Below are 142,110 nucleotides of genomic sequence, written 5' to 3' on the forward strand. Positions count from 1 at the left end.
ATATAACGCAAGAGTCCATCAGCAGATAACTCCATACACAGAATGTGGTGTACGTATGCAGTGGAATGATACTCGGCCTTAAAAAGGAAGAAAACTGTGACACAGGCTACAGCAGGCATGAACGTTGAGGATATTATGCTGAGTGAAGCAAACCAGGTGCAAAAGGACAAACCTTGTAGGATTCCTGTTACACGAGGGCCCCAGAGCACTCGTGTTCATAAGTGGAACGGCAGGAACCCAGGGCAGAGGAGGTGAGGAACTAGGATTTACTGGGTAGGGAGCTTCCGTGTGAGATGGCGCAAAAGTTCTGGAGATGGTGGTGGTGATGGTCGCACAACAATGTGACTGTCTTAATTCCCCTGAGCTGTACACTTAAAGAAAGATAAAGATGGAAAGCTTTATGTGTATATATTTTATCACAATTAAAAATGAGGAAAATAAGCAGAACACCATTGCAGCCTTCAGGAAAGCCCTGGAATGGCCAAGGATGAGGCTTGTTGGCAAGAGACACCGCTCCCCTGCAGACCCGTGCAGTGTGGAGGCATCAGGCCCCTGTCTGAGCCCCACGGGACAGACTCTCCACGTTCTCTGAAGTTCTGACGTCATGGCCTTGCTTGATGTTGCCCCAAACAAATCGTTAATCTACCAGGATTATTATCACACGGCCCACGCTTTTGCACACACAGCTCTCCACACAGCTATGGACAGCTCTGTACACACAGGTGCAAACCAAGGTGGACAGAAATGGGGTTTTGGAGAACTGTGCAGGGTTCAGGCCAGAGGTGCCTGCTGTGCCCAGTGACCAGAGCTGGCTTCCTCGCCTTGACGTTGGTAGGTACCCAGCCTGCCGGGCCTCATGCCCCACCGGCCCCACCTTGAACATCTTCACGAAGCACAGGGTCCCCAGTCATGCGGCTGGCTCTGGATAGGCTTTCACCCCAAGCAGTGAAGGTCAAGTCAGAGTTGCTTCATTTTCAAAGGAATCCAGCCCTTGGCTTCACTATGAGGACAGCTGACCAGGGCTTTGAAATACCAAGAAGGACAGTGCAGCAGGAGGCATAAATATGTCAGAGAGACGCCGCGGAAGCCTGCTTTCTTACGCCAGGCCCTCGGCGAGGGCTGGGATGAAGGATGAGGCTGGGAGCTGGCTCACAATGACCAAACTCGGACTGGTTGACGTCACTTTTTGGCCTGTGCACTTGGCTCTTCCTTTAGGCTTTATTTCTGTTCCACTCACCCCTCCCCAAGGGCTCCTTTCCCTGATCACAGACAGAATTTTACTAGCATTTTTGAGAAGAAACAGGAGAGGAGAGAGGTTAGGTGGCCCCATGGGTCTGGTTCTGCTTCAGTTGGCCGTTCCTCACTGAAATTTAGAGTAAATAGTTAACCATCTGGAAAGCAAGCAAAGTAGAGAATACATTCCTGGCTCAGCATCTCTTGGCTGCTGTGTCATTGAGTGTGCCATGGGTGCTCTGGGGAGCCCTTTCCATAAACCCTGGGGCTTCAGATTACAGGTGTGAAATGTCAAGGTGGTAGAGACCCCAGCCCGGGTCTGTGAACCAGGAAATGGGTCTTCACCAGACACCCTGTTTGCTGGTATTTTATCTTGGACCCCCAAGACTCCAGAACTGGGGGAAATGCACACCTGTTGTGTATAAGCTGCCCAAGGGGCTGGGACACAAGGTCACATGGGGATAAAGAGGCCCCAAGTGAAAAAAAATACTGGAGCCAAGGCAGTTTTGAGGGCTGCTTACACAGTTCTGCAAACAAGGGCAGCTAAGAGTCAAGATTCATTGATGGCTCCCTACCACAGATCTTAGAACTTCAGTGTTTGTTAATTTTTACACCTGATCCAAAAAAGCAGTGTTCTCCATTGTCTTCTCATACACCAGACTCCCGTCTCCTTAAATCAGTGTATCCGCCTGCCTGGAGCCTGGATGGTGCGAAGTGCATTTTAGTCGTGATGTACATGCTGCCCAGGTCTGCAGGGTTGTGGGGTGTGTCACTTTTCACAAGCAAAGAGGAGGATGCTTTCCTCCTCAGTGCTCAAGGCAAATGGGAACCACAGGTTAATATCTCCATGTTATTAAAGGTCATCTTCTTTAATTAACATAATCAGAGGAAAATAATATACTTTGGAGGCCAAAAAAGTGGCATATCTTAGATCAAAGATTTTTCCTGGTGATTGTGTTTGATTATCTTTTAAAAACATGCATCATAAGAGTTTCTAGATGGCGGTAATTTGGTTCTTGGCTCTATTTACTTTGTATAGTACTTAGTCTGATTTTTAAATCATAAGGCGACAGGGGATTTCCTTTTATAATGTTTGTACTGTTGGTAATCCAGAGGGGAAACTATGTAAACTACATTTTCTTAATGCTAACTAGAATTATACCTGGACCTGCAATTATTTTCTTAGGAACAACTTCAATGAGAACAGAGCTTAGCTTGTCCCCCACTGCCCTGTACTCCTTCCTGGTGCTGCCCTTCCATGTGGGAGAATCAAAAAGGCCATGGCTCCCACACCTACACGCTCGTGTGTGTGTGTATGTGTGCGTGGGCACGCTCATGTGCATCTTTGTGTATGTGTGTGTGGTATGTATGTCTGTGTCTCTGTGTGTTGTGTTTCTTTGTGTATCTGTGTGTTGTGTGTGTACACGTGTATGTCTTTGTGTATGTGTCTCTCTGCTGTGTGTGTATGTATGTGTCTGTGTGTGCACGTGTGTGTTGTGTGCGTGTCTTTGTGTGTTGGTATACGTGTCTCTCTGTGTGTGTTGTGTGCATGTGTATTCTTTTATGTGTATGAGTACGTGTCTCTGTGTGACGTGTGGACGCATATGTCTGCCTGTGCTCTGAAGACCTGCAGGCCCCCGTGGGGTAAGGACTCCGCGTGTCCTGTGGAAGGTCCTGTGGGGCCCTGCACAGACTCTGCACCTTTCGGTGCCCCTGAGCTGCTGGCCTCGCTGAATCTCATGTTTTCAGGTACAGCAGATGCAGAGAAGACCGTGGCTAAAATAAACATGATAACACACACAAGATTCGGGCAGGCCAGCCATGTGCGATCAGGGTGCCCTTGGGTTGGTTATGGTGGGTGGGCACCCTCTTCCTGGCCTGCAGACAGCACCTTCTCGCTGAGCTGTCACAGTGAGGGGTGGGTTGTGGGTCCTTTCCTGTTATTTTAAGGGTCCTTTCAGATCAGGGGCCCACCCTTACCACCTTGTTTAACCATAATAATGCCAAGGGACCCCGACTCCAAACGTGCGGTCAGGGCTCAATGTGTGAATTTGGGGGACATGGTTCTGCCCCTTCTGGGGCCCTGGAGACCCAGCCATCTGCCCTCCTACATCCTTCCGTAACCTGAGACCTCTACTCCCAGAGAGAGCCTGGGAGCTTTTTCAAACGATGCTCCTCTGAAGGACCAAGGTGCCTGCAGAAACCCAGGCCAGAGCCGCCTTGCCTCCGTATCTGAGCCCCCGGGGCAGGAAAGCCGGCCTGAGAAGGTGAAAGGACTCCATCCCATGACCTGAGGAGGCCTGGAGCTCAGAGTCCTGTGTGGAGTCCTGGGGGCCCCACCTTGGAGAGGCGGCTACTTGCCTTTCATTTTACAGAGACTCTGAGAGTAACAGAGAAGGCGATGGAACCCCACTCCAGTACTCTTGCCTGGAAAACCCCACGGATGGAGGAGCCTGGTAGGCTGCAGTCCATGGGTTCACTAAGAGTTGGACACAACTGAATGACTTCACTTGCACTTTTCACTTTCCTGCTTTGAAGAAGGAAATGGCAACCCACTCCAGTGTTCTTGCCTGGAAAATCCCAGGGATGGGGGAGCCTCATGGGCTGCTGTCTATGGAGTCGCACAGAGTCGGACACGACTGTAGCAATGCAGCAGCAGCAGCAGCTGAGGTTGAGGGATGGCTCAAAAAGCCACGGGGTCCAGAGCACCAGGCTGGGAGGTACTCACAGTGACCCCAGTGTAGGGGCAGAGGCCCCGAGCTCGCCCCGGCCGCTCACTGGCCCGACAGCAGTCAAAACAGTTCTCTAGGCCTCTGCCCCTCCAGCCAGGCCTCCTCTTCTGTCTCAGAAGACAGATGGCATGGACAGAAACGCAGACTGAGCAACACAGCACGCTCATTTTCAAAAGGCAAAGTTTAAAACCCTCAGAAGCTTTTAGATCTGGCCTCATATTCAACAACCAGTCAGAGCCCTGGCAGCAGCCGCGGCCACGTTGTGCTGACACTCCTGCCCTGATGGGCAACGCGAGAGGTTTTGTCCACACAGAGACTGACCTCTGCTTGAGACCCGGGTCCTGCTCCGTGGGGCAGTGAGCACTGAGGAGGTGATGGCTGGCCCCACGGTGTCGCCTCTGCACTGAAAATACTGGAACACGTAAAGGCCCCACAGGGTACTGCTTGAGTCGGCGCCTGGTGACATCCTGAAGGACCTCGCCATGATGCTGCTTCTCAGTCCTATGGAGACAGCTCATGGGAAGAGTGAGGTTCGGGCAGAATCGTAACAGAGCGGGACCCTTGGCTTTGGAAGCTGTACCCACCCTTGACCCTGAAGCTGCTGTGGGAAATGGAGGGCTTCATCTTCCAGAAAACCCCCAGGTCAGCACTGCGAGTGGCCATGATGGAGCAAAGCACGTGCCTCCTTCCTTGTGAGACCAGGCGGCGTTGCTGGGAGGTCCTGGGTATTCCCGAGCAACAACCACCGCCCCCAACCCCATCCCAGGACAGGCAGTGCCGACCCACAGAGCCAGGCCATCCTGGGGAGCAAGACTGCCTACCCCCAGAGACTACTGTCTCCACACCCGACTGGAAAGACAGCCAACGGGAAAGCCCCCAGTGAAAGCTTGGAACTGAGCAGAGTGTATGTGTGGGGAAGGAGGGAGCTCAGATTTCACAGGTGGTGGGAGGAAAAGGATGAAATTCGTCATCCCAGATGCTTCTGAATTGTGGTGTTGGAGAAGACTCTTGAGAGTCCCTTGGACTGCAAGGAGATCAAACTTGTCAATCCTAAAGGAAATCAGTCCTGAATATTCATTGGAGGGACTAATGCTAAAGCTGAAACTCCAATACTTTGGTGACATGATGCAAAGAACTGACTCATTAGAAAAGACCCTGATGCTGGGAAAGACGGAAGGCAAGAGGAGACGGGGACAACAGAGGATGAGATGGTTGGATGGCATCACTGATTTGATGGACATGAGTTTGAGTAAACTCCAGGAGTTGGTGATGGACAGGGAGGCCTGGCCTGCTGCAGTCCATGGGGTCGCAGAGTCAGACATGACTTGAGTGACTGGACTGAACTGAACTGAACTGAACTGAACAACACAGGTGAAAGTGGTGGTCACTTGGTGTGTCTGACTCTTTGCGACCCCGTGGACTGAAGTCTGCCAGGGATGAAGTCTGCCAGTCCATGGGATTCTCCAGGCAAGAATAGTGAAGAGGGTTCCGTTTCCCTCTCTAGGCTAAACATACAAATAACCCTGAATGTGTAAGACAAGGGAAGACTGCTCGGAGGTGGATTGCTGTGCAGAGGCAGAGGGCTTGGGAACAGAGGAGAAAAGATGCTGGGTTGGACCGTCTGCTGAGCCATCGCCACGAAGATCCTCTGTTCCTTTAGAGCCATGGCAGGAAGCAGACGGGTTCAAAGCTGCTGTGTCTCTCGTCACAGGCACAGTGCGGGAACTGCCTGATCCACGTGATATACAAGCTTCTAACCCATCTGGTCCTCTCTCACGGCAGTCATGCAAACGTGGGTTCATGATTGATTTGGCATATATTCAATATTTCTTTTCCATATGTATTTTTTTCCTCTTCAACAAGTTATGTCAGTGTCCTCATTTATCTTTGGCCTGTTTTCTTTGAAAGGAGTTCTGTATCCCCTCTTCTGGTTTCATATTTTCAGTAGCGTGAGCCCAGATTTGAGAGTAAAGAGCTCGTCAACGGCTGTCTTATAGGTGATGACTGAGGCCCTCCCTGTGCTGGGCTTTCCAGTGAAGGGGTCCACTTGGAGAAAGATGATCACTTTCTTCAGCTGTGGAAATGCCATGGGCTTCCCTGGTGGCTTAGACAGTAAACAATCCACCTGCAATTGCAGGAGACCCAGGTTCAATACCTAGGTCTGGAAGATCCCCTGGAGAAGGGGATGGCTACCACTCCAGTTTTCTTGCCTGGAGACTCCCATGGACAAGCAGCCTGGTGGGCTACAGTCCATGGGTCGCAAAAGAGGACACAACAGAGCAACTGACCCTTAGACATTCTCACTTTCAGGAGAAAATGCTCTCCCTCAACTGCGGAAGTCCCCTGGGTCCTAGCACTGCCCTCTCTAGTCAGGCAGCGGGGTTCCCAGGACAGTGGGATCGTGCCAACAGGACCCCTTCATGCCCTCCAGGGTGGCAGAGGCCAGCACTAACACGCCTCTCAGCTGCTGCCATCCTGCCCTTGCTGGCATCTGGCTGGGATGCCCTGTAGCCTACTTTGTTGGGAACTTAGTTTTCCTTTTATTGTGTGGAATTCACACTTAAATTTCCTGTATATTGTCTACACCCTAGTGAGTCCTTATAGCACTGATTTTTTTTTTTCCATGACAGAGAATATGATCAAAGCTGTTTGACCCTCTTCTTACAAAAAGTCTGGATGTAGTCATGTGCAAAAAAATACACAGTTGATTTTAGGAGGTCAAAGTCCATGAATAATTCTTGAGATTTCCAGCTTGAAACGAGGTGAACAAATACACTCCAAACCCCAAGAAAACATTAGGAAAACTTTGGTTAAGAAGATGTTGGTGGACTAACAGCAGACTCTCTTAAACCGATAGCTGGCTCTGCCCGCTCGCGTACCCTTACTAGCAATTTACCTGGGAGGGATTAGAACCACCTCACCACCATGAATCACAGCCACAAGCAGTGTACAGTTTGTGTAGAGAAATAATGAAATGCTGACCGTGGGTGCTGGAGCAGGTGTTATTTGTTATATTACCACGGAGCATTCACCGTGTGTCAGATCAGGCTGGCATCCCCGGGCAGTGCCCAGCAGGTGACCGGCCGCTGCCCGTCTGATCACACAGGGACACTGAAAGTGGCCTGTGGGTTCGGTATTGGCTGTGCCACACCTTTACCACCACTGAATTTCAGGTCTTCTGTTTGTGTCCTTAAGCCCTGTGTATGGGCTTCCCTTGTGGCTCAGCTGGTAAAGAATTTGCCTGCAACGTGAGAGACCTGGGTTCGACCCCTGGGTTGGGAAGATCCCCTGGAGAAGGGAAAGGCTACCCACTCCAGCGTTCTAGCCTGGAGAAGTCTGTGGACCGTATAGTCCGCGGGGACACAGAGTCAGACACAACCGAGTGACTTTCTCTTCACTTCACTGATGTCCTTAAGACATTTCAGTTTGGGAGACAGAAAGATCCCAAGGGGAAAATCGGATCACTGACTGCAAGAATTCTTCTGCCCTAAGAAGGAAGCCGTCAGTTACATCCTAGCACAATTCTTACTTGCCTGGACCCTGACAGAGATCAGGACTTTCTATGTTTCTAAGAAAGGTGTTTCAAGACTGTAGCTTCAGTTAGTGATGTATTTGTTTTTAAGAAAACTCAATAAAATGCATGTATCTCAGCTTCTCTCTGGGACAGTATTTGATACTTTGCTAGTTTGGTTCTTCTGTGGACTGGGAGGATGGGAGAAAGCATTCGTCAGCAGAGAGAAAATTGGACAGATAATCTGCCTCACTCCTAGAGGTCAAGTCCTCTGACCCAGCCTGACCTTGGAGGAGGGCACGCTTTGTGTTGAGCTTGTCTTCTTCAATGACTGCCATCTTAATAATGCCTGATTCTTGCATTACCCCTGTGGGCGCCTCGTCTTTTCATCCGTACTGTGGTCAAAGGTTTCCGGATATTCCATTGTTATTGCCCCAAAGAAACATTCTCACTATTGTGCCTAACTCGGAACACAGAACAATGAACATTTTTCAAAGAGGAAGAAATCTGGGAGATTTCTTTTCATTTCACAGACTTCTTAGTGGCCATTTCAGGAAATGGAGTGTACCCAGGCGACAGGAATTAAAACAGGGGAGGGGGTACTTTTCAAGAAATAGGTAAAGAGAGTCTTTGGGAAACAGAGCTGAGCTTGGCTAAAGTGAAACTGAATGTGTGTCATTGGGGCCCTTGTGTCCTCTGTGTCCCATTGGGTGACACAGTTACCTGCAGGGTTAGGAGACACTCGGGCTGTTTGCCTTTAGTCCTTTGGAGATCAGAGAATGATGGGTGCGTTTTAGACGTCACGGCAAACATCTCCAAATAATTGTGCAAGCCCCCCTGGGCTTACATAAAAGATGCTTTATTCTCACCTGAGAGCGAGTGTGATGGCTGGTGAGAAGGGCAGTGATACCTGAGACAGGTGAGCCCCAGACACGAGTGCTCTGAATAGAAGGACACCTGGGGTCCTTTCTACAGGACAGTAAGGAACAGGGGCCAGGCTGTCTGTGACGAAGCAGTCTGTTGATGCCTCACTAAGTTACAGTGACCAGCACAAGGAGGAAGGTCACTCTCATGGGTGCTTTTTTTTTTTTTTTTTTGGTGGTGGCGAGCGCCATGTGGGATCTTAGTTCCCTGACCAGGGGTGGAACCTGCACACCCTGCAGTGGAAGTGCGAAGTCTTAACCCCTGGACCCCAGGGAAGTCCTCACTGGTGCTGTTTGCAGGAGTCTGGAGCGGGGCGCTCTTTCCAGGTTAACCCCAAGCCTCCCAGCTCCCAGTGCACTGAGCCCACGCCCCCACAGAGCAGTGGTCAGGCTCACGGCTCCTCACCCCTGATGCTGGAGCACCAGCTGCCCCACCTGGGACTAACCTGTTTATGTCTATTTTTAGAGCTTCGGGCATGGCCTGACACACGAATTTCCATACCCCATATATGTTCATTGAGTGAACGAGTAATGGAACCTCTGAAGGAAAAGTAAGTGATTTATTATGTTCAGAAGTGTGTCTACCCCATGTCCATTGTTTAGAGGTGGGAGCAGCCCACAGGCAGTTGTTACTCTTCCACCCTTTGCTGTGCCCTGTGCCCTGGCCAGGCTGAAGTCTGAAAGAACCCTTGCCGCTACCCCCATCCCAAGGGTTTGGGGCCCTTACTTATCCACATATTTGAGCAATTCATGGTGCTGCAGGTCCCTGACCCGTGTCCTCCCGCCCCCCTTCTCTACCCTACCGCCAAGTTCCACTGCCCCCGGCACCAGCTCTGCCCTAAGGTCACCACCCACGCAGCCCACTCTGAGCTGTCACCTGCTGGCCTGATGATCACAGCAGATGGTCCAGATGCTCTTCACGTGGTCGCGAGGCTCCACATGGTCACCTGCCCGGAAGACCACTGCGAAGTGGGACCAGATTTGCCTGTAGATCCCACCCCGACCTCTGAGTCAATCTTTCCTGGCTTGCTCCCCCCACCCTTGCTCTTTGGAAGGTTCCCCTTGCGGCTGGGAAGGAGCTGCCTGCCGCTGGGAAAGTGAGGGCTCCTTGTGGCGTGTTCGCAGGTCTGGATCCTCCGTCCTCGGGGACATCGAGGACTGTCCCCTCGTGGTTTGCCCAGGGCTGGGTCCACACTAGACTCCAGGCCCCAGCCCTGGGCCAGGTGCTCCCCACTCTGGATCTCAGGACCTAAATTCTTGGTCGTGTCTGTTTCATTCTCTATCAAATTTGTGTTGAGGGGTCCTGAGGTGCCGGACACTGCGGGTGGTAAGGATGAGAGAACCTCCGTGGGGGCGGGGGACACAGCGGGGAGAAGACGGGAAGCAGCAGGAGCCACAGGCAAGGTCCCTGCTGACGCGGGCCCCTTCCTGGGTGGACAGCCTCACCAGGAACAGAGCAGAGCACCTGGGACCCTGGGCCTCCAAACTGCCCTCGCTGGGTCAGTCCTGCTCACATGGAAGGAGGGCTTGGGGCCTCAGGAAACTGTAGGCCCTGGCATCTGGGCCCCCACCTGGGTGCTCCCCAAGAGCGGCTGTGGGGTTCGGGCACATTCTAGAACTTAGGGCTGCTGTCGAGTTGTCTGTTGTTAAGTAGAGTTGTGTTGAGGTTGTCATGCAAGGGAGGAAAGCTCTGCGGTTGTGGGTTAGTGTGTCCCCTGTGTTCCCCTCCTAACCCCAGCACGCCCGACCCAGGGCGGTGCAGGTCTGTAGGGTCTGCAGGCGTCTGTCTGTCCACGGTCACATGGCCCAGGGCCCCAGGCAGCTGCTTGATCCTGAGAGGCCTCAGTGAGGCACAGGGACAGGTGCTGACCAGGGGCCCTTTGGGAGCTCTCATTCTACTTTCTTTTAAAAATAATCTTATTTACTCATTTGTGGCCATGCTGGGTCTTCATTGCTGCACCAGCTTGCTCTAGTTGTGGGTGTGGGGCTACCTTCTAGTGTCTCTTGTTGCGGGGAGTGGGGGTACACTCTATTTGGGGTGCTCGGGCTTAGCTGCTCTACAGCTGGTGAGATCCTCCCAGACCTGGGATTGAACCCATGTCTCCTGCGTTGGTGGGATTCTTTACCACTGAGCCACCTGGGAAGCCCTGATCTCACTTTCTTAAAGAGCCTCTGTGCTGTTCTTCAGAGTGGCTGTTAGCAATGTATGTTCCCACCATATGCAGAATTTATTGCTTGTAGCCTTTTTATGTGGGTCATTCTGACCAATGCAAGGTGATACCTCATTGTACTTTTGATTTGCATTTCTCTGCTAATAAGCAACGTCAAGCATCTTTTCATGTGAGCTTTTGTTTAAAACACTGTGAGTAAAACTTATCTCTTGAAACTGGCTTCTTGAAAGTCTGCCCTTTCTCTTTCAGTTATCTACCCCAGGACAGTGCTTGCAGGCAGGGGTCATTTACAGCCCCTCGGGCCTTGTGACTATTAAGAGCCAGTTTTAAAGTTGTTATAGGAGATAGCCACAAGGTGACAGCATTTCTTCATGCTCGACTCTGGGTTCCTGGGGAATCAGAGCCTGACCCAGTGGGGGACCCACGTGTTCCAGGAGGTGTCCTGGGCTGGAGCGGCGGGAGGCCCCAGGCTGGACAGAGCGTCCCTGCACTTGGAGGGCTGCTTCTGGAGCTCAGCTCAGAGCAGAGATGGGCTGCGGGGGCCTCATGTCCACGGGGAGGGGCCAAGGTGAGGAAGGGGTCTCTGTTCTTGCCTGCAGTGCAGGGGTGGACCCCAGGCCGACCTTCCTGTCTCTGCCTCACTTTGCCTTCATGACACACAGGTGACTACCTGTTCTGTCCTGTGTCACCTGCCTGCCTCTGGGAGGGTCACTCTGGTTTCTGACAAAACTAAACCCAGCGGGCAGGAGTGTATCTGGGCTCCCCAGAGGGGCTGGGGCTCTGGCTCTGTCCCCTGCCCTCCACCCCCTGCACAGCCTTTCTGCTGCTTCTTCACGGGCTGAGCCATCTTACGCCGTGCTGACAGCTGGGTGTTGGGGGAACTGGTCTTGGAGCAGCTGAGGCCCCCTCAAGCGCCTCCCACGCATCCTGCTGGTCACCTTGGCCTCTGTGGCCATGCAGGGTCCCTCACTGCCAGGTGGAGAGGGTGGCCCGGGACCCGGTCAGAGATGCTGGGCTCGGGGATGGGGGGCCCTGCAACCCTCGGATGACTGAGCCCTCCATCTCTGGTCCTCCCTCTGCCAGGCGCTCTTCTTTTGTGATGAAATCAGATGAAATGAACCCAAAAGTCAGCCTTCAAGTTTCAGTTCAGTTCAGTTCAGTCGCTCAGTCGTGTCCGACTCTTTGCGACCCCATGAATCACAGCACACCAGGCCTCCCTGTCCATCACCATCTCCCGGAGTTCACCCGGACTCACGTTCATTGAGTCCGTAATGCCATCCAGCCATCTCATCCTCGAATGTCCCCTTCTCCTCCTGCCCCCAATCCCTCCCAACATCAGAGTCTTTTCCAATGAGTCAACTCTTCACAGGAGGTGGCCAAAGAACTGGAGTTTCAGCTTTAGCATCATTCCTTCCAAAGAAATCCCGGGGCTAATCTTCAGAATGGACTGGTTGGATCTCCTTACAGGCCAAGGGACTCTCAAGAGTCTTCTCCAGCACCACAGCTCAAAAGCATCAATTCTTCGGCGCTCAGCTTTCTTCACAGTCCAACTCTCACATCCATACATGACCACAGGAAAAACCATAGCCTTGACTAGACGGACATTAGTCGGCAAAGTAATGTCTCTGCTTTGGAATATACTATCTAGGTTGGTCATAACTTTTCTTCCAAGGAGTAAGCGTCTTTTAATTTCATGGCTGCCATCACCATCTGCAGTGATTTTGGAGCCCCAAAGAATAAAGTCTGACACTGTTTCCACTGTTTCCCCATCTATTTCCCATGAAGTGATGGGACCAGATGCCATGATCTTCATTTTCTGAATGTTGAGCTTTAAGCCAACTTTTTCACTCTCCTCTTTCACTTTCATCAAGAGGCTTTTTAGTTCCTCTTCACTTTCTGCCATAAGAGTGGTGTCATCTGCATATCTGAGGTTCTTGATATTTCTCCCGGCAATCTTGATTCCAGCTTGTGTTTCTTCCAGTCCAGCGTTTCTCATGATGTACTCTGCATAGAAGTTAAATAAGCAGGGTGACAATATACAGCCTTGACGTACTCCTTTTCCTATTTGGAACCAGTCTGTTGTTCCATGTCCAGTTCTAACTGTTGCTTCTTGACCAGCATACAGATTTCTCAAGAGGCAGGTTAGGTGGTCTGGTATTCCCACCTCTTTCAGAATTTTCCACAGTTTATTGTGATGCCCACAGTCAAAGGCTTTGGCATAGTCAATAAAGCAGAAATAGATGTTTTTCTGGAACTCTCTTGCTTTTTCCATGATCCAGCGGATGTTGGCAATTTGATCTCTGGTTCTTCTGCCTTTTCTAAAACCAGCTTGAACATCAGGGAGTTCACAGTTCACGTATTGCTGAAGCCTGGCTTGAAGAATTTTGAGCATTACTTTACTAGCATGTGAGATGAGTGCAATTGTGCGGTAGTTTGAGCATTCTTTGGCATTGCCTTTCTTTGGGATTGGAATGAAAACTGACCTTTTCCAGTCCTGTGGCCCCTGCTGAGTTTTCCAAATTTGCTTGCATATTGAGTGCAACACTTTCACGGCATCATCTTTCAGGATTTGAAACAGCTCAACTGGAATTCCATCACCTCCACTAGCTTTGTTCGTAGTGATGCTTTCTAAGGCCCACTTGACTTCACATTCTAAGATGTCTGGCTCTAGGGAGGCTCCAAATGGAAGCCCTGGAAGCCCTTTGTTCTCAGCTCTTCTGCTCCCCTCCAACCTGGAGAGGGGGTGGGGCCTTCCAGGAGAAACACCAGGGGACGCCTGCACCCCGGGCCTCTGGGATCAGGGGATGCCTGCACCCCCGGCCTCTGGGATCAGGAGACGCCTGCACCCTAGGCCTCTAGGATCCGGACCTGCTCTCAATGGATAACAGGCCCACAGGCCCTGCGGGCAGGGACTCCATCACCACAGACACGGTGTAGCTGTGGTCACTGCACAGAAGTTTCCCTGCACTTGCTGGCCTGGGTCTTGGGAAACCCCAGAAAGTCAGAGAAGTTGACACAAGCCACGCTGAGGTTGGAGTCACTCACACACAGTTCACTGAATGGTGGAAATGTGACAGAGGCTGGAATGGGAACCAAACTCAGCAAATGGATGTCTGGCAAAGCAGACATTCTGGGAATGGGTCAGCCATGAACGGATTTTTGGTGGGTTGGCCCATTTCTGGATTCATGGCCAGGGGCCAGGTGAGCAGAGCCTGGTCTTGGTTCCACTGGAATTATTATTTCACAGGGATGACTGCCAGGAGCAGCAGAGGAGCACCCTTGCGATGGGGGTGTCCAGGCGGGGTGCTTGGGGGAGAGTCTCAGGAAGTACTGATGATAGACAGGAACACACAGACCACTCTCGGATCCTCAGGGACGTGTTGGTCTCTGAGCAGCTGCGGAGATGAGGACAGCAGTAGGAGGAGCAGACGTGTCCAGTCACACCTGCTCTGTGCTGGGACTCCGCCTGAATCCACTCACTGACCTTCACAACCCTTGACTTAAGGATCATGATTCTCGCCCTGTTTCTCAGAAGAGAAAACTGTGTCATGTTCACAGGTTTTAATTTTCCAAAGCAAGAATCAACTAGGCTTCTAAGAGTTTTATAAATTTTTATGTCCACAACAACCACATATTTCCTATATGAAACATAGGAACGTGTTTGGCACTTGGTTGTGCAAACTTGACTGTCCTCTTGTGAACTTCCTCTACATAAAGATCCTGTCATACTTTTGTGTGCTGCTGCTGCTAAGTCACTTCAGTCGTGTCTGACTCTGTGTGACCCCATAGACAGCAGCCCACCAGGCTCCCCTGTCCCTGGGATTCTCCAGGCAAGAACACTGGAGTGGGTTGCCATTTCCTTTTCCAATGCATGAAAGTGAAAAGTGAAAGTGAAGTCGCTCAGTCGTGTCCGACTCGGCAACCCCATGGACTGCAGCCTTCCAGGCTCCTCCATCCATGGGATTTCCCAGGCAAGAGTACTGGAGGGGGGTGCCATTGCCTTCTCTGTACCTTTGCGTAGGCCCAAGCAAATGGCCCATGTTTCATAAATATTGATTGCTTTATGTTCGCCTCTCAAAGCAATCACATCGAAGGGACTCAGTGTCACCTCCTTCCTGTATATTTCATGCCTTCTTGAAGGAAATGTAGATTGATTCAGGAAAAGTCAGTGACTGGAGGGAAAACAGCTTGAGACAACAGGTGGAAGAAGTGGGAAGCTTTCATAGAATCACTTCAAGAGACACTTTATTGTGGTTTGGGGAGATGTTTGTTAAAACTGTCTGAGACTGAGCTAGGATGTTTTGCCTGCTTGTGGGGTAAAATTCAGCTTCGAAATGAGGGTACAGGCAAGTGTGGGAATACGTGGATTCAAGTAGAAGGCTCCATCGTGGGTTAATGGGACCAGTGTGTGTTTTTTAAAAAAAGACATGACTGAGGGAAAAACGAGATAGCAGTCATCCTGGGCTAACAAAAACAGAAGTGTTGTCAGACTCCGCTTTCTACTGTAATAAGAGTCTTACTACATTTATAAGTGTAATAAGAGTTCTGGGAGACAGAACTATGGTATTTTCATTAATTGGGACTCTTAAGTACCAAAAGGTTAATTCGTGAATTTTAATCACCTAGTATTCAATCCTTGTTATAATCTTTCTCCAAACCAGTCTCCCAGGAATGGTTTCCCAAGTATGGTACTGTGAAACTGTTCACAATTCATCAAAATAGTCAAGACAAAATCCAATCTCAGATTAATGCAAGCGCTTCACATGAATTACCCATGACAAATGGAGAGGTGAACCGAGAAACGAATTAACGCCCTCTGAACCCACGGAGCTGCCTTGCCAGCCTCCTGCTCGGGACGGAGGAGCTGCCTACAGGGGAGGGAGCGTGGGAGCCGCTTCTGTCTGCAGGTGTGGTCAACTCGTTGCCAAAGTCCTCAGTCCCTTGGCGATTCCCTGTTGAAATAGTTTCTCCTCAAAATGATTGCAATTTGAAGTCTGAGTCTCTGGATGAGGATATGCTAAGAGGCCACCTGATGTAGGTGAGCGGTGGCTGCGGTGGGGGCAGGAAGGCAGGCAGGCAGGCAGGCAGGCTGCGGAGGGCTGAGTCTGGTCATAGGAGTCATGCTGCAGAGCCATTCAAGTTTCTGAAGTCGCAGGAGCTGAAAGCCCACGGAAGTAGTGAGTCTGACCGTATCTCTACAAACATGTACGTGGAGAAACGCTGGACATACGGGTAGCGGGAGAAGGGTCAGGCTGGGGGGTTGTTTCACACCCGCGGCCGTGGGAGCCCCGTAAAGATGGATGAGGAGTGTGGGCGTTGGGAGAAGACCGTTCCGGGTGAGGGCACCGCAGATACAGGCCCTGACGCAGGGAGGACCAGGCGGGAACACGGATCGCCTTGTCAGCTCATTCTGGAGACCTGGGCTGGCACCAAGAAGTCGGGCACAGAGGGTGGCTTTCAGGAGGCACTCAGCTGACAGCCAAGGGCTCGTGAGGTAAAGACACGAGGAGACGCATGTCCACGCGTCGAGGACGAATTTCAGCCTCTGTAATCCCTGCTTCTCGCAGAATGTTGAGCTGTCAGGGTGGTGGGAAGGGGCGCTGCCAGAAGGAACCTGAGTCCTCACACCCTTGGGTCTGAGAGATGGGCTGCTCATTCCTGAGATGCATGTGGAGCTGTGTCCACGACATCTGACGAGAAGCTGTCAGCCAAACAGGAAGGCACCGGGTCCTCTCGCCCAGGACTGGCCAAGGAACCTCAGAAACACACAGTGTGTGAAGGATGGGAGGGGGTGTTTCCACCCCCACAGCCAGAAAATCAGCAGTGGCTTCGGACTTTGTAGCCCCAGGACTTTGGGCTGCCTGGAAAAGGAAATGGCTTAAAATGGGAAATGGTCAAAACCCAAGAGCGAAGAGAGTTTGGGCACGAAGGCCGAGCGTCTGCTCCGCCTCTTGGCTTCCTGGAGGAACTGTCTGCCAGCTTTCCCAGCTGAAGAGTGGAGATGCCCTGCTGTGGGGCCCAAGAACATCCTCGGAAAGGAGTTGGTTGCTTGAGTCTTTGCTCCGCTCCTGAACCAATTCCTGGAGGCACAAGGTGGAACCAATTCCAGTGGAGGCACAGGCGCTCTGGCCCGCAGGGTGAGGAGATGGACCGATCACATGGAGAGGGCTGGAGGGTGTGTGCAGGACTGGGACCAGGAGGGACGTTCTCGGACGCCGTGGGGACAGACAGCCCTCGTGCACCCCCCGCTCCCTTTTCCACCTCAGAATCCCTTCTCCTCCACAAAGCACCGCTATCAATGTGTTTATTGTAACAGTGCGATAGTACTTTGTTGAGGATTTTGCGTCTATTTTCGTCAGTGATACTGGCCCGTGATTTTCTTATTGGTGATGTCTTTGTCTCCTTTTGGTATCAGGGGGATGGCGGCCTTGTAGAATGAAGTTAGGAGTGTTCCTTCCTCTGCGGTTTCTCAGAAGAGTGTGGGAAAGATGGGCATTAGCTCTTCTCTAAATGTTTGATAAAACTCACCTGTGACGCCATCTGGTCTGAGACTTCTGTTGGAAGATTTTTAATCACTTGCAGTTTCATTTCTTGTGATTGGTTTCTTCATATTTTCTATTTCTTCCAGGTTCAGTCTTGAAAGGTTGTACCTTTCTAAGAATTTTTCCTTTTCTTCCAAGTTATTCATTTTATTGGCATCTTGTAGTAGTTTCTTATGATCTTTGTATTTCTGCGATGTCAGTTGTAATTTCTCCTTCATTTTTTATCTTATTGCTTTGAATCCTTTCCCCATTTTTTCTTGAGGAGTCTTAATTTTTTGTAATTTTTTATTTTTTCTTAGGATAGATTCCCCAAAAGAATAATGATGGAGACCCACGTTATACTTTCATAGTGATGGACCAAGAAAGGAGGACGGATCTAGGGAATAAGCAGCTTCTGACTCACTGTTGGACACAAGAGGAGGAAATTAATGTTATGAAACAAGAATTGTCATAGAACCGAGATGCAATAAAAACATAAATAATGTTGGGAAATAGGTCTTAAGTTATATGTTACAATACAGTCATTCAAATGATAGATTTTATATTCATTGCCTTCTCCAAAAAAGTCCTTTTTTTACATTTACAGGAGTTTTTTTTAATAATTGGGACTTGCTTTTTATTTGTTAAAGTTGCTCTATTTAGGCTGTGCTGGGTCTTAGTTCTGACATTTGAATTCTAGTTGCAGCACGTGGGATCCAGTTCCCCTGCACTGGGTACATGGACTCTTAGCCACTGGACAACCAGGGAAGTCCCTGTGTTGACAGAATTGCTTGGAGAAATGATCAAAGAACAAACCAATAAAAAACTTAAAAAAAGAGAAGAAATCTCAGCAGTTCTAAACTCCCTGTTACTTTTGATTTATTTATGCCAACCATGGCTTTGTCTCGCTTGTCCTTTTTACAGTGCCAGCCAAGCAGGCTGAAGTGGTCGTAGGTGTGAATAACTGTCATGAAAGCAATTTCAATGAAAATAAATAAACCGTGTAAAGGACGTATTTATGCAAAAGCAGAATCCTTGCCATGGAAATGGTGAAATTTAAGGAAAAGGCACCATCTAGTGGCTGTTACTGAAAATCAAACTGAAGGCTTTGGGAAGACAGCTCTGTTGGAGAGGAAATCATTTTATCTTTCCTGTAGGTGACAGTCATTGCTAGGGGCCGAGGGACCCCAGAAAAAGTGTCTCTCCTGGATCAGAATCACTCCTCCATATCACTGCCTCGCGAGGCAGGACGTGGACCTCAGTATTTGCAGCTCATGGGCTCCAGACTGGACTCACTAGCTGTGGCAGCTGTGCTTGGCGGCCCTGTGACGTGTGGGATCTTCCCAGACTGGGGATCAAACCCCTGTCCCCTGCATTGCCAGGCAAGTTCTTAACCACTGGACCATCAGGGAAGCCCCAGACATTTCTAACTACAAAGTTTTATTCAGTACAGCAGTTTTTTTCCACATAAAGGATAATCCTCTGCAACGCGATGGAAATTCTACTTTATTCATTCGTGAATATATGCACATGGTAAGCCATGCGAGGTAAAATGCCCACTCTCAGGCATGTGAATTATTTTATCATTTGATCAGTTGCTGAGTGCTGCTCTAAAGTGTCCTCAGCGGTTAATACTCCCACAATGTATGTGGGAGGAGTTCCCAGAGACACCCAACCATTCTCAGACATGACGTCTTTGCCAACTGCATTGGCTAAAAATGGTTTCACACTTCAATTTTAATTTTCTTAGTTGCCAGTTTAAGGGTCTTTCTTTTTTGTTGGTCATTTGTAATTCTATTTTTGAGCCAACTTCCCCAATCTTGAAGAATTGTTAGTTATTTAATTTTGGCTGCACTGGGTCTTCATTGCTGTGCGTTGGCTTTCTCTAGCTGCGGCAAGTGGGGCCTGCTCTCTAGATGTGGCGCCCGGGCCTCCAATTGCGGTGGCTTCTCCTGCTGCAGAGCACAGGCTCCAGTTGCCCCCGTGCCATGTGGCATCTTCTCGGACCGGAGACTGAACCTGTGTCCCCTGCATTACCAGGCAGATTCGTAACCACGGGATCACCAGGAAGTCCCCCGAAGGTTTTGATTATTGGTATTTTCCTATAAGATTTTCCTATAAGACTTTCCTATAAGATTTTCCCAAAAGACTGATCTATATACGAAGGGCTCTTTCTGTCATATTTGCAAAAGAATTTTTATGGTTTGTTGGTCTTTTGACTTTATATTGATACTTTTGTTCACACATATACTTTAAAATTTTATACTGACAAATGTGCCAGGTTTTCCCGTTATGGATTCTGGGGTTTTGTACTATGTGGTGTGCTCAGCCGCTTGAGTTGTGTCTGACTCTTTGCAACCTATGGACTGTAGCCTGCCAGGCTCTTCTGTCCATGGGATTCTCCAGGCAAGAATACTGGAGTGGGTTGCTGTGCCCTCCTCAAGGGGATCCTCCCAACCCAGGAATCGAACCCATATCTCCAGTATTGCCTACATTGCAGGCGAGTTCTTTACACACTGAGTGATCTGGGAAGCCCATTAGCACACTGAAGTGAAGTGAAGTGAAGTGAAGTCGCTCAGTCGTGTCCGACTCTTTGCGACTTGTGGACTGTAGCCCACCAAGCTCCTCCGTCCATGGGATTCTCCAGGCAAGAATACTAGAGTGCGTTGCCATTTCCTTCTCCAAGACCCCCTAAATCTTGTTTCCATTAGCTTGTTCCTGTTTTATACCATACTTATAGATATTTCCTAAGTTATGTTTTGCATTTGCTTATCTTTTATGCTTTTATGAGGGCATTTTACATTATACTCATTGATCCATCTGGACTCTCTTCTGGTATAAAGAATGCATCAGTATTAAGCTAATTTAATCTCAACATTATTTCTTAAATAATCTTTTCCTCAATGATTCAAAATGCTTTTTATTGCACATGAAATTCCATATGTTCTGGGTCTGTTTCTGGACACGATACACTGGGTTTCTGAGGTCAGTCTCTTTCTTCCCTCTTGAGCAGTGGCCTTCTGTGCTGGCTTGTTAGGGCCAAAAGGGGACACACATCTCACCTGAGGCCTTAAACAACAGACATTTGTTGTCTCCCAGTCCTGGAGGCTGGGAGTTCAAGATCAGGCTGTTGGCAGGGCTGGTTTCTCCAAGTCATTCACTTTCACAGAAAAATTTTGAGAAGATGAGTATTTGCATTTTAAGCCTTTTCCTGACTTGGAAGTGTAATTCTGTCCCCCACTGGAGTAGTTCAGGCATCAGTGAGTGAACGCAGGGGGTGATGTGTAGAGGAGGTCCTTTCTCTGCCTTGACTTCTGAAAATTGCACCCTGTGAGTGACTTATTCTGAGGGCATTTTAATCTTCAGGATTTTTCTATTACAGAAAGCAGAGACAAGCATAAGTGAGAAAAGTAAAACTTTTAAACCCTTAGAAAAAGTATAATATCACTATGGCATTGGGGTAGGTGCAGACTTGAAATAGCAATTCAGTTTTTTCGTGCCATATAAATTACGAGATTTTTTGAATTTGTTCTCCAGTGACCTACCTCTAGGTGTCTATTCCTGGCTTTTTATAGATTCCTTCAGCCTGTTTGCTTTCTCTCCCTATGTGCTTAATGCACACAGTCTTATTTGCTATAGCTTTGTTGACTTAAGTCTAAAAGTCCTTAATAAAAAACTTTTTTAAAAATTCCTGCTAAAGTAAGTTTCCCAAACTGTCCTTCAGAATTGCTTTGCCTCCTCTTGTCTTTTCTCCTCACCTGTGTCTTCAGATCGCTGTGTGCTCCTCACACGTTGGGATCTTTACCATATTCCCACTGCACTTTTGCAGAGAAATGACATTCTTATCCCACTGAGTTCCTATCTATGGAAATAGAACATCTTGCCCTTTACTTAGGTCTTTATCAAATGCCTTTCATTAAAGTGTTATATTTGATTCACAACTAAAATCTCCTTTTTGACTCATTCCACTCAAATGCAAATATATTTTTCCTACTCAAGTGAGAGCTTCAATATTCCTTTTTTAGGGGGAGAGGGGGGCCATGCTGTACCAGTTCCTCGACCAGAGATCAAACCTGTGCTCCTTCCTATGGAGCCCAGGGTCCTATCTGGACCACCAGAGGGTCCCATGAATTTTTTTCTTATTAATCTGTGATAGGTAGGTAGGTAGGTAGATAGACAGACAGACAGATGTAGATATTAATATAGAGATGTGAAAGATGATGTATATCACTATTTTTAACTATCAAAAGGAGAAGGGGGCAGTAGAGAATGAGATAGATAGACAGCATCACTGACTCAGTGGACATGAATTTGAGCAAACTGAGGGAGACAGTGAAGGACAGAGGAGCCTAGCGAGCTGCAGCCTACGGGGTCACAAAGAGTCAGACCCAACTTAGCAACTGAACAACAACAAGTAATGTCTAATTATATAAACGTGTTATAGTTTAATTAAGAAAACTCCTCTTGGTAGACTTGTATGTTGTTTAGTATTTGTTGTAGTCTAAAAGCGCTGCAGGGAATATCTGTCTTTATATGTCATTGTGCCCTTGAGAGAATATAGCTATAGGTTAATTTTCACGAAGTGAAATTTCTGGTAAGAGAGTTGTCTTCCACCCTCTGTTGCCCCTTTCTCCTGCCCTCAATCTTTCCTAGCATCAGGGTCTTTTTCCAATGAGTCAGCTCTTTGCATCAGGTGGCCAGAGTATTGGAGATTCAGCTTTAGTCCTTCCAATGAATATCCAGGGTTGATTTCCTTTAGGATTGACTGGTTTGATCTCTCTGCTGTCAAAGGGACTCTCAAAAGTCTTCTCCATCATGACAGTTCAAAGCAATTCTTTGGCACTCAGCCTTCTTTATGGTCCAATTCTCACATCCATAGATGACTATTGGAAAAACCATAGCTTTGATTATATAGGTCTTTGTGGGCAAAGTAATGTGCATTTAACATTTTTATAAATGATGCCAAAGTGCTTTCCAAAAGGTTAAAAATATATATAGTACCACATAGCCCCCAGAGCATAAAAATACTTAAATCCTTTAAATTCACAGACCTCACTAGCCTTGAGTTTTATCAAACTGTTACATTTGATAATGTCCCATTGTTATTTTAACATACCTTTTCTAAATCATTAATCCTGGTCCTTTTTCATAGTTATATCTATATTTGTAAAGTTTTTATAAGTATTATTATTCTTAAAGACATTAGCCAAGAGGAATCTCAACAACATCTTAGGTTTTCTAAAACAACTACTTAAGACATGCAGAGTTAAACCAAGCTCAATGACGAGGTGATATGCATCAGGATGAATGTCAGGGATTGTACCTGGAAGCAGAAATGAAATAAAATCTGCCAAATTAACCAGAATTTCTGAATGGGTCATTTTAAACAGACAAAAGAAAACACAGCTGAAGTCAGTGTGTGACCAATGTCAAAATTAAGACCCACAATGATAAAACTATGGAACCTTAGGGTTGAAAGTCAAGTGGGAGGAAATCAGGGCCTCTTTCTCTTTACAGATGGACCCACTTTTACAAAAAAGAGTGCTAGGATTGCAGTCCAGGTTTAACTCTGAGGCTCTTTCCCTGGATGCGTGTTATCAGCACTGGGTTCTGTTGACATTTTATCCCTTTCAGTCATGCCAACTTCAGAGGCACTTTGCATTTCCTGCAGTCTCACTTGACTGCTGTTTATGATGGATTCAGAAATAAAAGATTTGCAAAAGCATGCATTTTGTCACGGAGAAGGCAATGGCATCCCACTCCAGTACTCCTGCCTGGAAAATCCCATGGATGGAGGCGCCTGGAAGGCTGCAGTCCATGAGGTTGCTGAGGGTCGGACACGACTGAGCGACTTCACTTTCACTTTTCACTTTCCTGCATTGGAGAAGGAGATGGCAACCCACTCCAGTGTTCTTGCCTGGAGAATCCCAGGGATGAGGGAGCCTGGTGGGCTGCCGTCTATGGGGTCGCACAGAGTCGGACACAACTGATGCAACTTAGCAGCAGCAGCAGCAGCATTTTGTCAATGACATGCAATCCTTGAAAACAACATAGTCAGTTAAACCACTGCCTGTTTTTCTTCTGGAGGTAAAACAACCTTGACATCTTGGTATTCATTTGCTAGGACTTCGTCACAAAGTACCACAAACTGGGTGAGTTAGCACAATAAAAACTTATTGTTTCATAGTCCTAGAGGCCAGAACTCAGGGCTCACAGTATCAGCAGATTGGTTCATCCTGAGGTTGTGAGGGCCAATCTGTTCTATTAGCTCTTCCCCCGCCTTCTGGTGTTGTCAAAATCCTTGGGCACCTTGGCTTGTAGAAGCATCACTGCCTTCATCTCTTCATCTTCTTCATCACCCCAATCTCAGTCTTCATCTTCATCATCATCACCTGCATCTTTGCCTTCATCTTCATCCATCACCCCTATCTTTGCCTTCAGTTTCACGTGATGTTCTGTGTCTGTCTCAGTGTGGCCAACTGTCCCCCCATGATAAGGACACCAGTCATACTGGATTATCATTTTAACTTGGTTACCTCTACACAGACAGTTTTTCTGAATAAGGTCACATTCTGAGGTTTCTTTAGGACATCAGCATATCTTTACGGGGAGATGCAATTCTACACCTGACACTCCAGTGTTAACTTGATTGTCTTTCTAAGTCCCAGTCACACTTTCCAGAGAATGCTCACTTGCTAATCTAACACAATGTTTCATTGTAACAAAGGATATTGCACAGACAATTTTTGATCTTTCTTTTCTACATGGCAGTGATTTGTGTTAATGTAAATTGAGATGACATACTTTGCATCTCAAAGTAATAATTTACAAATTCTTAGTGGAAAGTTCTGAAAGAGATGGGAATACCAGACCACCTAACCTGCCTCTTAAGAAACCCATATGCAGGTCAGGAAGCAACAGTTAGAACTGGACATGGAACAACAGACTGGCTCCAAATAGGAAAAGGAGTATGTCAAGGCTGTATATTATCACCCTGCTTATTTAACTTATATGCAGAGTACATCATGAGAACGCTGGGCTGGATGAAGCACACGCTGGAATCAAGATTGCTGGGAGAAATATTAATAACCTTAGATACGCAGATGACACCACCCTTATGGCAGAAAGTGAAGAGGAACTAAAGAGCCTCTTAATGAAAGTGAAAAGGAGAGTGAAAAAGTTGCTTAATGCTCAACATTCAAAAATCTAAGATCATGGCATCTGGTCCCATCATTTCATGGCAAATAGATGGGGAAACAGTGTCAGATTTTATTTGGGGGGCTTCCAGAATCATTGCAGATGGTGATTGCAGCCATGAAATTAAAAGACACTTACTCCTTGGAAGGAAAGTTATGACCAACCTAGATAGCATATTCAAAAGCAGAGATATTACTTTGCCAACAAAGGTCCATCTAGTCAAGGCTATGGTTTTTCCATCCATGTATGGATGTGAGAGTTGGACTGTGAAGAAAGCTGAGCGCCAAAGAATTGATGCTTTTGAACTGTGGTGCTGGAGAAGACTCTTGAGAGTCCCTTGGACTGCAAGGAGATCCAACCAGTCCATCCTAAAGGAGACCAGTCCTGGGTGTTCATTGGAAGGACTGATGCTGAGGCTGAAACTCCAATACTTTGGCCACCTCATGCAAAGAGCTGACTCATTGGAAAAGAACCCTGATGCTGGGAGGGATTGGGGGCAGGAGGAGAAGGGGATGACAGAGGATGAGATGGCTGGATGGCATCACCTACTCAATGCACATGAGTTTGGGTGAACTCCGGGAGTTGGTGATAGACAGGGAGGCCTGATGTGTTGTGATTCATGGGGTCGCAAAGAGTTGGACCCGACTGAGCGACTAACTGAACTGACTGAGTGTGTATGTGTAGGTCAGCTATCAGTGAGGTTTATCCTGTGGGAACGTTCTACTAAGTGGCAATTACTGGGTTAATGTAGCATTTATTCTTCAGAGATCAAAATACTAGAACTTTCAGTGCCTCAGTTTCCTGCACAATCACTACAAGGTTAACAATGCCCAGCTGTGTCCCCCAAGATCACAGAGAAGTTGTGGTGACTCAGTGACATTCATCAGCCAGATTCTCATCAGAGGAAAGGTATTTGCACAGAAAGTGTTCATGTTGCAGTGTCTCACCATCACCCTTGCTTGTCCTGGACCCACAGGTATCCCCTCTGAACAAAGAGGTGCTGTGGTTAACTGCAGAATCCTCTGTGCTACAGAGAGGTTTCTGTAGACTTTGCTGACTATCTTTTAGGATGCTGGAAAAGTGTCATGTGTTCAGACCAGCTGCACCTGTCTACTTTGCATTCTTTCTTTAGAGCCTGGAAAAAGGGGCCATGGGATTTGAGTCCCTTTTAAGTAGTGGGTGGGCAGGGGATGGGGTTGGGAGGAAAGAGGAAGTTGAGACAAGGGAGGAAGCCAAAGCTTTGAGAAACTGAGGCCAGACTTGGGTCCTGCCTTCTTCCAAGTGCCCCCAACCCCAGCCCCCAGTGTTCCCACCAGCCTGCAGCCACCTACCTGGCCCACCCACTCATGCTCCGCCCTCTTGGGGCCAGTCCCTGAGGTTCCAGAAGGCCACCTGTCTAGTCTCTCCAGGCACAAATGCAGGTAGGGAGCTGTCCTGAAGTTTGCTGGGACTTTTTTTTTTTTTGTAGTTTTTTTTAAAAGCCTTTATATTTTATACTGGATAGCATGACACACCTGGATAGCATGTTAAAAAGCAGAGACAATACTTTGCTGAAAAGGTCTATATAGTTAAAGCTATGGTCTTTCCAGTAGTTATGTATGGATACGAGAGCTGCATCATAAAGAAAGTTGAGTGCTGAATAACTGATTCTTTTAAACTGTGGTGTTGGAGAAGACTCTTGAGAGTCCCATGGACTGCAAGGAGATCCAACCAGTCAATCCTAAAGGAAATCAGTCCTGAATATTCATTGGAAGGACTGGTGCTGAAGCTTCAATAGTTCATCCTCCTGATGCAAAGAGCCAACTCACTGGAAAAAACCCTGATGCTGAGAAAGATTGAGGGCGAGAAGAGAAGGGAATGACAGAGGATAAGATGGTTTGATGACATCTCCAACTCAATGGACGTGAATTTGAGCAAGCTCTGGAAGGTGGTGAAAGACAGGGAAGCCTGGCATGCTGCAGTCCATGGCGTTGCAAACAGTTGAACACGACTGAGCGACTGAAAAACAACAATTATATATTGGTACCGAGTCCTTTGGACTGCAAGAAGATCCAACCAGTCCGTTCTGAAAGAGATCAGCCCTGGGATTTCTTTGGAAGGAATGATGCTAAAGCTGAAACTCCAGTACTTTGGCCACCTCATGCAAAGAGTTGACTCATTGGAAAAGACTTTGATGCTGGGAGGGATTGGGGGCAGGAGGAGAAGGGGACGACAGAGGATGAGATGGCTGGATGGCATCACTGACTCGATGGACAGGAGTTTGAGTGAACTCCGGGAGTTGGTGATGGACAGGGAGGCCTGGCGTGCTGCGATTCATGGGGTCGCAAAGAGTCGGACACGACTGAGCGACTGAACTGAACTGAACTGAACAATGTTGTGATAGGTTTCAGGTGGACAGCAGAAGGACTCAGCCATAGATATACATGCATCCATTCTGGCTGGGGACATTCTTGTTGGGACCGTTCCTAAAATAGCGTGACATCATGGAATCCTGGCCCTGGAAAGCAGGCAATGCCAGCCTCAGACCACATCCACGAGGCCCCACGCCCCGGGGCTAAGGCACCCGACAGGTGAAGCCCTACTCGGTCCACTGCCCTAGAGCTGCTGATGGACGCCTGAGCTGGCAGAGTGCCGGCGCCCAAACGTCTGTCCCAGAGACCGGGGTTACCTCTGGCCTGAGAACCAGGCAAATCACCAGGCTTGGGGTAAGCCCGCCCCTCTCGCGCGCAGCCCTTCCTCTCCCCGCCCAGGCCCCACCCCCCCGGGCACAGGCCCCACCCCCTTCACGCCAGCCTATCGGAGAGACCGTAGTTCCGCGCTGGCCAATTGGGAGGCGGCTGGCTGGTCCCGCCCCGCGGCGTGCGTCGGGTTGCACGGGGTCACGCCGGCAGCAAGCTAGTCTGGCGGCATGTGGCGCGGCGGCTGGAGGGCACGGGACGCGCTCCGGAGGCTGAGCGGCGGGTGAGGGGGCGGGGCTGGGGGCAGGGAGCGACGGGACGGTGATGCGGGGAGGGGACGAGGCGGCGTGGCTCCCCCACCTGGGACCCCTCGTGCGGGGCTCTGTCTGCGAGAGCCCGGCCCCTAGACGGGGCGCCCTCGCAGGCCGCGGTGCGAGGACGGCAGAGCGGGCCCCGCGGTGGCCTTCATCCCGGAGGGAGGGAGAGAGCCCCTGTCCGGTTACCGAGGCTGGGGAGCTGCCTCCAGCGAAGGCGGGGTGAAGCCGGCCAGGACCCAGCGCGGACCGGGGGTCGGGCCTCCGAGGCGGAGGCCCCCTGAAGTGAGCTGACAAGAGCGACACTAGGGGGCGGCGGGCAGGGCTCTCGCTGGGCGTTTGCTCTTTTCCCCGAGGTTGTGGGTGGGGGGCTTAAGCGCCTCTGCGGCCTGGAGAATGGGGCCTCCGAGGTGAAGGGCTGATCATTCGGGCGTGTCCGACTCTTAGCGGCCCCTGAACCGCAGCCCGCCGGGTTCCTCTGTCCGCGGGATTCTCCAGGCGAGAACACTGGGGTGGGTTGCCATGCCCTCCTCCAGGGGATCTTCCCGACCCAGGGATCGAACCCGGGTCTTCGGCATTGGCAGGTGAATTCTTCCCTGTCTGAGCCTCCAACTTCGTGTTTAATGAGTGGATTTATGGGAAAAGAATGCATTTAGTTTCAAACTGAATCAGCTTCATTCCTTTTGACTTTGTAAAATGTAACTTTTTACTCTCTAAAGAAACATAAATTGTTTAGTTTCATGCTGATTCAGAGAATTATTTTATGGTGGAGTTTAGCTGCTGTTGACCCAGGGGAGGAAACGGGGGTGTCTGTCGTTGGGCTGTCTTTATTGGGTATTTGGGTTAAAATCTTCTATCCCATAATTCTAGAATTGGCTAAATCCAGAATGGAATTGTTGGTTGTTTATAAAATAGACCCATACTATTGCATAATGTTGAATGAGTCAGTGTTTTCAGCCCATACTTTCTATAAAGAATATTTTTGTGAGATTTAATGTTAATGTAGAAAATACTATAAATTGTGTCCCTGTTACCCAGGTTAAGCTTACCCTTTACCCATGATAACTCTCCCTCTCTCCTAAATGAAATTGCTCTTCTGGTTTACAGAAGTAACTTACTTTTCCCCTGTGTTTTTACCATCCCTGTGTAGTCGTACATTACGGTGTTACCTGGTTAGATGGCACCTTTTTTTCTTTGCTTCAGCATCATGTGCCCACATCGCTGATACATGTAGTTGTTGTCCATTCATTCTTAGGGCTAAGTTTGTCAATTGAATAGTTCCTTTATCTGTTCTCTGTTACTGGACATTTGGGCTGCTGAGTTTGGGGCCCTTGGGAATGGTGTGCATGTTGTTGTGTGTTTGTGCACCAGGGAGTGAGTGCCGCTCACGGGCACATACGTTGAGGGGAATGAACTGCTCATCTAATAAGGACAGGGCTGTTCTGAAGTCTCCCTTCAGAGTGCACACTCAGTGGCCATGTGAGCCCCTGACAACGCTAGATTGTTAATTCTCACTAATTGGGCAGGTGTGGGATGAAACTTTATTGTAGTCTGAGTTCATTGGGATACCATGATCTTGACATGAGAATTGTATCTTTCCCCAGAATCAAGGGAAATTGGTGACATGATTGTATTACAGTTATTTATGGACATGTAGAAATAAAAGGTTTTCAACATTAAATGTTTGGTATTACGAGGCTTAGGTGAGTTGAGATACAATTGAAAGGACTTTAATGGAAACTGATTTTCTGAAATGTGTTTAGCAGATGCAGGTTTTCATTTTTCTTAGAATTCTTTGTCACATGGCAGTGTTTTTTGTTACCTTGCTGAATTATGTTAGCCAGTCTTCCAGCAGATCATCTGACTCCTTTCCTTGAATGTAGCAATGCCCACCTCGGAGCCTGGAGGTGGGGGAGCACCAAGGCCTGTGAGCGAGCACTGCAATACCGCATTGGAGAGAGGATCCACGGCTTCACCGTCAGCCAGGTGGGCCTGGGGGCGCCTCCTGTGTCAGCTCAGAGCAGAGATGTGGGGGGTGGGCTTGTTCATCTGTGTCCCCAGCCCCGCTTCCTTCAGTTTCACAGCAGATGCTCAAAGGAGCAGAGTTTGCAAGTGAAAGGGTTTCCTGACTCAGATGAAAGCAGACCCCCTAATCCCTTCCCTGAGTGCCTGAGGCCTTGCTTCTTTTGTTTCTGCATTGCTGATAACCTGTGTTGAAGACTGAAGGCCCCGCATCTACTCAGGTGAAGTTCCTACCATCCAGCAAGTTTGCTCCAAAGTTGGGCAAAATCTTTCTGGTTTTGAGCCATTTAGGTTTCAGGATTATAGAAGAGAGATTGTGTGGGCTTATAGGTACTTAGCTTATGTTAAAATATCTTGTTTTGTTTGGCTTAAACTTTTTTTTTATTTTAATGCTATAATTGACAATGATGTACATGACATAGTCGACTGGATGTTGGTTTCACACTGTTCTTTACACTAATAAAAACAGAGGCAGGCAGCTCACAGTCAGAAGGACTCAGGTGTGCAACAGGAAGACGCAAGAGGGTCTGCTGGGCACAAGCAGGGTGGGGATGGATTTGTGGAGAAGTAAAGGAGAGCCACCATCTGTCTCTAGGAACAGGGGCAGGGGGTATTCAGGGCAGGGTCTCCGAACCACTTAAAGGGGTTCATGGTTGTGGGGCCCCTAAAGAAGTCTCAAGAGACTTGGGATTTCTGTATAGTTCTGGCTAATAATACCTTTTTCAGAGTCTTGATTCTTTTCCTGTACATTTCAAGTTTTGTGGGAACTTAGTTTATAATAAACCATGGTCCTTTTTGAGAAACAATTACTGTGAGAGCTGTTTATGAGGTAAACTGGTTTTATTTTATTTTATTTTTACTTTTAATTAACTTATTTTGGCTGCACTGGATTTTTGTTGCTGTGTGGCTTTCTCAGGTTGTGCTAGTGATAAAGAACCTGTCTGCCAACGCAGGTTAGACTAAAGAGGCGCCAGTTCAATCCCTGGGTCAGTAAGATCCCCTGGAGGAGGGCATGGCAACCACTCCAGTATTCTTGCCTGGAGAATCCCATGGACAGGGAGCCTGGCAGGCTGCAGTTCATGGAGTTGCAGAGAGTTGGACAAGACTGAAGCGACTTAGCACACATGCACGGGCTTTCTCTAGTTGTGACGAGCATGGGCTACTCTAGTTGAAATGCGCAGGCGGCTTATTTCAGTGGCTTCTCTTGTTGCAGAGGACGGGCTCAGGGCACGAAGGCTTCAGTAGCTGCAGCACTCGGACTCAGTGGTTGTGGCTTCCAGGCTTTAGAGCGCAGGCTTCGGTAGTTGTGTCACATGCCCTTAGTTGCCCCGTGGAATCTTCCCGACCCAGGAATCAAACCCATGTCCCCTTTCTTGGCAGGCGGGTTCTAAACCACAGGACCACTAGGGAAGTCCAGAGACAGACTGGTTTTAAATATTAGGTTGGTGCAAACATAATTGCGGTTTTGGACCATGAAATTTAAATCATTATAAGTAGGCTCAAATACATCTTTATATATTAAAATAGGAATCATTACAATAAACACATTTTTGCCAACAAGACATAAGTTTGTTTATTCCTGTCACATAAAAATCCGTGCTTCAGGATTCAGTGAACTCTTGGGAAGCATTTTCTGCATCCTGTTGGTTGTGGAAGCATTTTCCTTGCGAAAGATTTGTCGAGATGCTTGAGGAAGTGGTTATCCGTTGGCGAGAGGTCAGGTGAGTGTGACAGATGAGGCAGAACTCTGTAGCCCCGTGCGTTCAACTTTTGAAGCACTGATTGTGCAGCTTGTGGTCTGGCCTAGTCATGGAGAAGAATTGGGCTTTCTGTTGACCACTGCCTGCTGCAGGCTTGCAGTTTTCAGTGCATCTCATTGATTTGCTGAGCTTGCTTCTCAGATGTGATGGTTTTGCTGGGATTCAGAAAGCTGTAGTGGGTCAGGCATGCAGCAGACCACCCAGCAATGACCATGACCTTTTTTTGGTGCAAGTTTGGCTTTGGGAAGTGCTTTGGAGTTTCTTCTCCGTCTGACCGCTGATCTGGTTGTCATATAAAATCCACTTTTCGTCACACGTCGCAGTCTGATTGAGAAATGATTCGTCGTTGTTGTGTGGACTAAGAGAAGATGACACTTCAAAACCAGGATTTTTCTTTTATTTGCAGTCAGCTCATGAGGCACCCACTTAGCAAGGCTTTGCACCTTTCCGATTTGCTTCAAATGCTTAATGATTATAGAATGGTCAGTGTTGAGTTCTTTGGCAACTTCTTGTGTAGTTGTAAAAGGATCAGCTTTGATGATTGCTCTCAGTTGGTCATTGCCAACTTTCAGTGACCGGCCACTATGCTCCTCGTCTTCAAGGCTCTCATCTCCTTTGCAAAACTTCAGCCTCCACTGCACTGTGTGCATTCACTAGCGGTTCCTGGGCCAAATGCGTTGTTGATGTTGTGAGTTGTCTCGGCTGCTTTACGCCCGTTTTGAACTCAAAAGAAAATTGCTCAGATTTGCTTTTTGTCTAACATCATTTCCATAGTATAAATATAAAATACACAGTAAGTAATAAGTCATTAGCAAAAAACATAAAGCAAGAAATACCCATTACAGTGATGTATGACATAACCACATTTAAGAATGTGTTCTAATAACAAGTGGCGAAGTTCGGCATTGCAAAACCGCGATTATTTTTGCATCAACCTAATACACTGATCACATCTGACAGAAGTACAGTTGTGAACTCTGAGGTGTAAACAGTTTCATTGCTGTAACTTATGTGGGCATCAGTAGGCCACTTAAAGCACATAGTTTTTGTAGTAGGGTCCCCAGAGCAGGCTCAGGACAGCAGAACTTTGACCTCTGCCCGGCCAGGAAGTTGCATCAGTAAAGACAGGTCCCTGTCACACCAGGTGGTGGTCATGGTGGCAAGGTGCTGAGGTTAAGGGTGGGGCCTTGATGCTGTTACTTCAGTACCAAGGACAGTGGAAGTTATTCAGCACTCACAGACAAGACCTCCCCCGGGGGTGAAGAAGAGTTTGCTGTTCTTAAATAATAGAATAGTTCTTTTCATTTATTTGACTGTCCTGAGTCTGCTTTGCGTGGGCTTTCTCTGTTTGTGTTGAGCGGGGCTCCTCTTCATTGGTATGCGTTCCAGGTAAGTCCCCTCTCTTCCAGGGCAGCCCAGTGAGACACAAGGGGTCTGACACAAGGGGTCTCTGTGATCTTGGCATATTGTCCCGTCAGCCACAGGCTCAGTTTTCATCTGTAAGTGGGGTGGGATGCCTCCCTCCCAGGGTCACCTGTGGCACACTCGGGAGATGGTAGCAGACAGTGGGAGCTCAGGAGGGACAGTGGTGCTGTCCTTAGCTCCAGGTCTGGCCTTCCTGGTCCGTGGACTCTGGACTCGGAGGTTTCCGCCAGGTCCCACAGACGCAGCATCCCCATGGTGCACGCCTTTCCAGCCAATCTAACTCCCCCATTTCCTCGTTGGTTCAGGTGACGCCTGTCCCCGAGCTGTCGCTGACAGCCGTGAAGCTCAGCCATGACGGCACGGGAGCACAGTATTTGCACCTGGCCCGCGAGGACAGAAACAACTTGTTCAGGTGTGTGTGCGTCCTGGGCTCATGGTCTGGATGCCCTGCAGGGGCGCTTGCAGCGGTTCAGCAGGAATGGAGGGGAAGGGAGTCTCCGCCCCGCCCCAGCTCCCTTAGGTCAGGCGGGGTCGCGGCTGGCCCGCACCCTGAGGGGCTCTGACGTGTGGCTATGTCCCCAGTGTGCAGTTCCGCACCACCCCCACCGACAGCAGCGGCACCCCCCACATCCTGGAGCATACGGTCCTGTGCGGCTCTCAGAGGTACCCCTGCCGAGACCCCTTCTTCAAGATGCTGAACCGGTCGCTGTCCACATTCATGAATGCCTTCACGGGTGAGACGCTGGCCCGGCCAGGGCTGCCTGGTCTCAGATGTGGGGGTGGCAGCCTGGAGGCTGGGGTCAAGTTCCCAGTCTCTGTCTGGAGGCCGTTTGATGCATAATCCCTTAGGAAAACTGGGTTAATTATAAAACCTGGAATTTTAGGGAAAATGCATCTGAATTTTTTCTGGAAAAGGTGACGGCTGTTTTCTTTGGGGAATAATGCTCTAAGAGGTTGGGTAGGGCTGGTGTCTGGGTTGTGGCTGCAGGAAGCAGGGGGTATGGGCTGGCGGCAGGCACCCTGTGGGCAATCCCAGCCCCCGCCCCCAACAGCTGCTGCTGCCTCTGTGCCCCAACACCGTGGACCTGCTATGAGGCTGAAACAGTGCTGGCATGAACCTGGGGGAACCGCTGTGTTTAAAACCCTGCTCTTCTTTGTGTCTAGCTAGTGATTACACCCTGTACCCATTTTCCACACAAAACCCCAAGGACTTCCAGAACCTCCTGTCCGTGTATTTGGACGCAGCCTTTTTTCCGTGCTTGCGGGAACTGGACTTCTGGTATGTAGCGATTGGTTCATTGAGCTTTAGTTCGGCGATAGAATCACTGTCACCATGTAATCATCTGTCGCTCTTCAGGCAGGAAGGATGGCGACTGGAACATGAGGACCCGAATGACCCCCAGACGCCTTTGGTCTTTAAAGGTGTCGTCTTCAATGAAATGAAGGGAGCATTTGTGAGTGTTTCCCTCTCTCATGCTGTGCTAAATTATCCTACTGTATAAAATGTTGGAGTACAAATAGTCTTTGCAGATGGCTGGCATCTTGTTATGTCACTTAACATCCTCGCTGTGAGAACTTGGCGTTAGCGCAGACAGTGCACTGAGCTGACACCGCTGGGCGATGAGCTGGACGGCAGTTCTCAGCGAGGGTGTGGGGACCACAGTGATGTCTGGTCTTTGGGGCTTGGCCAGATAAAAACTGTGTTCCTGACTATCCTGAGACCTTGGTTTTCCGCTCTTTCCTGCCCGGTGTAGGGTGGGGTTCACAGACACAGTGTCTCTCAAGTTATGGTAAAGATGACCGCATGCAGTGAATGTTGCAAGAAGGCAGGTCATAGGAGTTTTTGTTTCCTGACACTGTACTCTGGAGTTAGGTGTTCAGGAGCACCATGTCTAAAAAAAAATGTACACGTCTTAATTAGCATTTCATGGCTGAAAGCATCTGCATGGGTACTTGGGGATGTCAGCAGGGGGACTCCCAGGACGCGGCTACTTTGTTGAACATGTGAACAGTGTGTGTGCTGGTTTTCACTTACATGTGTATTTTTACTTGAAGACAGATAACGAGAGGATATTCTCACAGCACCTTCAGAACCGCCTGCTTCCTGACCACACGTACTCTGTGGTCTCCGGAGGGGACCCCCTGTGCATCCCCGACCTCACATGGGAGGAGCTCAGACAGTTCCACGCCGTGCACTACCACCCCAGCAATGCCAGGTGACACTGCCTGGGAAGCCTGGTGCTGGGCTGCTTTCCCCCATTGTCCTGCTTCTCTTGAGTTGGGCTTGGGAGGCCTCCTTCACGACCACCGGCAGTGGACGGGAGCTGCTGTGCGTGGACACGCCCTGAGACCCACAAGGCGTGGCCCGTGCCTGCTGCCTCTGCAGCTCAGCCTGAGGCATGGTATAACAGGAAGTTGTGATCCTCCTCTCAGGGTGGACGCAGTCCTGGAGAGGTGCCCCCAGACAGGTAGCTGTGTCATTCAACCTCTGATCAATTGCCTGTTTCAGGTATGATTAATAATAAAACACTGACAGTTTGCAAGGACTTCCCTGGTGGCTCAGTGGTAAAGAATCTGCCTGCAGTGCGGGAGACGTGGGTTTGTTCCCTGGGTCAGGAAGATCCCCTGAACAAGGAAATGGCAACCCACTCCAGTATACTTTCTTGGGAAATCCCATGGATAGAGGAGCCTGGCAGGCTACAGTCCATGAGGTTGCAAAGAGTCAGATAGGACTTAGTGACTAAACAACAGTAGTTTACAAATACTTTAAGCAGTCATGTAAAGTCATTTGAAAAACTATTTTAAGTGTAAAATTTAAAAAAATTAATTACGAAAACTCCTAATCATCCAGGAGAGTGTAGGGAGTAGATCAGTGAACCCCATGTGTTCAGCCTATAGCTCCGTCCTCTGGGTGTGTACACAGACACATGTAGACACACGTAGACACATGTAGTAACAGGCAACTAGACATGTATAGATATACACAGACATACACGGATACACATAGATGTTTACAAGGATGCTCTCTTATGTGAGATAACAGTGTTTTCACATTTAACAGAATAAATGATTGAATAAAACCACCTATGCCTTGACCGAGATTGATTTCCAGTTGTCCCTGAGATGTTTGATCAGTCGAGGCCCACAGGCAGCCTTTCCTTGCTGTGTCCCTTAAGCACCCTTTCTGGTGGGACATTGCCCCCTCATGGCCCATAATGATCTCATGGAAATATTTTCATATGTGTATATATTTAAGACCGTGTGATCACCAAATGAAATTCAAAAACTTTTTAGTGCTCAAATTGTCCCCACGGTGGCCTGAGGAAGTTCCTTGACACTCATCCTTGACATCTTCAGTGACTTCTGAGATCTGCCCTGGCCCCAAAGGCAGGCCTCCTCCTGCTCTAGACCCGTGGCCGTTCCTCCAGGGGTCCTGGGGCTGAGCCAGTTGGGCGTGTGGGGACCAGTGTGCACAGCCAGGTGCTCCTCACTGCTGGCTTTGCACTGTCTAAAGCTCTGAGGGGGAGGCTGACGGGATCTATAGGATACTAGCTCCCAGGCCCTTAATTATAGCTCAGACTGCGTTCTGCTAAAAAGATGAGGTCTGCACTATGCTCTTTATCCCAGTAAGTAATGTGTTGTCCTAAAAATATGGGCGATCTGAGATTTGTGACCCAGATTTGATGTTTGTGACATTTTAAATTTGGTTGTTAGTCTTAGATTATTGTGGTGCTGTAGCTTAGGTTTTAAATATTTTAATGTGTAGTTTATTTGGTTTTTCTAACACATTTATAGTAAGTTCAAAATGAAGAGCAGTTTTTGCCAGATTTTAATTAATCCTTTTTGTACAATCTGTGCTTTGTTTGAACCACATCTTGAGAAAAGAGCAGAAGCCTCTCTATTCGGTATTGTGGTTAAATTAAGTGAAACAAGTGTTCCTGTGTGAAGTTGACATCAGCATGGGGACTGGCGTGTTCTGGCCGTTAGATCCTGGACACCCTCTGGTTCTTACAGAGCCTGATGTAGACTAAGGTGCTCTCTCAAACTTCAGGTTCTTCACTTATGGTAACTTTCCGCTGGAGCAGCATCTGAAGCAAATTCACGAAGAGGCCCTGAGTAAATTTCAGAGAATTGAGCCACGGACGTCAGTGCCAGCCCAGAAGCCCTGGGATGAGCCGGTGAGAGCTGGGTCCGAGTCATGCGTCAGCAGGCCTGTGAGCGTGTGACATGCAGGTGGGGTGTGTGTTCCTAGGGTTTCCAGCGCTGTGGGCCTGCCCTGGGTGTGAGGGTTCTCCAGCCGGAAGAGCGGTGGTCCGTGCCAAAGCACAGTTGCCCTGACGCGAAGCACAGGGAATGTCCTGCACGTCAGGTGCCCTTGCCCATCTGCGCCCGCTGACGCACGCCTGTGCCCTTGCAGAGGGAGTTCCAGATCACGTGTGCCCCAGACTCACTGGCTGAGGGCCCCTCGGGGCAGACGACCATCAGTGTCAGCTTTCTCCTGCCAGAGTGAGTGTGTGAGGCTCACGCGGACCACCCTGTGGGGACGCACCCCTGGGAGCACATGGGTGGGGGGATTTGGGCCTTCAGTGGTATTATTAGATGTGGGGTGTCTTTAACAGCGGTGGAACGGTTTGGGTTTAATATTGGGGTCACAGTGCCTCTCCACGTGAAAAGAGCCCTGTGAAATCTGACCTTGAGAAGCTTTGTTCACTCAAGACTGACCCCAGCGGCCTGACATGAGGGGTATGGGCAGGGAGGGCTCCTGCTCTGCTGTCACTGTCTGCTCATGGTGTGGGACCCCCAAGGTCCCACAGTGTAAGAGTTTTACAAGTCAAGAAATGCTCTTTTGCCCATGTAACTATTAAAATAGAGGTTGAAGTGGAAGAATTTCTAGTAGAATTTCAGCTGCTTTGGAAAATAAAAGTGTTTATTGTGGTTTTAATAGTTTTGAAAACATTTCCATGAGCCAACCATTTCCCTCTCTTCCCCCCTTTTCATAAATGAAGCATCACCAACACGTTTGAAGCCTTCACGCTGAGCCTTCTGTCTTCACTCCTGATCAGTGGCCCCAACGCCCCCTTCTACAAAGCCCTCATTGAATCCGGACTTGGCACAGACTTCTCTCCTGATGTTGGGTGCGTGTCACTGTCAGATCAGATCATTACTCCGTGGTGAGGGGCACTTCTAACACCTGATAGTGTCTGGACACATTTTGGGCTGGTCATTGCAGGGCAGGGGTTACTGGCCGCTCGTAGGGTGTGGGGCTGGGGGGGATCAGTGGTATAGGTGGCTCCATACCTTGTGGTTAGGGAGGGGCCCTCTTCCTGCCCCAGCTGTGCTTCCAGCACAAGCTGTAGATGTCCCCTGCAGTGGACAATTGACAAAAAAACCCAACAAGGTAACTCTTCCAAGAGTGGCATGCTGCTGCCTGCTTGAAAAGTCAGGCCATTAGAAGTCCTTTGAAATCATAGCATTTGGTAAAGCTCTCTAGATTTGTTTTGCTCTGGAATTTTAATTGTGGTGGTTTTTGGAAAAACTAAAAGGGTTTGAGTGTGAGGCATCGTATCTGAGCAGCGGGTACCTGAGGAGCTTCCCTCTTGGCTGAGTCCTGTAGAGGCTCTGATCTCAGTGAAGAGTCTTCTCAACCAGCGATGGAGGGGCGTGCAAATTCTGACGTATCACCTGCTTTCATACCAGGTACAATGGCTGCACTCGGGAGGCCTACTTCAGCGTGGGCCTACAGGGCATCGCAGAGAAGGACGTCCAGACGGTCCGGGACATAGTGGACCGGACGCTAGATGACGTCATCGAGTACGTGTGGCGCCTGCAGGGCTGGGCTGGGTCCTCGTTCCCGAACACAGGCTCACATCACATGCAGTCCTTCATGGCAGCTGTTTGAATGTCACCTTTGTAGCCTTATTGTTGAGACATATGGATTTTTTAGTGTCTGAGTTCTTGATGTTTTTGTAGGAAAGGATTTGAAGAGGATCGCATTGAAGCATTACTTCATAAAATTGAAATACAGATGAAGCACCAGTCCGTCAGCTTTGGACTCACCCTGACGTCTGTGCGTAGTTTTAAACTCCTCAGTCTCTTTTTTTTGTGTGTTAGTTCGTGGTTTTTTTAATTTATTTTTGGCTGTGCTGGGTCTTCATTGCTGTGCGGACTTTTCTCTAGTTGTGTTGTGCAGGCTTCTCATTGTGGTAGCTTCGCTGTGTTGCAGAGCACAGGCTCTAGGCGTTTGCGCTTCAGTAGCTGCAGGCTCAGTAATTGTGAGACTCAGGCTTAGTTGCTTCATGGCATGTGGGATCCTCCCGGATCGGGGATCAAACCTGTGTCTCCTGCATTGGCAGGCAGATTCTTATCCACTGAGTCACCAGAGAAGCCCAGTTAGTGGTTCTTGAAAATACAGATTGTTATTCATAGCACCTTTCATTTGAACTGGAGAAGTTATGGTGTTTGGATCTGATATAAAATTACTGTTAATTTAGTTTTATAATACATCATTCCTGTTTTTATTTGCTTACTTCATTAGCTTTCCGATGTCTTATTTTTTAATAGATTTAGGGAGTACTTTAAATGGTTAGGGATTTAGCATGATTTCATAATTATATTTTCCAAAAAGTAATCTTTAAATCTGTGCTTTCTAATTTGTTAGGGGAAAAAAATCATGAGTTTAGTTATTCTTCTAGCCAAAAAAAATGATTTAATTTTCTTCATGCGCAGTCATCTGTGGTATTTTTAAGTCTAGAAGCTGAGTCCTGATGAAAAGGCAGGCTTGGATGTTTGCTGGGCAGACACAGGGTTTGCAGGTTACTGTGGCTTGTTGTGACTCTCCTACCTGCCCCCTCAATAGTACATTGCTTCCTGCTGGAACCATGACGGGGACCCCATAGAGCTCCTGAAGCTCGGAAGTCAGGTGGCTCAGTTCCGAAAGTGCCTGAAGGAAAATCCAAGGTTTTTGCAAGAAAAAGTGAAACAGTATTTTAAGGTAAGAAAGTTGAGAGTTTATGTCTGTAATTTTGAACTTGAATTTTATAATAATGAAGGGAACATTAGGAATATACTCTGCATTGTATAAGTCGAGTTTTGACAATATGAGATTTAATTTTTTAATTGTTGATTAAAAATGTAAATGGTCATATATTAGCTTTAAAAATTCTGTTTTCCAGATATTCATGCAGGTGGGTTTTTGTGTATGAGTGAGTGTGTGTGTGTGTGTGGGTGGGTGGGTGGGTGGGTGGAGGTGGGGCGGGTGTTTAATGGAGCATCTGCCTGTATTGCTTTGGTGAGGAGGGCGCTTCTTGGCTTGTGGGTTCTTGGCTCCCAGACCAGGGATTAAACCTGGACCCCAGGGGGTCGCCCTGTATTTTTGTTCAGTTTTGCTAATAGATTGTATTGAACATGAGACGAGTTGCCCAAGTGTGTGAATGTTCTGGTTGTTTTTACCAAGGTCTCTTTGGTACTCATTTGTCTCCACAGACTTGTGGGCTTTTGTGCTTTGTGTGTGTTCCCTGGTGGACCATCACTGATGGAGGGGAATGTCATCTCCCCTGTTGCCCTGGGTGGGTGGGGGTGGGGAGGACTGTCCTGTGGTGAGTGGGGTCGTGGTCCTGGGCACCCGTGCTGGGGTGGGGCACCTGCTCTGGCCGTTCGTTCTTCATCTCTAATCACAAGCCATTTTGCACATGGTGCTTGACGTGCTGTGGTCCTCCCGCTCTGTGGTGTCGCACTTGAGCTTTCTGTGGGCGTGTGTGTCTAGTGCAGTAAGTCAAGGGGCCCAGTGTCACTTGAGTCGTGTTAGATCAGCATCTATTTTGTCCTCACGGTTTATAAAATACTGATTTTAGTTTTGGTTTGAGAGGTTAGTGGTATTATGAAGACTCAGTAAAAAATTATTTTATTCCGTTATCTTCAACTTAGACTAAAGCCAAAGGTTTATTATGGTATTAAAAGGTGCCGGTGGTTTCTTTGTACAACCAAGGTGTAAAGGCACTGTTGAATATCGATGCGTTTGTGGTTAAGACATAGGAACTACGGTGACTATGCCTCAGGTGGTAGCAGCTTGGCGTGTGGACCACATGGTCCCTGCAGAGCAGGTGGCCTCAAGGATTGCTTGTGGCTCCCGGGCTCTGCATGCACAACCTCGTGGGGCAAGTTCTGTTGTCATCACCGTGAGAAATGGGAAAATGGAACTGTGGGGCTAAGCGCACCCTGCTGGAGGCCGGCTCAATGCTGGATTCCATAAGACCGTGTTTTTAATTGACTTTTCTCTTGCTCTGGTTGTTGCAGAATAATCGGCACAAGCTGACTTTATCCATGAAACCAGATGAAAAGTATTCCGAGAAGCAAGCACAGATGGAAACAGAAAAACTGCAGCAAAAGGTCACTTCTCTTTCCCCGGAAGACAAGCAGCAGATCTATGAGAAAGGTCAGGTCTGGCAGCTGCCCCACCCTCACCCAGCCCCACCGAGCTTCCAGCGTAAGGAGGCGGCTGGTTTCAGCCAATAGGTCTCTGCCGGCTGCCTGCAGAGTTCTGTATTAACCGCAACAAGACTGACCTTCCCCTCAGAAACTATACCCTGTGATTCAGCAGGAGAGGCAGGTGTTCTGGAAGAGAGGTGGCTTCACAGGGTTTATGCATTTACACACTTCACAGATGCCTTCTCCTTACCGAGGCTGTATAGGCCACTGGGTGCGTGCTGCGTGGCAGTCTGCGGCTGACTGCAGACGGGTCCTGGGGACAGAGTGCGCTGTGGGCTCAGGGGTGGCAGGTCTCCGTTCTTCACGGAGCCCCCACGGGTGCCTCTGGTGCAGGCACTGTGAACATAGAAACGGGTCTGTGGTTTCTTACGTGGTAAACCTGCACTGCCTGTAAAGCCCAGCAGTCCTACTCCTGAGTGTTCACCCAAGAGAAGTGAAAGTGTCTGTCCGCACGGGACTTGACAGGCCCGCATGTGTCCACACAGAGAGGGAACTGAGGTGTCCACATGGGGGGATTCTGCTCAGCCATAACGAGGGCCAGAACACTGGGACACGCGGGGTCTGTGAGTCTCACAGGCCGTGAGGCCACAGCGGATGGGGCTGCCTTCTGGGGCGGAGGCACCTGCCTTCGATGGTGGTGTGCTGCTCACGCTGTGCGTTTATCAGAGCCACTGGGTTCTATACAGCAGTTGCAGGTTGCAGCATATGACGTTTACATATGTACACAGTACACAGGAATACATATACATCCACCCACCTCCCGACCCCTGAAAAGTTGGCTGGGATTACACGAAGACTTTATCAGGCATGTCAGCAGGTGGGGTTGACTTGATCATGCTGAGTTTGAGGTGATTTGACTTTGTAAAGACAGAGTTAATGTCGATGTGTAACCTGTTTAATCTCTGAATTCTTTACATATGTAGAGAGTTACTTTAAGGTCTTCCATAAATTTGTTAATTAAAGTATAAATGAAGTATAATTGATTTACAGTGTTGTATTAGTTTCTGGTGTACAGCAGAGTGGTTCTGTTCCTTTTTCAGATTCTTTTCCGCTGTAGTTTATCACAGACTATTGAATATAGTTCTCTGTGCTATTACAGTAGGTCCTTGTTGGTTATGTACTTTAGTAGCGTGTATATGTTCATTCCAATCTCCTAATTTATCCCTCCCCACCTCCTTTTGCCCTTTGGTAACCATAAGTTTATAATTTTCTAAAATAATCTTATTTATTTTTGACTGTGCTGGGTCTTTGTTGCCGCAAGGGCTTTTATCCAGTTGCAGCGAGCAGGGGCTGCTCTCGCATTGTGCTCAGACTTCTCGTTGCGGTGGCGTCTTCTGTTGTAGAGCACGGGCTCTAGGGCACATGGACTTAGTTGTTGCGGCCCTCGGGCACTGGAGCACAGGCTCGATGTGGGATCTTCCCTCATCAGGGATCAAACCTGTGTCTTCTGCATTGGCAGGTGGATTCTTTACCACTGAGCCACCAGGAAAGCCTCCTGATTTTTGTTTCTTAATTGAGGAGTAGCTGACATAACATCATATTAGTTCCAGATATATAACATAATGATTTGATGTATTTATATGCTGTGAGATGCTTACCACAGTTTGTCCAGGTAATCTCTGTTGTCATTGTTCAGTCGCTCAGTGTCTCCAGCTCTTTGCGAGCCCATAAACTGCAGCACACCAGGCTTCCCTGTCCCTCACCATCTCCCGGAGTTTGGCCAAGTGCATGTTTGTTGAATTGGTGATGCCATCCAACCATCTCATCTTCTGCCGCCCTTTTCTGCCTTCAGTGTTTCCCAGCATCAGGCTCTTTTCCAGTGAGTTGGCTCTTTACATCAGGAGGCCAAACTATTGGAGCTTCAGCTTCAGCATCAGTCTTTCCAATGAATATTCAGGACTGATTTCCTTTAGGATTGACTGGTTGGATCTCCTTGCAGTCCAAGGGACTCTCAAGAGTCTTCTGCAACACCACAGTTCAAAAGCATCAATTCTTTGGCGCTCAGCCTTCTTTATGGTTCAACTCTCACATCCATATGTGACTACTAGAAAGACCATAGCTTTGACTATATGGACCTTTGTTGGCATAGTGATGTTTTTGCTTTTTAATACACTGTCTAGGTTTATCATAGCTTTCTTTCCAAGAAGCAGTCTTATTCTAATTCCTTGGCTGCAGTCACCATCCACAGTGATTTTGGAGCCCAAGAAGAGGAAATCTGTCACAGTTTCCACCTTTTCCCCTTCTATTTGCCATGAAGTGATGGGACCAGATGCCATGATCTTAGCTTTTTTTTGATACTGAGTTTTAAGGCAGCTTTTTCACTCTCCTCTTGTACCCTCAATCAAGAGGCTCTTTAGCTCATCTTCCCTTTCCGCCATTAGAGTGGTATCATCTGCATATCTGAGATTGTTGATATTTCTCCAAGCAATCTTGATTCCAGCTTGTGCCTCATCCAGTCTGGCTTTTTGCATGATGTATTCTATAAAGAAGTTAAATAAACAGGGTGACAATATACACCCTTGTCATGCTTATTTCCCAATTTTGAATCAGTAATTTGTTTCATATAAGGTTCTAACTGTTGCTTCTTGACCTGCATACAGGTTTCTTAGGAGACAGGTGAGGTGGTCTAGTATTCACATCTCTTTAAGAGTTTTCCAGTTTGTTACGATACACATAGTCAAAGGCTGTAGTTGGGTGGATGGTGGGAGAAATGGATAAAAGGAGTCACAGCTACCCCTCAGTGAAACAGAAGTAGATATTTTTCTGGAATTCCCTTGGTTTCTCTGTGATCCAGCAGATGTTGGCAATTTGATCTCTTGTTCCTCTGCCTTTTCTAAACCAGCTTGAACATCTGAAAGTTCTCAGTTCATGTAGTGCTAAAGCCTAGCTTGAAGGATTTTGAACATAACTTTACTAGCATGGGAAGTGAGTGCAGTTGTCCAGTGGTTGGAACATTCTTCAGTACTACCCTTCTTGGTAACTGGGTTGAAGATTGACCTTTTCCAGTCCTGTGGCCACTGCTGGGTATTCCAAATTTGCTGGCATATTGAGTGCAGCACTTTCATAAGCATCATCTTTTAGGATTTGAAATAGCTCAGCTGGAATTCCATCACCTCCACTAGCTTTGTTCGTAGTAATGCCTCCTAAGGCCCACTTGACTTCAGACTCCAGGAGGTCTGGCTCTGGGTGAGTGATCACACCATTATGGTTATCTGGGTCATGAAGATCTTTTTTTGTATAGTTCTGTGTTTTGTTGCCATCTCTTCTTGATCTCTTCTGCTTCTACTAGTTCTTTACCATTTCTGTCTTTTATTGTGGGCACAGTAATAGACACACACTATTATCATGCCTGGTGAGTGGTTTGGGGCACCTTTTCCTATACCTGTTGGCCATCTTTGTCTTTGGAAAAATGACTGTTCAGTCCTCAGCCTATTTTTTAATTGGATGGTTTTTGCTACTGGGTTCTTTGGATATTTTGGATATCTTGCCAGTAACATTAGATTTGCAAATACTTGCCTGCTGTGTAGGCAGCCTCTTCATGCTGACAGTGTCCTTTGCTGTCAGGTTTTTAGTTTAATGTGGTCCATCCATTTTCCAAGCTGTTTGTGGCACAGAAGGTAATTCCACAACCAAGCACAGAGATGTGTGTTCCCTGAGTTATCAGGTGCCTGGCCTGGCCGTGGAGGTGTCTTGCGTTAAGACAACTCGTATGTTCCAGCACACGCCTGCCTGTGGAGGGATGGCGGCCCTGGTTACAAGATCATGGCAGAGTGGTCTGGAGACATAGGACACAGCCTAGTGCATTTACCATTGTGTCAGGTCAGTAAGTCTTGAGTGTGGACTCAGTGCAAAGAGTCTGTGAATCGGGGTCCAGTCTGCAGATAAGCACCAATGAGAAGTAGGAATGGGTGTTAGTTTGTTGGGAAAGTCAGTCTTCCAGTTTGGGGCCTGTATCGTGTGTGCCGTGTGCAGGGGCGTGGCTGGGCCACCAGGGCCTGTGGTGGAGCATGCGGCCTCTGCCCCATGCTCACCAGGACAGAGGGCGCGAGGGGGCTTTCTCAGGATGCGAGGACATGTCTGAGGCGCAGCGATTGGGGTGCTCCACTTGACTGGGGAAAAGTGGCCAGGTGGGGCCCTTGAAGGTGTTGGGGCTTCAAGAAGTATGTGGAGCTGGCTCCCTGGGCCTGCGTGAGGCCAGGTGGGGAACCTGGTGCTAGAGACTCAGGGTAGGGGTGAGGTGACTCAGGCTGACAGGACTGCACCCTGTGACACCCCCTCCCCACGGGTTGCCTGGTCTGAGCAGGAACTCAAGGAGAGGGTGTCCGTCCATCCTCCGTCACCCCTCCCTCACATCAGTGTAAGATCAGGCCCTGGAAGTGTTCACCCATTTCTTTCTTTGTGAACGTTATGTGATCACACAGCATATTGCCAAGATGAGTGAAGATGAAATACAAGTAAACAAGTACAGAGTTAGTGCACTTCAACCCACAAGCTCAGTCTGTGATATAAAATGGGGGTGGGAACTGCTTGCACAAACTCCCCTCCCCCAGCAAACCTGTCCTCTGAAGTCACTGAGGATGAGCTGGGGAGACGACTGCTGCTGGCTGCTTACTGTGCTGCTTTCTCTGGTTCTGGCAACCTCCGACCCCAGCGTTGTGGGGCTCCCTGCGCCCAGGGGAGACTACAGAAACTAAAGGACAGGAGAGGGGCTGAGCAGGGGCTTCTAAGGGCTGGCTTGGATGCTCACTGCTGCTACGCCCCCACCCCGCCCCCCGCTATAGGTTTGGAACTGCAGGCTCAGCAGAGTCAACCTCCAGATGCCTCGTGTCTGCCAGCACTCAGGGTGTCGGACGTCGAGCCCCACATCCCGCTCACGGAGCTGGAGGTGGTACAGGCAGGTCAGTGGTGGGTACCAGTGTCCCTGGGAGGAGAGTCACCGGTGGATGTCTACAGAGGATGTTTGCACCCCCGTTTCTAGTCCTGGGTCCAGCAATGCTGAGCCCCTGCTTCTGGGTTCCCCTGTGTGTGTACACATGGCTCTCAAGGGCATGGGGTCCAGAGGCCCACAGCGCTGGGTGTTGCCTTGTGGGATGCAGAGGGGTCGTTGCTCGCTTCCCCTGGACACTGGACCCTCGCCCGTGGTGCTGACACTGCTCCCCGTGGCCGTGATGTGACAGCCCCTCCTGCCCGAGCAGGTCTGACCCCAGCGCTGGCCTTCGTGGTGTCCATGTCTAGCCAGGGTTCTGGCTGTGCGCGAGCACCCCTGACTCATGATGTGTCTGTTGTTACTCGTGTGTGAGTGTCGGCAAAGCCCCTTCTCTGGCCCAGGCTTCTGGGAAGCCAGGTCAGCGTCCCCTTCAGGTCTGGTTTATCAGTGAAGTTCATTGAGTCAGTGTTGTAATTCATCATGAGTAGTGCTCAGCTCCGCTGCAGGTCAGACACTGTGCTTGGGATGTGAAAATGAGAACACAGGGTAGTGCCCGAGGGGCCTGGCGGTGAGTGGCGTGTGGGGTGTGTTGTGGTGGGGCTGCCAGTGTCCCCCCATGCCCAGGATTTGAGTGCAGGCGGCGGTGCTGGACCACAGGTGGTCAGGCGCCCCACGAGGGTCCCTGCTCTGCTCTGGTTCCTCACAGAGCAGCTCAAGACTTCCGGGTTCTACCGTAACAAAAGTACAGCAGGGAAAGTTGTCTGATGATGTGTGGCGAATGAATCGCGTTTTTTGGCTAATATAATAATATAAAATTTAAAACTCCATCCTTGAAAAACTTTTGTGTTTTACAAATATTACATGATGGTTACATTGTTAAAACTTTGCTGGTAAGGATATGAAGAAGTACCCTTGTTCCTGCAGCTGGGGACACGCCAGTCCAGTACTGCGCACAGCCCACCAATGGTGTGGTCTACTTCAGAGCCTTCTCCAGCCTCAATGCCCTGCCTGAGGAGCTGCGGCCCTACGTGCCGCTCTTCTGCAGCGTCCTCACCAAGTAAGGGGCTGCATGGGGCAGACGCGCGCCTCTAGAGCCCGGCACGTCTTCCCTGGTCGCTCGGGGCTGTTCACTGTGTGTCCTGTTTCAATGCATCAGTGTCACTTGTCAGTGAATGGTTTTATTTTTCAAATCTCGTAGTGTTGTTACAGAAAGGTGGATGGTGTATTTGTTGAGAATTTTCCTCCTGGACATCATACTTTCTTACTATAATGTAGTACATTAAAATCCATGTATAAACTGTGAACGTAATACACAGCTATCTGAACTAGATTCTTTTTAAAATGATGAAGAGGATAATTCTTCTCATCAGAAGCTTTAAGCTTTAAATGTGACGTGTAGGCCTGGGGTCACCCGCAGAACCTGTCCGCTGCTCCCCGTCCTCGTTAATACAGCTCCTGCTGCCTGCCTTCCATGGCAGAGGGTTCCGGGATAGCCCGGTCGTCACCTTGTCTTCAGTTATTCATTTATTTGGGACAGTTAGTTAATATTGCACTCGGGGCAGCAGTGAGGGTATTCCTTCCCAAGGCGTCATCCGTGTTGAAGTGACTTCTTGAGAGTGCAGAGAAGCTTGTTTTGCAGGTCCCCCACCCCTGAGGCTGCCTGTACCTGGGGGCTACAAAGCTTGGGGTGGGGGAGCCCAGCTGCTGGGCGGGCATTGCTGTGGGCGGGGGCCCAGTCGGGGGACTCCCTGCCCAGAGGACCCTCTGCCCGGTGACTCTGTGCTCTCTCTGCACAGGCTGGGCTGCGGCAGCCTCGACTACCGAGAGCTGGCCCAGCAGGTGGAGCTGAAGACGGGTGGCCTGGCTGCCGCCCCCCAGGTGCTCCCCGACGACTCACACCTCAACACCTACGAGCAGGTGACCATTTCCTCGGGTGCAGGCTGGTGGGGGTTGGTTTTCCCCATGTCTTTTTTTCTTTTTCAGAAGGTCAGAATTCTTTCTTCCCTCCTGGTTTAGGGTGTGCTGTTCTCCTCCTTCTGCCTCGATAGAAACCTAGCAGACATGATGCATCTGTGGAGTGAGATACTGAATGAGTAAGTATTTGCCAAGACGTGACCCCAGACACAGGGACCCAGTCCTGTGAGCACCGTGCCCTGTTGTGATTGGTCGCAGGCCTGGTCCTTGGTCCCTGCTGGAGTCTCGACATTGCCCTCCCCTGAGAACTTGCCCTCGGCAGGTTTCCCACTGGGGACGGGGGCGTGGCTGTGTCCCCGGGGCTCATCACGGCTTTCTCCGCTGCAGCCCCCGCCTTGAGGAGGAGGAGCACTTCCGTGTGCTGGTGAGGATGGCCGCCCAGGAGCTGTCTAATGGTGTCCCCGACTCGGGCCACCTCTATGCGTCCATCAGGGCGGGCAGAACGCTGGCACCTGCGGGGGACCTGCAGGAGACCTTCGCAGGGATGGACCAGGTGAGGTGCTCAGGCTGGCCGCCTCTCCGGGGCTCTTAACAGATTGGCCAACATGAACTGGCCAGGTTTCGGGGCGGGGGGGCGGAAAGTGTTCTCTCTCACCTTATTTTCTCAAGCCACAGCTCCCTTCCCTCGAGCTGGGCAAGTGCGAATGCCACGCGTACACACACACACCTGTGTCCCTGTGTCAGGATGTCTGGTCCAGGCTCTCCCTATGGGCTCTCTGACTCAGGTGCTGCTGATGAAGAGAATTGCGGAGATGACTAACCTGCAGCCCATCCTGGGGAATCTTTTGCGCATCTGGAAACACCTGCTGAGCTGTGACAGCCTGAGGTAGGGCCGCGCTGGCCTCCAGGCTGCACTTAACCTCCTTGTTGCTGAGTGTGGTGTGGAGAGGCTTTTCAGAGGGAGTGCTCGGGGGCGGCCACAGCATGCAGAGAAGAGCCCAGGTCTTCTCAGTGTTTGTCAGACGCTTTTTTATGATAGTGTCTGATTCAGTGGAGGTTGGAGGAACCACAGAGAAACGTCTTCTGAGAGGGTGGAGAACTACCACCACCCTCTGACTACTTAACAGTGCTTCTTGAATGAAGGTTTATTTTCCTCTCAACAGTGTGTGTGCTGAGACCACGGCCCTGAAAGCACTGGGGGTGGGTTGTTCTCTGCACCTCCTCCTCCTCAGGGAAACAGAGCTCTGAGCCGGCCAAGAGCAGGGTCAGGCTTTTTCGTACCCAGAAAGCATGTGGTGAAGAAAAGCATGTGGCTTTTGGTTTACTCAGCTTTTGTTTGTACATCTACATGTACGTGTCTTTACACTTCGGTAATCTTTTCACAGTAATGGTTCTGTGCATACACTGTTTTAAACAGATGTTCTGTGAACGCGACTGCCCAACAGATGTCACAGGTGGAGGGCGCAGTGGAGACCTTCTTGAGGAGCCTCAGCCGGAGTGAGAAGGAGCAGAGGCCCGTGTGCCTGCACGTGGTGGAGGTGAGGCTCGGGGCCCGCCCTGGGGCCCAAGGACAAGGGGACTTCTGCTCCCCGAGCTTCACGATGGAAGGGTACTCAGGCCACAGAGCCTATACTGCCTGAACCCTAAGCATCCAGGCTGTTTCTGGAATGTACCTGACCCGCTCACGTGCGTTTCAGGGTTTACTCATTTCTCTGGGAAACGTTTCACTTCCAGAAACCTGCACCTAAGGCATCCAGTGGAAGCTGCCCAGTCGTAAGGAGGCTGGTGACGGTGAGTCCCTTCCTCTCGCGCCCTGCCCACTTCGCCGTCCCTTCCATGGCCAGCCTGTATCTGAGGCCATCAGGTGCTGTGTGGATGCCTCATGTTCAGTCCACCTCTGTTCAAACATCACTGCTGTATCGGGATCACTTCACCTCCCACCCGCACCCCCCACCCCGCTCCCGATGACCCTAGGAAAGACAAAGGCACTTATTCTGGGAAAGTGACCAGACAAGGCCACATGCTCAGGGCCCTGGGAGGGAGTGGGTGAGGTGAGCCAAGGTCTCTGGGCGGGCTGGGATGTGCCACCTCCACCCTGTGGAGGTTGTGTGGGGCGAGCTTGCCAGTGCTGTTATGTGTGGACGGGGTTGCTGCTGCTGCCCAGGGCATCACGATCAGGGCTCTGGGTCCTCGAGGGTCCTGGCCATGTGGCGCTGACACCGCCTGGCCTCTGCCCCAGGACCCCACCTTCGAGCCCTGCCAGATGAAGACGCACTTCTTGCTTCCGTTCCCCGTGAACTACGTTGCCGAGTGCACCAGGACCGCCCCGTATACATCCCCGGACCACGCCAGGTGCATGGGGCTGGGCCCTCAGGAGCAGCACTATGTAGGGCTCTGATGAGTGGCAAGATGTGGTTTTAGAAACAGACAGGGACCACCTTCCCTGGGTGTGAGGACTTAACTTCCCGTATATCACAGAAAGAGAAGTTCCTGAAAAAAGACGTGTGGACGGGTGGATTCCTGCCCTCCTCCACACCCCGTCCCTGCCAGAGAGCAGAGCCATGCGCGGCCCGCCACCTCTCCCAGGAGCTCAGGCTCACCCTCCACATGCCCCCCGCCCCGTCATAGAGGAGACCCAGGGCGGGGCGGCATGCTGTCATTGCTCATGGTGGACGTCATGGGGATGCGGAGGCCTGGTAGATTTTCCCTGTTGGAGCATGTTTTCTAAGGGAGGGATGCACTCACGGTGGAGGCCACTCACCTAAGACACCCAAATGCTGCGGCGGGGCAGGAGGGAGTGGGCCCGCCCCCATCCCTCCCATCACCCAGGCCTCACCTTGCTCGCGTCTTTCTTGCCCTCGTGGATCACTCTGTGTTATGTTCAGTCTTGCCCTGCCAGCTGTGCTGTTGTTAATGTGCATCTTTTTATCTTTTCAGCCTCAAGATCCTGGCACGGTTGATGACTGCTAAATTCTTACACACGGAAATTCGAGAAAAAGGTGGTGCTTACGGCGGAGGCGCCCGGCTCAGCTACGGCGGGATGTTCACACTTTACTCTTACAGGTGGGTCTGAGCGCACTGCACACTTCAGAAAGACGTTCCCCTGTTCTCACCCCCCAGCAGTGGGGACAGATAATCCTGGGAACCCTGGGCCTGAAACAGCTCTGGGGTTGGTGGCCAGGGTGCTTGGGAGACAACCTGGAAACTCTTGGGGCCGGGCTGGGTCCTCGGGGCCACAGACTCTCCTGCCCGCTCACGTCTCCGTCCTGCGGCCCCGCTGCCTGAGGGCAGGACTGACACCCCAAGGAAGAAGGGGCTTCCCTTCTCACGGGCTGGACGTGGTTGTGGTCGTGCGGGGGCCATGGGTCTCCAGAGGGACAGAAACCAGGCGTTTTTCACAGATGCCCTGGGGACCACGTGCCTGTGTGAGGACCTTGGAGGATTCCATGCTCAGGGAGGATGCAGGAGATTGGCCTCCGCAGGGGCCATTGTTGAGTCTGGGGCGTCTCACATGTGTCTTCTGTTCCCTCTGGCCAGTCCCTGTCCTGGTGGCAGAGGTGTAGTTCGCAGGGTGACAGGCTGGGTCTCCAGGGATAGTGTTGGTGGCTTTTGTGGCCACTCGTCAGTGTCCAGAGCACTGGGGTGTCTGTACCATGTGAAAACAGCCGCTGATGAAAACAGCCACTGATGACCCCAAAGTGTGGACAAACTGCGTCATACTTGGTTGTTCCTTGTTGATAAACGTCAGTGTCTGACTCCTCGGGTCTCCAGGGATCCACGTTCCACGGAAACACTGCAGTCCTTCATGAAGGCCATCGACTGGGCCAAGGCCGGGAGGTTCACCCAGCAGGACATTGACGAGGCAAAGCTCTCGGTCTTCTCTGCCGTGGATACTCCGGTGGCACCTTCAGATAAAGGTGCGTGGTGTAGCAGACACACCTGGAGCCCTGGTGCCTGAGCTCGTCCTCCCGAGACTCTGCTTCCTCCTTTGCCCAGCGTCTCAGCCGAGTCGGGAGGAGTGGGCCTGAGGGTCAGTGCTGAGACCTGTGGTGGAAGCGGGGCCTGAAGGCTGGGGGTGGCTGTGTGTCCTGAGAACCACCCCATCCCATCCCCTGTACTCACTCTCAGGCCTGGACCACTTTCTGTACGGCCTCTCAGATGAGATGAAGCAGGTACACCGTGAGCAGCTCTTTGCCGTCTGCCACGAAGACCTGGTCGACGTGAGCAACAGGTGAGTGGGAGCTGGGTGCTTAGTGTCCAGTCCCTGTGACCCCATGGTGCCTGAGTGACCACTGCCCCCCTGCCTCCAGGTACTTGGGCGCCAGGAGAAACACACACGGCATGGCTCTGCTCGGACCAGACAACGCGAGCATCGCTAAGGACCCGTCGTGGGTCGTAAGACAGCGGTGACCCTGCCTCCTGACTCCGAGGGCCTTGCTTTCCTCACCTTTTAAGTTATTTTTTTAGCAAGACTCTTGATCATGTGTATATATTATTTATATATCAAATATATATGATCGTATATACATGATATCATTTGATATCATTCTTAAAATTTTGCATAAGGTCTTGCCTGGCAAGTCAGATGAAAACTCTTCCGTCTTGAAGAAGGAAATAGTGATCACAAAGAAATTAACTGAAATCATTACTCACTACATGCCAGAGACGCACAGAGTATATAGTCTTGAGACTTTCTAAAGCTTTAAGTGCTGTTTTACTTTACTGTCCTAGTGCATGCCTTTTAAAACTAAAAGGTGACTCTGACCTACCTGCGCTTTAGGCATTATTTTAAATGACTATTTGCTGAAGTAGTTTTTAGGGACTTTATGGAGAAATGCATGAGGTGTCCTGACGCTGCTGACGCTGGCCTTCACTCACTGGCTGTGGGGCAACTGTGTCCAGTCAGGCTCTGCTCCTAGGGGCACTGACTCTCCCCCAGCCCCCTCCTCCTCCAGGCACACAGGGTGGGAGTGGGGGCCCCTTCTCTGCAGACTCTGGGGTGCATGCCTCCATTCCCCCTTGGCAGCATCACCTTCCCTGATCCAGGGCCATCTGTGCGCTGGGCACCACCCACGCATTGCAGGTCAGAGCACTGCCTGTTTCCTCCGGTGACTTTGCCCTTGCCTGTGGCCAGCTCCAGTTCCCTAGAAAACACCTGTCTGTTTCTGCCAACAGAACCCTGACAGCCACCCGCACACCCCGAGGTCTTCAACTCCCATGTAAAATAAAGACACTGGGCACAGTGGTTGGAATTGTAGCAAACGTTTAATTCTGCGGGACCCGCAGGTTGTGAAGCAGGAGACAGGACAGCACAGGCGGCCCGTGCGCCAGGGCCTGGGGTCAGGCATCACGTGGACGATGCTCGCGTAAAGTGCTCATAAATAACTGGACCACGACAGCCGGTGGGCGGCACTAGATGGCGGCCGGCTCCTCAGCGCCACGGGGCTGCACAGGCTCCAGCTGGCTGGCATCCGACACCTCGAAGCTGACCTTGTACTTGGCCAGGATCTTCATGAGGGGCCGCAGCTTCAACCACCACTGCTCCTTGGGGATCCGGTGCCTGCGGGGGTGGGGGGGGGGACCAGGCTGAGCAAGGGTAGGGCCCACCCGGGGGGCCTCCCCCCGCCCCTGGCCTCAGGTGCTTACTCGAAGTCTGTCTCCTTCTTCAGCTCCGCCACGGGCTGGAACAGCAGTGTTCTCTTGCTGATTCCCAGCACACACACAGAGTCCTCACTTAAAAATTTTTTTCCTATGAAAGGTAGAAAGATGATGTAAGAAAACAAGAGGTGAGGTCTAGATATTGGCACAAATTACCAGGGTTTGGAGAGCAGGAGAGCAGGGGACACGGAGAGCTGTAGGAACTGCAGAGGAGAGGGTAAATTGTGTATTTTCATGCCAAACTTTACAGATTCAGACAAAAGCAGGTCTGTAAACATGGAAGACGTGCAGCCGTCCGCTCTCCCTACCGCAGAAGCACAGCCAGGACACAGGCAGAGGTTTATCAAACATCCAAGATCAGGACTCTTAGAGACGCTCTCCCCAGGGAACCCCCAGGCCTCTAGGATGCTAGAGCAAGTCAGCCCTCTACACAGAGGGGAACAGACAAGCTGAGTGTAACATGAGCAAGTCAGCTAAAGAAAATTCAAGGGACCATCCATCTCATTCAGTGCAAAAGTGTGTCCTAGCCTTCATGACTGAAACAATTCTTAGCGAACATCAGAGCATCCAGTATCCACCAAAGACCATCAGCAAATAAGTTGCAGAAAGACTTCACTTAAATATTAGGGAGAATTTTTTAAAATCACTAAGTCAGGAATAAACTTACAGTCAATAGCTTAATGGAAAACAATGCTTTAGTAGCAAAGGGTCTAATATATGGAGGTTAAATTGTTCATGAATTAGAAGATAAATATTTTTAAAATGTCAATTCTTCCAGATTACTTGTTATTTATGTAATTTGTTATTTACATGTAATCCCCACCTCCAAAAATCCAACAGAACTGATGGACACAAAGAGTCACGAGTAGCTGAAATGGGAGAAAGCCCAGGTAGGACTACCTGATGACAGTAATTGTTCGCCAAGCTGGAATATTGGCAAGATTGCTAACTGCCAAAAAAAGAACTGAACAATCCAGAAACAGTCCCTTAGGTTTCTGGGTTCCTGTTCTTGGATGGAGATTAATTGTACTGCAGATTGGGGGGAATGGATTTTTCAGTGGCTAGCACCCAAGTAATTATTCACATGGAAAAAAATTAGACTTTAAATGTTATACCAGTTCAAGTGGGCTAAAAACCAAATGGAAAAGGTGAATATTTTAGTAACAAAAAGCTCAAACCTTCAACGACAAAGTTAAAAAAAACCGACTACATTACTAAATTAAGAGTTCTTCATAAAAAGATAACAGAAAACGACAGGGTTTGCCAAATGGGAGATACGTATCTGCAACCTGTGACTCACAGAATATAAAACATGGACCTTCTCCAACATAAAATATCAAAAATTCTTAAAATGTTTTTAAATTCTAGGAAATAACACAGCCCAAACAATCAGATAACAGGAAGAATTAACAGAATAAATGAGTGCTGGACCAGCAGGAGGGGCCTGGCCGTCTCCCTGCTGACTTGGAGGGTCAGCCTCTGGCCAGCCACAGGGGGACAGGATACCCACCATCACAGCAACAGCTCAGAGGTAACACGGATGGGTGAGCCCCAGGGAGGGTGGGGTCCCACCAGTGAGCGTGTGGTGGGCGAAACTGGTTTGGGGAACTGGCCTCGCTGGGCCTGGGCAGCGGCTGTGACCCTGGAACCACTTGCTCAGGGCCAGGTGGGTTCCAGGCCATAGCAGAGACCAGCTCCCCTCAGGTAAACCACAAAACCAGAGCCTTTGAAGGTTTAATCATGCAAAGTCAGACCCTGAAGGAAGGATCGCAGGGCTGCTGCCCTGGGGAGGGGCTCAGAGGTGGAGAGAGGACCTGCCGGGGAGGAAGCTGTCCAGGTGCCTCCCCGTCCCTTGCTGTCCTCCCCAAAAAGAGAGGCCATAAAGGAATAATGGAAGGTGCCAAGTGTCAGGTAAAAGTCAACTCGTCGTCAGCACAGCAGAGAAACAGGGAAGGTCACAGTAGGTCTGGGACCCTCAGAGCGGGCAGTTTCTTCCTACATGAGCGGAGTGCCTCCTGTAGTAATTAGCATTCTGTTTCCTTAAGTACATTTATTCCTAGTTATAATCTAAGTCACAGGCAGCAGCTGCAGAAGTCACGTGCAGCCCAAAGCCAGATGGACGTGGGGCAGAAACACACCTGCACAGAGCACGGCCCTCCCAACCCACGCCGCCTGCCACCAGTTGGTACCTTTCCCCGCAGACTCCCTCAGCTTCGAGCTGATCCACTGCATGGCTCTGGCGGAAATTTTGGTTCCAAAGTTTCTGTCGAACGGAGAAGGTGCCCCACCCTGTGGTTGGTCAGAGTTACACGAGAGTTAGACACCAGCACCTTCCTGGCTGTTAGCTTTTAAAATGGAACGGAAGTTACAATGACTAACAAAATTCACGTCCTATTTCTAAGAAACTCTATAGTTTGTAAATACGAGTTTGGGGGTCTATCTCCTTGTACGTGACTGGGACCAAACCACAAGAAACCCTGTCACTCCTGCAGCCAAAACTCCCCGGTCAGGTGTCGCTGCTTCCTGAGGAGGTGGGTTTTAATCAGCCAGACCCTGAGCATCCTCCTCACATCAGCATCTTCATCAGGACCTCTTCAGCTTGTTTGGGGAGTCCGTGGGGAAGGGTCACAGTTCTCTTAAGGAGCTGGCCCACTCTGTGGGCTTGCTTTCAGAAAGACCTACACACACCTACCACACACGCCATCGTGTAACTTGAGGGCAGTCAGTGGGTTTGTGGACCCTGCACTACAAGCTCCTGAGACAAGCACTGAAAGGTGATGATGGGCAGGCCTGCTGTCAGGGGACCGGGTCCCACGACTCCACCCCAACTGCCTGCCCTGTCTGGGGTGTGCTGACGTGCATACCCCAAGATTCTGTCCAAATCGCTCTGATTTCACACAGATCTCAAAGAACTGTCATTTGTCTGACACTCCAGTTTAAATGGGTATGAAAGCCTGATACTGAATCAAAGTATACTGAAGAAAAGTTATGACCAAACTAGACAGCATATTAAAAAGCACCGACATCACTTTGCCAACAAAGGTCCGTCTAGTCAAAGCTATGGTTTTTCCAGTTGTCATGTATGGATGTGAGAGTTGAACTCTAAAGAAAGCTGAGCACCAAAGAATTGATGCTTTTGAATTGTGGTGTTGGAGAAGCCTCTCGAGAGTCCCTTGGACTGCAAGGAGATCCAACTAGTCCATCCTAAAGGAAATCAGTCCTGAATGTTCATTGGAAGGACTGATACTGAAGCTGATGCTCCAATACTTTGGCCATCTAATGCGAAGAACCAATTCATTGGAAAAGACCCTGATGCTGGGAAAGATTGAAGGCAGGAGAAAGGGACAACAGAGGATGAGATAGTTGGATGGCATCACTGACTCAATGGACCTGAGTCGGAGTAGGCTCCAGAAGGTGGTGATGGACAGGGAGGCCTGGCGTGCTGCAGTCCATGGGGTGACAAAGGGTCAGACAGGACTGAGTGACTGAATTGACTGACTGAATCAAGTACTTAATTTGAATGCATCTTTCCACTTAACTGGTGTCACTGTGTATATGGAGGTGGACCGTTTTCTGACAAAGCCTATCTGCTCAACTGTCAGAACAGAAAGTGTTCCTGAGGCGGCTGATAACTGGTTTAACAGCATAGTTAAACATAGTTCATAACATAGTTCAGATGCCGATTTTAATCACTGTGGAATTGACTTAGGAATACATTTCCTTTTTGCAAAACGGCTAACACAGGCCATCCAAGTGAGAGAAGGCGTGAGGCTGTGCCCCGCCCGCGGCCCACCTGCTGCATGTGGCCCAGCACGTTCTTCCTGCAGTCGAACACGCCCTTGCCCTCCTCGGAGTAGAGCTGGTAGATGAAGTCGGTGGTGTAGTTCTCGCTGCAGCTCTCGTTCCTGCAACACACAAGCCCAGGGTCGTCCCGCCCCGGCACCCATGCCACCCTCGCTGCTTTATCACCGCGGCGTCACTGTGGCAGAAACCACTGAAAGAATCTTAAGGACGGAAACTGACGACCAAGCAAAACCGGATCTCTAAAAATGGCCCTTGAGTCATTTAAACGCCCGCTGGTCTGAACACGGAGCGAGCGAGACCATGCAGAGGAAGAGCAGCCGCGCTCGGGGACCATGGGCTGTTACCTGAGGACGAGCCCCCTCTGGATGCTGGTCTTCATCTTCTCCGTCAGGTGCTCCACGTTGGACTAGGAAAGCCAGGACACTGTGATTAGGCGCCTGCTGTGTGCCAGGCACTGCCCCAAGGGTGGCCGGCATGGCTGCTCTCAGCTGACCTTGTGGCAGAGGGGACAGTGGACAGTGACGTGCCGGCTAGTGACTCCCACTGCGGACAGCGGCATGTGGAGACCACAGCTGGGGTGGGGGGAGGGGGTCATGGCGTCTGCGCCGCTCGGTGTCCGCAGGCAATGCCTGAGAGGGGAGCGGGCCCCTGGTCACTTCACTGTGTGCTCCGTGCGCTCGCCTAAGGCTGCTCCCCAGGCCCCCGGCCAACGGCCGCGCCTGCTCTCTCAGAGGAACACGGCTGTCACCTGGCTTTACACAGACTCCTGACCCTGCCTAACAGGCACGTTCAGGCAGGAGGATTTCTAAGGAAGGACACGGCTTGAGAGAGGACGTGTGCAAGAAAAAGGGAGCGAGGACACACGAGCACAGGTTCCAAAGGAAGCCGGCTGCAGAAGAGCAGGCGGACTGTGAGTTTCCTGTCCTGATTTTGGGGGCGACACTCCCCTGGGCTGCATCCTGGCTGGAGCAAGCCTGCCCGGGGGCACTGGGCGGCCCTCCCCATGTCGTCCTCCCTATGTCCTGGGCCACAGGGGACCAGGGGCTCCTTCAGGCGGGGGTCTGTCCTCCACTGCTGCACAGTTCCCCTGGCTCAGACCCACAGGGACCCCAAGCTCTGGCTGCCTGCACACCCGAGGCCTGCACATGGTGGCCATGAGCCAGCAAGGCCCCAGGCGCCTAGCACATCCGTGTCCCTGCAAGTGTAGGGCCTCCAGGGAGGGCGTTAACTGCTTCCCAGGTAAGCATGTAAGAGACACAGTTTCAAACTCGGGGTATGAGCAGCAGGTGCCCTGGAACCTATTCCAGGGGTCACCCTGTCCCTGCACATGGAGCTCTAGTGCCTCACTGGTGTCTGATGTGGCAGGGGGGTGGGGTGTTTCCTGAGACCCTGGACCTGTCGGTCAGCGACCCCTGGGGCCCCGTGTCCACGCACCTGCAGGTCCCGGATGTCGAAAGGCTCCTCGAAGATGTAGGCAGCGTCTGCGCCAGCCGCCAGTCCCCCCATGTTGGCCAGGTAGCCGCAGAAGCCCCCCATGGTCTCAATGATGAACACGCGCCGCTTGGTCCCGCTGGCCGACTGCTTGATGCGGTCGCACGTCTGCACGAGGGGACACGGTCAGGAGACGCGGACACCGCCCCATGGCTGGCCCTGACCTCGGGCGGTGTGCTGTGCCCTAGGCCCTGGCCTCTCTGGGCTCGTCAGCAGGCATGTCCCTGCTCTGTTCTCTCCTGAAACACTCCGGGGACACGTGGCGGGAGGAAGACTTTGTGCACCAAAGTGTACCACCACCAGCGGGGGGACCTTCGTTCCAAGACTTTGGATTAAACATGAACAAGCACTGTGATCCGCAGACAGGCCCCATTCCGTCACCCATGATGACCCCTCCAGCATCTGTGATGGATCACCACCCTCCCCCAAAACAGACTGATCTCATCCAAACCCGGGGTGCACTTCAGCCACTGGGAAGCTCCACGTTCTCCAGGAGCCCAGACAGGAAAAGAAACCACGTCAAAGTGCCCGTCTCCTCCTCCCGGTGCTCAGGCCTGGGGGTGCCCGGCCAGGTGGGGAGACACACAGGACTGTGGTGTCCATGGGTCCTTCACTTGGCACTGGAGCACTAAAACCTGCCTGCCTGGCCTCTGTCTCAGGAATTCAGGGTGGGGGATGCACAGACCCCCCTGGGCTGCAGGTCTTGTGGGCTCCCCTCCTGACCCAGAACAGCAGCTATCACCACCAGCCGGAAAAGCCCCTCTCCTGTGAGGCCCAAGCACCCAAGTCTCACCCCCACCCAGATGTGCCCGTTGGCCTCGACGGCAGAGGTCCCGGTGACAGCCTCCTTGTCTAACCTGTGCTCAACTGCCATTTACCAGGGCTCTTTGCCCAGCTGAGACAGGAACCCTCCAGCACAGGGGGCTCTGCACCTCTGGGGGTCCCCAGTGGGGGAGGACACGGGTCCCACAGCCCACGGCACAGGCCAGGCAGCCAGGGTGCCAATGGGTGAGGGTCAGTACCGATGGATGCCAGGTGGGCAGGGCTCAGAGACACTGGTCCCTCGGAGCCTGGGTGACACCGGCCTGCTGGGGCCCCACTTGGATGGGGCTGGGAGGGACTGTGGGTGAAGCCCCCCAGGAAGGGCGTCTCCTCCCTGCCCTCCTGTGACCCGGGCTCCACTGGACTCTCACACCCCCAGCACCGCGTCCCTCTGCCCACCCCCTTGCTCTGCGTGCTGTCTCCTCCAGCACCACACTGCCGCTGGTCACCTGGGGGCAGCTCGGGGCTTTTGTCCTGGTAGGCAGGAGCAGGCTCACCCAGAGCCCCCGAGGGAACAGGCCACTGAGAGTCAGCACAGGTGGGCTCCTCAAGACAGGCTGGGAGGAAACTGTGCTAACCCGAGCTGATGAGCAGCAGGGCTCCTTTGCCCTGGAAGATTCAACAGGTCCCCGTTCCGGTTCTCCTTGAGTGGGAAAGACAGACCCTACGGGACCTGACGGGCCGTCTCCTTGAGCAAATGCAAGGACCTTACCTCCACGATCACGTTCAGGCTCGTGTCGCAGCCTATGCTCAGATCTGTGCCTGGGACATTGTTGCTAATGGTGGCGGGCACCATACAAACGGGGATGCAAAACTCAGGGTGGCTGTCGCGGTTCTTCGACAGCTCCAGCAAGCTCTGGAAAGCCTGAGCAGAGCGGGGCGGGTCAGCAGGGAACCCACATCCATGACGGCCAATGGGGAGGAAGCTGCAGGGGACAGACCTGGGGGGGCTCAGGGTGCAGGGGGAGACCAGAAGTGGGGGGGCTTGGGGTACAGGGGGAGATGAGCAGGGGGCTTGGGGTACAAGGGGAAGACCAGCAGTGGGGTGCTTGGGATGCAGGGGGAGACCAGCAATGGGGATTCAGGTGCGGGGGAGACCAGCATGGGGGACTCAGGGTGCAGGGGAGACCAGCAGGGGGACTCGGGGTGCAGGGGAGACCAGCAGGGGCACTCGGGGTGCAGGGGAGACCAGCAGGGGCACTCGGGGTGCAGGGGAGACCAGCAGGGGCACTCGGGGTGCAGGGGAGACCAGCAGGGGGGCTCGGGGTGCAGGGGAGACCAGCAGTGGGGGACTCGGGGTGCAGGGGAGACCAGCAGTGGAGGACTCGGGGTGCAGGGGGAGACCAGCAGGGGGGTACTCAGGGTGCAGGGGAGACCAGCAGGGGGGCTCGGGGTGCAGGGGAGACCAGCAGTGGGGGACTCGGGGTGCAGGGGAGACCAGCAGTGGGGGACTCGGGGTGCAGGGGAGACCAGCAGTGGGGGACTCGGGGTGCAGGGGGAGACCAGCAGGGGGGTACTCAGGGTGCAGGGGAGACCAGCAGGGGGGACTCTGGTGCAGGCCCAGAGGATACAGGCCAGGGCAGGCGGGCAGCAGAGCAGGGCCAAGGTGGCACGGGGTTAGTGGTGGACGAGCAGCCAGGCCTTTCTGGCATCAGGAGGAGATGTGGGCGGCCACTTGGCGGGACCTTAGGGGCCAGGCTGCTGGGACCCCTCGGAGAGGTAATGCCGGATGGATGGGGAGGCAGACGTCCGCGGAGTCCCCTTTGCCCGGGCCATGTGACCCTCACAGAGAGCCCTAGAGGGTTCGGGATCCCCGGGAAACAGTTGGGCTCTGATGTCAGAAAAGCGGGCTGCTCTCAAGCACACGACCAGGGCCCAGACCTCCCTCCTCCGCATTAGTGCAAGTAACTTGTTAGTGTCCCGGTCCACCACCCGCCCCTAAGGCCACAGCGCCCCATAGCCAGACGCTCGCAGAACCTGGGCTCTGCCCTGTCTTTATTCCTCCCACTTGGAGCCACTTCCCACGCCTTGTGCGGGGAAATTCCCGGCAGGACAACCCGGGCTTTCCAGAGAGCGTGGCTCTTTGCCGGCCCTGCCTCTTCCATCCCTAGACTCCCAGACAGGCCGGGTTCTGGGTCTATGGCCCTAGGACGTGTGGACAGTGAGCCCACGCTGGCTGAGTCCAGGGAGCAGCCGTGAGGAAGGTCAGGGGGTTGCTCACCTGCCCCGTGCCCCACCACCATCAATCACCACCCCACCCCGTCCAGCCCGGATCCCCACGGGGTACCTCCCCAGCCCCGATGCAGCTCAGGGCCACCGTGGGGCTGCCCGGATGCCTGCTGGATGGAGGGGTCGTAAGTCCCGTGGTTAGACGGGCTCCCAGGCTGTCTGCACCCCCCAGGACGCTCTGGGTGGGGTCACCTGGCATAGGCGGTGGGCAGGGCGCCGGCACCTTGAAATCTGACGGCAGTTCTACACCTGTGCATTCCTCCCACCCTCTCTCTGACCTCCATCACTCCCTGCTTTTCCTCTGATCTCTGGAAAATGAGACAGACACTCAGAGCCAGGAGAACCCTGCCCAGGACATGAGCCCGGGGCCCTGGGGGCAATGCTGAGCGAGCCAGCCACCTGGGCAGCACCGAGCTCACGTCAGCTGAGGCTCCAAAGGGGACCAGCAAGCGGCCCAGAGGAGGAGACGCAGCCCCCTCTTTGGCTTCAGACTCTCTGAACCCGAGCCCTGAGGACCAGCGCCTCCCTGGGACCCCGGGACCTCGTGATGGAGTAAGTTCCCTGGGATCTGTTTCCAGGAACGCATCCGTAAGCTCAGCATCCAGACTGATGAGGAGGGCACGTGAGGACAAGGGTTAAGTGTCCAGAGGATGTGCCACCTGACGACACCAGGCCACCTCGGGGTTCACCCCCTCGGCCCCCTGGGATATTCCGGCTGAGGACCCTGGCTGTGGGGTCATCCTGACATCATGCGGTCAGCAGCATCCAGGCCGATACTCACCAGACACCATGCCCCACCTCCCCACCCCCGGCCGCCCAGTTCTGACGGCCAGAGTGTCCAACGTCGCAGACCTCCCCTGGGGACAAAGTCACCTCCAGACCACCCTGGCCTCTGAGCGGAAGAGAGCGGCTAGGGCAAGAGGTGCCCGGGGCTGTCCCCGAGGCCAGGAGGTAGCACTGCCACCATCAGGACATCCAGACCCCAGATCGCAGGCCACGGAGGCCTGTCCTGAGAGCGCAGCTGACCGGACAGACGAACAGACGCTGAGCTGGCTCTGGAAGCCGGAGAGCCTCCTGCCTCCCAGGGAGGCTTGGGAACGATGACCCTTGGGCCCTCCCCCAGCATGGTCCTGCCTGCCGCCCCCTTCTTGAATGTGCCCGGCCCAGCCGAGGGCCAACCAAACCCAGGCCTCCTGAGAGACTCAACTGCACTGCGGCTCAACACACACAAGCTGGGGAAACAGTTGGCCTCCCATCCCCCAGCTCCAGGACCCACTGAGCAGGTCCAGCGCAGGGTCATCTCAACCACCGCCTGACCACTGGGCACGAACTTAGCAGCAGAGCAACACCCCCAGTTTGTGGGGCAGCCCTGGCCTGTCACCAACGGTGACCCTGGCTCCAAGAAGCTCCCGTAAAGAAAAGCCTGCATGTCAAGGGCCATGTAATAAATCTCAAAACCTCTTGAAGGGAAGCAGGATGGACCACGTGGAATTTCCCCAGACCTGTCCTGGTTTTCAGATTTTCAACAACCCATGTGTAGAGAACCTCTATCACTTGGAAAAGTGATTCTTCGTAGCAGAGGAGCCTGGGATTAAGAAGTGGGAGCATCCTGTCCTGCTGAGAGTGTGTGAAAGGCCACAGGGGACACACACCGACCCTGGTCAGGACCCACCAACGACCGCCCCCGGAGTTCCTGCCACCCCTGCGGTCTCGTTAGGCGACAATCAGGACACGAACTTCGGATGCTTCTACTGCAAGCGTAGCGAGAGCAGCTCAGACCCAGCTACATGGGAGCAGAAGTGACACACGACCTTTCAACTCAGACCTTGAGCAGCGAGCGGTCAGAGGTTGAGTTAGTCCCATGGCAGCAGAAGCACAGACGGCATCCCCGGGGCCACAAGGGGTGGGCACGGGGGTGAGGAGGTACAGCACGCGGACACCGGCCAAAGCCACGCCGGAAGGCTTTTTAGTACAGAAACTGCAGAAAGTTGAAGAGGTTCAGGAAAGCAAAGAACCAGCACCAAGCACTGCTTATCGCATACATCCTGCTGTAAAAGCTTTTCTTTTATTTACTGGCACTGGAGACAGATTTGATGCCCATTAGTTTAAGGGGAAAAAAGCTAGAAATACAGCCACGAGGCCTGTGTCTCCCAAGGAAAATAAAATGTAAGAATTTACCAGAAAATTCTGGACACTGAATTGAAAAAAAAAAAAAAAAAAGGAGTTATGCATTCTGATCCTCACTGATCTTCAAATGCCCAAGCAATTTCCCAAGTGTGATTTAAATTTTTGATAGTTTTTGCTTTGTATGGACTTTGCTGCTGCTGCTGCTGCTAAGTTGCTTCAGTCATGTCTGACTCTATGCGACCCCATAGACAGCAGCCCACCAGGATCCCCCGTCCCTGGGATTCTCCAGGCAAGAACACTGGAGTGGGTTGCCATTTCCTTCTCCAATGCAGGAAAGTGAAAAGTGAAAGTGAAGTCGCTCAGTCGTGTCCGACTCTTAGCGACCCCATGGACTGAAGCCTACAAGGCTCCTCTGTCCATGGGATTTTCCAGGCCAGAGTACTGGAGTGGGTTGCCACTGCCTTCTCCATGTATGGACTTTAGGGGGATAAAAAAACATTCAAGTACCATCAGTATTCTTTTATATATGGTTTATTGTCCCCAGTCCACAAACAGGAGGAGGAGGACAATTGTTTAAAAGGATCCAGGTCAGTGAATGAACTCACAAAATCTTCAGTCCAGCTTCTACCTTCAGACGCCACAGCACAGGGCCCTGGACCCAGGTTTCATCACAATAACACAATAATGTGTTATATGCTTGGGGAAAATTTAGCCAGAAAACAACGGGGGTGGGTTTAATCGAATATCCACATCACTGTAACTCAAAACTAGATGAAGTACAGATGATGTCACCCTGGCTGCAGCAAAGGGAAATGGAGGTGAAAAATCTTTGGGGCCGAATTGTAGATCGTCAGGCTTTTTTTTTTTTCTCTCTCTCTTTTTTGGCCGTGTCAGCATGCAGGACCGTAATTCCCCCCAGTGAGGGATCAAACCTACACCCACTGCCTCGGGAGCGTGCAGTCTTAGCCACTGGGCCACCAGGAAAGTCCCTTTATTTCAAAAAAGATAAACTTTTCAGCAGACCCCCAGCCCAGTCTGTCTCCAGCACACGGTACATAAAAGCGGGCCGGCGCCCCAGGTTAGTTCCGCAGCCCCTGCCCTGCTGCCCACACTCACGTCGGTGATGGTGTTGAGGGCGGTGTCCGCCCCGATGCTGAAGTCGGAGCCGGGCACGTTGTTGGAGACAGTGGCAGGGACCATGACCATGGGGACACAGAACTCCTCGTGCTTCTGCCGGGCGGCCAACAGCTCCAGCAGCCCCAGGTAGGCCTGTGGGTGAGTGTGTGAGTGGGGGCCGGTAGGGTGGTGGGTGGCTATGCATTGCCATCTGGGCGTCGGCCCAGGGCGAGACTAAGCTGCTCACGGGCAAGCATCTGACCCAGACTTTGAGTCTGACTGTTTGAGGTTCTCACGTTTCCTTTAAAGGAAACGTCAAGGTCATCATGAGGCTAATATTAAAAACGAAGGTGGACAATCCAACAGGTAGTTAAAAGATAATAATCTGGCCCCATAACTTCCCTCCTCTCTGAGTAACCAATGGGCTTCCAACTCGAGAGAGAGGGTCATCTCCAGAAACCCAGCGGACATGAGGACTCACTGAGCAGACAGCCCAGCCATGGGGTCGGGGGTACAAGTGGCCCTGAGTCCTGCATCGCCGGTGCTCAGTGGCAGCTGGGCCCGTGCTCCCGATGAGGAGCAGACGGCAGGGTGCTCATGGGAGCCGACGCGGGGTCCCCTCTCAAACCCGCAGTGCTGGCCAGCAGGGGAGCAGACGTACCTCAAATCCACCGATAATCAAGAGAGCGCTGATGCCGTGGGTTCGCATCTGCGCCGCGATGTCCTCCAGGTATTTCCCAGGGAGGATGCTGGGGAGGTTCAAGGGGGTGAGCTCAGGCGGGGCCCCCTCTACACCCCAACCTCTGAGGCCAAGTGGCATGACACTCAGGGGCAGGAGGCACCCTGGGCTACGTGGCTGGGGGACAGCATGGCTGGGGAGCCAGCCACAGTGGGCGCAGCCAGGAGTCAGATCTCAAAAGAGGGTCTTTTCAAAAGAAAATGGGAAGAAACTTTGCTGCTGCCTCACAGCTGGACCTCAGAAAATCCCAGCGCCTGGGTTAGGGACATGGTGAACCACGGAAGCTATTAAACGTTCACAGTGGTAATCGTCTGGATGGAAATGTCCAGTTTTTGAGTCATGTACAGACTACACACTCCTCATCTGGAGTAATCTCACTCAAAGTCACCTCCACACACACCTGCTCACCTTAACCCGTTTCACCCTCTGTCCACACATGGCTGCAAGCGGAGGAGACAAAGGCTACTCGGCCGTCGAGAGAGCCCACCCAGCGCCCACCCCAACCTTTCTGCTGTATCCCCTGGGCATCAAGGATTCACGTGGGATGGGCTCCGCTCAGGGAAGGTGTAAAGAAGTCGTAGGGCTGGGTGCTCAGGGCACATGAGTGCATGTGGAGTCGACTAGAGGGTTCCCCAGCGTCTAAGCATCGTGACAACGTGCTGCCAGCCACCCCTCCAGAGCAGCCCCCGGGGTGTGGCGCTCATGAAACAGACGAGTTGGGGAGTCACAGTCGGTCTGAAGAGGCCCAGGAGGCAGCCAAGGGGTACTGTCCCCTGCGTGGAGCTCCACCATCACAATACCATCCCCAAGGGCGCTGGGAGGACAGGACCACAAGAGCTCTGGACACCTAGGTCAGCTCCGCGGAGTGCTGGTGGCAGGGTGCCCAGCTTCAGGGCAAGGCAGAAGCTGGGACGATTCCCTTGGATGACAGGCTACCACTCGTGCGGAATCCAATGCCCCTTTGAGCCCAGGTACCCACAACTGTCCTTCCATATAACATGACACATGCAGTGATGGCTGCGCCCAGAAATAAGAGCAAACAGCCTTGTGTTAAATCAGTGCCTTGGCGGGAACACATCCGGGCCCCGCTGTATCCGCAACAGGAACAGCCACGGTTCAGAAACCTGCGGTTTTGTGCGGAGCCCCTTGGGTCCTCCCTTGGGCGGTGGGGATCTGGTGGCTGGGCTCCCTGGATGGTGAGCCACATCTAGCCCCTCTGCAGGGCGCAGTCACTGCAGCTCACGCGCCTGTGTCTGCACGGCCCCACACAGGATGAGGGCTTTGTGCCACCACGGGCTTGTTCTGATGAGGGAAACAAGGAACCAGCAGAACCACCAAGGAAACAAGGAACCACCAAGCCCTCCGCTTGGTGTCTCTTTGAGGCCGCATCTCACCGGCTCCCCACACCTGGCCTGGGTCGCCCCCAGAGTGTGGCCTGGATGTGAGCTGGTGCCAATCCCTTCCCTCCTGGATCCCAGACGGGACACGAATGCCACACAGTTCCTCTCCCTGCGACGTGGCACCCTGCTCCCAGAGAGCAGGTCAGGATCAAGATGAGAGAATTACCGTTTTGTCCCAAGGATGGAGCCACCTTGGCCCGTCCAGCCTCCAACGTCCCCCCAGCCGATTTCCTTTATCTAAGGTGCAAACACAGAGAGAAACAGCTGAAGTGAACAAGTAAAGGGAAGGAAAAGGTTTTACAAACAGCTCAGAGTCTGCGCCTCTGACAGGCAGCGTGTCTGTAAGGATTTGTCGAACATGAAGAAACAGCTTTCCCTGAGAGGCAGGAGGAGCCGGGGCCTGAGCTGGACCCCAAGGGCCCATAGTCAGGGGTGCAGCATCCCGAGCACACCTCCCCACTACCTCGCATGCATCTGCTCCCCTTCCCACCTAATGTCCCAGTTCCGGGATCCCAGAGATGCAGTCCCCACCCCCTCAGAGATCCAGAACCTGCCTTCCACCGAAGCCCTTCCCCGTGGGCGCCCCCAGGACCCACCTGGCCTTTGGCGAAGCCCTCAAAGCCGTCATACACAGCAAACATCTTGTGTCCTTCAGAGATGCCCACGCGCACAGCGGCACGCACGGCCGCATTCATGCCTGCCGCGGGCGCACCCACGTTCACGACGCCCACATTGCAGTTGCTCTGCAAGTCAAGGGGTGGCGGTGGGGGTCACCGGCTAGGTGCACCCCCAAACCCCCTGGCACTGCTCCACCCCGAGCGCATGCACAAGTGAGAGGCTGGTGCGGGGGCTCCAGGCCGTGAGGTCCGGCTGGGGTGGGAAGGATGCACTGGAGGGGCCCTGGGCAGCCTCCACGAAGCAGGGACCGAGCCGGGCAGGACGCAGGCATGGCCAGAAGCAGGGGAGAGGATGGGGGCAGGGTCTCCTACCTTTGGGATTTCGGAGTCTGGCAGCTTGATGGCCAGCCGCTTGTAGGTGTTGAGGTTGTTCTCGAAGCTCCTGGAAGAAAAGGCCGGAGTCGGACCACAGGCTAGAGAGCAGGACAGGGCAGATGGGCTTTCCCGGGGAGAAGGGTCCCCAGATGATGCCTGCACGGGGTGTGGGTGGCTGCAGTGCGGGCTTCATGACCGGAGAGAAGCCTTGGGCGGTCCCAGAGACTGGGATGGATGCTGTGTGAGGGGGCTGAGGGGGCTGCGTCCAGGATGCAGCTAGTTTCTTTCCTAGAATGCTAGCAGCCACATGTCAGGCTCTCTCTCATCTCAGCTTTTGAACGACATCCCACCTCAACAAAAACAAACACATTTCCCTCTAATTAGCCGCCCAGACCATCCACCAGCAGAAGCAGTGCCTCCTGTCTCATTTCTGGCTTCTCATGTTGAGAGAGAAGCAGCGCGACCTGGGCACATGCTGACAAATAGAGGCTTTGGGGAAACAGTTTTCAGAACAGTCACCTTCCTCGGAGTTGCACGGCATCCTTAAATCTCCTCTCATCCATCGCCTTTTGTACCTCCTGGGTCTGTAAGGAAGAAAGAACATGTCAGGACTCAGTGTGTCCCCGGATCACACAGAACCAGCTGGGCCCTTCCATCCCAGGTTCGTTCAGGTTTGACCTTGCAGCCGGCAGCTGGGATCAGCGAGCCCACACCACCTGGCCACCACCCAGCCTGCTTCGTAGAAAAGGACTAGAGGCACTGCCCGGGTAAGTGGGTCCTGAGATCTCAGGAATCCTGCCCCTGAGAGCAAGGCCAGGAGGTGAGTCTCCCAGGCCAGGCTCTAAACAATCCCCTTTGACTTTGGTGAGGAAAGAGCAAACAGAAACCAGCTGGCTCCCTAGGAGCAGGGGCAGAGGGACGGGGCTGGGGGCAGGCTATCCTGGAGCCACAGCACTTGGGGTCCAGCACCGACTCCCTCATTCAGCCCCAGGATCCCAGGCGAGTCACCCCTCTCTCTGAACTTCAGTTTCCTAAGCTGTGCGGTAAGAAAAATGCCCCCTAGTTCTGCTGTCGTCTGTTGTGATGACCACACGCCCAGCCCTTAGGAAGAGACCCAGTGAGCAGCACCTGGTCAGGGAGGGGCCGGCTGTGGCCTCGCGACCGTCAGGCTGAGACACCATGACGCATGGTCTTTGGAGAACAAGCCAGTGGTACCGGCCGCCTCTGTCTCTTAACAGACAGAGACTGGACAGAAGAAATGTGCTCACAGTAAAACCACTGCACATCATTCCATGTTCTCTTCTTCTGAGCCACAGTCTCACACTCCACACACGACACACGCACAGACATGCACAACACGTGCACACACTCATACATGCACAACACGTGCACACACTCATACATGCACACATGACATGTGCACACTCACACAGGCATGATGTGTACACAGACATGCGTGACATGCACACACACAACACGTGCACTCACACACGCATGATATGCACACTCATACATATGCATGACATGTACACAGACACGTGCACACATTCCCACATGCACATGTGCACACACATGACACATGCACACTCGTACATAATGGCATAGCACGTGTACACAGACACATGCAGGACACATGCACACAAGCATGCACACATACATGCCAAATGCACACACACGTGCACACACGTGCACACATACAACACCTGCACACTCATACACATGCATGGCACATGTACACAGACACAAACGTGCACAAACATCCTCGTGTGCACACATATGCAGGACATGTGCACACTCAAGCACATGACACATACACATTCATAAACATGCATGACATGTGCACACACGTGCACACACTCAGACACACATGCACACACTGACTCACATGAATGATACATGTACACACTCAGACACAGATGCACACACGTGCACACACACAGGATTCATTTACTGCCACAGGCTTTTGGAAAGTACGTTTCTAAGGTTTCTTTCAACAAGTCCCTTGACTTAATCACCTCTCTATACACATTATAAAATACACACACCTCAGAGCCATTGACAAGATGAAATAAATCCATAGTCATGAAGAGACTTTGAAAAATAAATGGTAACAATTTCTAATGCAACTCCACGGCCGCCTCACCTAGTGGACAGTCCACCGGGAAATGGGCCTGAGGAGGTACTGCACGTCGGGGTGGCACCTGAGAAAGGCCCCCCAACCCATGTCACATCACAGATGTGAGGGTCTCAGGGACAGGAGGGCGGGAGAGGCTGACCCTAGAAAGGCTTGACAGTGTCCCCTCCTGCCCTGTGAAGACCCTGGTCCCTGCAGGGCTGTCTCCAGCCTCATGGGAAGTGCACAGGTGCCCAGAGGATGCCCCCCCATAGGATAGGCTAGACTCACCGTGGAGGCGGCTTGCTTGTGTCACAGGACTGAGACAGGAGCTGACACCCCCATCCTGCCGTCCACCCCCCTGGGATGGGGGCTCCTGGGGAAGTTCATTCACTCGTGCAGTGAACCTGGCCTGCACCCGCACTCACCATCTGTACACACTCCATCAGCGGCAGCCGCACTGCCTGGTTCCCGCTCAGCGACACCACACAGGCCGGAGTCTCGGGAGTGGCCTGCAGGAGGGCGACCACAGCCTCCACCCCCATGCGGCTGGCCTGGAAACAACGTCACAACGGTCAGAGCTGGCCCTCCACCTGCCTGGAGCCCAGCTTGCTGTCCTAGGCAGAGGCCTGCCTGGTTCAGACAAGACCAGCTGCATCCTCAGCTTCCCCCTAGCTTCTCCTGCCCCGAGTCTCTGTTAGTCACTCAGTCCTCCCCGCTTACTTCTAACCCCACTCCAAAAAAGAGCTCAACTCCAGTAAGAACCAGCCACTGGGGCTGGGGGCTCAGAGGCGTGCAAAGCAGGAAATGGAGACTGCACTCTGGGTCTCTGTGGTCCCTGGGTCCATTTCTAGAACCTGCACATGAACACTGCCTTTCCACCTTCTGGGTGTTGTCCCCTATGTTTGGTGGGGTCTCCCAGTGGGTGGCTGAGGGCCAAGGAGCCCCGTTGGTGAGTAGGTCTCCCAGGGACTTCAGGGAAAAGCCATCTAGCACTGTAGGCAGAGACATCCTTCACTGATAGCTCCACCATGTCACCCAGTCTTCATAGCAACCTGGTCCCTTTGCGATCCCAGAAGCTTTCCTTGCCTTGGGACATGCCTGGCCAGCTCCAGCCTCACTCACCAGAATCCTGTCAAAAGCTGATGGCGTCCCGCCTCTCTGCACATGTCCAAGGATGGTCACTCGCGTGTCGTAGCCCAGCTGCGTGACCACGAGCTGAAGGGAAACAAGACATACCCGGGCATATCGTCTTGTCCAGGACAGGGGGCTGGGAACTGGAGAAGGTCTATACCCTTTATGCACATCTACATGCAAGAATGTCCTAGTTTCTAAATTTTACTTCCTGAAAGAATGTTAACAGCTTGCCAAAATCACTTTAAAAAAAAAAGAGAGAGAGAGAGAGAGAATGCTTTAACTGCAGGTAAAACCATTGTCTCTCCTACTTTGCCAGTGAACGTAACTAAAACAGGTTTTTAAAAATACTGTTTCTATAGCTTGTATTTAAAAGCACGGATACTTTATAAAAATGTCAACTTTTCCATGAATCGCCTTAAATTTGTAAGGTTGTATTTGAAAAGCACAGCACAGTAACTCCAGGCATCCCCTCAGGCCGGGGCCGCGAGAACCCAGCCGGGTGGCCAGGCCAGGTCCTATGTCCCCAGTGGCCCTCATTTACTCTATGAAAACGCTGGGGCTGGGGCGTGGGAATCCCATGGTCACCCCATGGTCACCCCTGGCTCTCATCCTCCACAGTCCAATCTCAAGTTAAGTGGGTAAGAAAATCTTTACTCCGATCGTACTCATTACTTCTGTAAATACCAGCAGACAACTGTCACAGATCTCTTGATATTTTAATCACCAGGTAAACAGCTGGTTGGGGGCACAGAAAAGGCGGAGATGCCAACTTGCAAAGCCACGCTGAGAACGTGTCTCCCCTCATGGGCAGCTTCCACCAGGGCCCATGGGCATTTCCCAGCGCTGCAGCCAGAACCTGCTGGGTTACCCGGGAGCCCAGTCAGTCCCTCCCAGGCTGGACAAGCCAGCGGCAGACAAGCAGCCCTGCAGCCACAGGAGCATGGGGCCGGCCCCCCATGGGGTGGAGGGGCAGTCACTAAGACTAGCAGAGCACTTCCTCCGTGAGTAAGGCTCAGCTGATGCTCCAGCAGGAGAGAGGATGACTGTGCTGACCCCCTGGCTCCTGGAACCTTCTAACCCCGCCCAATCTCATGTCCTCTGTCTCTGTCGGGAGAGCCTGGAGCCTTCAGGAATACTCCTGACAGTATTCCAGAGGCATGGGCTCCCTAGAAGTCAGGAGCTGCGAGATCCTGCCAGTGAAGCCACAGTCATCATGAAAGTATTTTCAACCATTAAGAAGAACAGGAATACTTACCTAACAGCACCCCGCTCCAAACCTCACCACACCCAAGTGCTGGAACCGCCCACTGTCAGGCAGGTACGGCGTAGAGCACACTCACCTCCTTGATCTGCTCCGAGGTGATGGGCTTGTTCTGGGTGTCGATGGCCCCTTCGGCCACAATGATGATGTTCAACCTTTTCTTCCGGGCACGGTTCTAGGAGATGGAAGAAGAAACCCTCAGATGCCTAAACCACTGTGAACGGGGGTCTCTGCCCAACTGATTGGGCTCTCTCCAGGGACACATGGTCACGCGGTTTCATCAGCAGCGCTTCCTAAGGACACGAGCAGGTTCAGGCGCCTGGGGTGAGAAGGTGGGACAGGTTGGCAGGAGGTCAAAAGCCCCCAGTGCCTCTGACCCGGACCCCCAGATAGCGATGAGTCCTGAGGCTGGACTCCCGGGTCTCTCCTACAGACGAGGCCTGCCGGCTCCCCCAGAAGACAGCTTCCTGTCATCTCCCTGGGAACCCGGACCCAGCCTGGCCTTCACGAAGCAGAGAACTGCCCACATTCCCAGGCCAGAAGTAAGGGACAGTGAGCTCACGGGTTACTTCACTGCTCACGGTCACCCCTGGACCTGTGCAGCTGACTCCAGCCTCAAAGGGGTGAGTTGTCCCCGTTCTATGTGCATGCGCGCCAAGTTGCTCAGTCATATCCAGCTCTGCCTCCCCATGGACTGCAGCTGGCCAGGCTCCTCTGTCCATGGGATTCTCCAGGCAAGAATCCTGGAATGGGTAGCTCATCCCTCCTCCAGGGGATCTTCCCAATCAGTGCTATAATTCAAGAGCCAATGCAGACTTTAGAGTATTGCAAAAAATATATCTTAGGATTGTAGTCTTCCCTTCTCCAGGGGATCTTCCCAACCTAGGGATCAACTTCCCAGCCAAGGGATGGCTTTACCAAGTCTCTCATACAGTTTTTGAGTCAAAGCGTATTTCATTAGTTGCTGGAAATCTTCTCTTGGAAACCATCACCTTGAAGGTGACGGCCATGTCTCATGGATCGTGGGTCCTGGTCGCATGCAGCGTTTATGTGCTTGCTGAATATGATAACTGGCCTTTGCCATAGGTTCCCATTTTTTGCCTACAGAACAGAATGAGATGGTCATGAAAATAAGAGAAGAGAAAGTCCACACACTGGGGTGGGGTTTCTGTCCTGAAAGCCACCCTTGTTTTCTGTGAGGCCTCACAAAGGAAATCTGCCTGACACCAGTGACCCACAGTGTGAGATGAGCACAGTCCACAGAGAAAAGAAAGGCCTGAGCTAAACCCACAGTGAGGCCAGCGCTGGGAAGGGGACCCTCTCCGGGGAGCTAGCTGTCGGGCCCCGGCCCGCTGAGAGCTACAGGACTCGGGGGGAAGCCAACTCCCAGGCCTCCTGCCCCTTTTCCAAGGGGACGGCTGCGCTGTGTTCCCCAGACCCCGGCTCTCACATGGCCTCTTCCAGGGATGGCTGAGCGCCCGCTTTGCACGAGCAGCTCAAAAGCTCAGCTGCTTCTCCCTCGCCTGTCTCTGCCGCAGCAGGCAGTGGACGGATGGGACGCCCCCAGGTCACAGCCACAAGCCCGAAGCCACTCTAAGCAGAGAGCCTCCACGGGCCGAAAGCTCCCTGACGTGGAACATGCCCACGGCCACCACGCCGCAGGCCGGGCAGTGCGACCAGAGGCTGGCAGCCACAGGGGCAGAAGGCAAGTTACCTCTGAGAGCTTGACGCACATGTTTTCCTGCCAGCCTTCCTCCGGTGGGGACTCGGGAAGGAAGACCCAGTCGGCCCCGCAGGCCAGAGCGCTCACCAGGGCCAGGTACCTGCAGGCAGAGAGCGAGGGTTTCACGAGGCATCGGGGCTGGGCGCCCCTGCCCAGGACAGCACCACAGACAGGACATGCCCCTCCTGGGATGCTTGAGCTGGGGTGTGGGGCTCCCTGGGGACCTCCCACCCTGACTGCGTCCATGTGTCCATACCCGCAATGTCTCCCCATCACCTCCAGGACGAAGGTCCGCTGGTGGCTGGAGAGAGACAGAGGAACGTCCACTTAGCACGGCCGGGCAGACGGCAGGGCCCCAGCTGTCCCCCTCATACGACCCACACTGCACACAAGCAAACACCATGGGGAGTGTGTTTCAAGCTCTCCTGAGTGAAGGGGCTGCAGCAGTGAGCGCCCCTGGTAGTGTTCTCATGCCAGGCACGCTCACACCACCAGGACAGGCGTCGAGGGCTCCACTGGGCAGAGTCAGGCTTCTCTGGCCAGAACCACAGGCCGGATGTCCCCACATCAGCTCAGGAGATGAGAGCAAAGGAGTCAGGTCTGCACCCCAGGACCATGGCCTTTCCACAAAGAGGAAACTAACTGCCACCAGTAACCCTGGGAACCCAAACAGGGGCTGAGGTTTGTCTCCAGCCACGGTTCCCCAGGCGTGGCCCTGAGAAGGTGGCGAGTGGCTCGTCCACGACAGAGGCACATGTTCCACTGTATCTCTCACTTAACTTTCGTGAAGGTGCTTTGGAAGCCTGAGGGAGCCAGGGAGGGCGTAATGGGAAAGGTTCAGCCCTGAGCCTACAACCCAGAACATGGGGTCACTCCTCATCCATCGGTGGGAACCCCAGGTGAGGAGGGTGCAGGGTGGGGGCTTGCCCAGCTGTGACCAGGGCTGTGCAAACCTGGGGCTTTACGGTCCGCCATTCCTGCAGGGGAGCTTTGTGCAGGACTTGACGTAATCATGACTTATTTTTTTCATTTTTCTAAATTCTCTGCAATAAATGCGTTTCTTTTACAATCAGAAAGCAGTGACTGTTAAAAATTGAAAATAAAGAGTAAACGAGGAAAACCGCTGATTGCACCAGTACAAAATTGTTTCTAATATCAAGCGACAAGGCTTGTGGAACTTTCCGGAGCTGGCTCTGAGGTCTACACAGCCCCTCCCGCGGGTCCCCGCGTCCCCCACCTCTGGGCAGTTGTCATGATGGCGTCCACCACCTCGATGATGCGGTGCAGGGCCGAGTCTGTGCCGATGGTCATGTCGGTGCCGCAGAAGTCATTGTCGATGGAGCCCACCATTCCCACCACATTGAGGTGCCCGTGCTTCTGCACCTGCTCCGCACTGATCTTGCCTGTGTGGGGACAAGCCGCACGTCCAGGATGATGTGGGGGAGCGTGTGTTCCTACACGCATCTCCTACCCACCGTGTCACGCCCATGGGACCTAACCCTGCACACTGACGGACATAAGAGCCAGATGGAGGTGGAGGCGAGGACACAGACGGGAGCAGTCACCTGACACCCAGACAGGAGCACCAGCCCAGGAATGGAAGCTGGAGCAGGGAAGGAGTGCACACAGAGACGGGGGGAAAAGATGCGACTTCTGTCTGACAGCGGCCTGGCTCTGACTGTGGCAGGTCACCATGCCAGAAGCCCATCCTCAAGGATGTGGTACAACTGGTACCCTGACTCCTGACAGGCCTGTGGGGCCCCATTATTTCATAGATGTACTTGGCATTCTCAGGACAGACCACCAGGGTTGGCAGAGCTGCTTAAATGGACCACAAAGGTCAAGGTCAAGGCGGGGGCAGCGATGCTCCCCCCACCCAAGTCACCACCATGGCCACCTGCCTCACACCAGACATGGTGCAGAAGCATCCCGAGGCCCCTGGTGCTGGCATGAGAGCACCCTCCATTCCCCAGACAGACTTCACAGAACATGTGGGTCGTCGCTTTAGTTCAAGCTTACGCCTTTCACAAGGTTGCTATTAATATTACTTCAGTTTGTTTCCACTGGTCATATTTTAAATTAAAATGGAATTACATAAAGCCACATTTAAAAGATAAAAATCACAGGATATATAGGATTCTTGAACATCCTTTCCTACACAGCTTTGGAGGTGATAGAGGACCAAGTCTTGCACCAGTGACTGGAGGGACCCCAGGGGAGCTGGCAGGGGCAGCCGCAGGTGTCTGAGGGCTGGTGTGAGCAGGGCCACCCTCGTGGCCAGGTGGCTTCAGCGTGAGCCCCTGACCCTCCTCTGTAAAGCGGGGATCGGCACGGAAGCTCCAGATGGTTATCCTGAGCAGGCACAAAACCACCAGGGTCAAAGTGGAGCCATGCCTGGCACATAGGATATTGGAATAAATGTTATTCTTATAATCACTTTTGTTATTATCTGAGCCACAAATCTGAGTCCTGAGATGGCAGCTTTGAGGTCTGCAGCACCGCCAGCAACAAACACCTGTGGAACAGTTCATGGGGCAGGATGTCAGCAGTGGGAGCGCTGACGGGGAGGGGTGGGCGGCAGAGACACACCGTCACGGGCCAGCTCTTCCAGCAGCCCGCTCCACTCCGTCTGGAAGATGTGGGCCCCGGTGAGGCTGCCGTCCCCGCCGATCACACACAGGCTGGTGATGCCCAGCTGAACCAAGTTACATGCGGCCTTCAGGCGGCCTTCCCGAGTACGGAAGTCCCGGCAGCGGGCACTGCCGATGATGGTCCCTCCCTGGAAGAGAAAGAAACCTGTTTATCTGTCTCCTCCCAACTGCACAGACCCCTGAACACGTGCGTGCTGGGTATAAATACAGGACTTGGCGTAGATCTCCCGCCTTTCGTCTTTTCAGTTGATCAACCGTAGAAGTTTGGAGTCTTCCATTTTTAGCTCCGAACTGGAATTCAATGGCTAAAGACACAGGACCACTCCCACGGGGGACAGAGTAGGGCAGGAAAACAGGGATGCAGCCATCAGCTAAACGCATGGAGCAGAGAGAAGTCCATAAGAGGATGATGGCCATCCCATGGGGAGGGGGGGACCCCGCACGCTCTCTGAGCCCAAGGCGGGCCAGGGCCACTCACAAGCCATGGCCAGAGAAACCCCGTGTCCAGCAGCCCCAGGCAACACGGCTGCCCTTCTCAGTTGGGCTCACCACAAGCGCCAGCGAAACAGAAATCTGAGTTCTGGCCATTCCCCACAGGAGCAACCAGAAAATTATTGCTTAGGGACACTTAATAGCCACAAGGAAGGACTGCTGGGCATTAAATAATACCTGCCCTCAAAAAATCCAGGGGTAACTGATCAAAAATAATTAAAAACAGGGCAAACTGTCAAGAAAAAAATATCAGCTACGTACAGTTCACAATGTTAACGCACATGAGGAATGGCTCAATATGGGAAATTATCAGAGATGAGAAGATCAAAACAACCATGAGGTATCACCTCAGAGAAACGGAAAAGGACACTTAAAAATCCACAGAAGTACACTGTCGGGGTAAGAACGGCGGACCCTTTAATGATGCTGGTGGATGTAGCTGGTAACGGCAATATGGAAGTGCATTTAGAAGGCATTACTATAAACAAACAGAGCTGCCCTGTGATCTGGCTGTCCCACTCTTAAGAGCATCTGAGGGAAAAACCAGACTTGGAGAAAACCATGCACCCAGGCAGGCAGGGCTGCAGCTTTACCACAGCGAAGACGAGGAAGGAAACAGACTGTGCCCAGATGAGCGGATAAAAACAAGTGATACACATACACAATGGAGTATGACTCAGCCGCGCAAAAGAACGAAAGCATGCCATGTGCAGCAGCACGTGCAATCTCAGGATAATCACACTAAGTGAAGTAAGAGTCAGAGAGACAAAACTCCAAGGTGCCACGACCAAGCGGAATGTAAAAATGGTGACCAATGAACTCCTTCAGAAAGCAGAGCCAGCCTCACAGACTTAGAAACGTATGGTTATCAAGAGGGAAAGGTGGTTGGCAGGGAGAAACCAGCAGGTTGAGGTTATTTGATAAATAATGGTGTGTATATATTAATCAAAAAAACCCAACTGTATAGCGCAGGAATCCTATAAAACACTCAGTAATAACTGATATGGGAAGAGAACCAGAAAAACATATATACATATGACTAAGTACAAGTGAGCTTGGGTGAACTCCGGGAGTTGCTGATGGACAGGGAGGCCTGGCGTGCTGCGATTCATGGGGTCGCAAAGAGTCGGACACGACTGAGCGACTGAACTGAACTGAACTGAAGTACAAGTGAATCAAGTGGCTGTACACCTAAAAAAAACACACAACATGGTAAATCACCTATATACTCCCATTCAAAACAAACAGTCAAAGAAGAAAGAAACGCGGGCTCTGTCCCCCTCAGGCCTTGGTGACCCAGGCTGGGGTCACACCCCTGGAGCCCGAGCACTTGGGTCCCCAGGCTGGACCGTCCTGGGCTGAGGGAGTGGGAGGACGTGCCGGTCCACGAGCCCTTCCCGATGGACCCTCTGCACGAGCTGCAGTCTCAGATGCGGGGGGTGGTCCCTCCTGCAGAGTCCAGGCCTCCTGCCCCCACAGGAAGGGGCGGCCTCAGGGCTGCAGGAGCTCTGGGCAGTCCCCTGGGCTTCATGGCTCTGCTGGTGGGGTTCCCACCTCCAGCCTCCTTCCTGAGGGCCCCCCAACCCATGGATGAGAGCACCCTCCCCAGACTGCTGTTGTAGGAATGGGGAGGTGTTCAGGGGACAAAGGGTAAGGGAGAGAAGTCAGGAGACACAGCCTTGGGTGTTTCCTCGGACACATTCACTCTAAGCTGACCAGGTCAGCTTCCAGAGAAACCAGAGTTGGGCGTGAAGAAATGCTGCCGCCTTGTGACCCTTTTTGTAACAACACCTTGAAAATAGGCCCTGCTGCTGCTGCTGCTAAGTCGCTTCAGTCGTGTCCAACCCTGTGCGAGACCCCATAGACAGCAGCCCAACCAGTCTCCCCCGTCCCTGGGATTCTCAAGGCAAGAACAGTGGAGTGGGCTGCCATTTCCTTCTCCAATGCATGAAAGTGAAAAGTGAAAGTGAATTTGCTCAGTCGTGTCCGACTCTTGGTGACCCCATGGACTGCAGCCTACCAGGCTCCTCCATCCATGGGATTTCCCAGGCAAGAGTACTGGAGTGGGTTGCCATTGCCTTCTCCGGAAAATAGGCCCTGCTGGGCTCTTAATGTTCTAGAGGGCTTGGGGCTGGAAAGGACACCTGCCCTCAACAAATGCCCTGGGGTAAATCATCAGAAAAGATTTCACAACAGGGCTGGTTTTCAAGAAGCCAATGTCAAGAGGTAAACTGTACTCACATAAATAAAAAAAAGCATGGCAAGATACCCCACATCAGTTATCAACACAGAAATGCAAATGAAAACTACAATGAGGATTCACCTCACATCTGTCAGAAGGGCCATCATTAAAAAGATCTACAAAGAACAAATGCTGCAGAGGGCCTGGGGGAACCGAGAATCCACCTCCACTCTTCGTGGGGTGTAAACACGTGCAGCCTTTATGAGAACAGCATGTAGGTTCCTTACAAAAACCTACAGGAGCCAGTAATCCCACCCCTGGGCTTAGATACAAGAAATCGCCATGCAAAATGACACGCGCACCATGTCTTCAGGGCAGCACTCTTCACAAGAGCCAAGACACTGAATCTACCAACATGTCCAGTGACAGAAAAATGAAGTCTAAGTGCCACCTCCGTACCATAGAGGACGCTTAGTCATATTAGTGAGGAAAAGGTCATTCGCAGAAGCAAGAATCAGCTGAGGGATGAGTTGATGTAACCCAGAGCAGGTTTGCCCTGTGTGAATTCTATTCACATGTACATATGTACCTGTGAGCTGATGTAACCCAGAGCAGGACAAGCATCCTGTCTTTTACAGGGGAAATGAATAAATCCATGCAAGAGCACTAACTTACACAGAAAGACAGCATTAGAAAACAGACTTATGGTTAACAAAAACCTAGGTGGAGGAATAAACTAGGAGGTTAAGACTCACACATACACATACTATGTATCAAACAGATGATCAAAGACGACCTATTGCACAGCACAGGGAACTGTTCTGAACCCAGTACAACCCACATGGGAGAAGAATCCCACAGAGAGCAGATACAGGTCTGCTGCTGCTGCTGCTGCTGCTAAGGCGCTTCAGTCGTGTCCGACTCTGTGCGACCCCATAGACGGCAGGCCACCAGGCTCCCCCGTCCCTGGGATTCTCCAGGCAAGAACACTGGAGTGAGTTGCCACTGCCATCTCCAATGCATGAAAGTGTAAAGTGAAAGTGAAGTCGCTCAGTCGTGTCCGACTCTTAGCGACCCCATGGACTGCAGCCCGCCAGGCTCCTCCATCCATGGAATTTTCCAGGCAAGAATACTGGACACAGGTCTGTGTATTACTAAAAGAAGGTCCTATACCACCTAAAACCAATACCCCACAACCCTACTCTAACAGAATATAAAAATGAACTTATCAGGGAAAAAGAAAAGAGTGTTGGGCATGAAGAGATGCTGCCGCCTGGTAACAACTTCAAAACCTGTGCAGACGGGCTCTTAGTGACACAGGCCTAAGGGGCTTGCCCAGTCCCCATCTCTCAGAGAGAGATATGCTTCATCTAAATTATTTCACCTGATTAATGACTGTCACTGATAACTTTATTGTTACTTCTGTCTTGGACATTCCTTTGGAAATGGTGCATGGATTCATTACATATTCTAAGGTACTACTGATGATAAGATAAAGTCAAGCATGTATCTGCTGACACTTTTTAAGTTGACCTGTCTCTATACTTAGAAATGTCTTCCCTGATGGCTCAGAAGGTGAAGAATCTGCCTGCAAAGCAGGAGATCCACGTTGGATCCCTGGGTAGGGAAGATCCCCTGGAGAAGCAAATGGCAACCCACTCAGTATTCTTGGCTTTAGAATTCCATGGACAGAGGAACCTGGCAGGCTACGGTCCATGGGCTCGCAAACAGTCAGACAGCACTGAGTTACTTTTACCTCAAGGGGCTGTTAGTTAAAAAAAAATACCACCTGCCCTCCACAAATGTCCTGAGGGTGGTCACTGAAATAGAATTCACACAGGGCAAACCTTCAAGAAGCCAATTCCAAGAGGTAAGGGTCACTCACACTGTTTAAAAAAAAATCACAAGAAAAGATTTCAACATCGTTTAAATGTTTTGAGAAATGCACATCAAAATTACAACAAAGCATCACCTCACATGGGTCAGAATGGCCACTGGCAAAAAGCCTGCCAAGAAGAACCGCTGCAGAAGGTGTGGAGGAAACAGAGCCCATCTACGAGGAAGCTGGGAACCTAAACTGGGAAGAGTCAAAGGGCGGACAGTGTGCAGGTCCTTAAACAATTACAAACAGGGTGAAATGAGAGGATTCCACACCTCATACAATAATTAACTTGGAATAGATGCAAGATCTAAATGTAAGGATCCTAGAAAAACTCTTGAGAAAAATACAGGCAGCACACACTTTGAAATTTATGGCAGCAAGTTCTTTATGGATCCACAACTCAGAATCATGAAAATAAAACAAAAATCAACATACAGAACCTAATTACCCTTCAACGAGTTTGCACAGGAAGGAAACCATAAAAAGACAACCATCAAAATGGGGAAAAAAAAATTGCAAAAGGATATTACCCCCAAAGAATTCATCTCCAGCACATACAAACAGTTGATGCAACTCAGTAACAACAAACACAACGCAAAGACAAATGGGCCAAAGAACTAAAGGGACATTTCTGCCAAGAAGGCATACAGATGGCCATAAAGGTGGGGAAAAGATGGTCAGCATCACTGATTATTCGAGAAATGCAAGTCAAAAGTCCAATGAGGTATCACCTCACACCTGTCAGAATGGCTAGCACAAAAAAATCTGCAGGAGTAAAAGAGGGTGTGGATTAGGGAAACCCTTCTACACTGTTGGTGGGAAGGTAAATCAGTACCTGCACTACGGGGACCGCAGGGAAGGTCTTTAGAAAGCTGAGCACCAAAGTCCTTTGTGATCCAGCTTTCCCAGGCCGGGGCGCGATCCAGACAAAGACACCTGAGCCCCAGTGATCATGGCAGCACTCTGTACACCAGCCAAGCAAGGGAAGCAACCCAAGTGCCGACGGACGGACACATGGACACACAGATGGGGCCCAAACACAGAATGCAATGTACTCAGCCACAGGAAGAGATGGAATATGGCCACGTCCAGCCACGAGAAAGGAAGTAGGGCTGACCATACTAAGCGAAATCATAGAGACAGGGAAAGTCATATGCCATGTATCACTCCCAGGATACATCAAAACGCAGATACAAATGACTTCTTCACAAAACAGAAACAGCCTCACAGACTTACAAAAGCAACCTATGGCTGCTAAAAGGGAAAGGTGCTGGGTAGGAAGAAATTAGGCTGAGATCATTTTATAAATACTAGTGTGTTTATGTTACTCAGCAAAAACCAGCTGATCAGTACAAGTAACCGTACTCAACACTGCGTAATAACAGACATGGGAAGAGACGCAGAATAGCACATGCACAACTATGTACAAGTGAATCAAGTTACTACACCTTAAAAAAAAAGCCATACAACATTACAGATCCCCTATATACTCCCATTCAAAACAAACATTAACGTGAAAAAAGGGAAAAAGAAAGAGAAACGCGGGCTCTGTCCCCCTCAGGCCTTGGTGACCTGGGCTGGGGTCACACCCCTGGAGCCCGAGCACTTGGGTCCCCAGGCTGGACCATCCTGGGCTGAGGGAGCGGGACGACATGCCCACGAGCCCTCCCCGATGGACCCTCTGCACGAGCTGCGGTCTCAGATGCAGGGGGCGGTCCCTCCTGCAGAGACCAGGCCTCCTGCCCTGACAGGAAGGGGCGGCCTCAGGGCTCCAGGAGCTCTGGACAGTCCCCTGGGCTTCATGGCTCTGCTGGTGGGGTTCCCACCTCCAGCCTCCTTCCTGAGGACCCCCTCAACCCACGGATGACAGCACCCTCCCCAGACTGCTGTTGCAGGAATGGGGAGGTGTTCGGGGGACAAAGGGTAAGGGAGAGAAGTCAGGAGACACAGCCTTGGGTGTTTCCTCTGACATATTCACTCTAAAGGACGACCAGGAACAGGACTTTCCCTAAAGTCAGCTTCCAGAGAAACCAGAGTTGGGTGTGGAGAAAAGCTGCCGCCTTTTGTAACAACACATTGAAAATAGGCACTGCTGGGGTCTTCATGTTCAAGAGTCATCCAGGCTGGAAATGAGACCTGTGCTCAATATATTTCCTGGAGAAAATCATCAGAAAAGATCACAACAGGGCCGACTTCCAATAAGCCAATGCTGCTGCTGCTAAGTCGCTTCAGTCATGTCCGGCTCTGTGCACCTCCATAGACAGCAGCCCACCAGGCTCTCCCGTCCCTGGGATTCTCCAGGCAAGAACACTGGAGTGGGCTGCCATTTCTTTCTCCTGGAAAAGGAGAAGGAAGCCAATGATACTCACCAAATAAAAAGAGCATGGTAAGATACTTCACATCACTGATTATTAGAGAAATGCAAATGGAAACTACAATGAGGTGCCATTCACACCTTTCAGGACTGCCAGCACCAAAAAAATCTACAGAGAATAAGTGCTGCAGAGGGCCTGAGGGATGGGGGTCTGCCTACACTCTCAGTGGGGTGTAAGCAGGTGCCGCCACTAGGCAGAGCATTGTGGATGTTCTTGAAGAAATGAAAATCAGAGTTCCCGTGTGATAGGGCAATTCCACACCTAGGCGTACTTGGGGAAAAAACAATAATTCACGAAGAAACACACGCTCGATTCTCGTTGCAGCAACCTAAATGTCCATCTACAGAGGAATGGATAAAGATGTGGTACGTATATACAATGGAATATAGTCAGCCATAAGAAGCAGTGAAGTAATGTGATTTGCAGACAAGTGGATGGACCTAGAGATTGTATTACAGAGCGAGGTCAGAAAGAGAAAAACAAATACAGTATTGCTTATACAAGGAATCTAGAAAAATGATACAGATGAACTTATCTGCAAGGCGGAAATAGTAAGAGGTGTAGTGAACAAATTTATGATTACGGTGAAGGAGGGGGAGATGAACTGGGAGACTGGGATTGACCCATATAAGCTACTGATACCATGTTTAAAATAACTATTGAGAACCTACTGTATAACACAGAGAACTCTACTCAGTGCTCTTGGTGACCCGAATGGGAAGGAAACCCAAAAAGAGGGGGGTCCTTGTAAACATATTATAACTAATTCACTTTGCACAGCAGAAACACAACATTGTAGAACAACTGTATGCCAATAAAAATTCTAAAAAACTCGACAAGTCACAGATTAATAGTAACACATACATTTCAAAAGATCAAACCGCAAGTAAAACACTTGTCATGAAGTCCATTCTTTCCACGTAATCTCTTTATTTCTTAATCGACTTGGAGCCTTCACTGAGCTGCACTGTTCCTGGAATTTATTGGGCATGACATATTCGGGCAGGCTTCTTTACAATTCCGTGTAAGAGCTGTTTCGCCTGCAGTCGTAATTACCTCATCGTTGCACATGCCAAGGAAGTCAGCCCTGAGTCAGGGGAGATGCTGTGTCCCCACTAAAGCCACAGCCCTTGGAGGCTGCTGGTCAGAGGCCTTGCCAGGCCACGGTCACTGATGCCAAATGGCACCCCAAACCCAACAGGCAAAGAGATGCACCACTAAACACGCAGCACCAACAAACCCAAACTGTATCAACACTGATCTGCTCTAAAAAAAAAAGATCCCCCACAAGTACCACTCGCCATCAAACACAACTTGTTCTTGTAAGGATAATTCCTCAGTATGCAAAGCTTTTTTCAAAACAAAATTAAATGGAAAATTAAGAACGTATTCTTTTCATGATGCCAGGCAGCACATTCACCTGTTTTAAGTGCTCCTGGAACACAAGCAGGAAAAGCTTCAGACCAGAGGGAACTCAGAGAACCGAGGAGGATGAGCACAGCACGTACCACTTGCAGGATGCTGGAGACGCTCTCCCAGTTGGCTTCCACAATGTTGCTGCCGCCATCCACCATGCCCTGGTAGCCCTGAGGAGGGAAGGACAGCATTAAGACCAGGTTCAACTGAGTTGACACATTAACCGATCCATGAGTGGCGTAAAACAGAAACGCCAGTGACGATGGAGCCGAGTTTCCAGGAGCCCGGAGCTCAGGAGACAGCGTGATGTGAGTTATAGGGGAGATGCTAATGCTCTTCCCAGGTGCAGAACTGTGAGAGAGCCCCTCAGATGTCATCTCCAGTAATGAGAATGTCTGCCCAGACTAACCCAGGGTGCTACAGAGACAGACGCATTCTGCCTGCTGTCCTCTGGCTCCCGAGAGATTGAAAAGGGACGGAATGACCCCAACACCATTGGTGATTCCACACAAACTTGCTGAGAACAGTGGTGTCAACCACACCGAGTACAGGAACACATCCGCTCGGTAACCTGGGAGGGCCTCCAGCCGCCGGGTGACCTGCAACTCTCCAGGCACAGGAACAAGGTCTGAAGGCACAGCTGATGCCATGCACCCCCATCCTCCTCACCTTGGGGCTGGTGCCAACTCATGACCCTGAGCGAGGCTGCAAGCAGGTCTGGACAGCCATGAACGCTTGGCCGGAAGCCCAGAGACAGTGACCTTTCAATTCTAAATGCAGCCCATTTTCCCCACAGAATATATAAGATCAACGACGATGGAATTGTTCACTTGCGTCTCTGTCTACGTGACTCACTTTCCAGGGCATTTTACCCCTGAAAAGGAAAAGGTATTGGCTGTTTAGAAAAGTTTATAATAATTATTGTTGTGGATTTCTATCCCCTGGAGAAAGGAATGGCAACTTACTCCAGTATCTGTGCTTGGAGAATTCCATGGACAGAGGAGCCTGTGGGCCACAGTCCATGGGGTCACAAAGAGTCGAACACAACTGAGCAACTAACACTTTCATTTCATTATAGACAGTATAATTACACAGATTATATATAGCACATTATACATCAATATTGTACATAAATACATATACACCTGCACGTATGTGTCTAGTCTAGGGTTACACACATGACCTCAGGTTACACACAGACTGGGTCAGGGGTACCCACAGCCCTGCCTTCACGCTGAAGAAGTGGCATTTGCTCTACACACATCTCGGGCCAACTCCAAGGATCACTTTTATCTTTTTGTCCCCATCTCCCTTCTTTCTTTCTGGAAACCACAGAGGGTGTACGTTTTTAGCCTGCTCCATTGAAAGCCCTGAGCCCAGTGCGGCTGTCACCCTGGAAGGCGAGGGTGATAAGCCTGAGTGTGATGCGATCCAGGCCTCCTCAAGGAGAGGGAGCGCTTATCAGAGGTGCTATTTCAGTTTTGTCCTGGTATGTCAGCTACCTGAGGCAGGCACTGTCCTGCAGGGCACTCTGCTACTCCAGGAGCGGATGAAACACCAGGCCCTCTCCCCTTCTGAGGGACTCCAGGGAGCTTGTTTCCACAGAATATTAAAAACAGAGGACAGACAGGCAGCTAGCAGACAGTGGATAGATCACAGATGGCAGGTGATGGGCGAGCTAGGTAGGAGGTAATTGATAGGTGATAGATGGGAGAGGTCAGTAAAAGGCTATGGTTTGGTTTTTCCAGTAGTCATGTACAGATGTTAGAGCTGGACCACAAAGAAGGCTGAGCACTGAAGAACTGATGCTTTCTAACTGTGGTGCTGGAGAAGACTCTTGAGAGTCCCTTGGACTGCAAGGAGATCTAACCAGTCAATCCTAAAGGAAATCAGTCCTGAACATTCATTGGAAGGACAGATGCTAAAGCTGAAGCTCCAGCACTTTGGTGGTGTGCTGCTGAAAACTGCTCTGTTGGGAGTTGATGATTTCTGAGAATTTAAATATGGATTTAATTTAAAAAAAAAAAAAACCCTGCAAATCCTTCTGCTCCTAGAGTAAGAACATGGAAAACTGTTCTACAGACCATAACACTTATTCTGAGACTCTCCAGAAAGAGTTTGGTTATTTTGTGCAGCCTAGATACACACAATAAAGAAAGTGACTAAGGAATAGGGGATGAGCTTGCCAGTGTTGCTCTCCAAACCTCTCATTGCGCCCATGGGCTGGGCTATAGGAAGTGACTCACCCTGTTAACTGCAAACTTGTTAGGCCCGTGGAACATCTGAAGAAGAACTACCTACTGCGGTTTTAAATTGTCTTTTGCTAACATGGAAGATGTTCCTGAGACAGGAAGACTAGTTTTATACAGATGTTACTATAATTTATCAGTTCTGATGAGCTTTTTCAAGTATCCTTACAACGTTGAATACTTATTCCAACGTAGCCAGAGCCCAAAATATTTTCTAAAATTCTCTTTTGGAATCCTCCTTTCCAAGCCAGTTCTATGACTCACACAAGAAAAACAAACTGTAAAACCTTTGAAGCTCGCTTAGTTTTGGACCAAAAGTAATACCATCTCATTGGTGCTGGTCATAAGATGACCCAGGAGACCCTCCGCTATCTGATCCAGCCCAACACCAATCACGCCTGAGGCTCTGAAGCCACCTTAACTCACTATCAGATCAGTTTGAACAAAACAGGCACAGTCTCCCAGCTGGTTATGGAGGAGATGGTGCCACATGGGTATTTTTCAGCATCTGTTAAATCTGTTCTAATAGTGTAAGAGCTGGTCACCTGGGTGGTTTTCTCTTAAATCTCACGAGTGCTGTTTAAAGACCCAGAGTAAAATTCTGATCTTGGGCTATGACAAAGTTGGCTGTTAAAAAAATTATTTTTGGGTCATGGCTATATGCGTGCCAGATTTTGGTTCTCTGACCAGGGCTTGAACCTGTGCCCCCTGCAATGGAAGAGCAGAGTCCTAACCACTGGACTGCTAGGGAAGTCCCTAAAAATGTATTTTTAATTTATCTTATTTTCTGGGAGGTATAATTTCTTTTTGGTGTGGGGATGGTATCACTTGTGTTTGCATAAGCCCAGACTCAAATTTTAGACATTCACTATCTAGAGTCCTTTGTGTATCAATTGCACCTTAATAAAACTTTAAAGAAAGAAAAGATATTTGCAATAATTATACAAGTTGAAGACAAAGATGAAAGTGAAGGAAAGTTACTGGGATTTTAACTCTACCTGGTGGCAACTTGGCCTTCACTTTTCTGACTACTCTTAAAAGAGATGTTTAATAGTCCCTTCTACTTGTAGTCCACTGAATTAGCTGGCATCTTTACAGAAGATTTGAGACCAATTCTGCACTGAAGCCAGGTAAGATGCTCTGCTCCGTTCAGGCTAGGCTGTTTCTTTTCTAAAAGAAAAGTGTCACATGGGTCCTCATGTCCTCCCAACTTGGCAGTGCTTTTCCTAAATCCTAGATTCTTTGGGGAGTAGCACGGTTTGAATGGCAAGCCTTTCAAGGACCAGAGGAAACAACTGCTAAAAAGCTTACCGAGCTTCAAAGTATCTCCTAGATACTGTAACCACCTACATTCAGAGGCTTCTCCAGGGGTCCCGAGCAAACACCCATGTTTGTTTCCCACAGAATGAAGATTTCCCAAGTCAATTCGTTGTTAATAAAGCTTCTCGTGTATAGCATTTGAGAGCCAGCGCACAGGTTCGCTCTGAACTGCTCAAGGGCCAGCAAGTCCGTGGTGCTGGACCAGCTGTGGGTGCCGAAGAGGCGGGCGGGGACAGCTCTCCATGCGGACGGCTTTAGAGATGCAGGAACGATGGTTCTAATCATCCACAGGAGAGTCAGTGCGGAACCTGAGACCACACACTCCCCACACCCAGGCCCAGGGCCTGAGAGGCCCCACCAGGTTCTAAAGGCACGGATACTCCAGTCCAGAGGACCAGCCGTAACCCCTGCTTGCTGACTTCATGGCTTCAGGGAAAACGCCCTTGGCTTTGTCGTCGGTGAGATGTGGTCGACTCCAAAATTCTCAGCAGCTTGGAACAGTCACGGCACAGCCCTGAACTTTGTGCTTTTGAAACCCGATAACAAACCAACCTGATTTATTGAGCCCTCTGGCGTTATTAGATTTCTAAGCCAAAGCTCATAATACACAGTTCCTGGTAAACCAAAAGTCATAGCAGGATAAAGCCAGCCCTCTTATCTCTGTGACTTACGTGCTTAATTAGTGATATCAGTGGGTGGGGCAGAGGCAGGGGGAGACAGGATCATTTTTGCAACTTGAGCACTAAAATGAGAGCTAGCCCTCGACGGTCCGAGGCCACGGGAGTGATGCCGACAGTGTGAGGGTCAAGCCAGGTCACACACGAAGGATTCTGCTCGAGCCCAGCGGGGAGCAGCCTGTGGTTACGGAGGTGCCCCTCGTGGCTCAGATGGTGAAGAATCTGCTTGCTGATGCAGGACACTCAAGTTCGATCCCTGGGTTGGGAGGGTCCCCTGGAGGAGGCCATGGCTACCCACTCCAGTATTCTTGCCTGGAGAATCCCATGGACAGAGGAGCCTGGCGGGCTACAGTCCATGGGGTCAAAAACAGTCGGACACGACCGAGCGACTAACCCTTTCATGCTCAGGGCTGTGAGGGGTCACTACTCCAGGTGGGCACAAGTCAGCCTCCTGCCAAAAAGGTGGGTTTCCCGCTGCGTCCCCCAGGTCACCGGCCCGCTGTGAATTAAATTAAGGAGCTGGACTAACCTGGCACGGGGCACGTTGGCCAAAGGGCCAGGCAGTACTGCCTCCCTCTCAGCCACCCGGAGAAGCTTCTGCCTACCTCCCAGCACCACTGTGGCTGTTTTTAGTTAGTGGTTAAGGAGTTCTGTCTTTAAGGAAGTTAAAATGCAGAAAGCGGAAGTGTAAAAACCTCAAGGAGAGGAGACAATGGGACTCTGGTCATCTCCTCGGCCTTCAGGGAACTGTTGAGGGGGCAGGCAGAGGCAGTGACCACGGGTGAGAGAAAAGGACAGGCATGTCCCCAAAGCTGACCTTCTAACCTGCTCTCTGTGTGAGTGGCGGCGTCACCATCCACCGTGCCCACATGCCCCGGGGCCACGGGACACCATCACAGCCACCTGCGTCCCCCTCCCTCCAGCTTCAAATCCCCTTCGGGGTGAGCCCCCCGCTACAGAGCACAGCCTGGGCTTCTGGGCAGGTCGGCCCGCTCTGTCCCCCCTGGGAAAGTGAGCTTTGTTGCTGTTTGGTCACAACGTGACAATTCTCACTTGAAAAATTGTGAAAGTGGACAGTTTCTCATATCCAAGAAGAAAATAAAGTGTCCAAGGGAGGCGAAGAAGGGAGACAGGGCTCCTCTAAAGCTTGTTCATGCTCCTACAATATCCGGCTGGGAAGCTCAGGCCCCAGGTGAGTGCAGTTCAGACTCCAAGCTGGTCTGAGGGGCCCCGAGCTCTGGTGAGAAAGTCATTCACTGGACCTCCTCTGACAGCCGGCGAGATGAGAACATTAACTCCTGGTCTTGCTCCGATGTCACTGTTCTTTTCTAGTTCAAACTCCTGACTCACCTAATGCACTTAGAATGTATTGTCTATAATAATAAGATCAGCCTCTTAAAGTGAAGCTCCACTTTCAGCTTGTCTTCAATATGTGGAGGATGATGGGTGAACCCTGATATTCACAAATGCTGGGCTTGAGCAGGGCAAGCTGCTAAGAGTTCCTTTAAAGAGGAAGACTCTTGCGTTAGTCATAGTTAAAGAGCTATAACCAGAATGGTGACTTTCTTTAATCTTCAGTAAAATGTTAGTCCCTCAGTCCTGTCTGACTCCTTGTGACCTTGTGGATTATAGCCCTCCAGCCTCCTCTGTCCATCTCTTCTGGGACTCTTCAGGCAAGAAAACATGAGGGGACAGGCATTCCCTTCTTCAGGGGATCTTCCCAACCCGATCGAACCCAGGTCTCCTGAATTGTAGGCTGATTCTTTACCATCTGAGCCACCAGGAAATCTTTGGGAAAAGTGAAAGTCACTCAGTCCTGTCTGACTCTCTGTGACACCATGGACTATACAGTCCATGGAATTCTCCAGGCCAGAATACTGCAGTGGGTTCCCTTCTCCAGAGGATATTCCCAACCCAGGGATCACACCTAGGTCTCTCGCATTGCAGGTGGATTCTTTACCAGCTGAGCCACAAGGGAAGCCCAAGAATACTGTAGTGGGTAGCCTATCCCTTCTCCAGCAGGTCTTCCTGACCCAGGAATCGAACCACGGTCTCCTGCATTGCAGGCAAATTCTTTATCAACTGAGCTATCAGGGAAGCCACCTTCAAGAAAACGAGCATCTCATTTTGAGCTCATATATTAAATGAAAAACAACTAGGCCATTTCCACAGCCAAAACCAGAGCAGCAGGCAACATACGGACTCTCCCTGCTCCACTTCTTATCCACCTAGACCTGGGACGGTCCACCCTGAGCACCTTACTACCTCCAAGAAGCTGAAGGCACCTGTATGTTTCTAAGGAAAAGTCCTATCTTAAGAAGGAAAAAACACAAACAAATCTACAGCAGGCTAGGTGGAGAGAATGAGTTAATCCACACCCCGCCCCATCCCTCCCAGAAGGCGCCCAAGGGCTGGCATGCACCACACGTAGATGCGTTCCAGACTTACAGCAAGCTCGGCGGCAGCTAGACAGAACGCGTCCGTGCCAGACCCTCAGCAGAAATACCAGTGTTTTCTGGTCAATATGCCTCCCACATGCTTTCTGCCCAAGAAAAAGCCAAAGCACCCTCATTTCAATAATTGATGCGGACCTGTTTAACTGTTTTGATGTTGGCAACCGCCAAAGTTCCAGCTAAACTTAGAAATTCAACTAGGGATGGAAAAATATGTTGGATAAGTTACCAAATGATGCTTTAAAAAAACAAACTCATGCTCTAAACTTGAGCCCCACTGGGTACGGGGCGGTGGTCCCCAACCAGGGGACTACTGCTGACTTCTGGAGACATTTCTGGCTGTCACTGCTGTGGCCTAGGGGTGGTCCTGGCTTCCGGGGGGCTAAGGCAGGGACGCTCTAACCACCATACACAGCCCAGCCGTGCTCCCCATACCTGGATCCTGCAGGTGCCAAGAGTGCTACAGCCAGGAAGGAAGCCATGTCTATCGGGACATGACCCAGACGGTGGATGTCCACAGTCCTGAGACGGTCCACAGGGAGGTGAGCCCCCCGAGCCCCCGATTCTGCATCTGGCCACCACCAGCAGAGTCAGCGGCACCTGGAACATGATGACCCCTGCCTGGTTTGTGCAGAAAGTCCTTCCAAGTGCAGAAGGCGATGGGCAAGGAAACAGGCCCAGAAGGTGAGCATGTGGATCTCCCGTCACTTGGCTACGGACGTGGGCCCTCAACCGCTCCCCTAGCCTGCAGGTCAAAGATGTGTGGGTCTTAGAAGCTGGGGTTTTCAGCAGCAGCACAAATATCCCGGTCACCTGGTGCTGTCGGCAGCATGAAGAGGCCTCACCTGCACCCTGGGACAGCCACGCTAGGTAGCAGGCACTGTCACAGGCGGCCCCATCAAGGACTGCTGCCCAAATGAACTCAGGCAAACTTGAGAGATTTTTGGATTCAGAGTTACAGGTGCAGGGTCCTCACACCTGCAGTGAGGGATGGCTGGATTCAGGGGAATGGTACTGATACCATTTGTGCCCAGGCCCTGGATCAAGGCCAACTGAGTACTCTGGTCTCAAGTGGGCCCTGAGGGGAGGCTGACCCCAAGGACTCCCTCCCAAGGGGTGGAAAGAACAGGCCCTGTTCACCAGGATAGCTCTCCTTTTCTATTTCCTTCCAGAATGTAAGGCCCTCAAGTCCTGGTCATTCGTAGCGCCGACCCTGAAAGGCAGCACTCAGCTGGACACTGAGATGCCCATAAAGTGATAATTACGAGAATCAGAGTCATCAGTGCAGCTCTGCCCAGGGCTCTCTCTGACTTCTTCCTGACCGAGGAACTGCAGAACGCCCTGCTCCTGTGAAGGGAGTCTGTTCAGACTCAGGAGACCTTACGGCCCTCCCAAGGGAGGGCAGGATGCCGAGCTCCCAGGGGCCCACCATGCCCTTGCGCCCCCTCATCCCCACCCCGAGAGGTCAGGAAGAGCTCAGCCCAAGGGCATCAGCAGGAGGACCCCGTTACCCATGAGGAGCTCGGCTTCTGGGTGCTGAGACTCCTCCAGAGAGACCCTACACATTCTTTGAAGGAAGCCCAGGTGTGTGGAGCCCCGGGCCATCTGATGTGCCTCAATTCCTTCATTAAGCAAAGTGCAAAGTCTGGTCGGTGTACCTCTGGATACACCAAAATATCCCCTGAATACAGACACAGCCACAGGACATGGTGCCAATTAGAAACAAACACACAACGAAAACCCTCAGCCTGAGAGGGGCGACTTCAAGTTGACCAGTTACAGTGTGCGTTCCAGCATCCACACCGGCCCTCAGCATCAAGCTCTGCGCACACGGGATGTTGAGCAGTGTCCCTGGCTCACGAGATGCCCCTCAACCTAGGAGGACCCAAAACCATCTCCAAGGAAACAAAGCCTGGGGGTGAGACACGCCCCCACCACTGCTTTGCTGTGCATGCCAGCTCCTGTCCCAGCCCCGCCAGTGACTGAGAAGTGACACAGAGGAAGTGTGCCACCCACAACCCCTCGGGTTCTTCAGTGAAGTAACTCAGCTGACTTCCCTCACCTACCGGCAAGGCAGTCCTAAAGATCCCAGGAGGGACGGGACTGCACCCCCCACCACCCCCACCAAGGGAGGAAGCAAGCAGGGCAGCTGGCCAGGCAATCAAAGACTTCCTGGGGAACATGCTGGAAACCGGAAGCTGGAGGACTGTTCACCTCCAGTGAGTCTGAAACAACATTATTACACGTAACAGAAAAGCCAGATCTGAGGGGGCTCCGCCTCCAGGACACGTTTAACCATGGTGTTCACGTATCAGGAACTCCTATCAGCCCAGGCTGCGGGGCCCACACTCAAGTTCTAAGGCACACAACCCCACCTCAAAGTGAAATAAAAGGGCAGTGGGTGTGAGCGGGAACAAAGGAACACTGGCAGGACCCATAAGAGAACCATCCCTTTTAACTTGGCCGGATGCTGTATCTTGGGATCACAACAATGATGCAAAGTATAGAGCGGCTTCAAATATTAATCTAGGGCTTGTTGTGTCAGGAGAGCTGAAAAATGGGTGGTGATCTACATATATTTCAGTGCCACGAGAACACGAGTTAAATGATGAGACATCAGGTTGATGGAATTTTACAGACATAGAAAACTGTTACAATGTAGTGGCAGATAAAACATATGGTACACAAAATATATTTGCTATGACGTTAATAATGTAAATGTTTCCTTCCAGTCTTTACCGTACATGATACTAGGAGGAATCAGAATAAAATGCTAACAGTGACTCGGGAAGAATTCAGCAGTCTTAAAAAACCATTCTCTAATTTCCATTTCTAGAATTCAAAAACTAATGATAAGCTACTTTTTCTAATAGTTGCTAGAATAAACCATGTGGTCAAAGCTATAGGGGCGCCTTCCCAACAAACACAACTTACTTCTAAGGACCTCAAAAGCGGGATAATCAACTATCCCTGCTGTTTGCTTTCAGAAGCTCCATTTTGAAGTTAAGGCATAAACAGACACTAGGGAGGTAGCCTGGGTTTTACATTTATGATGAAAAGATCAAAGAGGAGGCTTTCTCCCGTTTACCTTAATGTCTATTCACATTCAGGCTGCATTTTCAGTGAATGTATCTATAGGGATGGGAACTACAATACGACCAGCTTGAGATCTTTATTCTACTAAGTTGATATCAAAATGGCATTTTGAGCCCTGTTTCATTTATTTATTAGGAGCCCTGCTCTCGAAGACAAATCTCACAGACATGCATCTAGACCAGGGGGTGTGACCCCAACATCCCCAGGAGGCTCTCCTGGTACCTGGTACCTGCTACCCTGTGTGCCCGTCACCCCTTGCCTGTGGTCGGCAGCCCCGGGCAGGCATGAGGTCCACAGAGAAAGCGGGAAGAGATGTGACACTGACCTCATAGATGAAGTACACCTTGGCGCCCACGTATATCCCCATGCGCACGACGGCCCGGACAGCAGCATTCATGCCTGCAGAGGAAGGCAGACAGTCATTACTGATGAGGCCCTAGTTAACTAACCGTGACGGTGGGAAAACCATGCACCCCCTCGGAAGGCTCCTCTTGTGAACAACAGCCCCGACATGAACCCCCAGGACTAGTGCAGGGAGCCGGGGACAGGAGTACAGAGACCAATGCGTCGCAGGCTGGACCGCAGGGAGCATCACAAGGGAGCCGGGATGTTTGTTTTAAATTTCGCTGCAAACACACTCAGGACATGGGCGACCTCAGTCTGGTGTGAATCTGCAGGTGATTCCATCCAACTGCAGAACAACAGAGAGGAGAGATGCTTTTTTATAGGTAATCAAAGAAAACAGGACTGAAGAGGCCCATTGGTCTGGGGAGGAGAACACTATCATCCGCTGCCAGTGTTAAAGAATAAAATTTTAATCAGTGGCTTTAAACACAAAACAAATCACACAATCCTATTAAAACAAAGCTCAAGTTAAACAAACATACTATAAGTAATACCTAACCAAGATAAAATCTAGGCCATTTTCCATATTTCCCCAGAGCCTGAAAGGAAATTAAAAGTACAAAGTATCCTTATATAAAACTGCTACACCCCATTTGGATGGCATCATCGACTCAACGGACATGAGTTTGAGCAAACTACGGGAGATAGTGAAGGACAGGGAAGCCTGATGTGCTGTAGTCCATTGGGTCACCAAGAGTCAGACATGACTTAGCAACTGAACAACAAAACCACATGCTGCTTTCCACTGAAGCCCCATTTCTGGGCAGCCATCTGTGAAATGGACCATAATCTAGACCTCCGTGAACAGGACAGGATTTCGTGTCTCTCACCCCAGGTGATGAGTGAAGCCATCAGGAGGACAGTGAGAAGGGAGGACCATTCCTCTCTGAAAGGAAGGAGCCTTGAGTCTCAGAAAACTCATAGCCTCTGGGCCCCCAAAGGTTTCAATCTGAATCCTTCATAAATTTAAATGTCAGGGTCAAACATCAGGACTAAAGGTGTTGGAGAAGGTGGACGATAAAGTAAGCGGTGCTATAGGTAAACAAAGCAACAAACGAAGGCAGCCGTGGTCCCAGGAATACACTCCACAGACAAGGAGACTAAGTGTGTATGTATTTGGAGGGTAAACTGGCTCAGAAGATGATTACAAATTTTCAAATTTCTTTGAACCAGGTCTGGAAATGTGGAATAAGACTGCTGCCTCTGAAAGGTGACCATTTTGAAAGGTTACTAGGTTCATGGAGCTGAAAAAGCTGGAACTAAATCCACGTTAAACAAATAAATGCACGTTAAATAAATAAATGCAAGCTAAATGTGGCTGCCCCACTGCTCCCAGCTGGGCACTCACACTCGCCCATCTCACCACAGCCTCAGGCCTCGACCCCATGGACAAGCGCGCCTCCTTGTGCCCTCCCCACAGACCCTGTGATTCCAGAACTTCATTCTGTGGCCTTGGAATCGAGAGCTTGACCGCCAAACGCTGGGGCCCCGGCAGCCCTTCACCGGGACGCCAGCACGAATGACACTGACTCCTGCCCACCGCCCAACTGCCGTGGCTTCTGAAGACCTCCTGAGGCTGGTGGCGGGTTTTCTAAAGGCAGGCATAAAGAGGACATGGGAGATTTTAAAACATGCAAGTGGGAAAGAGGGCAGGAGAAGTGGCGAGCGGGAGACTGTCAGAGGTGACCCTGGGGACCCCCAAGTGAAATAAAAACAAGCTGGGGTGACCCCTGCCCGAGAGGCCTGACCGCCTTCATGCTAACGGCCTGAGTTCCTCCCGCCTGGAGGAGCTGACCCGGATTCACCTGGGAACCCGACCTGTCCCCTCAGCAGGCCCAGTGAGGCAGGGTCTGGGAGGGTCCTGAGCACCCATTTCTAGCAAGCTCCTGGGAGAGGAAGCCCTGGCGTCTAAGAGGCTCAGTGCTCAGCCCCCAGGGCTTTTATTCAAGGGCAGTTAATCTGCTGCAAGGCAGGCTTTTCCCAGCAGCCCCCGTGGCCCCTTCTGACTGGGCCCTGAGCGGAGCCATCCTGCTTAGAGCTCAGTGATGACCAGGGCTGAGTGCTCTGCACACCTGGGCGGGTGCGCCCACTGAGCCCTGGGGACCTGGTCCTCCTGGGAGCCCAGGGAGTCAGCCCCTGGGTGAATATATTGATAGCGGAGGGAACAAGGCGAGTAAAAGGCAAAGCTGGGGTGTAAGCCTACTCTCCCCCTTATTGTAACTTAAAACCCATTGTACTAATAACTGCCTCTAGAAGGAAGGAAACTTGGAAGAAAAAACGCCCACTGGGCCCAGTTTCTTGTGTAAATGTTTGTGGAAAGGCCGGCTGTCCGCTTGAACTTGGGGCCCACAGGGCAGAGCTGCTGCCTGGCACTGGGCCCACAGGTGGGTGCCTTCCAGAAAGTGTCCAGAGGACAGAAGCAGAGGGCAACAGGAAAGGCCAGTTTCCACCGGCCGTCTCTGTGACACATGAGTGGGGTCCAGGCTGGGTTTGCTGTCTGAGGCCTCCTGGGTGAGCAGCCCCAGGTTCCAGGGCACTCCAACAGCTGTTTTTAGTAAACCTTCAGACACAGTCAGTTTCCTTCCTTTTCCTTTTGGTTTTGTTTTGGCAGCCAGGCCCCATAATTCAAACAACCTCCATAACTGTTTCCATGGGAACCATCATCCTGCTACCAAGAAAGTGCCTTAGTCTTTGGAGAGTAACCTCTTCATCCCTTGCAAAAATTAGAACCCTCGTCCTCAGGGAATGACTGGACTTGTTACAGAAACCAAAAATAAACCTTGAGAAACCCAGGGAGCAGCTAAGAGGGAAATGTGAGCAAATTAGGTGTGATAGAAAGAAGGGATTGTTAGACTGTCTTCCTGCTGTGACAGGTCCTCAAGTAGCTTCTTACTAAAAGCATGGTGTATATAAGACAGTCATTAAGATAACTTCTTCCTTCTGACTGGGGAAGCCAGCAACCTCTAAGGGAGGCTTCTAAGATTCTGTTCTGATAAAATTTAAACTTCGAGCAATTTGTAAGAAATGAGGATTGTGTTGCTTCTAATAACATAATTGGAGCTGTTTTATTTCCCCATGGTCTGAAAAGCCTAATAAACATCCTTGCTCGGCCCTTTTGGTCCATGTTGAGCCATTTCCCCTGCATATTTCTCAGGGCCTACAACCACTCCCTGACTAACTTCAACATTTAAATTCTCTTTTGAAAAATAAGATCCAGTGCTTTATCTTACTGGCTTCTCCCTGATACCATGGGGTTTTCACCTTTGTACCAAAGGGAGGATGTCAGCACAGATCGGAAAACAAAACAGTTTATCTTGCTCTTGCTACTGCTACTGCTGCTGAAGTCACTTCAGTCATGTCTGACTCTGTGTGACCCCATAGACGGCAGCCCACCAGGCTCCCCCGTCCCTGGGATTCTCCAGGCAAGAACACTGGAGTGGGTTGCCATTTCCTTCTCCAATGCATGAAAGTGAAAAGTGAAAGTGAAGTTGCTCAGTTGTATCTGACTCTTAGTGACCCCATGGACTGCAGCCCACCAGGCTCCTCCATCCATGGGGTTTTCCAGGCAACAGTACTGGAGTGGGGTGCCATTGCCTTCTCCACTTGCTACTGCAGCCCTCTACAAAGCTCCCCTGTTTTAGTAAATCAGGTGTGGGAAGGACAAACAGTCCACAGGAGAAAGTGTCCCTGTGACCAATTACCAGCCTCGCCTTCTCAGCACCCTGCCGTGTCCAGCCATCGAGCCCTGTGTCAGACACCAGTGATACAAATCCCTGAGGGGTGTCGACTGTCTGTCCATCCAGGACACATGGATGGGTGTCTTCTCTCTGCCGGCACTGCTGGGCAATCCACTGACACGATGGTGGACCTGCTAGCCTAGTGGGCTTCCCCCATGGCTCAGCAGTAAGAATCTGCCTACAATGCAGGAGTGGCAGGAGACACCGGTTCAATCCCTGGGTCAGGAAGATCCCCTGGAGGAGGGCATGGCAACCCACTCCAGTACTTGACTGGAGAATCCCATGGACAAAGGAGCCTGGCGGGCTACAGTTCACGGAGTCACAAAGAGTCAGACACCACTGAAGTGACTTAGGACACATGTGGTAGCCTAGTGGTTAGAATCCCAGGCTTTCACAGTGCAGGACCTGGGTTCAATCCCAGGTTGAACTAAGATCCTGCAAGCCACGTGGCAAAGTACAAAAAAAAAAGTGCATTTGATTACTGAAGGCTTAATTCATCAAAATGACTTCATGAGAAAAGACAGACAGACTAGTCACCTCCATCCTGCAGAAGGAAGCAGTCCATTCTGAGGTTCCAGGAGGGAGATTCAACAAACATCTGGGTACCTGCCAGGTGCCCCCAGTACTGCCCTGGGCACCAGAAACACCCTGGTGAATGGACACACATCCTGGGCCACCACTTCCCACTGCAGCCACTTGGCCCAGCCAGCTCATCTCAGAGCTCACTTGCTCGTGTGTGAAACATATGAGTTACTGCATGGAAGCACTGGTGGCTACTGCTAAGCAAATGATCACTAAATGTTAGTTACTCTCTCTTTTTTTAAAAATTTTATTGGAGTATAGTTGATTTATAGTGTTTTGTTTCAGGTGCACAGCAAAGTGATTCAGTTACACATATACATATCTCCACTCCTTTTCAGACTCTCTTTACAAATTATTACAGAATATTGAGTAAAGTTCCCTGAGCTATAGAGCAGGTTCTTGTTGGTCATCTATTTTATATATAGTAATGTGTGTATCAGAGAAGGCGATGGCACCCCACTCCAGTACTCTTGCCTGGAAAATCCCACGGATGGAGGAGCCTGGTAGGCTGCAGTCCCTGGGGTCATTAAGAGTCGGACACAACTTCACTTTCACTTTTTATTTTCATGCACTGGAGAAGGAAATGGCAACCCACTCCAGTGTTCTTGCCTGGAGAATCCCAGGGACAGGGGAGCCTCGTGGGCTGCCGTCTATGGGGTCGTACAGAGTCGGACACAACTGAAGCGACGCAGCAGCAGCAGCAGCAGCAGCAGCAGCAGTGTGTGTATGTTAATCCCAAACTCCTAATTTATTACCCGCCCCCCTCATTTCCCCTTTGGGCACCATAAATTTGTTTTTGAAATCTGTGGGTCTGTTTCTGTTTTGTAAATAAGTTCACTTCTGTATTTTTTAAAACATTAGATTCCACACGAGTAATATTGTTTATTTGTCTTTCTCCGTCTGACTTGTTCAGTCACAAAGCCGTGCTTAGTATGATAATCTCCAGGTCCATCTGTTGCGCTGCAAATGGCATTATTTTGTTCTTTTTTTTTTTTTTATGGCTAACCCTTCCTGTTAGTATGAAGGCTTATACAGACTCCATCTACATGTTGTTGTTGTTCAGTCGCTAAGTCCTTTCCAACTCTTTTCCACCCCATGGACTGCAGCACACAGGCTTCCCTGTCCTTCACTATCTCAGAGTTTGCTCACACTCATGTCCACTGAGTCGGTGATGCCATCCAACCATCTCATCCTGCCGCTCTCTTCTCCTGCCCTCAATTTTTCCCAGCATCAGGGTCTTTTCCAGTGAGTCAGCTCTTTGCATCAGGTGGCCAAAGTATTGGAGCCTCAGCTTTAGCATCAGTCCTTCCAATAAATATTGGAAGGGTTGATTTCCATCAGCTTTCTGTAAACACTGGCTTACTTTGCTATAGGTCAAAAAGGACTCAGTCTTCCTGTTCAGTCTACCCTGTAGGTCCATTTCTCTGCACTTTCATCTATACCGGGCCCTCCAGAAGCCCTCAATTTGAGTCTAAGGCAAGGAGTCATTTTCGGCATATGACACAGTCTTGCTTCGGCGGTGGGTACCTTGTTAGGGTAAGTCTGTGCACTGACCTGAAACTTATTGTAGGTTAAAGTGAAAATCAGCTGAAATTTGCAGACATTCCTTGTGACAATAAAAGCAATCCAAAGAATGAAAATAAGAATAATAAGCCTTAGAAATAGTCTTCCTCTGTGGCCAGGGCTGGGGGAGTCAGGAATATAGCTGGAGGATTTTCGTTTTGTTCAACAATCATATAATATAAATTCCATTGGAAATAAGCGCTTCATCACTTTAGTCTCAGTTGTGATGTCAATTTAGCCATCCTGATGCTCTCACTGGACAAACGGATTTTATGTTCTACTTGCAAAGCTGCTTAAAAATCATGTGTATCATCTATGTAATATCCTTCTCTTTTGACTGGTAAGCAGGGCAGTTAGTCTCATGTTTAAGTATCTATCTGAAATTTTAGGTTATTTCCTTTAGATGACTACAGTTTACTTCTTCATTAATTTCATCAGGAAATCATTAAAACATTTTATACCAATTAAGTAGTTTATATATTTTTAGTAAGAGAAATTTCACACAGTGATCCTGTCTTCCAATGTACTTTGTTAAAGCACAGTCTTAAACTCCATTTGAGTCTTTTAAAATTTTTAACTTCTTTTGTTTCTAATCTGAGGGAAATTTTTTAAAAAATGCTTCTTTCTAATTTGAGGGAAAATATTTTTACTTGTGGCAAATTAATTACTTCTTCATAATCTGCAAAATAGAAAGAAAAATGCCACTTGCCTTACTAATGAAAAGTCTGGTGTTATGAAAAAAAAATCACCTGTATAATTTTGAGCAAACTTGGCTTCTGAGTATTAATTAGATGTTACAGTCTTAAGAGCAGGGCTTACTGGAAAACATTTGGGATTGAGATGGAACTTGGTTTAAATCCTTCCAAGGGCCACCTAAGAGCCTGTAACCTTAAAAAGGTTACTTCTCTCCCTACCTCCAAAACCAAGACGGTAATCAGGCCTGGAGATGAAAACCACAAAGCTCCTAGGACATGAACTGTGCCCAGGAACCAGCAGCTATAGCCTTCTCCACATGAAATTTTATCTTTGTTTCACATCTTAGTAGAAAACTATCCTGAAATTAAGACTTGTGGTTATTCTCCTTGGTCTTTAGCTTCGAGCAAACCTCTCTTATCTTAGGGAAAATCAAGCATGGATATCATACAGAGTCAAGACAAAACGGCAGAGCACGGGGGAGTAACATCATGTCTAGGAATCACCTCCTCAAGGAGCTTAAGTCCGCTACCTCAGAGACCAGCCCCCTGGTGCACATAGCGAGGCGAGCTTTCTCAGAAAGAAATGCATGCCCCTGTTCACTCAGGTCCCAGATAGGATCGAACAGGAGGTGGCACTTGGCATGAAGTCCAAGAAGAAACAGACAGCAGTCTCAGCTCTGCCCCAAGGAAGATGCCCAAACGTCAGGCCACCCGGGGCTCTCCAGCAGAGACCACCCAGAGGAGCCAGTTTAGGGCATCAGGACAACTTCCATCAACCTGACCATACACCGACCAAGCCGTCTGACCTTGTCATATAATTCTGATTCTCAAAGTATGCTTTTCCACTGAGAAGAGGTGTAGACTTACTGACCTCTTATTCATAACTGCTCACAAGTGACAGAGATAAGTAGCAGGTATGTAGCCGAGAAAATGCTGATTCTGTCTATTGCATCATCCCCTCAATTGCCTTTACACCAGCTACCAGGCAGCTGAGCAAATTTATGGAAAAGGATTCAAGTGAATGACCTACGTTTTTTTTTTTGAACAGACACAGCACCTTAATTCTAAATGACTTTGCAACTCTGACCTTGAAAGCTGGAGGATTAAGAGACCAGTTCCTTTTTCTGTGCCAGCATTTTATTCTTTTTCCAAGCCCATGGTAAGAGTCACTCAGGATGCTTCCTAACTTGGGTAGCCCACGTCTCGGGACGCAGGTGCTTTTTGAAGCGCATTTACCGGGAAGCCCCTCTTAGCCCAGCAGCGACTCGACTGGGACCCAATCCAGCACAGCAGGTAAGTAATGTGGGCTATGTCATCAGTTTCACTCTGCCATTTCCCCGCCCCCAGTCTTTGCTGTATCACGTTTTCTCTCTTCACTGGGGCCACTTTACTAGAATACCAAATTAGACCAGCCTGCTCGGGCTCAGCCGGCTTGTGGGGCGGGGGCGGTGACAGATGCGGCGCGCACCACCTTCAACAGGACAGGGAGGGGCTCTCCAGGGACCCGGGGTCCCCTGGCCTCCTGCCGGCCGTGCGCGGGGTGTCCCGGGTCGAGGGCGCGGGGCGCACGGGCGGCGACGGGCTCGGCATCACGTACGCGCGCGGGGCAGGCGGGGCTGCGGCCACAGCTCCCCACCTGCAGCACCCCCCTCCCGGCCCGCCCCTCTCAAGGGCGAAGAGAAGGTCACCAGCAGCGTGGGCGGAGGCTAGGGCGCCGGCCAGCCACTTAAGCATCCCTGCACCGCGCGTGGTGAGATGAGGTGAGAACGAGGCATCGGGGCCTTTCAGCTCATCTAGACAGGAGGAAGCGGGTAAAAGAAACGCCAGAAGCTGGCACGGGAGGCTTCTCTGGCCTGCGGTCCTCCAGGTTCCGAGCGCATGGGCAGCACCCCGCTCCTTTCTAGCGGTTGGCTCGCCCCACCCGGGAATCTACGAGGATCAGGAATGCCCGGGCCCCCACGTGCGCCCGGCGCTAGGGGCGCGGTCGTGTCATCTCTGCTTCGGTTGTCCGCGGGGCCCAACCTTGGGGCCCCATTTCCTCCGAGACCAGCTTCCAGGCTCGCGGGTGGAAGGCGGCGCCCGAGACCGCTCTCCCGGCGCTGGCAACACCCCGGAGTCCCCGCTTCCTGGTCCTTCCCATCCAGGGGAGGCTGGCGGGGAGGGCCTAGTGACCCGCTTCGGTTTTTGGTTTGGTGACGAGCCGGAAGGAGACAGGAGATGAGACCGGCGGAAAACCGTTTTTAAAATCTCCCAGCGGAAACGCGAGGCGGTGCCGGTTGGCCCGGCTACCCGGGCAGGGATCCCGTGCGTTCGCCGCCGCGCGCCGCGGGACAGCAGCGGGGACCCCGCCCGCGCCGCGCGGGGGTAGTGGGGCTGCAGACGCGTCGCGGGGACGCAGCGGTCTTCCTCGCGACGCCAGGTGTGGGGAGTCTGGGATGGAGCCAGGGCGGCCGCAGCGGCATCAGAAGTGGCCGCGCTGTAGCCAAGCCTTGGAGGAGAGTCCGGCTTCATCCCGCCTCGCGGAAGCGGAGGGACCTCCGAACGGGGTCCAGGCGACCCTGTCGCCACTCGTAATTTAGGAAATAAACGTGGAGGTGGAAAACTGACCTTCCGGGTAAGGGACCCCCGCACTCTCCACGCGGGTCGCGCAGTGACTCCTTCCGAGGCCGCACTGGCTCCGGCCCTGGGAAAGCACCTCCGAGGTTCCCGGGCGCCGGGCTTCTCCCCACCGTCACTTACTCCTGGTACTCCTCTCCTCCTTGCTCCTCTCGGGCCCCCCATCCCTTCTCCCTGACACCTCGTCCTGTCTCTGGCGTCCCTTCTCCCCGGCACCCCCATCCTTTCTCCCTGGCACCCCCACCTCCCTTCTCACTGGTCCCCTCCCTGAGCCTCCAGCCCGGGACCGGGGACCCGGTGGCGCACCTTGGGCATCCCCGCCGCTGGTCAGCACGCCGATGGCCTTGCCGGCCCCGGAGAGGTGCTCCAGGAACTTTCGGAAGGAGCCCTTGGGGGTCTGAGGGCTGTCGTGGTCGTCCATCGTGAACAGGCCGGAGACCGCGCTCTGGAGGGCGCTCAGTAGGCACTGCACCCCGCCCGCGCCGCCGCCACGGGAACCGCCGGCCACGCCCGCGCGGCGCGCGCCAATGGGCGGCCTGGGGCGGGCGCGGGGACGCGGGGGCGGTGGCGCGGGCGGGGCTGCGGGCGCCTGATTGAGGGGAGCTCCGGGGGCAGGGGAGCCTGGTCGGCAGGAAGGACCACTCCAGGGCGAGCCACATGGTTGGGGGGTGCGGTGTGCATCGCAGATGGGAGGAGTTTTACGAGCCGGAAGCGCCTCGGAGGGAGGGGACAGCCCGCAGGTGGGAGGGGACAGCCCACAGGTGGGCGGAGCATCCCTGGTAGGCCGCAGGGAGAGCACGGCCCGAGTGTTGGCCACGAGGTGGGCGGACTGGGAGGGGGAGTCCCGGCGACGGGAGGGTGCGGGGGGCAAGGAGGAACTGTAGGTGGGCGGGGTCACCGTGGTCGCGGGAACGCGGCAGGTGGGCTAGAGCATCCCGCAGGGGAAGCCCAGGAGGCCGGGTCGGGGTGCGGGGCGCCGCACGTGGGGCACCGGGTCACTGGCGGTTGTGGGGCCCGAACCGTCGCCGAGGCGCGCGCCCGTTCCCACAGGGTTCCTGCCCGGGTGGCTCTCGGGGCCCGGGCTCCCCAGCCTTTCCTCCCGCCTCCGGATCGTCTAGTCGGTGGGCGTCGCCTGCTGGCGAGGAAGAAGCGCGGGCTCCGTCCCCACAGTGGCTCTGGCCGCAAGACGAGGAGGAGGACTGGGGTCGTTGGAGGACGCGCGGGGACTCTGGCCACCGCTGGCGCCGGGCTGGGAGCTGGAAGGGAAGGGACGGGGGAAGGGCAGGAAGGTCCTGGCGAGGCGATAAGACCCAAGCCGCGGTGTCCGGGGTCGCCGGCCGGATGTTCGCTGCCCCGCCGGGCACTCCCGGACCGATGCGCTAGTGTCTGGTCCGCTGGGTGATGGATGAACAGGGAGCTTGGTCCCTGTCGGTTCCTGCCGCAGGTGCAGACGGATGCGCAGTCTTTCGGAGCGCGCAGCGCTGAGCTTGGGGTATGATCACCCCCAGAAAAGAGTTTCATAAGCGGCCGCATTATCAGTCCCTTGTGGGGACCGCACGGTATCCCCTTACTACTTGCGCAGCAGATGTGCGTTGAGTGGACACAGGGAAAAGAGGTTAAGTCAAGGCCGTCCGGTCCACCCGGAGCAGCCTGACAGTGGTTTACTCCTGGCTGCCCTGGACAGAGCGGTGTGTGCGCTATGCACTTCTATCTGGCACTTGCCTTATCCTCCTGTCCTCGCTCCTGTTTTTTTGCAGAAAAGATACAAATACCTGCCATGAACAAGGCCAGACTTCTGATCTCTACCCTGGACCAGAAGTGATGGAGCAACTTCTAAACCCCCCGTGGTCACTGGAATCACCTGGCCTGGTTTTTCCCGCTCCACCAGAACCGCAGAAGCCCAGTTTCTGGGAATGCTGCTTGAAAAGATATATTTTCAACAAGTCACAGCACATTCTGGTGACTGCAGAGTCTGAGGGCACCTGCTCCGAAGAGTGAAACTGAGCAGCGATACTGAGAAGATATTGGGCATCGGGAGGCTGCCCTTAACTGTCCTGGCCCGGGAGCCAGGTTCATGTTTCTCCAGCCAAAGGTTTTCCCTGTCCAGGATTTGTGCTCCAGAATCATCCACCCCTTTCTGGAGCATTCTGCACTTTGAATTTTAGCCCCAAAGTCTTTATATTCTTATAAAATTGACATTTTTGTAATTTAGAGGATTAGCCATTTGTCATTGAGTTGTCTGTAATGTATTGAGCTGGCCAAACAGTTTGTAAGATGGTATGGAAAAACCTGAATGAACTTTTTGGCCAACCCAGTAAAAAATAATAGATGCAAACTAAGAGTCCAATCAATGGGTTAAGTACATTTTAATGCAAATATACACATGGCCTTCTATTACTGGTATGATTATGAAGACAAATCCATTTACATGGAAGTGTATTTAGGATATGTTAATAAATGAAGAAGGAGATCAGAAATACCATTAAACTGTGTGTATGCGTGCGCACACATGCATATGTAAATTTAGATATTTTATTTTCCTTCTGCTTATTATGGGACTTCCCACAGTATGCAGTGGTAAAGAACCCCTCTGCCAATGCAGGAGATATAAAAGACTCTAGTTCCATCCCTGGGTTGCGAAGATCCCCTGGAAAAGGGCATGGCACCCTCTCCAGTATTTTTGCCTGGAGAATCCCACAGACAGAAGTCTGGTGGGCTACAGTCCATAGGGTTGCAAAGAGTCGGACGTGACTTAGCATGCACACAGTCTATGGAAAGACACAGCCATCTCTCCCTTCTTTTTCTTTTGCAGTGTTTATTTTAGTATTTCTTCAGCTGGTGGTGGGTTTTTTTTTTTTTTTTTTTGGTTGTTTGGCCTTAGAAGAGGCTTCTCTGATACAAGAGGGAGAATCACATGCCATGTTGAGGTCACAGCTTACCTCCAATGTGCTGATTCTCCACTGCTACCTAAAAAATTACCCTGAGCTTCTGTGGCTTATATGACCACTTATATCACACATTTATCATCCCAGAGAGGGCGTGCAGTAGGGTTTTGCTGGGCCCTCTGCTTGGGGTCTCAGAGGCTGCAGAGGTGTCGCCGGGGTCCCGATTCTCCTCTGATCCCTCATCTTAGCAACTCCCTTCTGTCCCCGCCCCAGAGCCAATTTCAAGCTAATCTACAGCCACAGCTCCACCACCATCTGCCGTTTTCCTGGTGCCTCATCTTCTTGCCCCTTCTCCCCTAGACTTGGGAAAGTCGAAGATTAAATGAAACGGCTTGCTAAACAAGGAAATGCTGCCTTCAACCCCTGTCCCTCCCCCGCTGTACAGTTGTCTTTCAGTGTCCTTGTCCAAACTTAAAAATAATTCTGCTTTATGTCCAGCAGATAAACTTTAAATTATATATAAAACAGTTGGATGCTTTCCAAGACCTTGACGCAGAACCATGTTGTCCTGGACCAATTAGAGTCAATATCCAGACACTGGGGGAAAAAAATGGAAAGAAAGCCAGACTCATTTATTTCTGCAGAGTATGTGGCCATTAAGAGTTTAACCGCTCCAGGAAATGTCACTGGTGATGTGAACTGGACCGTCTCAGAGAACAACTATTTCCTTCTCCGAGTGGTGTTGAAAGCTGGTTCACGGAGACTTCCTCATACTTCCAACACTTTTCCTGCAACAGGAGAGCACAGGTTGTGATAAGGTGGAATAAACTGAGCTTCGTAATTGCCGAGCTACTTCAGGAAACAGAGGAAAGGAGAGATGGATGGTTCTTTTGAAAAATGAGTTACATAGGGATTTCCCAGTTAGGAAAGGAAATTATGATTTTGGCAGTCTTGCCATGTGATGGTTAATCTTATGAGTTAACTTGGCTGGATCATCGGTGCCCAGATAGTTGGCAAGGCATTGTGTCTGGATGTGACTGTGAAGATCTTTCCAATGAGATTAACATTTGAATCTTTCCAATGAGATTAACATTTGAATCAGTGAACTGAGCGAAGCCGATCCCCTCTCCCTGTGGGGGTTGGGGAGGGCCTCAGCCAGCCCATTGAGGATCTGAGTAAAGGTGAGCTTGTGGTCTTTCTCTCTCCCTAGATGTTATCAAATGTATCAATATACAAGTCCCGCTGGTTCTGCTTCACTGGAGAATCCTGGCAAGTCAGTCAGCTTAAATGAATTCGTTCTGTGTTTTAGTTGTGAAATGCTGTTGTCCACACACAGGCCTGTGTCCCCAGTGGCATTTTACATGTTCAAGTTTGTAATGATGGATCTTAAAGCACCCTTCCTCCCACATCAGAACTGAAGTGGTTCATGGCCAGCAGTCAAGGGCAAACATGCCGAAAAACCCAAAACCACAGCCATGAACTATAGTGCTTTTTCAGTTTGCAGACAGGCCCACAAGGACCATGCGTGTGTCAGTGGCAGTGCCGGCTTGTAGCAGGGGTTTTGAGCTTTTTTGGTGAATAAAATATCTGAGATTCCTATATAAACTACACACCTCTTCCTCCACCCAGACATACACAGGTGCGCACACAACCCCTGCATGTTGCATAGTTTAGGGAACTCCTGAGCCTGGTGACTCGGTCAGACAGAGGGCAGAGGATGGAGTCTGGCCCCAGGTCCCAGGGGCAGAAAGTTGAGTCCTCCTGAGTGGCCTCCCTCTGGCTGCTCCTTGTTCAGCCCTGGGGCCCCATCTGAGCTCAGAGCCTAAGCCAAACCCAGGCCAGATGGGGACTGAGCGCCAGTTCCTGGGGTTTCAGTCCTGCGTCTGGGGGAGTCTCCCTGAACCCCCCACCCTGTGATGCTGTTTGGAAAGCATCATTCAGAGCGCCAGCTCTCCTTCCATTAATGATGTGGTCCTGTGATCCTGCCTGGGGCAGACTATTATTGAGTCTATAAAACCTTATTACCAGAATGGGCCATCCATTTAGAGCCATATTTCGGCAAATGAGGCACCTCTGCAGCAGACAGGGCTGATCATTTCTCACCTGGCTTGTTCTGAGTCCCTTCTGCCCTGCAGTCCGCTTCTCTGTTCCTCCCTCCGCCCCAGGCCCTGGTGGGGAGCTGGTCACAGGAGCTGCGTTCCAGGTCTTGTAGGGACCTTCCCTCTGTCCAGGTCACCAGGGGCAGAGGACACAGCCCAGCCCTCGAGACTACCCCACTCCAGCCTTTAACCCCGGAGCCCATTGGAAGGATCGTTTCTGGAGTCATTGATTCATCAGGGGGAGAGAGTTTGAGCTGTGAAGACAAAGGGAGCTGAGAGATGCGGGCAGAGAGACAGAGACACACAAAGAAGGAGACATACAGAAAGGCAGAGAGAGAAAGCAAAAACGCAACATTCCTTATGTTTGCTTGTGACAACCACCAAAAATGTTTAAAATAGTCGCCATTCCCTCAGGTTCCCCAAGTCTGCCTCTGAAACTTCTGAATGTCATCAAGTGTCGGTCCAAACAACCAACGAATAAAACAGCTTGTGAAACCAATTACTCGACTTTTTCTTGATATTTTTCTGAACTCTATGGTGGTGTTTCCTAACACCGCCTCCTAATGCCCTCTGTAAATTGGATTTTCTTGGTTGCGAACAGAGAACGCAGATAACGATGGTGAACGTAAATGAAGAGAAGATGAAGCCCTTCAGGAATGTTTTGTTCGTGGAACTTTCTATCCTCCGGGCTCCTCCTTATGGAGCGTGTTGGGGCTCCTTTCCTCACAGTTACAATGAGGACCTTAGCATTTAGACTTTCTTTGTGGCAGATAACATGCCAGATAATAAGCATGTATTTCAAGGTTTCTCCTTGGATCCAGATGGTCCATTTTTCAAATTTTTATTACACTGGTTTGGCGCTTTCTATGTCCTCTGTCACAGAGATTCTGGAAGGAAGAAACTTCGGGAACTCTGGTTAGTCCCATGCAATCTGTTCCATGCCCTTTAGCATACTTTGACTCAGAATTATTGACTCACAGGACTTGAAGCCCCTCAAGGATGCTCTTTGCCCTGCCAAGTTCTGAGGGGCTGAGAATACCTGCCAGCTCACAGTTTAGACCCAGTAGGAAGGGCAGAAAACAGCCTGAAGGTGGAGTCCCTTAGCAAAGAAGGCAAAACTTTTCTAGCCACTAGAAACATGAAGATAGTTCGTCTAGCCATGGGGGGTTGCTGAGGACTCGGTTTTAATTTTTTTTTTAAGTCACTCAGTTGTGTCCGACTCTGCAACCCCATGGACTATACAGTCCATGGCATTCTCCAGGCCAGAATACTGCAGTGGGTACCTTTCTTTTCTCCAGGGGATCTTCCCTTCCCAGGGATTGAACCCAGGTCTCCTACATTGTGGGCGGATTCTTTACCAGCTGAGCCACAAGGGAAGCCCAAGAATACTGGAGTTCATACACTATCTATCCCTTCTTCAACGGATCTTCCCGACCTAGGAATCGAACTGGGGTCTCCTGAATTGCAGGTTGCTGAGGACTTGGTTAAGTACCAATATTCAAAATAGCATCTTCTGGGAGGAAAGGACAGTTAGACAGGGCATCTGGGGAGAGCAGTACACCCTGCCATATTTAAAACAGATAGCCAACAAGGGCCTACTGTGTAGCACAGAGAACTCTGCTCAATGTCAGGTGGCAGCCTGGTGGGAGTGGGGAGAATGGATGTGTGTATATGTATGGCTGAGTCCCCTTGTTGTTCACTTGAAACTATCACAGCAGTCTTTATTAATTGGCTGTACCCCAGCACAAAATAAAAAGTTAAAATAACTCCAAAACAGCGTCTTCAATAAGCCAGCATTCACGGAACAGAGGTGAAGGGCAGGGTCCCCCCTGCTTCATGTGTCAGAGCCTCAGATCTGCCCAGGAAGGTGATCCTGAGGATCCCAGCTCTCGCTTCTGGGCCTGAGGGCCCCACGCCCAGTCCCCAGCGGGCAGGCAGTGAGCCTCTCCTTACCTGGCCTCCCAGGCTGGAACACACTCACTTCCCGAGGTTCCTGCCCCTGAGCCGCACACAGAAACCTTTGTTCCCACAGCTGTCACTTCTGGGGCAGGAGGTGCCCCGCTTCTGTCTCCCACTCTGCCTCCAAGAGTCTGACCTCAGTGTAGGGTTAAGAAACTTGCTTTTTAAAACTTATCCTCAGATTTTTTCTTTTTAAATCAGGCAACTAGAAAAAAAAAAGGACATATCTAAAGTAAGGTGAGTCAGATGCAAGTGGGAATTTCAGGTGATGAATATGCACGTGGACAAACACACCACGCTCGGGGCGTGTTGAGCAGTGAGCTTCCCCATTCACCGAGAACCATGTGAACAAAATAAATGTAAACAGCAAGGAAATGCTAGGATTCTCTGTCAGCTCCTACTTTTTGACAAATGCATTTTACAGACTTTCTTTTTATTTTTTATTTATTTTTACTTTTAATTGAAGGATAATTGCTTTACAATGTTGTGTTGGTTTCTGCCATACAACAGTGTATAGACTTTCTTCTAGAGACTGGGGCTCATGGAAGTAAGACAACAGGACCTCTTGTGAGCGGTGTGGGCTTTCCCACGTGGGCAGGAGAATTAGAAGCCCGTTTGGTATAAATGAAAGGAGTAGGAAGGATGATGGATTATCTGAGCAGAGTTTTCTACCGAAATATGAAATGGAAAAGGGGCAGGTGGGGTAGGGAGAGAGAGACACAGCAATTTATCACTCCCCTCCAGAGACCCTGACTGGTTGACCAGAAGCCCCTGCACCCCACTCCCTCCCCACTTCCAGCATTCTGGGGAGAGGCTGGTGCCGAAGCTCTTTTTCTAGAACATTCCACCCTTGGGCTGTAATTAATCCTCTCTTCGCTCTCCATTTTGAAAGCGAGGCCCTGTGATGGGAGCTTGTTTTCGTATCTTGTTAGCTATGTCCTGGTGACGTTCCAGGAATGACTCCAGTCTTATTAGCAAGCGGTACTCAGATCTCTTTCCCTGAGACAGGCTCCCGGAATCTTCCCTGGAGGAGGCTGGTTCTAGGCTGTGTTTATGAGTTCCTGAGAGTGCCTTCAGGCTCACTGTTCCCTGACTCCTGTCTCTTCAGTACTGTGTAAGCGTGTGCAGACACACGTACACACGCGTGCACACCCCCACCCCCGCCAGGGGGCTCGACAAGCTTCCTGTGTCCCCGGCTTTCAGGGGCTGAAGCGGGGGGAGCTGTCGCCCCCTGTTCTGCTCCCAGCCACATGCCAGCCTGTTTTCTGGGATCATGGGAACTTGTTCAAGGCCTTGGCCTCAGGCCTCTACCTGGGCCTTGGCCTCCTCCGCCTCCTGCCGGCCTGCGGTACTTGCAGCCTGCTGGCTGCAGGTGTTGCCCAGTCTCTGCCGCCGCCTCTGGGTCTGCAGCTCAGGAAGAGGACCATGCTGAGCGGTAGTGAGTTTGGGGCTCCAGCTGGGGCCCTGGGGCTTCAAGCTGGCTCCCAGGAGGGTGATGTGACCTGTGACTAGGGGACAGGTAAGGGCTGGGGACGCTCTAGCCAGACGGAGGCCATGGGAAAGAAGGATATGAGTGCGGACAAAGCAAGTGAGGTTTGTGCGGATGCTGTGCTGGGGGGAGGCCCGGGGGTTGTCGGGGAGCTGGAGGAAAGGCAGCCAGCAGGTGGGGGGGGGCAGATGGGGGAGGGCAAATGGAGGGGGCAGGCAGGGAGAGTGGCTGGCAGCTGGGCAGGTGCTGGCCCTGGAGGGACTCTGAGCATCTAGACTGCAGGGAGCTGCCCCTGGGGTTCCCTTGGAGACAGGAGGGACTGTCCTTGTGCTAGGCTGGGTGCCGTGGAGTCAGGGCTTCTTGGCAAGGCTGGAACTGTCCCCAGTCACCCCTGCTGGTCGCCCTCGGGGCCAGGACAGACCTGGGCTGTCAGGTCTGCAAGTACTGGGTGTGAGGTGCTGAAGTTAATACACCCTGTCCTCCTCCCAGACCTTGGGATTCCTGTACTCTTTTCAGGGCAGATAGGGGCTGTCACTCAGTGAGGGCCTGTGACTTTCGACCAAAAAACACATCAGAGCGAAATGTAGAGTGCTGCCAAGGAGGCTGTGTCTGCTGCTTCCTCCCAGCCCCCCTTCCCGGGGAACCCTGCCTGCCTTGTACCAGGGCCAAACCCTGAGCTGTGAGCCCACAACCTGGACCCCTTCAGAGGAGTTTATCTGGGGTAGGGTTGGCAGATTCCAGAGCGAGGGTGGGCGGAGGAGAACGCTTAGACAGGTGGGGCTGCAGTTTCTGCAGTCATGAGGCCGGTTCACTCAGGCCTCTTTTTAGGCAGTGGGGAGGGGCTGCAGGTGGCAGGGCCCAGCGACAGGGGCGAGGGGGGATGGTGGAACCAGCTTGAGGGGGGCAGCGGGAGGGAGGGTGGTGGTGACCAGAGTATTTCCTTTAATGCAAAGGAGGACAGGCATATGCGAATGCTCTGCCTTTAGTAAGAGTAGCTGCTGCTTTGTGAAATCCTTCCAGAGGTGTGTTGGTCAAATGAGGCTCCTTTCTTGGCATGACTCATGGTTTGCAAATGTGGCTTTGTTGTAGTACAAGCAGAAATGCAGTTTTCCTCTCCTGAGAACAAGGAAAGTAAAGGGAACAGTGAACAGGACAGAGAAGAAAGGTGAGCAGGCCTGAAAGAGTTAATCACTCCTACTTTTGCTTTAACTGTTGCTGATTTGCAGTGTCAGTTAGGAGGAGCCAACCTAGCACTCCCTAATACTATGTAAATTACATCTTGTCCCGGTATTTGCTCTCCTGCACTCTCCCAGCAAATCACCCCTAGTAGCTGTCTGCATTGCAGAAAGAAGATAACCTCCCAGAGACAAATGGGCCCAATTACCGGCTGCCTGACGCCATGAAAAATGCAAGACCTTCTTTACTTTGAGCCTTATCATTTACCCTAAGATTGTGAGACCCCAGTTCCCCTAGGTGGGGGGAGGGCACAGTTCTTGAGGTGCTAGCCTGCCCCTCTTCCAGCCTAGAATTAAAGCCATCTTTCTACTTCCTCCAAACCCTGTCTCTGTATGTTTTATTCGGCAACGGTGGGCAGAGAAAGCCAAGATTTTGGCTGTCGTGGTTTGCGTGCGTTCTGAGTCAGTGGATTTGTTAATCCTTTGAAAGCTGCGCGCTAATCTGGGTCTTTCTCCTTCCCCTTCCGCCCTTCTCTCCCGCTCTGGGTCTTCTTGTTCCTCCCTGTAGGACAAGGAGCAGGACAACAGGACATCCATGTCCACAGGGGAAATGCCCCTTCATCCTCACGGCCTCCACCCAGCCTGGGGATAGAGAGTTTGAGGACGGGGACCTAAGTGCTCAGTGTCCCAGGGACCTGGTCCCCAGGTGTGCTGGACTTGGACCATCCTTCCTGAGTATGAGATGAGCTTCATGTGCATTTCCATCCTTACTGTTGAGAATAATGGGAATCTAGACACACCATCTTTGCTCCGTCCCCTAGCTTAGGTTGGAATTTAGAGAATATATATGTACCTGAAAAGCAATTTCAAACAAGCTTTGTGTAAGTGTTACCATGCTGGAATATTAAGAAGATAAAATCCTGACCAAGCAGATGGGATTTCATTGGCAAGAGTCCTTCCCCTCCTCCAGCTCAGCCTGTCTGGGAAGCCTGAGATCTAAACTTAGCCAAAGCTGTTCACTGAAGTCAGAGAAACTCTGTGTGTGTGTGAGTGTGTGTGTGTGTGTGTATCTGTGTGTGTGTGTGTCTGCGCGTGATGTAATGCAATACTACATTCTTCTCTGGATTTGTCTCAAGATATTAAAAACAACCCTTTGGGATTTGTTTCCATCTCTCTTCACTGCCTCTGCACCCCTGCTCAAAGCACTGTCTGTGCCCCAGGAATCCACACCCCGGGGCCTGATAGAGATGCAGGTTCTAAGACCTCATTCTCCAAATGATTTTATGCATCATCACTAAGCTTTTATTTATGTATTTTTTGTGTGTGCGTGCTCAGTCGTGTCCGACTCTTTGCAATCCCATGGACTGTTGCCCACCAGGCTCCTCTATCCATGGGGTTCTCCAGGCAAGGATGCTGAAGTGGGTTGTCATGGAGTCCTCCAGAGGAGCTTCCCGACCCAGGGATTGGACCCGCATCTCTTTGGTCTGCTGCACCTGCAGGCGGGTTCTTTGCCGCTGCGCCACCTGGGAAGCCCCCCAGTCTTACAGAAGACCCCCAAGCTTTGGATGCCCGCCATTCCCCGCAGCATTCTCTGTCTTTATCATGCTCTTCCTGGAACAGATACATGAGCCTCTGACATCTCCTCACCCTCCTCGCCACATGATGGCCCCAGAGCCCCGGATGCAGAGACCTAAGCCACCCTTCCTACCTCATACTGATTCCCTGCTTAAAATGTTAGGAGAACACATCAATTCTACTCAATAAATTTCGAGCGCACAGTGCACTATTACCTGCAGCCACCATGCCCTACACTAGGTCCCCAAAATGTATTCTTACTGCTGTGCATCAGTTATACCTCGATAAAAGGTTAGAAGAGAATGAATAATTTCCCTAAAGAATAGACTTGAAATCGGTATATTTCCCAGGATTTTTTTCCCCATGTAGTCAGGGATTAATAGATTCCAGTTAGATCACATGGCCTTTCTCCATTTCATAAAAAGGCTTTCTTAGACGTAGGGTAGATTTGAAATAAATTTATTCTTTTTTTTTTAGGACACCAAAATTTACAGAAGTACCTCTGAGCTCAGTATTTCAAATGACTCTACCTTCAAATTTGAATGTTGTAATACTTTATCATAAATATTTAAAGCTTAAATAGGACAAAGTATGTTTGATTTTTTTTCCATTCTGTTATCACTCTCTCTTTTTTTTTCTTTCTTAAACCTTATTAAGGCGTAATTAAAGCACAGCAAACTACACTTATTGATACTGTGTACTGATGAGTTCTGATCTGTGTGCAGCAAGAACTCAGTGGGGTGTCCATCACCCCAAGACATTTCCTGAGCCCTCTCTCCTACCCCCCTCCTCCCACCTACCCAACAGAAAGAGTGGCCTTCTCTTGTTTACATTTTCTAGAATTTTATACAAATGAAGTAATGTGCTATGTACACTATTTTTGCTGGCTTTCCTTCCTGAGCATTCTGATTTTGAGATTCAACCACATCTTAGCATGTATCGAAAATTCTCCTTTTTATTACTGAGCAATTTTCCCTTGTATGAGCATCACTTGTTGATGGGTGTTGGGTTCTTTCCAGGTTTTGGTTAGTACAAATAAAGCTACCATAGGCACTGGTGTACAAGCCTTTGTGTAAGAGTCTGCTATCATTTCTTTTGGGTCATTACCAGGGAGGGGGAATGACTGGGTGATATGGACATGTATGTTTAATTTTAAAATAGACCACCAAATTATTTGCCAAACTGGCCGCATTTTACCATTTTACATCCCTGCCAGCAGCGTGGGATGTGTCAGTTGCTCCATATCCTTGCCAACACTTGACAGAGTCAGCCTTTTACATTGTCACCCTTCTGGGGGTATGTGGAGGAATCCCATACTGGTGTTGAATTGCATCTCCCTAACCACCAATAATCTTCAGGACCTTTTCATTTGTTTATCTGCCATCTATGTGTCACTTCTAGCGAAGGGTCTGCTCAAATGTTTTGCCCACTTTTCAATTGGGTTGGTTTTTTCTTATTATTATTGCATTGTGAGAATTGTTTGTCAACTGTAGGTATAAGTCTTTTGTCAGATATGTGTTTCACACATAATTTCTTCCAACCTTTACTTTGAAGGTCAAAGCTGTTGACTTTTTTTTTAATTAAAAGAATATATTTTTTTGCCTGCCTTGGGTCTCTGTTGCTGACACAGACTTTCTCTAGTTGCCGCTAGCAGTGGCTGCTCTCCAGCTTAGAGGCTCAGGCTTCTCTGGCTGCAGAGCCAGACTCCAAGGCATGAGGGCTTCAGTGGTTGTGGTATCCAGGCTTCGTTGCCCCAACGTATATTGAATCTTCCTGGACCAGGGTTTGAACCTGTGTCCCCTGCATTGGCAGGCAGATCTTTAACCACTGACCCACTAGAGAAGCCTTGAAAGCATGTTGTGAACTCATCATGATACAAGTTTTCAGGGGACATTTGGATGAAGTTCCAGCTTCCTAGTTTCGTAAACTGGTTTTGTTTGTTTATGGGTCACACCAGTCAAATTACATTTCATTGAAAGTTACATTCCACCTGCTCTCCAATGAGGCACCGTTTTGTATACTGACAGAAACAAACAGAAAAACCTTAAGTTGTACTACAGATCCTACTTGGAGATAGTAAAAGTTAAATAACTTCACGGTACTAAGGGAAAAGACTAATGGTTAGAAAGATAACAAAGAGGGATGGTTCACAGCGGCAGCACGGTCCCCAGGATGGCAGAAGTTGTCTCAACCCCATGAACAAGCAAAATTTCTTCCCCCAAAACTCACTGCTTCTGCTTCTCTATGAAAACTACGAAATGCGCCTTTACATGCCAGATCCATAGATGGCCTCTGGGACCAGGTTTCATTGTTTTCTTTTCTTCCTTGTTCTTGGAGATACTCAGCTTCTCTCAGCGGGAAGGAACCACTGGAGGAGATCCCACGTGCTCTGCTGGGCCGGTGGGCACAGACTTGCTGGGCTCTCCCCTCTTTCTGGTTCAGATCCTGTAGCACTCTTCCCTTTGACATTGGGACAGTTCACTAACCTTCACCGTGGCCCCTTCCTCATTAGTTAATCTGCTCACCACAGGACAGAATCGCCAGATGAACAGCTAGAGAGACACAGGCAATCTCCTCACGGTTTTAGAATTATGTTATTGTCGTATAAAGGGAGCTGAAGCTTATTTAGCATATGATGTGTGCGAGACACTGCTTTCAGCAATGCATGTGTGTGATTGTGTTTAACCCTCATCACCATTGCAGGCACAGAGCCCATCTTCATCGATGCTGACTTCAAGAGCACAGTCCCTGGAGGGCCCATCGGAGGGCAGACCAGAGTCACCCTGCGGAACAAGCACCTGCAGTACATCATCGCCCGGTACGGACTCTGCGGCCACATCATACCTCTGGTGCAAGAAGTTCCTAAGTCGGACTCCTGGTGTGTGAGGAGGTTAGCAGAAGTCAGCCTGTCCCTGAACAACGGAAGCCACTTCAAGAGATTTGGTTTTATGCTGATCATGTGCTCTTGGGATAAATAAATCTCTAAGGGCTTCCTTGGTGGTTCAGATGTTAAAGCGTCTGACCGCAATGCAGGAGACCCAGAGTTCGACCCCTGGGTTGGGAAGATACCCTGGAGAAGAAAATGGCAACCCACTCCAGTATTCTTGCCTGGAAAATCCCATGGATAGAGGACCCTGGTAGGCTGCAGTTCATGGGGTCACAAAGAGTCAGACACGACTGAGCGACTTCACTTTTCACCATCTTATAAAGCAGGGCTCTCAGGACCCATATTTCATTGCTGTGGAAGCTGACGGTCAGAGCTGCTCCCAACTTTCAGGTGGCCACACAGCGGTTCAGGAGCCAAAACTAGAGTCTACACAGCCTGACAGCAGAGCTGGGCCTCATCTGCCAGGCGTCCTCCACCCTCCATCCCACCCAGGCCCCTCCTCCTGACGCTGGTTACTGGGCCACATAAGTCTAGCTGCAATTCTAGAAAATTCCTTCCCCACTATTTAATTTCTGATGAAGAAAGCCTTAAAATTAATTTCAGAGTTATCTGTATTTGAACAGATGGTATTTGATCACCAGTTTTTCCCTCATGGCTCAGTGGCAAAGAATCCTCCTGCCAAGCAGGAGACGTGGGTTCAATCCTTGGGTTAGGAATTTCCCCTGGAGAAGGAAATGGCAGCCCACTCCTGTATTCTTGCCTGGAGAATCCCATGGTCAAAAGACCCCAGTGGGCTGCCGTCCATGTGGTTGCAAAGAGTTGGACACGTCTTTGCAACCGAACAATGACAACAGCAACTTGGATTACCATCTTTTATTCATGACCCATCTTTACTTCTTTTACTGTTACGAGACAGTGATAGAAAATGAAACTTTTTAGTCCCCAGCATTTGATATTTTTGTGGCTTCTGATGCACTGACCTTTGGTATGAATCTACATGAATATTCTTGAGTCTAAGAGATTCTAGTCTGTCCCATTATAGAAACACTTAATGGCAACCCACTCCAGTATTCTTGCCTGGGAAATCCATGGACAGAGGACCTTGGGGGCTATAGTCTTTGGGGTTGCAAGGAGTCAGACACACCTGCAGGGACTAAGCATGCATGCATACTGTCCTGAATTGCCAGTTTGTTCTGTGTTCCTTCTCCAGTACCTCCCTGGCTGTGGGCTTGTATTCTATTTCCATTTGCTTTTCACTAAAATCCCTAGAAGTCATATTCCCCAAGGCTCTGAAATCATGCAGTCCTTACAGGCATTGGTTCAGACACTCATGCTTTCTTAGTGTGTTAAACAAGCCTTTTTTTCCTGATCTGTTGACATCTGGGGCCTTAGGGTCCTGTAGGAACTGACCACTACCGTGGGCCCTAGCTGTTCTTAGACTCTTTGAGGGACTTGTCTCAGGGTATGCCTTTTTGTATGCAAACCAATCAACTCAGAGCCCACCCTGCAAACCGCCTCTTTCTTGAGCTTGTATATGCCTGGTCTCTCTCCCTCTGCCTTAATTACGGGGCCAGGCATCTGACAACCAGCCTCTTCTCCCCTGAACCCACAGAAACTATTCAAAGTACCAATCCTAAACCTACTTGCCCTTCCAGTGCGGGCTCTTGCTCACATCCCCTTCTCCCTCTGCCTCCCCCGTCCCTGCTCCTGGCCCCTCTGCGGCCACACCCTCAGAGCCCTGCATGGTGTGGCGGGGGGCCCCTCCTCTTGGAGCCGAGAGGAGCAAACCATCTTGTCAAGGACAATGTCTCCTGACCTGTTGGCCCCACCATCCCTGAATAATAATAAAACCTGCATTTTAAAACACTTTTACAGAAATTATCTTTCTCCCCAGGGAAATATGTGCAAACGAGCCTAGAAAGGTGAGGGATATGTTCTGTACGATGTGAAAATATGGATTCTGTGTTATATTCAAACAGAAACAATTTAGGCTGAAGCTATGGAATTCTGTATCTTATGCTCCAACAGATTTGCTTTGAGGATGAAATGGCTCATTATTGCTTCAGTGTTTATAGGATAATGCATCTGTACAAAATATTTTCCCTTAGCAGCATATAATGCACACAGCCATGCATTTATTATAGTAAATGCAGCGCATGAGTCACTTGTAAATGTAGACAAACTATTTTATTTCAGATTCTTAAATTTCAAATTTGCTGAAAAGTCTCCCTGACTCAGAAGTCAACTGCTTTTCAGCACAGATGGTGTTGTCCTGTTTTAAAAGAGTAGTTATTCATCATAGTTAGGTTGCAGCTCTCTTTTGTAATGCTGAAGCAATAATGTTGCATGGGGTCCTCTAGTGAATGGGTCTCATTATACATCTGGTCAGCCAAAATGTAAATATAATCATCAAGTCTCAGATGCTTTATAATTGTGTTTAACCCACATGACATTGAGCTCGGAATAAACAGCAATGTTTTTGAATAGTACTGGTGTGAGTGTGTGTGTGAGAGAGAAGGAGAGTCTAGTATTAGTCCTACATGTAGGACTCGTCATGTGAGTGTGTTCTGATGCTTAGTCATGCCCGACTCTTGGCGACCCCATGGACTGTAGCCTGCCAGGCTCCTCTGTCCATGGATTTCCCAGGCAAGAATACTGGAGTAGTTGCCATGTCCTTCTCCAGGGGATCTTCGCAACCCAGAGATTGAACCCACATCTCTTGACATTTCCTGCATTGGCAGGCAGTTATTAATCACTATACCACTTGGGAAGCCAGCATATGTCACAGTGCTAATAAAACAAAGGACTCACTCTCAATCCCTTTTCTAAGTAAAAAGTGGTTTCCTAATAAAATGAGCTTAAAACCCCACCCCTGTTGCCATAGTGGAAAGAGGAAAACAAATCCTCCTATGGGAAGCGAAGACACACTCAGATGAGAGCTGCATCATTCCTATAAGGCATGAGCCAAGTCTTCCAGAACGTGCCAGAGAGAAGCACAGTTTAGCATAAATCAACTGGATAGACAAACTGTACTTTGGACAAGTTTATAGGCACAGACTACATTTTGGAATAGAAGCCTTGGAAGGAGAAGTAGACATCTCAGTGTGATGGGGTCTGAGAATTAAGTGGGATCCAGGTCCTTGACCAGGAGAGAATATTCCTGAATAATGGGAGATAAAGGTGATCATCAATTGTTGAGAAGTTGTGAGTGACTAGAACCAAAGTCCCTTTCATATCTCTATGGTTCATATTCCACTGAGTACTGTGAATGATTTGCTGCTTTTTGTTTTCAGGGACTTCCACTTGAATAAACTGCTCTAGATGTCCTGGGTTGACACTGGCTGTTGGCAATGAAGAATCTGGTGCTAAGGAATGTAGAACATCGTGCTAATATCCCCCTGCACAGAACCTGGGGTTTAGGAAGATGGTTTTAGACTGAGACTGTTGTGTTATATAAGTATACTGTGTTCTTTTTTTTTTTAAAGAGAACTTTCTATTTTGTACTGGGGTATAGCCAATTAACAATGTTGTAATAATTCCAGGTGAACAGGGAAGAGACTCAGCCACACATACACATGTATCTGTTCTTTTCCAAACTCCCCTCCCATCCAGGCTGCCACATAACACCAAGCAGGTTTCCCTGTGGTACACGGCAGGTCCGTGTTGGTTACCCATGTAAAATACAGCCGTGTGTACATGCTGTATTGCTACTTAGCCCTGTTTCTCTGGGCCTAATGAAGGCAGTATTTGCCTTGGAGAGACATGAATTAATTATGGCTCTGAGTCCTCTGAGGAGTCTCTTTTAAGATGATGCTGAGTCATGATGAATACCTCTTGGAGTTGAGCTCTCCTTCTGAACCCGAAGTTCCCATGTTTATAGAAAAATTGAATCATTACATATTAAAATGGGAAGAGGGGAAAGATTCCTAAAAGAAAGACTTGGCTTTACTACACAGAGAGAACACCCCAAGGCTTAGGAACAATTAATCTAATAGTTACAGGAGTGATTGGGTTCTGATGTGATCATTGAAAACATTGGGAATTTTGTGATTTATTAATTGCAAGTTTTTTAACTTTTTTAGAAGGGGAAGCTAAGAATGTCCACACTGAAAAGTCTCATTCTCAGCTTCACCTCTCTTAGTCACAGGGACCAAATGGAATTCCGAGTTATACACAAAGGACTGGTTTTCCTAATCCTTGGAGGAAAGGGTCATTTTGACTCACTTGATGCTTCCGGGTTCCTCAAATTCTCTTATCAAAACAAATAAAGCTGTTTTAAAATTGCCCAGTAACAAAGAGGAACTTACAACTACAACTCTTTATTGTGTCTTATTTTTTTCTACTCTGTGGAACAAGAATTAATGCCTCATACATTTGACAAGGGCTCCACGTTGTGCTGGCGTTGCTGTGCCCTATCTTGGCTTTCTTTGCCCACTGAAGCTGAATAAAAAAATTATGGAAACAGAGTTTGGAGGAAAGAAAAAGGTGGTTTTATTACTCAGCCAGCAGAGGTGGGACATACAGCAAGCTCGCCTCAACTGCCCCTCCTTCTCCCCTCCCCCTTCTCCCCTACTCCCTCCCCATCCCCCCACCCCTCCCCACCCCTCCCCCCTACTCCCTCCCCCCCTCCCCACCCCTCCTCACCCCTCTCCCCTTACCATGAGGAGTCTGGGGGATTATATAAGATGAGGGCTTACAGTCAGGGGGAGGTGATGAGGAAGAAAAGTGTAAGGACCTTATATTCTTCTCTTGTGTTGTTTCAGAAAAAATGGTCATGGGCTGATGTCAGGTAGCCCAGTAACTGGGTCCATTGACTTTTGTGTATGGTACTGCTTTCCTCTTTCTGTAATGCAAAAAGAGAACTATGAGGGGTGGTCTTTGAAGAGAGCTGTAAAGGTGAGCACCAGATACAGGATGTAATTAACATAGAGCTAAAGGACTGTAGCAAGCTTAGTTACAGACTACAGATGAGGATCAGTTAAAGTAAAACGTAGGAGTGATCAGGCCTGCTGACTGTCCTCTTTATTTTCTTTGTTTTCAGGAAAGAAAGACTCTTTCCTCTTTTTGCTTTTTCACTGGGAAACAGTGAAATCCTGGGAGACACAGGCTGTATCCATCATTGAGGGTAGACAACAAACTCATGGGTTTAGTCTTTTGCAAACTTTCTTCCCCCTCCCGTGTTGGTTATGATTATAAATCACAGCCAACAAATACTGTGCAGATACTAATATGATACAAGTCAGATTAGCATTGCCCCCATTGGGGAGCTTTTGTTGAAGAAGCTCAGCACAGCAGGGCTGGTTTCAGTCACAGGCTGTCAACTTGAGTGTGTCTTTGGCAGTGGACACATCAAGCGGAACAGTTTCTCAGTGATCCTGGGGCTCGGGGCCAAGAGCTAGCCAAGCCCTTTAGGCATGTCTGATTCCTGTGACCATCCTCATAACCTTGCGAGCAAAGTCCTGTTCATTCCAGTTAACCGGGCAAGGGTGCTGAGTGACTGACATCCGTGACCTTGCTCATGACCACCGCCGGGACAAACGGGTGCGGGCAGTGTGGCCCGAGTGCCAGCCACACGTTCTGCCACTGCTCTCAAGGCCCTCCTCACACAATAGTGACACACCTTTAAATATAACAATAATTCACAGATAACGAGCTTAGGCTTTGGAGTCAGACTTTGTTTGGCATCTAGCTGAGCCGCTTGCTAGCAAGGTGAGCTTTTGCTCTGTGTCTTCTTATCTATGAAGCAAGAATAAGCCAACCTGTCGGGCTACTGACTTAATTAGAGACAGGGCACTAACCAGCCAGCCTGGCACTTGGGCCCTTTAGAAGGAGCTATTAGTAACAATTGATTAAATATTAACAACAAGGCATAAAAGCATAGAAAAAAGTACAGCTAACACTTATGGCAGAAAGTGAAGAGGAACTAAAAAGCCTCTTGATGAAAGTGAAAGAAGAGAGTGAAAAAGTTGGCTTAAGGCTCAACATTCAGAAAATGAAGATCATGGCATCTGGTCCCATCACTTCATGGGAAGTAGATGGAGAAACAGTGGAAACAGTGTCAGACTTTATTTTTTTGAGCTCCAAAATCACTGCAGATGGTGATTGCAGCCATGAAATTAAAAAGACACTTACTCCTTGGAAGGAAATTTATGACCAACCTAGATAGCATATTAAAAAGCAGAGACATTACTTTGCCAACAAAGGTCCGTCTAGTCAAGGCTATGGTTTTTCCAGTGGTCATGTATGGATGTGAGAGTTGGACTGTGAAGAAAGCTGAGCACCGAAGAATTGATGCTTTTGAACTGTGATGTTGGAGAAGACTCTTGAGAGTCCCTTGGACTGCAAGGAGATCCAACCAGTCCATTCTGAAGGAGATCAGCCCTGGGATTTCTTTGGAAGGAATGATGCTAAAACTGAAACTCCAGTACTTTGGCCACCTGATGCGAAGAGTTGACTCATTGGAAAAGACTCTGATGATGGGAGGGATTGGAGGCAGGAGGAGAAGGGGACAACAGAGGATGAGATGGCTGGATGGCATCATTGACTCGATGGGTGTGAATCTGAGTGAACTCTGGGAGTTGGTAATGGACAGGGAGGCCTGGCGTGCTGCAATTCATGGGATCACAAAGAGTTGGAGACGACTGAGCAACTGAAATGAACTGAACTGAATAACAAAGAATTTTGGAAACTACCTTCGTGCACACAAATAATCAAGCCACAAAATCTCTATTCTTCCAGTCCACAAGCCTTTGTGTATTACATAGGCAGCATCTCTGGGCACCAGGCCTCTCGGGTATGGGTGAGCAGGAGTGGTACCATATTGATGGGCTCCTCTTCCCCCCCAGATACATCTTTATTTTTTTTAAGTTCAGTCCCTATACTTTTTTATTTATGTATATATTTATTTATTTCTGGTTGCACTGGGTCTTTGTTGCTGCACATGGGTTTTATCTAGTTGCAGAGAACAGGGTCTCCTCCCTAGTTGCAGTGTGCGGGCTTCTCCTTGTGGAATCTTCTCTTGTGGAGCACGTGTCTAAGCGTGCAGGCTTCAGTAGCTGCAGCACATGGGCCTAGCAACTGTGGTGCACAGGCTTTGTTGCTCCACAGCCCGTGGGATCTTCCTGGACCAGGGATTGAACCCGTGTCCTCTGCACTGGCAGGTAGATGTTCACCCACTGTACCATCAGGGAAGTCCCATATTCTTGATCAGGTTCAAAGTACATTCCAAGGTATTTGTGGAATAATACAGTATTGATGCAGAAGTGTTATCTTTTTCACTCTCTGACAGGTTCAAAGGAAAGAACACTGCATCTTGAGTCCTAGAAGTTAACATAAGTCCAATAACTCCCCCCTTAACCTTTTTTTCCCTTCCTGAACTACATTCACATCTATGCAGCATTTTCAGTGTTATATTTTATATTCTACTCTGTAACATGTACATGTCATATTTGATACTAGTTTGTAAGTTGCTTTCCAAGGTCGGGGCCATTGCAAACTTGATTTTCTACCATCACCCAGCACAGAGTTTTAGGTACTAATGGTTTATCAGTTGTGTCTTTAGCTTTTTGGTACGAACCACAAGATGTGCGCTCAGTAATTTGAATTGTCACTCTAAACTAATCAGTAAGGTAAGTGTCCTTGTTTCTTCTCAAACTTAAAATTGATGGTTAAGATGCCAAGGGAGTCAAAGCAGTAGGTTATGTTTTAAGTCAAGAAGCAGTTCTTTCATGTCTATAAAGAATCAATACCATTATCCCTTCTGTAAACAATCCCTTAGGTTTTAAATTATTTAAATGTTGGTGTTCTGAGTCATTGTTGTTCACTGGTATTATCTGATGTTCGAATGTGACAGTGAAGCCTGTTAAACCTTACATGTCTGGCTTAATGGCAAGCATGTGAAGGGAGTTCTTTTTGGATCGACTCTTAACAATTGACCGTTTTTACACTTTAAATGTAATACAGTGGCAGTGTGCAGCCAACTAAGATCTGATAGCAAGAACAAAATCTTTGTTTCCTTTATTACAATCATTTTTGACCCTGGCCCCTCCTGGGTCCTTGTTGGGGGTGGGATGGTGGGATGGTGTAGTTTGGACCTGGGGAGCTCGTAACTGGGGTCATAAACGCTCCTTCGAGAGAAGCCACTGCTCTGAAGAGAGTCGCATTCACTCTGCATTTTGTTTCCAGTGCCTGGGAGGTGGAAACTTCCAGGATGCCTTTGGCCACATCCCCAGTCCTGGAGGACTGAACTTGTATTTGTGTCTTCAGTAAATCTGTTCCTGGGAAGAGTGACTTGGAAGTGACCGGGTGCCTGGTAAGTTTCTTCTTGAGATTGTTTAACTGATTCACACACATACACAAAAATAGGTCATGCAGTAAATCATGCTCTTTATCAGAAACGAAACCAGAATGTTAGGCTCTAATCACGAAAAAGAGTGAACTTTGGTTTTGAAAATAGAGAAGTTGTCCATTGATTTCAGTCAATGTTCACAGCAGATCCTAAATCAATAAAGCACTGCTTTTCCTTGAAACATTTCTGTTATCATCTCAGTCATCATAAAACCCAGCTCCCACGGGTCTTCTGTCTTGTGCAGGTACTTGACTAAGAGCTGGACTCTACAATAGATCACACTGATTTCCTCGTTTTGCAGAAGGTGAAATCATGGCACAGAGAGGTTATGTAACAAGCCCCTAGGTTGCACAGCTAGAAGAGCTGCACCTGGGGTTTAGATCTGGCCCTGGATTGGTCTTGTCAACTGCAGTACAATGTTGCCTCTCAGGCAGAAGTGAGGCAGGTAAGCACAGGTATTACAGGTACTGTGACATCGCAGCTGGTGGAGCTAGGACTGTGTCCAGTCTACTCCCAGCCCGAGGTCACCTCCAGCACTTGCTGTGGTTGGAGGGCCCCACCAGGTTCACTCCAAGGTGCTCACAGTCCTCGCTCTGGTCTAGTTTTTTGCCCAGGTGATTGTGGAAAACTGTTTAACTCCTCCTTGGTCTCAGGTGAGTGATTGAGTGAGTGAGCATGCTGCCTCTGAGGAGGGCATGACCACCCACTCCAGGATTCTTGCCTGGAGAACCCCATGGACAGAGGAGCCTCAGTTTCCTATTTGCTAGTGTAACAAATGACCACAAACTCAGTGGCTCAAAACAGCACACAAGGACTTCCTGGTGGTCCAGTGGCTAAAACTCTGCACTTCCAATGCAGGGGGCCTGATGTCTGGTCAGGAAACTAGAACCCACATGCCACAACTAAGACCCGGCATAGCCGAATAAAAAAAACAGATATTAAAAAACCCAAACAGCACACATTTCAGTCTTGCAGTTCTGGGATTAGACGTCCAGAGTGGGTTCATGGGGCTAAAACCAAGGGCTTGGCAGGGCTGGTTCCTGCTAAGGGTCCTGGAGAAACTGGTCCTTCCCATTCCCCTCCACTCCAGGCCTCTCTCTCTCCAAAGCCGGGATGTAGCCCCTTCTCTCTGATTTCTCTCCCATGAAGGCCCCTGTGGTCATACTGCTTCTCAGGACAGCCTTGCCATCTCACCACCCTTAATATGATTATGCTGATGCAGTTATTTCTGCCGTTAGGTTCACACTCACAGGCTCCAGGGATCTGGGCCAGGGCCTGACTCAGCTCATTGTAACACGTGTAGGAGTGATCGTGCTGAGTCGCTTCAGTCATATCTGACTCTGTGCGACCCCATGGACTGTAGCCCACCAGGCTCCTCAGTCCGTGGGATTCTCCAGGCAAGAATCCTGGAGTGGGCTGCCATGCCTTCCTCCAGGGGATCCTCTCAACCTAGGAATCGAACCTGCATCTCTTACGACTCCTGCACTGGCAGGCATATTCTTTACCACAGCGCCACCTGGGAAGCCCATGTAGGTAACTTCAGTTCAGTTCAGTCGCTCAGTCGTGTCTGACTCTGAGACCCCATGAATCATAGCACACCAGGCCTCCCTGTCCATCACCAACTCCCGGAGTTCACTCAAACTCATGTGTATCGAGTTGGTGATGCCATCCAGCCATCTCATCCTCTGTCGTCCCCTTCTCCTCCTGCCCCCAATCCCTCCCAGCATCAGAGTCTTTTCCAGTGAGTCAACTCTTCCCATGAGGTGGCCAAAGTATTGGAATTTCAGCTTCAGAATCAGTCCTTCCAATGAACACCCAGGACTGATCTCTTTTAGAATGAACTGGTTGGATCTCCTTGCAGTCCAAGGGACTCTCAAGAGTCTTCTCCAACACCACAGTTCAAAAGCACCAATTCTTTAGCATTCAGCCTTCTTCACAGTCCAACTCTCACATCCATACATGACCACTGGAAAAACCATAGCCTTGACTAGACGGACCTTTGTTGGCAAAGTAATGTCTCTGCTTTTTAATATGCTATCTAGGTTGGTCATAACTTTCCTTTCAAGGAGTAAGCATCTTTTTAATTTCATGGCTGCAATCACCATCTGCAGTGATTTTGGAGCCCAAAAAATAAAATCTGACACTGCTTCCACTGTTTCCCCATCTACTTCCCATGAAGTGATGGGACCAGATGTCATGATCTTCATTTTTTGAATGTTGAGCGTTAAGCCAACTTTTTCACTCTCCTCTTTCACTTTTACCAAGAGGCTCTTTAGCTCCTCTTCACTTTTTGCCACAAGAGTGGTGTCATCTGCATATCTGAGGTTATTGACATTTCTCCCGGCAATCTTGATTCCAGCTTGTGCTTCTTCCATCCCAGGGTTCTCATGATGTACTCTGCATATAAGTTAAATAAGCAGAGTGACAATATATAGCTTTGACGTACTCCTTTGCCTATTTGGAACCAGTCTGGTCCACACAAAATCTACAATGCTCTGCAAGGTTGGTTCATACCCAATTTCCCTTTTTTTTTTTTTTTTGCTTTACGTTTTTAAGTTCTTATTTTCCTCTCCTGCTAGAGCAGCTGATGGAGAATGAAAGAAATTTAAAAAGTAAATATTCAAGTGAGATATATTAAAAGCTGAGCTTGGGTGTCTTTGCCCCCAAGATATGCACTCAGAGGAATAGCCTGGCCAGCTCTGGGCAGCCCCACCCCATAGAGGGGCAGAATATGACTTTCTCTCATTTCCAAGTTTCACGCAGGTGAGATGCAGGTTTCCTGTGTGGATTCTGTGGCTGAGGTGAGTCATGTGAGCAGAGCGCCCTCGCTCCCTGCCCTGCCTGCACCCCACCTGCTCTGTCAGTGATGCTGGATAGAGAACGAGCGCTAAGTCAGATGGGCATCCTCGCCCTGTGCTGGGGAGGCCTCCCCGTCAGTCCTGGACCCCTCAGTTCCTCCTGTCCTCACACAGACTCTCACTGCACTCAGGAACAGAACTGAGTTTCTCTCCTGTCTCCTCCCACATGGCTGGAATGAGGGGCCAGCGCTGTCTTCTCTTCCTCATTCCGCCTTCCCGAGTCTATGGAAAATTACATTAGAAGTGTGGGGGAGGGGGAAGACACATTTCCGAGATGGAAAAACAACTTGGTTCACACTTTGGAGGATGTGGCTTTGGGTGGTTCTCAACCCCGAGTCTTTCTTTCCTTTCAAACGCCTGCCTGCTGTTTCCTTGTGGTCATTCAGTCCAGCTAAGAAAACCAGAGGCCACAGAAATAGGTGAATAAGTAAAGACAACTCAGTGTGTCCATGTTTGTATGGCTATTGCTTTTACGTTCCATTTTCCCCTTCTTGCAGGTGATTCCTCTGATGGAACTGTTCTCCTAGCCGGCTATGATGGTTTATTCCATGCGTCACATTTTCTGTGACAGATGGAATAAATGTGCCCAGAAACGTGCTCAAACACTGTTCTTGATGTTTCTATGAAACTGTTTATGGGTGAGGGTAATGTTGAAATGGCACCCCACTCCAGCACTTTTGCCTAGAAAATCCCATGAACGGAGGAGCCTGGTGGGCTGCAGTCCATGGGGTCGCTAAGAGTCGGACATGACTGAGCGACTTCACTTTCACTTTTCACTTTCATGCATTGGAGAAGGAAATGGCAACCCACTCCAGTGTTCTTGCCTGGAGAATCCCAGCGACGGGGGAGCCTGGTGGGCTGCTGTCTATGGAGTTGCACAGAGTCGGACACGACTGAAGCGACTTAGCAGCAGCAATGTTGAAATGGTCAGGCCCTGAGTAAAGCAGGTCCCACCCCCCAAATGTGGTGGGCTTCGTCCAGTCAGTTGAAGGCCTGGATAAAGCAGTGACTGAGCTCCCTGGACCAAAAGGGGATTGTCCAGCAGACACCCTTGAGCCCCAGCTGCCCTGGCCTCCAGCCCACTGGCCTCCCGTATCCTGAGGGAGGTTACCAAGTCTCCACAATCACACGAGCCAATTTCTTGAAATGAATTTCTCTCTCTCTCTCTCTCTCTCTCTCTCTCTATATATATATATATATATATATATATATATATTTTTTTTTTTTTTGATTCTGTTACTTCTCTTTGGTTCTGTTTCTCTGGAGAACCCTGGCCTTTTTCTCAAACATTTAACCTGCTTTTGAAGACAGGATGGGGTGGCCCTTTCTGAGCTGGGAGGGGCAGGAATGACAAGCACAGAGCCAGTACTGGGCTCTGAGCTGTGATGAAGTGGGGGTGGGGCAGAACCTCCTCCCTGGTGGCCAGGCTCAGTGTCCACCCTGTCACTTCCCACTTCCCACCTGGGTGGGCGTGTGTGGCTCGTGTGACAGACTCTGTGAAGTGGCGTGAGCTGTTTCCAGCATGGTACTGTAGGTATGGCTGGGTAGACGCACCGTGATGCGCATAATTAGGAAAAGGTCAGCCAGGTTTTGCTCTAGAAAGTGTGCTGGAATTCCTTTGTGAGTTCCTTTGTGAACTGTGAATTCCTTCCTCACAATTCCTTCGTGAGGAATCAGGAGAGACCACTGTAGAAATGTCCTTGTCTTGACTGTATTGCGAAAAGGAGCATTTCTGGTTACCAAAAACTTGTTTAATAGGTTTGACCTTATACACAGGGAATTAAGCATTTAATGGACTGAATGTTACATTACCTCGTGTGAACTTGCTTGAGGTTTCATAATTCTTCAAGGATAAAGGTAAGCTTTCATAATTCACAGCTGAGATTTTTTTTGGAGAAATTTTTATTTTATTAAAATTCTATTTATTTAATTTTGGGCCATGCTATGTGGCATGTGGGATCTTGGCTTTCCAACCAGCAAATCCAATCCATGCCCCCTGCAGGGGGAGCGCAGAGTCCTAAACACTGGACTCCCAGAGAATCCCCTTAGAGACGTCTTTAAATAAAAATCTTTCATGAGTGCATATTTGGAATGTTGCCATAGGGTGTCAATGTATGTTAAGAGATTAACATTACTGACTCAACACAAAAAATAAATCCAAATAAAAAATAGGAGAAGGAGCTGACAGCATTTCTCTAAAAAAGATACACAAGTGGCCAAAAAGGCCATGAAGAGATGCTGGACATCGCTAATCACCGGGGAAATGCAAATCAAACCCACAGTGAGATACCACTTACGCATGTCAGAATGGCTATTACCAAAAACAAAAAAAAACCCAAAAACTTAAATCAGAAAATAACAAGTGTTGTGAAGATGTGGAGATTGGAACAGTTGTACTCTTCTGGTGGGCATAAAAACAGTACAGCCACCATAAAAACAGAATGATAGCTTCTCAAAAGTTAAATATACAATTACTATATGATCCAGCAAGTCCACTCATGGGTATTTATCCATAACAATGTTAAGCAGAGACTCAAGCAGATGTTCATAGCACTACTCACAATAGCTAAAGGTGGTTTAGAGGCGAAGCGGTGTCCAACTCCCCCAATCCCATGGACTGTAACTCACCAGGCTCCTCTGCCCACGGGGTTTCCCAGACAAGAACGCTGCGGTGGGTTGCCATGCCCTTCTCCAGGGGATCTTCCCCACCCAGGGACTGGACTCGGGTCTCCTGTGTCTCCTGCATTGCAGGCAGATCCTTTGCTGGCGGAGCCACCAGGAAGCCTGCTGAAACCTGGAGGCCATCCAGCGTCCACTGGCAGACGAACGGAGAAGCAAACTGGGTAGAAGCACACAGTGGAATATCATTTGGCTTTGAAAAGGAAGGAAGTTATGACACATGTTACAACACGGATGAAGGCTTTATGTTAAGTGCAACAAGCCAGTCACAAAAAGACAAATGCTGTATGAATCCATGAGGAGTCATTGCATGAGGTCCCTAGAGAATCAAGTAATGGAGACAGAAAGTAGGATGGTGGGGGCCAGGGTCTGGGGATAAGGGGAAACAGGAAGTTGTTGAGTAATAGGGACAGACTTTCAGTTTGGGAAGCTGAGAAAGTTCTGGTGATGACGGTGGTGATGGTTTACAACAATGTAAATTAGTGCCATTGAGTGCACACTTAAAATTGATTAAAATGGTAAACTTTATGTTACGTATATTTTACCAAGATAAAAAGACATTATTTCTTTCAATCTTAACCTCCTTGTCCTGATATTGTATTTTTTTTTTAGACTCTGACAATGTCATACTTTCAGTTTCTGAAAGCAGCTTCTTCATAAATTGACTATACAGGACAATTTCCCAATGTATTAATCATCTCTGCTCAAAATACAGCTGTGCACTGGGAATGTTTTCCAGGAAGTCTAGGAATCCTAGATCAAAGTTGTGTTTTATGGTCCCTGAGAAACAATGGCCTTGTTCAAAGTTTCAGGGAGGTAGCATTGAGCGTTTAGCCCTGTGTGCGTGGCTTTAGGGTTTCGAACCATGAGCCCTGGCTGCTGCGCTGCCCACATGACCCTAGACATGAGGGCACAAGGCTCTCTTATTTACTCTCATGTACCCTCGGAAGCCTAAAATCAACTTTTGGTGACTAAGTTATTGAATGTCTTTTCCACTTCATTTCTGGGTAGATTAATCTTGGAAACGTTAAATTCTTTCTTTCGGATACTGAATCCATGTTCTGGGTCCTCACTGATATCCGTGTTCAGATACTGAATCTGTGTTCTGATACAGTTCTGGGCTGTATGCTGGGACCTGGTGACTCCAGCCTTACCCCAGAGGGCTGGCAGCTTAGCCCTCGAGGCTCCAGGTGGAGCCTTGATCTTGGAGTCCGGCCTCCAGAGCTGGAGAAGTCTATGTCAGTAGTTTGTAAGCCTCCTAGTCTGTGTTCTGTCACAGCAGGCTGCACGGAACCCAGGCACTGCCACGTTTTCCACGGCCCAGCCTCCCTCAGCCTGTGGATAAGAGGGACGAACACTAGAGTCTGCTCCTTCGGGAGCCTCTCGCTCCATCAAATGAGGTGATTTCCAGCAGCCCCTGCCCTGTGCAGCCCTGGACACACCCGAGCTCCTTCTGGGTACCGAGCTCCGTGCACTGTGACCTCTTGTACTGATGTAGATGATATAACTGGTTCATATCATCCACGCTGACTTTTGAAAGTCTCACACTAATGCAAACCAGTAGTCACGTATGGATGTGAGAGTTGGACCATAAAGAAAGCTGAGCTGAAAACTTGATGCTTTTGAACTGTGGTTTTGGAGAAAACTCTTGAGTGTCCCTTGGACTCCAAGGAGTCCATCCTAAAGGAAATCAATCCTGAATATCCATTGGAAGGACTGATGCTGAAGCTGAAACTCCAATACTCTGGCCACCTGATACGAAGAACTGACTCATTAGAAAAGACCCTGATGCTGGGAAAGATAGAAGGCAGGAGAAGAAGGGGATGACAGAGGATGAGATGGTTGGATGGCATCACCGACTCGGTGGACATGAGTTTGAGTAAGCTCTGGGAGTTGGTGATGAACAAGGAAGCCTGGCATGTTGTAGTCCATGGGGTTGCAAAGAGTCGGACCTGACTGAGCCACTGAAACTGAATTGAGCTGAATGCAAACCTTGCCCTTTCGGCTAGAGGGCAGGCAGCTCTGGAGGCGAACTATGACTCCTTGAATCCTTTTATTCCAAGTCACTCCTGTAGCGCAAGGAATCATGTGCTGTGGTGAAGGCCTCCTCATGTCCAGTGTCGTTGGATAAATAACGCACCTTGGGCACTTTTGCTTGGGTCACCCTGACATTTCTTTGATGCGCAGACTTGCACGAGACCACCAGAGGGAGCAAGACGCTGGACCACACACGCAGGCACACATAGCCTGGTCCCATTCATCCTGTCCTCCACAGGAGGATGCCCACGGCTCAGCCTCTGACCCCGCCAGCTGTGTCCAGCATGAAGGGCTAATCAGGAAAATGCAAATGGACGAGGGACAGAAGCGGGCAGGTTCCTGGGCAGACAGCATCCCTCGGGCTGGCACAAATTACGAGCACCAGCAACAGATTGTTCTTTTCTCCAAGGAAGCAAAAGAGACCAACACCAACATCATGAATTGTCATAGAAATGCAAACTTTTCCCGCCTAGGAGCAGTGTTGATGCTGCCCCGGGTGGAGAACTGCATACCCACTGCCCACTGCTGGGAATCGCAGGATTCACCCAGGGGATCGCTGGGAATCGCTGGGTCACCAGACCTCCTCTGACCTGTTACCAACCCTTGACCTGGTCCAGTGGGTCTGGCCTGGTCTCAGCTGGTTGGGTCCATCATGGCTCTGAGGGTCCCCCCACCCCGGCAGGGTGACACGCAGGACATGTGTGTTGTGCTGAGAGCTGAGTGGGCAGGCCATCCCCTCCCACATGCCAGCAGGGTTCCCAGGCTTGGCACCCTCGGCCCACCGGCCTCACACAGCCACACAGAGGGCGCAGACAGAGCCCAGACTGAGCAGATCAGGGCCTCGCTGGGAGAGGGGCACAGAGCTATGCTGAGAGTGCCACAGGACCGAAACCCTGGCTGGGTTACCCTCCCAAGTTCCTTACTCAGTCTAGGACTCAGCTTAGTTATCAGTTAAGAAGAAACCCCCTTCCACAGGCAGGATGCTGAGCTGGGCAGCCCTGGACCTGCCCTGTCTTCATAACCCTAAACGGTATCTTTCCAACTGCCTCTCGCTCACAACCACTTGCTCTCTTGGTCCAAGTGTAATTATTTGTCTTCCAAATTTTACTTATTTATTTTTGATAAAAATTGTGCCTATTTAAGGGGTCTGATGTGGTGGTTTGATACATGTACATTGTGAAATGATTGCCACAATCAAGCTAATTAACACACATTCAACACATCCACCACCTTCCATAAATACGTTTTTATTTTCTTTTTGTGGTGAGGACACTTAAGATCCACTCTTTTAGAAAATTTCAAGTATACAATGCACCACTGCTAACATACTATTGACCATGGGATTTTTGCAGAAACCAAAATCTGTGAGCTAATATGTCTCTGGTCAGTAGTGTGTTAACTAGAGTCTCAACTGTGGTTCAACCCCAGGGCTTATGCACCTGATGATGGAAGTGTGTGCCCTTTGACCACCACCCCCCTGACCTCCACCCCCACCCCCAGCCCCTGGAGACCACACCTCCACTCTCTAATCTTGGAGTTTAATTTTCTATTTTTTTTTAGATCCCACAGGCTAAACCACACTCTCTGAAAGGTGATTATCTGCTTAAAAAAGAGAAGAATAAAAAATAAGGATATCATGCATCAGAAAACCTATACAAACAAGGGACTGGGATCTGGTGGACTCCTGGACTCTGGAGGACATGCTTGGGTCTTCTCCAGGACCGTCTAGCAGGAGGGTGGCTCTTTCCTTGCCCACGTGTGTTCTCCTGGCATCTCCTTCGGAAAGCATCGAGACTTTCCTGAGGGACACAGGGACTCCAGGCCAGGTTGGGGACTCAAACCCACATGGTTGGTAGCACTGATTTCCTGGGATTGCCTGTGTCCTTCTGTGTCTGATAGATGGTGGGGAGCTGCCTGATGTTGACCCTCAGAGAAATGCTGTAGCACCCAGGTAACTCCCAGAAAACTGGAGGAGTAAGAACCCGGTGGTGCCAGAGAGCAGAAGCTTCACCCATGAGAGGGCAGGGTGGGGGGAGCAAAGCCTGGATGGAGTGACTGACACCAAGCCGGGCCCTGAGGAGCTCCTGGCACAAGGCCTCTGTGTCACCCCTTTCTGTGATTACAGGGAACAGCCTTCATTCAGCCTCCATGACCTTCCCTGAGTCCCAGTGGGGGAGATTCAAGCAGTTGTTAACTAGGGAAAAGAGGGGAGGTGAGACCAGGTAGAAGCAGTCAAGAGCAGCCTCGGGGAAGGGTCCTGGTTTCCCATCAATGGATATATACAACCATGTCTTTGAGCTCTTTTGCTCAAGACTGAAAACCCTCTAGGTGGGAGAAGTTAACGATTAATGATGGTATGGCTGCCCGCAAGCACAGAGACCCCAGACCAGCTGACCTGAAGGTTGACGATGCTGACCTCTACTTACCTCACCACCCACCCATCAGAAGAATGTCCACAGACTGGTCACGCCCTCTTTAAACAATTACTATAAAACTTCTTGCTATCTCCCCAAGTTGGGATATTTGGTTTTGAAGGCCTGAGCCCACCGTGTCTCCCTGTGCCTGGCAAAGCAGTAAAGCTATCCTTTCCTACTTCACCCAAAACTCTGTCCCTGAGATTTGATTTGGCATCAGTGTACAGACAAGCCAAGCTTTTGGCATCATGACTGCAGGGAGTGGAGTCTGTGTGCTGCCCGGTGAGCACAAGATGGAGGGCAGGATGAGCTCGGAATGACCGTCACGGTCCCTGGCCTGATTTCAGATCGCCCGGGGATTGCGTCTGCCAAGGGGGCTAGAAATCATCCCACCTCAGAAGCTGTTCCGAGGATTAGGTGAGTTCATATTTGCAGAGGGCTTAAAACGGTGGCTGGCAAGCAGTATACACAATAGAAAGGTTTACTCAATGTAGAAAATAATGAAAATCAATGACCTGTATATTGAAAATCCCAAAGAATCCACTAAAAATTGTGAGAAGTAATAAATGAGTTCAGCCAGGTTGCAGGATAGAAGATCAATATTTAAAAATCAATTGTGTTTCTATGAACTTGTAATGAACATCCTGAAAATGAAATTAAGAAAACGACTCCACTCACAATAGCCTGAAAAAGAATAAAATACTAGGAATAAATTTAACAAAAGATGTATAAGGCAGGTGCTTTGAAAACTACCAATGTTGAAAGAAACTCCAGAAAATCTAAGTACAGACATACCTCATTTTATCCAGCTTTGCTTCATTATGTTTTTCACAAACTGAAGGTTTGTGTCAGCTCTGCATCCAGCAAGTCTAACGGCACATTTTCCCAACAGCATTTGCTCTCTTCATGTTTTTGTGTCACATTTTGGTGGTTTTCACAATGTTTCAACTGTTTTGGTATTTGCTACGGGATCTATGATCTGTGGTCTTTGATGTCACTCCTATGACATTCTGAAGTCTCAGATGATGGTTAGCATTTTCTGAGTAATAGCATATTATTTAAGGCATGTATTTTTTATTTTACATAATGCTATTGTGCGCTTAATAGACTACAGTATAAACTAGACTTTTATATGCACTCAGTTCAGTTTAGTTCAGTCGCTCAGTCGTGTCCGACTCTTTGCGACCCCATGAATCGCAGCACACCAGGCTTCCCTGTCCATGACCAGCTCCAGGAGTTCACTCAGATTCACGTCCATTGAGTCAGTGATGCCACCCAGCCATCTCATTCTCTGTCATCCCCTTCTTCTCCTGCCCCTAATCCCTCCCAGCATCAGAGTCTTTTCCAATGAGTCAACTCTTCGCATGAGGTGGCCAAAGTACTGGAGCTTCAGCTTTAGCATCATTCCTTCCAAAGAAATCCCAGGGTTGATCTCCTTCAGAATGGACTGGTTGGATCTCCTTGCAGTCCGAAGAACTCTCAAGAGTCTTCTCCAACACCACAGTTCAAAATCATCAATTCTTCAGTGCTCAGCCTTCTTCACAGTCCAACTTTCACATCCATACATGACCACAGGAAAAACCATAGCCTTGACTAGCCGGACCTTAGTCGGCAAAGTAATGTCTCTGCTTTTGAATATGCTATCTAGTTTGGTCATAACTTTTCTTCCAAGGAGTAAGCATCTTTTAATTTCATGGCTGCAGTCACCATCTGCAGTGATTTTGGAGCCCAAAAAATATGCACTAGGAAGCCCCCAATTTTTTATGATTTACTTTATTGGGCTTCCCTGATGACTCAGATGGTAAAGAAACTACTTATAATGCATGAGACCTGGGTTCAATCCCTGGGTCAGGAAGATCCCCTGGAGAAGGGCATGGCAACAATCCAGTATTGCCTGGAGAACTTCATGGACTGAAAAGTCTGGTGGGCTATAGTCCATGGGGCTGAAAACAGTCAGATAAGACCAAGCAGCTAACACTTTGACTTTCATCATGTTTTCAAGAGACAGTCAATGGATGGAAATATAATTTTCATATTTTTATGAAACTGCAGTACACTCCCAAATGATCTACAGATTCAATGCAATCCCTATCAGAGCCCCAGCTCTCTGCCCTGTAGAAATCGACAGGCTGATTCTGAAATTTATATGAAAATTGCAAAGGACCCAAGGTAGCCAAAAGAATCCTGAAGAAGAACAAATTTAGGGGATTCACATTTCCCGATTTTAAAACATACTTAAAAGTGATGGTGACCAAACACTGTAGTGCTGACACGAGGCTTGATCAGTGGAATAGAACTGAGGGTCTCTAAGTGGATTTTCACATACACAGTGAGCTGATTTTTGTAAACGTGACACTGACTCAGTTCTGCAGCTTGGGAAAACAGAGCTACTGGGGTCTGCAGTGAACACAGGGAGAGAGATGGGGAGAGATTCAAGTCCAGACGACCAGGGTTCCAGTCTGACCACTTCCAGTTTTCATGAGAAACTGGAATTTTAAAACATGTGGCAAAACAACTATTCTCCAATAAAAATTTTTTTAAATGTGTAATCTCTAGGCAACATTTAACTGATAAGTAGATAAAATGTAAGCTTTCAGAAGAGTGTTCTGTACCACTCTTTTTATTTTAACAGAACAGAGAAGAGAGGGCAGAATCACTCAAAAGATTTAACAAATAAAATTCACAGCATACAAAGGAGCCTCTCTTTGGCAAATGATAAAATGACACGTCTATCAGAACAGACTCTAAAGAGCTTCTCATGATTTTTGATGCATTTCAGGAATGGAAACCTGTTTTGGGGTAGAAATAGCTCTGTTCTGTGCTGGAATCAACATTTGCAGGCCACACTGGACCCTGGAGAGCCTCACGCGCATGCAAAAAATTCAGGAATGGCCCCCTCCACTCTCTGAAAGGCACCTGCTGGATGTATGAAATAGTCCCCCACGACCCGACAAGGCAGCGTGTTTGACTCCGAGGCCTGCGTGCTTCAGATGGCACTCGAGGACTCATTCTGTGTAAGCACTCATCCTGGCAGCTGCAAGGCTGGTGGTCCCAGGCAAACCCGAGTGTTTTCTTAAATGTAATTTCTAGAATGAGATCACACTCCCTAGACTGCGTCTGATTTCTTCTGGGAAATCAGCAGGCTAGTGGAAAGGAGCACCTGACCACATTCTCTTAGCCCATAGGAAAGTGATAGAGGGCTATTCTTCCAAACGGAGATGTGTTTTGGTGGCCTGTATACAGATGCGCTAATTGAAAATTATATTGAGAGTTTCATTTCTAAGTTTGATATTGTTGTTCAGTACATATTATGTTTTCCTCACAGTCCATATGTCCCATATATGTTCACTGTAATGAAAACTATTAAAATACTTACCCTCTGTACAGATATACATTTCTCTCTGTCTCCCTCAGATGTGTATCAAGGCATATTAAGGTTTCCTGGCTCAGTGGTAAAGAATCTGCCTACCAATGCAGGAGGTGCAGGAGATGGGGGTTCGATCTCTGAGTTGGTAAGATCACCTGGAGAAGGGCATGGCAACCACTCCAGTATTCTTGCCTGGAGAATTCCATGGACAGAGAAGCCTGGTGGGCTAAGTCCATGAGGTCACCAAGAGTCAGACATAACTGAGTGGTTGAGCTCACATGCACGTGTTAAGATGAGACAATTTGGCAGTGGAATTCTAAAGAAATATGATACTCTGTCTAAAAAACCTCTGATGTTGATGATAAGTTTAGACATTTTCTTTTTTTAAAATATACTCTTAATGACTTGAAATCACATAGTTTTTAAATAATACATTACACATAGTCTATTCCTTAGGTTATGTACATAGCATTTAGAGTCAGCAAGCTAATTCAATATGTAAACATATTTAAGATATTTTAATACAGCATCTGCTTTCCTCTGTAATACAGGTTGAAATCTTCATCAGTATTTTATTTTAAAGTATCATGATGAGAAGTGTTTTTGTGTACTAACTTAGTTTTGTGTGCAATCGATTGATTGCTTGGTTGCAGAAAACACACAGAGCCTGTTCCCATCTGAAATGTGGCCGGAAGGAAATTAGGAAGGATGAGGAGGCTGTGTCACTGTACTAGGAAAGGCTCTCTATTGAGCATCACAGAAACGCAACATGAACTAGGTCGATGAACACATGGTAGTGGTTGATTGTTTATTTTTTTTGACTCCCACCCAGAAGCCCAGGGTGGCTCCGGTGCAGCGCAGCTGATCTGGGCTGATGCTATCAGAGCTCCCGCCCCTTCCGTCTCTGGGTTCTGCCTCATCCTTTGGTAGGTGGGCTTCACTTGGTGGGAAAGACAGGGGACAGGACAGGTAGTGATCCCAAAGGGAAACAACTATCCTCAGCTTGTGCATGTCTCAGAACGATGGGGCCTGGGATGGCAGCCCCCTGCTTTGTGTCCCGATGAGGTGTGGAAGAATCTGAAGTTAGTCAGTGGTGCTGGGGGTCTTCCTGCAGAGAGAAAACCTGAGCTCCATTTAACCAGCTGTGTGTCTTTCCGATACAAAGGGATTTACCCTTGAAAGCGAAGGTGAACTTTATAGGAGAGGATGAGGGACACCGGACAAGGAAGGAGAAAATAAAATCACAGGAAAGTGAGAACCGGCAAGGAAAATAGAGGAAAATCAACACTGTGACCAGAAGACGCAGGAACACAAGGCTTCTAGGAATGGCTGACACTCCCCTTGGGCAGACAGACAGGAGGTGTCTGCTTCACGTCTGAGGGCTGGAGACAGACGCAAGGGGGTCTGGGGGTAATTCACGTTACAAGGTCCACTCCTTCTCTTCTGTTACCCTTTCCCTATTTCAGTTCCCTTTCAGAGAACACAAGAAGTCTTTAAACACAGGAAACCAGCTCTTTGTCAATA

General features: G+C 50.2%; 2 protein-coding genes and 1 long non-coding RNA gene across 6 annotated transcripts; 2 read left to right on the forward strand and 1 right to left on the reverse strand.

Annotated features, from left to right (window-relative positions):
* The first annotated feature begins 27,144 nt into the window (after positions 1-27,144).
* Positions 27,145-53,064, forward strand: PITRM1 (pitrilysin metallopeptidase 1). 2 transcript variants are annotated; one of them, XM_069546557.1, is made up of 27 exons: positions 27,145-27,249; positions 29,164-29,266; positions 32,793-32,899; positions 33,070-33,221; positions 33,652-33,766; positions 33,845-33,941; positions 34,543-34,703; positions 36,539-36,665; positions 36,905-36,993; positions 37,494-37,622; positions 38,185-38,298; positions 38,458-38,554; positions 39,344-39,478; positions 40,780-40,918; positions 45,753-45,869; positions 46,823-46,955; positions 47,695-47,815; positions 47,915-47,991; positions 48,200-48,365; positions 48,598-48,698; positions 49,230-49,350; positions 49,547-49,603; positions 50,052-50,164; positions 50,750-50,875; positions 51,584-51,729; positions 51,941-52,043; positions 52,123-53,064. In XM_069546557.1, the coding sequence occupies exons 1-27, from the start codon at positions 27,197-27,199 to the stop codon at positions 52,220-52,222; spliced, it is 3,099 nt and encodes a 1,032-aa protein (XP_069402658.1). In that variant the 5' UTR covers positions 27,145-27,196; the 3' UTR covers positions 52,223-53,064. The 2 variants fall into 2 exon arrangements, with proteins under 2 accessions (XP_069402658.1, XP_069402659.1); XM_069546558.1 differs by lacking the exon at positions 29,164-29,266 and having other exon boundaries at positions 27,191-27,249.
* PFKP (phosphofructokinase, platelet) lies at positions 53,059-105,493 on the reverse strand. 2 transcript variants are annotated; one of them, XM_069546561.1, is made up of 23 exons: positions 105,122-105,493; positions 95,543-95,616; positions 85,515-85,592; positions 77,014-77,203; positions 75,662-75,827; positions 74,681-74,725; positions 74,416-74,524; positions 72,781-72,876; positions 71,429-71,521; positions 70,732-70,857; positions 68,710-68,774; positions 68,188-68,257; positions 67,795-67,941; positions 67,365-67,435; positions 65,721-65,808; positions 65,060-65,212; positions 60,300-60,452; positions 58,709-58,873; positions 57,619-57,680; positions 57,264-57,375; positions 55,660-55,759; positions 53,459-53,561; positions 53,059-53,372 (listed from the first exon to the last, which is right to left on the reverse strand). In XM_069546561.1, the coding sequence occupies exons 1-23, from the start codon at positions 105,234-105,236 to the stop codon at positions 53,225-53,227; spliced, it is 2,529 nt and encodes an 842-aa protein (XP_069402662.1). In that variant the 5' UTR covers positions 105,237-105,493; the 3' UTR covers positions 53,059-53,224. The 2 variants fall into 2 exon arrangements, with proteins under 2 accessions (XP_069402662.1, XP_069402661.1); XM_069546560.1 differs by lacking the exon at positions 60,300-60,452.
* Positions 103,569-107,297, forward strand: LOC138417003 (uncharacterized). Of its 2 annotated transcripts, none has more exons than XR_011247935.1 (2): positions 103,569-103,959; positions 106,573-107,297. It is a non-coding gene; the product is annotated as an uncharacterized lncRNA (long non-coding RNA). The 2 variants fall into 2 exon arrangements; XR_011247934.1 differs by having other exon boundaries at positions 103,952-104,813.
* The last annotated feature ends 34,813 nt before the right edge of the window (positions 107,298-142,110 follow it).

This window comes from Ovis canadensis, chromosome 13 (assembly GCF_042477335.2).
Source record: "Ovis canadensis isolate MfBH-ARS-UI-01 breed Bighorn chromosome 13, ARS-UI_OviCan_v2, whole genome shotgun sequence".
Classification (NCBI taxonomy): domain Eukaryota; kingdom Metazoa; phylum Chordata; class Mammalia; order Artiodactyla; family Bovidae; genus Ovis; species Ovis canadensis.

Bases quoted from the DNA above. Each gene is read 5' to 3' on its own strand.
- PFKP (XM_069546561.1), bottom strand. From the start codon at position 105,236: ATGGACGACCACGACAGCCCTCAGACCCCCAAGGGCTCCTTCCGAAAG. The intron at 74,726-75,661 runs GTGGGGGACGCG...GTCTCTCTCCAG, and splicing joins ATCATGACAACTGCCCAGAG to CCACCAGCGGACCTTCGTCC. The intron at 58,874-60,299 runs GTAAGGTCCTTG...CCCCTCGTGCAG, and splicing joins GCCTGAACGTGATCGTGGAG to ACGTGCGACCGCATCAAGCA.
- PITRM1 (XM_069546557.1), top strand. From the start codon at position 27,197: ATGTGGCGCGGCGGCTGGAGGGCACGGGACGCGCTCCGGAGGCTGAGC. The intron at 34,704-36,538 runs GTGACACTGCCT...CTCAAACTTCAG, and splicing joins TACCACCCCAGCAATGCCAG to GTTCTTCACTTATGGTAACT. The intron at 49,351-49,546 runs GTGAGGCTCGGG...TTTCACTTCCAG, and splicing joins TGTGCCTGCACGTGGTGGAG to AAACCTGCACCTAAGGCATC.